The sequence below is a fragment of the Miniopterus schreibersii genome (assembly GCF_964146895.1).
Source record: "Miniopterus schreibersii genome assembly, chromosome: 3".
Lineage (NCBI taxonomy): Eukaryota > Metazoa > Chordata > Mammalia > Chiroptera > Miniopteridae > Miniopterus > Miniopterus schreibersii.
The window spans coordinates 2,110,641-2,219,742 of NC_138103.1; the positions used below are offsets into that span (position 1 = coordinate 2,110,641).

Here is a 109,102-nt window from a genome sequence, read left to right on the forward strand (position 1 = left end):
GTTCCCCACTGACCTTCGGAATTATTCAAACAAGCCCATCCACCCTCCTGTGGGAACCAGGGCTCAACGGGTGGTCTTCCTACTACAAAATCTGTCCTCTACAGCCCCCTGCTTGTTCTCTCTGTTCCCAGGTGCAACCTCCAAGTGGCCCTGCTTGGTGTGTGGTGTCCTCCCCTGGGCTGGACTTGAGCATATATGACTGATAAACTGCTGTCGATCCCATCTGACCGGTGTCCCACGTGCAGCCACCCCCATAAGTCTAGAGTGGGAATCTCTCTCTCACCAGTGGAGAGAAGAGGAGGTGGCGTCACAAACCGAATGGCTTAGCCTCAACTGTGGGCACCTGGTCAGCTTTAACTAAATGCTCCTTTGATTACTAACTAGTTTCAGTTACTCTCTGGGATGTAACTGCCAATTGCTGGCCAGCTTGGGCTTTAGCTCATGTTCTGTTATCTCGAATGGATGTTGCCATCAATTCCCACCCTGGTTCCTCATTCTTACCAACAAGACGAGAACTGTCATTAATTTATAAAGTGAGGTTGTTATGAAAGTGCTGAGGGCCCAGAAAGCCTCAGTGTATTGTTCTTGGATTCCCAAAGAAAAAACCCAGAGGACTGGCTGTGAAAGACGTGGGTTTATTAGGACTTACATCCACAGGCGGCAGCTGACAGGCGAAGTTTACTGCCGCACTGCCTGCCACTGGTGAAGCTAAGCCGCTAAGTCCCGTCTCGCCTGCAGAAGGGGGGCGGGCACTGCTACTGTTTTGCCGCCCCCCCAGACTTTCCCAACACAAGGTCTTATAGAATATAGAAAACAGAGAAAAACAGAGCATGCAGGGGGAGAGAGGTGTTTTTGTGCAAGCTGTGTGAGATAAAACTGCCCGCTGTTTTCTTGACTGAGGAGTTGGCTAGGCTCCCAGGGCCTCACAGTCTACTTACCAATGGCCTTCATCGTCTTCCCAGGGTGGGAGAGGGGTTGGAGCATGGGAAGGGGCCCGTGCCCCCATTTACCACACATTCCACCCCAACATGGCTACCTTTCCCCTCGGCTCCCATACAATCTGCCCATTTTATTGTCCACAATATTGCCCCTGGGGAGGGAGAGAGGAGGATGGGTGAGACATTGTATTTATATTCCACAGCAAGAATATAACACACAGTAAAGGAATAACAGACTTATACATATTAGTATCGGAGTATATAAATCTGATCACAGGTCCCAAGAAAACTTTCCCAATTGTGTTGATATTGGACCATTCTGTCATGTTGACTGGATTTGTTTTCCAAGACAGCCCAGCAGTAGCAGAGAGGGGCATCTCTGAACACACCCAACAGTCTGAAACATTGGACCAAAGAGCTACTTCATCAGCCCATCTCGCAAAGCTGTTGGCTGCACTGAACTGAGCAGAAAGAGACAAATATTTAGCAGGCACCAGTAGAAGCAAATCAGTACCAGTGGGTAGTATACAGGCTGTTGCTCTATCCTGTGTAAGAAGAGTGGTTTGTTCAGGTGGTCTCTCTGGCCTTCTCTACCACACCTTCTGACTAATGATGTCCCCTCCAGCCTAGAACACTAGCTGTGAGAGGAGGAATACAAATATGCCAGGCGGAATAGCAGTTGGCCACTTAGTGTTATGGCAGGTTGTATGAGCAAGCCCTGGGCAAGACCCATACCCCATGGGGCTAGGAGGGCACATGAGCAGGTACCAGTTTGAGATTCCCAGGGCCAGGTTAATATGCTAGCTCCAGGGTATATGTCCTGGGGTGTTGGCAACAACAGGTTATTCTCTGTTTCCCAACAAGGTCTTATTTTAGTATTTGTTGTCCAAACTTGCCCACGTCTGCTGCTGCATGTGGAATGCTGCAAGTTGATCTGGTCAGGGCATCTCTTTCTTTCTTTCTTTCTTTCTTTCTTTCTTTCTTTCTTTCTTTCTTTCTTTCTTTCTTTCTTCTTTCTTTCTTCTTTCTTTCTTTCTTTCTTTCTTTCTTTCTTTCTTTCTTTCTTTCTTTCTCTTTCTTTCTTTCATCTTCCCTCCCTCTCCCTCCCTCCCTCCCTCCCTCCCTCCCTCCCTCCCTCCCTTCCTTCCTTCTTTTTTAAATAATTTTTTAATCTTTACTGTTGAAAATACTACAGGTGTCCCATTTTTCCCCCCCACTGACCCTCTCCACCCTGCTCCTGCCCCCTCCCCAGGCCTTCACCCAATTATTGTCTTTGTCCATGGCTTAAGCATATATGTATATAAGTTCTTTGGTTAATCTCTTCCCACCCCCCACCCACCAACCCTCTTCCCTCTGAGATAGGACTGTCTGTTGCATGCTTCAATGTCTCAGGGTCTATTTTGTTTGTCAGTTTCTTTTGTTCATTAGCTTCTTCATAAAGAAGGCCCTTCAACATTTCATGTAGAACTGGTCACATGGTGATGGTCTCCTTTAGCTTTTTCTTATCTGTGAAGCTCTTTATCTGACCTTCAATTCTAAATGATAGCTTTGCTGGGTAGAGTAATCTTAGTTGTAGGTCCTTGCTTTTCGTCACTTTGAATATTTCTTGCCACTCCCTTCTGGACTGCAAAGTTTCTGTTGAGAAATCAGCTGACAGTCATATGGGTGCTCCCTTGTAGGTAACTAATTGCTTTTCTCTTGCTGCTTTTAAGATTGTCTCTTTGTCTTTAAACCTTGTTATTTTAATTATGATGTGTCTTGCTGTGGGCCTCTTTGGGCCCCTCTTGTTTGGGACCCTCTGTGCTTCTTGGACTTGTAAGTCGATTTCTTTTGCCAGGTAGGGAAGTTTTCTGCAATTATTTTTTCAAATAGGTTTTCAATTTCTTGCTCTCTTCCTTCTTCTTCTGGTACCCCATAATGCGAATGTTGATATGCTTGAAGTTGTCCCAGAGACTCCTTATACTACCTTCATATTTCTGGATTCTTTTTTCTTTTCGCTCTTCTGGTTGGGTGTTTTTTGTTTCCTCATGTTCCAAATTGCTGATTGATTCTCAGCATCCTCTACTCTACTGTTGATTCCCTGTAAATTATTCATTTCAGTTTATGTAGCCTTCATTTCTGACTGGTTCTTTTTTATGTCATTGATGATCTCACTAGTTTCCTTAAAATTCTTACTAAGATCCTTGACATTCTCATTTAGTTCCTTGAGCATCCTTATAACTATTGTTTTGAACTCTGAATTTAGTAAGTTGCTGGATTCCATTTCATTTTGTTCTTTTTCAGGAGATTTCTTCAGTTCTTTCATTTGTGACATGCTTCTTTGCCTCTGCATTTTGGCTGCTTCCTAGTGTTTGTTTCTATGTATTAGGTAGAGCTGCTATGTCTCCTGGAATTGGTAGAGTGGCTTTGTGTAGTAGGTGTCCTGTGGGGTCTAGTGGCTCAGCCTCCTCAGTCACCTGAGCTGGGCCTTCTAGGTACTTCCCTGTGTGGGCTGTGTGCACTGTCCTATTGTAGTTGAGTCTTGGTTGCTGTTGGCATCACTGGGAGGATTTGACCCCCAGGCGAATCGCCTGTGAGGACCAGCTGCAGCTACAGCCAAAGAGCTTGTGTGCCAGAGGCACCTCTATGGAGCAGGATTTGCTTCAGTGGAGCTTTGGTGCTCACCAAGTGCTCCCCTAGAGTGTGTCACTAGTGAATGTGGTAAGGTTGTAATCCAGCATGGTTGAAGCTGACCACTGGGTGCACTGTCTCTGGGGCCTCCCAGGAGGTGCAAAGTCAGCTTCTGCCTATGCCCTGCCCTGAGCCACCCAGCATGCTCTCCACAGCAATCTGTAGATGGCTGCTACTTGTGTTGGGCTCAGAGGTGCCCAGGAGAGGCCAAGCTATGAACCAGTGAAGGCTGTGGCTAGTACCAGTCCTGGGACCACTTATGGAGTTGTTTGGGGCACAATGAGATCAGCTGCTGCTTGTTTGAGAGATTTTAGAAAAGTCCTAAGCCTGAGGCAAGAGAGGCCACTTGCATAGAAAAGCCACTGGAAATGGCTTGATGAGCTTGCAAGTAGGGAGGGGTGGGGTCTCCAGGAGTCACCAGGGTGGGACTAAAAGTGTGAGTCAGGTTGCTGAAGATTCATATATGGTGTCTGCCTGCCAACTCTGTGGGGGGAGGGCTCATCAAAGGAGCAATGACCTATGCAAACTTTTTTGATTGGAAGAAAGCTGCCTTTCCAGCTCTCACCCTAATTCCAGCTGAATTAGTTCCTCCCTGAAAGGTCAGGGATTTTCATTCAGGGGTAGTAGTATGTCAGAGTCATGTGGTCCATCCTTGTAATGACCCTCCCTCAGTTTTCAGGACATTATTCAATATTCTACTATAATGTTCTGTCAGGCCAGTTCCTGTTGGATTGTAAGGGAGGTGCAGTCCCCACTTAATGTTGTGGCTCTCAGCCCAGTCTTGCACATAGTCCTGTCATTGTCAGCAAGGGGTGCAGATGATGCTCTGCATATATAGAACACTGCTGACAAGCTGTAACAATGTCAGTCATTTTATTTTTGTTTTCTTTTTTAATTTATCTTTTTTGTTCAAAGTATTACAGATGTCCCTTTTGTTCCTCTCCATTGATCCCTTCCACCCTGCATCTGCCTTCCAGGCCTTCACCACACTATTGTCTGTGTTCCTGGGTTATGCATATATGCATATAAATTCTTAGGTTAATCTCTTCCTACCCACCCTCACCTTCCCTCAGAGATTTGTCAGTCTGTTCCATGCTTCTATGTCCCTGGATCTATTTTGTTCATCAGTTTATTTTTTGTTAGATTCCACATATGATTAAGATCATGTGATACTTGACTTTCTCTGACTGGCTTATTTTGCTTAACATAATACGCTCCAGGTCCCACCATGCTGTCTCAAAGGGTAAGGGATCCTTCGTTTTTACAGCTGCGTAGCATTCCATGGTGTAAACGTCTGAGAAGATGCTTGAAATGATTTCAATCTTCTTGAATTTGTAGAGACTTGTTTTGTGTCATAACATGTGGTCTATCTTTGAGAATGTCCCATGTGTACTTGAGGAGAATGAATGTTCTGCGGCTTTAGGGTGAAATGTTCTGTAAATGTCAATTAAATCCATCTGATCTAGTGTGTCATTTAGAGTCACTGTTTCCTTGTTGATTTTTGTCTGGAAGATCTATCCAGTAAAGTCAGTAAGTGGGGTGTTAAAGTCCTGTATGATGACTGTATTGTTGTCTCTCTCTCCCTTAAAGTCCTCCAGAAGTTTGTTTGGTTTTTTTCAGCCTGTGTGAGTCTTTTGTTCTGAGGTGGGTCTATTGTAGACAGCATATATTTGGGTCATGTTTTCTTATCCATTCAGCTACCTTTGTCTATTGATTGTAGCATTTAATCCATTTATATTTAAGGTTATTATTGATAGGTACTAATCTACTGCCATTTTATTTCTTTATGCATATGTTTCTCATTCTCTCTATTTCAATTTCTTATTATAGCAGTCGCTTTAACATTACTTGCAATGCTGGTTTGGTGGTGATAAATTCCTTTAGCCTTTTTTTGTTTGTTTTGGAAACTCTTTATTTCACTATCTATTTTGAATGATAGTCTTGCTGAATAGAGTAGTCTTGGTTTTAGATCCTTGCTTTTCATTTCCTTGAATACTTCATGCCATTAACTTCTGGCCTGTAGAGTTTCTGATGAGAAATCAACTGACAGCCTTATGGCAGCTCCTTTGTAGGTAACAGCTTGGTTTTCTCTCGCTGCCTTTAAGAGTCTCTCTTTGTCTTTAATTTTTTGCATTTTAATTATGATGTGTCTGGGCATGGGTGTCTTTGGATTCTTCTTGCTTGGGACTCTCTGTGCCTTCTGAACTTGAATGAATTTTTCCTTCACCAGGTTAGGAAAGTTTGCAGCCATTATTTCTTCAAACAGGTTCTCTAACCCTTGCTTACTTTCTTCACCTTCTGGTATTCCTATGATGTGTTCCACAGCTTCCTTAAACTGTCCTCCTGTTTTTTAATTGATTTTTCTTTTTGGATCTCTGAGTGAGTCATTTTATTTACTACCCTGAATTTTTTTATATATATATTTTTACTGATTTCAGAGAGAGGAAGGGAGAGGGAGAGAGGGATAGAAACATCAATGATGAGAGAGAGTCATTGATTGGCTGCAGCCCCGATCTCCTGCATGCCCCCTGCTGGGGACCAAACCTGCAATTCAGGCAAGTGCCCTGACCGGGAATTAAACCTCAGTCTCCTGGATCATAGGCTGATGCTCAACCACTGATCCATGCCGGTTGGGCATCTACCCTGTCTTCTAATTTGCTAATCTGATCCTCAGGTTCCACTAATCTGCTACTTATTCCTTCCAATGTATTGTTTTTATTTCTACTATGTCATTCTTAATTTCTTTCATAGTTTCCATATCTTTTGCATGCTGTTGCCCATCCTTACAATCATTATTCTGAACTCTATATCTGATAGATTGCTTATCTCCATTTCATTTAGTTCTTCTTGTAGAGAATTCTTTTGCTTTTTCATTTGGGGCTTTTTTTTTGTCTCCTCATTTTGGCTGCCTATTTGGATTTGTTTCTATGCATTAGGTAGATCTTCTAGGACTCCTAGTCTTTTGGATGGTCTCTGGTGCAGGCCAATGTCAGATGCTGTTGTGACTGGCTTTGAGTATCCTGTTTGAAGCTTTCCACATTTCACAACTTGTGATTTCCTCTGCTGGGGCTGGGTGGGTTTGGAGAGGACCAGGATTCACACCAAGGTCTGCTTTTCTAAGTTATGGGTCCAGAAGCAAATCAGGCAAAGGCTCAAAGCACCCAGAGGCTGATTATTATTCAGTCTCTTAATGAGCCTCAGGCTGTAGAAACTCCACAGGGTGAGGCGAAAGTTTTCAATGTGCAGGACAATTACTTCCCCACTCAGGCAAAAGCTGCCTGGATAGTAAATGTCTGCCTGAGAAAGATGTCCTCTGCCATGTGGGGGGATGACTCAGCACAGGAATCCAGAGGGGTGTCCTCTGAGCTCTATTCCCTACACCAAGCCCCCTGGATTCTCCTCACACTGCTCTAATCCACTCTGCCCTCCCTATGTTGGAGTCCAAGGTGAGTGACTGCACATTACATTTTGTGCATTGGCCGTTTAAGAGGGTTCCTGCATTTCTAGCTGTCTCTCCATAGCAGACAGGAACCCAGTTGCTCTTCATAGCCAGATGTTATGTGGACACCTTTCTCAGTTCTGGTGCTCTGCACTGGGGAGCCCACCTGGTGATTTAGGCCCCAGAGTTCTTGGTGGGTACCCCCCACAGATGAAATAACCCTCCAGACCTTCAGCTGCTGCCTGTGGGAGCCCAGCCAGCCCTCTTGTGCCTCTGCACTTCCTACCAGTCTCTGTGTGGTCTCCACTTTTCCTCCTTGGTTATGAGGGTGCTCTCCAGCTCACCTTCAGTTGCAGTTGATTATTCAGGATGATTTTTTATATTTTAGGTGTAATTCCAGTTTGGTCCTTGGAGAGTGTCAGTGTAGCTTCCACTTAACCTGCTGCCATCCTTGAATCCAATGTCAGTCATTTTCAATGGGGGGGCCCCAGACTTTAGCTGTTGATCACAGGGTTTTCTGTCCTGTACATTTCATTTTCCTGTATAGGCAGGTCTTCTGCTGGGGCCTCTTCTAGCCATCAAATGTGAGCAAGCGCATCTGCTTCATCAGTCCCTGGAGAATGTCCTACAACATGACACAGGGTCACTTCCTTAGTCTGTATAACCTTCCATATGTCAGCCCACATGATTTGTCCCCACAGGAGTCTGTGGTTGATAGTCCAGTCCTGTACATGCTATTTAGGTGGCTGGTTTTTACAGGGGCCAGCGGTATACCTGGCTTCAGTTGGTACTGGAAGTGTACCTGCTTTCACTTGGGAAGGGCCAATAGGCTCTTCTTTTAGCACCTTTTCAGCATCTCCCTCTGAGAGGAAGGTGACTGTCCCTAACAATGTCTGCAATTCACGGATAAGAGGAGCTGTTAAATGGATGTCTCTGCTGCAGGTAACTCCATCTCATTATAGTGGGCATCTGTGCTACACCAGATTTTGGAATGCGAGACATGTTGTGCAGTCACCCTTTGTCGGGATAGGTGGTCTGCCCCTTTACAGCAGGCTTCCAGTTATAGGCTCTGTTGCTTGCAGGGTGTGGTAGGTGGCATGGAGCTATTTCTTTATTAGGCTGTATCTTTCTTCAGCCCTTTTCCATACCTGGGACCAAAACCCTTTTGGGATGCAGAGTCTCCCCTGTCACTGCCAGAGATCCCCCATAGCACCCCCTCCTGGGTTACATGTACATCCAATTCCCCAGATAGGGCTGGATCATAAACACCAAGTTTAACTGCCCTCTTGCCTCCTCAAAAGCCACTGGTGCTTCTCCTGCCGATCCCTCTGTTGTCCTTTCCTTATAAGCGCACGGAGGTTCAGGTGCACAGTCCCACAACACGCCATCTGTACATCATACTGTACATTCACCACCCCAAGTCTAGTCTCCCTCTATTGCCGTTTGTTCCCCCTGTACCCTCTCCGACCTCCCCTCCATCCTTTCCTTCTGGTAATCACCACACTGTTGTCTGTGCCGTTGAGTTTTCCATTTATAATAGTCAAGATCTGGACTCAGTCAAAGTCTACCTTAACTCCTTAAAGTTTTCTGGTGACATTCACAGTCTATGCCTGTCTCTCTCAACATGACAGGCCACTGAAAGTCTTGGTTAATAAAATCAGTTTTCAATTGTGTCTTGTTTTAAATAGAACAGATTCTCATTGAATTCATGCAAAAAACCGTATTGCCATGAAAATTAAATAATACTCATTAAGAGGTTCTCAATTCTAGAGAAATCATGTAGAGAGGAAAAAATAAATGATTTTGTATTGCTTACAAAGGTAAAATTTTCCAAACTGCTCTAAGGAAAAAACAAGTGTCCTTATATCTGGAAAACAAAACATTTGTTTAAAAAAATCAGCAATATTTTGACCAAAATCATAAAAACAATGATTATTCTCAGTTCATTCAGTCCCATAGGATTAATTCTTCTTTATCCAGATCATCTCTCAATATTTTAATAAATCCAGTTTGAAGGCATGATCTGAAAATTTGTTCTCAGAAACCTATATTTTATAAGTGACAGTCCTTTCCATGTGTGGTAGGCAGTTAGACGGACAAGAGCAGAGCCAGGTACAAAAAGTTACAAGGATGGAAAGCCCCAGGTGCCTAGAAAAGGACAATTATAGGATGAGACCTGGCTGCCAGGGTGACCTTTCTTCCCCTCGCATACGGTGAAGTTGAACCGCTAAATTCCATCTGGCCTTCAAATGGACTGAACGGTGGGGGTGGGGGTGGGGGTGGGAGGGGGGTGCTGCTGCTATTGTTTTGCCACCCCCAGACTTTCCCAACACAAGGTTTTATAAAGTACAGAAAACAGAGAAAAACAGGGCATACATGGGGAGGGGGATGTGTTTTTGTGCAAGCTGTGTGAGATCAAAACAGCTGGCTGTTTTCTTGACTGAGGAGCTGGCTTAGCTCCCAAGGTCTCACAGTCCACTTTAGCATCTTCCCACAGGGTGAGAGAGGGAGTTTTGAGACAAGCCAGTAAGCCAGGACAACTGGAATAGGGAAATTGAGTCAGACAGCTGAACAAACTGACAGAGGATCTTACAGCCAACATAGAAGGTCACCTCCCTAGAAGTAACATCTAGGCCTCAAGTTATATTTCAGCTCCAGACCCAGAAAAGCAGCAGAACCGGGAAGGCAACACCGGGACCAGCTGTGATGACTGATGACCCCCTGCCCTGACACTGTCCAATCGATGGAGACCATGCCCTGGAGGAGCACACCTAGAAAACTGATGAACATTCTGCTGAAACCCTCCCTGAGACCTCCCATAAGATTCTCGCCCGCAGGAAAAAAAAATAAAGCCCCCCACCATTCCCTTTCCCTTCTTCTTCCCCCACTTCTTCCCCCACAGGCACGCATCTCCTAAACTCTAAGGGACCCCATGAGACTTGTAACCAGGGGAGCGATGGGCAGCGGCAGCTCCTCCCAGGCTAACCCCTGAACCTGTTCCCAAGGCCCCCTTCTCTCCGGCTTTTCAGAGAGCCAGGGCAGCCCAGTCTAGGCTCTCCTGTTGCTTCTTCTATGCTGAGCCCTCTTTTTGTTTTTGTTTTTGTGGGGTTTTTGTTGTTGTTAGTCCTCAGCTGAGGATATTTTTTCCATTGATTTTTTTTGGGGGGGACATTGATGTGAGAGAGACAGGTCGATTGGTTGCCTCCTGTATGTGCCCTGACCAGGGCTAGGGCCCTAACCTGCAACCCAGGTAGGTGCCCTTGACCAGGAATCAAACTTTCCACCCTTGTGTCTGCAGGCCGCACTCCAACGACTGAGCCACACCAGCCAGGGCTACTAAGCCCTTTCTTGTTTTACCGTTCCCAGCCTTAATAAATATTCCCTCACAGCCACCTGGATTCGTGTTGTCAAATTTTTCCTGCATGAAGTCAAGAACCCACATACTACCAACTGGCCCTAGGCAGACCCACCAAGGGCCAGGTTCCCTTTCTGGTAACATTTTGAGCAAGGGAAGGGGCCCATGGTCCCATTTACCATACAGAGATGCCATCGGGTGTGACCGATGTCTGACAGGTGGTCTCCCAGGCTCCCACCTGAGGGCAGTGTGTTAATTGATGGGTGCTTGAGTCCCATTTAGTGGGTGTGGGGCTCGCACTTTGGTCACTGTGTCTAGCCTGATGTCCGTCATGAGCTCTTTGGGACAGCAATACAGACAGCATTTAGGAAAGTGTACTTTCAGATCAGTCTTGGGGATGACCCCTCGCACTGTTTGTGCAAAGGAAGGAGGCTGCGAACCCAGGAAGACTTAAGAATGGCTCCTTGGTTGCCCCTGAACCATTGTCATTCAGGCAAAGGGGGTGAGTGACCTTGCCCATCTCCTGTGCTACTGCCTCCGTTGCTGCTGCAGGTGCTCTCTTGAGCCCTAAGGGTTTCGAGGTGCACATCTCTGGCAGCCATGGCCCAGGCACTGATAAAAAAATAAAAGTGAGGGAGGGGTATTTGATATTTAACTTCTCTCTCAATGCAAAACCCCTAACCAACACACTTGGGCTTTGCTTAGTCTTGTTGCTTACCAGCAGGCAAAAGACTTACCTTGTGGTTAAGGGGCTTGAGACTCCCACCCCGGCCACAGACAAAACAGTCTCATGGGATGTGGACTCCAACACTGGGGCTTTACCGACCTTTCTTGGAGGACGGGGGTAGTCCCTGATGCCCACCACCAGCTTCCTCTCCTCATAACCACCCGAAGGCCTTACCACAGGTGATTGGATGGAGACAGAAATGAAACCCGTGACTTTACATGCCTAGAAACCGAAAATATCCTGAGAGGGTTTGTACAGAGAAAAGGTGGGGAGGGGAAGCAGTCCCCCCATGGGAAAGGTGGGGCTGCAGCAGAAGACGGTTTCATCCATCAGCTTCTGGGGTGTGGGCCCCATGCTCTCCCACTGCATCACTTGATGGCACAAAATCCTGATCTTTGGGGTTCTGGGAAAATACCATGGCAGCCCCTTGGCACAGTGACAGTGTTCATTCAAACCTGATTTAAGCCCAGCATCTTCAAACAGTTTAACCATTGCCATAAGAGAGGGCCTAACCCTGAAGATACTCTCTGTGGGGAAAAATCTGACAAATTTGAGCAGGGTGAAAAGACACTCCCCCACCCCCATGTATATCCAGGGATAAACAAACCAAAAAAAAGGCACGAAAAAAAGAAACCCAGATACAAGGGGAGGAAACAAAAAATTAATTAAATAAAGGTTCACAATTTGACCCAATTGGAATTCCAAAATTTGCTAAAATAATTTATAAGGCAAAAAGATGAAGTTCGCCCAGCTGGCATGGCTCAGTGATTGAGCCTTGATCTGTGAACCAGGAGACCACGGTTTGATTTCCGGTCAGGGCATATGTCTGGGTTGCAGGCTTGATCTCCAGTGGGGGGGGGCAGGAGGCAGCCAATCAGTGACTCTTATCATTGATGTTTCTATCTTTCTCTCCCTCTCTCTGAAATCAATAAAAACATATTTTTTTAAAAAAAAGATGAAGCCTGGCCAGGCGTGGCTCAGCAGTTGAGCATCGACCTGTGATCCAAGAAATCAGGGTTTGATTCTCGGTCAGGGCACATGCCCGGGTTGTGGGCTTGATCCCCAGTAGGGGGCGTGCAAGAGGCAGCCGATCAATGACTCTCTCATCATTGATATTTCTATCTCTCTCTCCCTCTCCCTGAATCAATAAAGACATATATTAAAAATAAATAAATAGAAACAGTCTTAAAAAAAAAAAAAAAAAAAAGATGAAGTTTACTGATTGGCTTTTGTGCCTCTACAACATAGGTTTTGAATTAGCTTTAACATCTGCTAAAATGCACCAGTTGGCACCCTGGCTGGTGTTGCTCAGTGGTTAGAGTGTTGGCCTGTGCACAGAAGGGTGGCACATTTTGAGTCCCGGTCAAGGGCATGTACCTGGGTTGAAGGTTCAATTCCCAGCCCCAGTCGAGGCTTGTACGAGAAGCAACCAATTGATCACATCCATCTTTCTCTCTCTCCCTCCCTTTCATTCTCTCTAAAAATCAATGGAAAAAAATATCCTCGGGTGAAGATTAACAACAAAAGCAAAAAGCAAATAAACAAATAAATGCACCAGTGGGCAAACCTTCATGAACTTGATGTTTTCTACCTTTTGTATTTAATGCTTTGATATCTGAGGCCTTGCTGTCTTAGAAGGACTGCACCTCCCAGGGTTAGCTAAACTCTTAGAAATAGGCAATGGCTCACCTGTGAGTATACCTTTCAGGTGTAAGCTTACCAATCCAGAGCTTATATCCCCAACTACCTCCTCTATCTGGCTCTTACACTCTAGGCCACTCTTCCCCAGGGACAGGTACCAGACAACTAGGGACTCTATGCCCCAGTGCCAAGCCTAAGCCTGCTCACGCTGCCCTGCCTATTCTCGTGGAAATCACAATAAAGATTCAAGCCCATGTTTTCCTCTTGCTCTTTCTGCCTCCTGACTGACCCTGGTGCCTCCCCATGTGGCCCTCCATGGTGTGTCTCCTGTTTTTTGGGATCTATGGGTATAATAAACTTCTTTCTTCATGACAGTTATGTCTGTAGTTTTGCGTCTTACATATCTGATTAAAACAAATTCCAGGCACCCTTAAAATTCCTGGAAGCTCACTAAATTTAAATATCGTAACTATTTTTCTATGATAGATTTGGCTTATATGCTCTGTTTAGTACATATTTCAGCATCAAATTTTACCTAAGCCCATTTATGCTATAACTTATAGATTAATCCACCTTGAGTGGGGCTCCCTCCACAAGACACTCTACAATCTGTGCACATTAAAACCAATAGGCACTCTGGTTAGAGCCTCATAGATGCCCTCAGTGAAGAGGTGTCAGAAACCTCCCTCAGTCTTCCTGCAGTCTCTGGACTGTGATGTCTGTAAGTTGTCAATGGGCTCCTGAAGCAGGAAACTGCCCTCCTTGGCCCTGCGTTATATACACCATTAGTACAGCAATTTCTGGACACTCACTGGGCTCCTTTGGGAACACAAGTCTCTCACCGACCCTGAGCCTCCACCCAGCTGCCTGTTACGCCTTGGGTCATGGGCACAGTACTCGAGAAGCTGGTGTGGCCACTGAGGCCTCCTTGCTACAAGATAAAGCCAAACCTGGGCCCTCTGGCATATCCCACCTGCAAGTGGGGGTGGCCTCCCTTATTATTAGTCAAATGCCTTGGTGTTGGAGGATGTTACCCCTTCCTCAGGCCCCTGGGTGACCTGGGGATTCTCTTAGGATCAACTGACTGAAGGTCAATGAGAGTTTTTACCTTTTATGTTTGTTTGTTTTTTAAACATATCTTTATTGATTTCAGAGAGAGGAAAGGAGAAGGAAAGAGAGAGAGAGAAACATCAATGATGAGAGAGTCATTGATTGAGCCTGCAACCCGGGCATGTGCCCTGACTGGGAATCGAACCCCAATCGCCTGGATCCTAGGTCAATGCTCAGCCGCTGAGCCACGCCCGGCCGGGCCCTTTTATGTTTTTGATGATCACCTCTCCCTCCTGGTCTAGTACCAACTTGGCTTCCCAGGGAAGCACTTTTCCTACTTCCTAAAAGTCTCGGTCATCACCAAGGTTTAAATAGATGTCAAGGCATCAGACAGTGACTGTGGTATAAGGCCTGAAAGTAAGGTTCATTGTCAAGTGTTGCCTTGACATCTGCTAAAATCAGAGGGCCTCCAGCAGCCACCTGCAAGCCGTCTTTCCCTCTGCTCCCACAGATAAGGTCCCCCAGCCAAGCAACCCACCTCATCACAGGGAGGAGGTGCAGTTTATCCACAATGTCAGGGTCCAGTTTCCTGGGAGCCTGAGAAATGATCCAGACAAGCCAATGGCATCCTCTTTCAGGAGCCAGGGCTCGCCCACTCTCTTGATCCTACAAAGTCTGCCCCGCAGGCCTGTTTGTTCACTCTGTGCCCAAGCGCGACCCCCAGGTGGCCCTGCTTGGTGTGTGCTGTCCTTCCCTGAGCTGTGAGTACACATGGCTAGTAAGCGCGTCTGTTCAGTGTTTGGCATCCCCACAACTTGGGGTGTAGAGGAGGCGAATTAAACGCTTCTGGGTTGCACTTTTTTTTTTTTAATCCTTACCAGAGGCTATTTTTCCATTGCTTTTCAGAGAGAGAGGGAGGGAGAGGGGGAGGGACAGAGAGAGAGAGAAACATCGATGTGAGAGAGACACATGGATTGGTTGCCTCCCGCACGCACCCCAACCAGGGCTGGGGATCTAGCCTGTAACCAAGGTATGTGCCCTTGGCTGGAATCAAACCCAGGACCCTTCAGTTTGCAGGCCAACGGTCTAACAACTGGGCCAAACCAGCTAGGTCTGGTCTGCATTTTTTTAAAGGCATTATCCTGCTATGCTTAGACTCATGAGATTAAAGTTATTTGGGTTTGCAAGAAGTCACATGTTGCTGGAAGGTGGCCAATGTGTGCATGACAAGTAGGAAGTAAGGCTGCAAAAATAAGACGGGCTTCAGGCAATGGAGAGCCCTAAAATAATTTAAAACAGAAGTACGTTCAGATCTTCTAAGAAAGTTCCTCAAAGCAGTGTGGAAAATAGATTCAAAAGAGTGAAACCAGCAAGATCAGTAAAGAGTCTACAGTACTGGTCCAAGCAAGAGACAGGAAGGATGGACCAGAGCAGTGGAGACAGAAAGGAAGGGGAGGAATTAAGGTCTATTGAGAAGTTGGTTGATATGGAATCATTCACATTTGGAAAGCTCTCTAAAGTTGTAGCGATGTTTTTTAAAAGAAGCAAGTCAGAGAATAATATACTCCCATTTATACAAACGTGCATAGATTTCTAAAGGCCTGAAAGAATACTGTGGCCAATGGAGTGCTTTCCTAGGCAATGAAAGAGGCGTGGACTTAGCCAGGAAGATGAATCTTCACTTCTTACATTTGGCGAATCTCGTACTTTCGCACTGTTCACCTTTTTTCTTGCACAAGGAGTGCACACCTCTGTATTTGCTATACTTTTTGAACATTAACACAAGTTGATGATTTATTGACCCAAAGCAAACATAAACGCCTGTTCCTCGTAAAAAGCTAGTCCTTGAACACAGCCTCCAACCCCACTAATACCCGCTCTCACAAGGAGTAGCCACTGTTTTGTTTGGTGAACACCTTTGCAGTCACTTTTAAGTGTTTATTATGTTTTTATTAAACAAATTAAAACTGCAAAAAAGTATGTGACTTTTTCCCAGAAGGCCACTGCTTTAAAGTGCTGTCTCGCCTCTGGCTTGAGAATCATCAATTGCTTTCGAAGGTCTTTCAGCCCAACTCAAGCACTCTTGTCGGGTGACAGCAGCAAAGCTGTGTATGCAGGCAAATCATTAGTAACAGCATTTAAAAGCAGATGTCCAGAGCCAGTAGTTCCAGGGCCAGGTGGGTTAATAAGAGACACAGCTGTGGAACAGGGTTTCACATCTGTTTTTCTGGGTGTGAATCCTGGGGTAGTTTTAAGACCTGGTGGTATATTTTTAGCTACTTTTTTCTTTCCTGGTGAATCTAGAGGCTTCATGTCCCAAGCAGAGTGTTTTGCTGGTGGAAAAGCTTAATGAGATTCTATTTCTAGATATTCAACAAAAAGTTGAAAAAGTTTCAGAAAAAGTTCTGAAAAAGAACACTTTATCCACTCAGCTGAAAAAGAACACACTGCTTTGGCCTCAGCAGTGTGTTGGGAACACTTTTTGATTCAAGCTACCTGGTCATCCACGTGGTGACACCGCCTTGGTCTTCACCGAACAACTCATCCATTCTTCCCTTTTTTTATCTCATTGGTTTTTAGAGAGTGGGAGGGAGAAACATCGATGTGAGAGAGACATATCAATCAGTTGCCTCCCGCAAGAGCCCTAACTGGGGCCGGTGATCAAACTTGCAACCCAGGTATGTGCCCTTGACTGGGAATTGAACCCTCAACCCTTGGGTGTGCGGGCCGATGCTCTAACCACTGAGCAACACCCACCAGGGCTATTTCTCCACTTTTGATACCCAGAGCATTTTCCATTGATGGGAACACTTTATGACGTTCCCTTTGGTGTTTGAAAGTATCCCATAGAGAGGTTTCTCACGAGAACTCTGCCCACTCTTCCCCTGTGCTTCTGAGTAAGCACATCAATTTCTTTTGTACATCACCCAGCACTTTCTGTTGGACATCGTTTCTGTTTTTTCATTCTTTTTTTTTTTTTTAAATATATCTTTATTGATTGCAGAGAGAGGAAAGGAGAGGGAGAGAGAGATAGAAACATCAATGATGAGAGAGTCATTGATCGAGCCTGCAACCCGGGCATGTGCCCTGACCGGGAATCGAACCCCGATCGCCTGGATCCTAGGTCGACGCTCAACTGCTGAGCCACGCCCAGCCGGGCTGTTTTTTAATTCTTCAGTTTATTCTTCCTTCGGATCCAAGCCAGAGTTTGCTTGCTGCAGACATCCCTGTAACAACATCAGTTTTCCTTCTAGGCGTCTGCCTTCGCCACCCCTCAGCCAACATGAGCTCTGGGTTAGCGCGTGCAAGTGGGCTGCTTTTCTTGCTCCCGAGGCAGAGGTGCAGTGCGGGCTCGGGCTTCTCCCTGGCAATAGCACTCAGCTGTTCCTGCAGCGAGCACCTGAAACCTAGCTCGATGGCTTGCAGTTTTCATCGCACCAGAAGATGAGCGGAGCTTTTCCTCCAGTGCCGAGACTTTCATTTTTAGCTTAGCTGCTCTGTCTCCTGCAGCCAAAGCTTGGCGGACACAGGCCTCTTCCGATTCTAAAGCATGGTCGGGAGATCTCTGCAGCTCCTGGTTTGAACATAACTCCTTGTCAAGTAAATGCTGTACCTCATTCTGTTCGGCGCAGCTTTGCATTCGTTTCTGCTTCGGTGCCAACATGACTTTCCTGTCAAAACATCACTGTCTTTTCCTGCTTTGATGTAACTGCATTTAAGAGTCGATTTAATTCCCTGGTCTTGCCCTGTTCTTTTTTCATTGCGAAGTATTTCGATTCTTTCTCTTCCCTCATCACAGAGAGTTGCGTATTTGTCTAAGGCTTGATTTTCTGTTTCCTTTCCCCAGATGTTTCTACCCTTTTTTTCATTTTCCCATTTTAGTTTACAGACACCCACTTCAAAACTAAGTAGCCTGGCTGCCTCAAAAGTCCATTTTTGCTCACTTCCTTAGTGAAATTCTCACTTAGAGAAAGTAACTCCTTGCCTTTTGCTTTGAGTAGGAGCTCCTTCTCCCTAGGTAAGTTTTGGGAAACATCATGTTTCTCCTTTAGTGGCTTAATTTCTGAATGAGTTTATCATCAGTGTTTCCCTTCTGGTTCAGAGGTGGCAGCCATAGAATCAGACAATCTCTCACTATCTCTCTGGAGGGTTTTAATCATTGCACCTTTTCCCTGCGTTGATTTTCTGAGCTCTTCTACCTCTTCTTGGAGCAACTTAGAAGACTCACTCAGTTTGTCAGGCTCAAGTGCCTGAAGGGTCTGCAGACTCAAGTAAATGACCTGGTGGAGGGATCTAATGAGATAAGGTCAAGATCGCCTGAAAAAACACGCTCGGCTTCACAAACCTGAGCTATGCTGAGCTGAATTTGTGCTAATTCCCTCTCCAAATCTTTGAGCTTGATTTCATTCCCTTTAACATTTTGAATCAGGTCAGTAGAGTTCATTGGTAGTTTAGAACTGTTATCACTGTCAGTTGAGACCTGGGTCTGAGGCCATTGAGGTTGTTTCTAAAGGTGGGTTGCCTCACTCTGTGTATTTGGTACTGTGGGCATCACCTGTTGTTTCCACTCTTCACTGATCTTACCTTGTTTAAGTTTATTGAGCTCCTGCAGAAGGTCCTCAAACCGATTCACATTAATACCTCTAACCTTGTTATGAGTGCTGGATGTTGGCAAAGTTGTCAGTAAAGTCTGACAGTCTGCCCCAGTGGGTTGATCTCCATGTCTTGTTCTCGAGTGATGTGTGGTAGATCGTGAATGGCTTCTCTAAGCATAACCTGACCAGTGCTTTCAAACCTAGCAGACAGCTTTTAGTTATGCCCTGTAGCTTCACGAGGTCTGCCTTTGGAATCAATGACACCTGTAATTTTGTGATACTCTCTTTTTAGTTTGCTATCGTCCACAGTCTTCTCATTTAAAGCAGCCAATACTTGTTTGCTTTCCAAACCACGCACTTGCAATTGCTGCTGTATGTGGGAAGCTGAAGATATGCTAGTGAAAAGACCTCATACCTCTAATTCTTTTTGCTGGAAACTGAATTAGTTTATCAGTCTCATCTTTGGACAGCTGATTGATCTGTTCAGTCGAAGAGATATTCTTTTCCGTTAGAAGCCTAATCTCCAGTTCTTGTTCTTTTCTTTCAGTGATCTCTCAGTTTTGGCTTGAGATAAATCATGCTTTTCACTTCCGTTTTCTATATTAAGACTCCAGACTTTTGTTACTTGGAAACTATCAGTTGTTCTGCTTGAATGTGCTGGGGTTTTTCCAGGTGACTGAGTTTTTATTGGTTCTGTTGTGTTTTGCCACCTGCTGTAACGGCTTTTCCAGTTCTTCTATCTTTTCTTCATAATCGTGTATTTTTTTTCCTGGAGCCTGTGACTTCTGCCGGTTGCTGTTGACAAGCAGTCTGCAGGACTGCCCCTTCCAGCTGATGCTTATCAATTCCTTATTCCAATTCTGTTGAAGTTCCTTGATGCTATTCTGCAGTACGTAGACTTCATTGTGATCAAAGCTGCTGCTCCTCGTGCTGTGAAAGTCTGAACAAAATGTCTCCAATGGCTCACTTCGGCCTCAAGTCTCAGGACTCCATTGAACAACCTGTTTGTTTTTGTTGTGATGAAACAGGTCAGCAAAGCCAGTGTCATCTCCCTTGCAAGCTAAAGCTTGATGGTTGATGTCATAAGCCAATGTGATACAGGAGCTGATGGTACAAGGCCAGCTCCACAATTCACTGACTGAGTGGCTGACTGCAGCTTCAGCATCTAGTCCTTCTGCATGATCCACCTTCCCTTCAGAATTGTTTCTATGTCTCTCTGTCGTAGTTGATGTCAGTAAGCAGGAGTTTGCTGCTGTATTTGAAGCTCTGACATTTTACCCTTCTGTTCTAAGTCACCACAAAGAATTTTAAGTCTTGCCCTGGCCAGTTTGGCTCAGTGGTTAGAGTGTCCACTTGTGGACTGAAGGCTCCTGGGTTCAATTCCGGCCAAGGGCATGGACCTTGGCTGCAGACTTGATCTCCAGCTCTGGCCAAGGCATATGTGGGAGGCAACCAGTCCATGTGTCTCTCTCACATTGACGTTTCTCTCTCTCCCTTCCACTCTCTCTGAAAAAATATCCTCAAGTGAGGATTAAAAAAAAAAAGTTTTAAGTCTCTGATTCTCTGATCTTAATGTCACTTGAATGGCTTCAAAATCCTTTCTCTAGGAGTCAGGTGATTCTTCCCCCCTTTTCAGTTTCCTTTATGAGCACATCTTTTGTGAAGTTAGAGATGTGGCCAGTGAAAGAAGCCACACTGCAGCCCAACCCTGGGGAGTGGCCTAAGCCAGAGCCATGGCCACCAGACCAGGAGGTCATGGCTGTGGGTTACAGGACAGACCTGGTCCACTCGCCAAAAGCATCCAGCCCCATCATGGAACCACGTGCCCCCAACAAAACTGCTGCCCAAGGGACTAAATTGCAGTGAAGTGAATCACAAAGATGTCTTGCTAGGCAATGGCTTGGGCACTGGAAGTGGAAGTGCTGGGCTCTGCTGCTGCGGGGAGAGCCATGGATGCTGGCATGGCCACCAGGAGTCATCAGCTGCTGGACTGTGCCTTGGACTTAATGAGGCACCTGCCTCCACAGCAAATCCAGAAAAACCTCAGTGACCTGGTTCTCCTGTCTCCTGTTGACCAGCCACTGAAAATTGCCAGACAAGGGGGTGGGAAAGGATTCCCTTTTGTGTGACTACAACAGAGATGGGGACTCCAGTAAGGCATCATGGAGTAGCAAGCATGACCTTCCGTGGGAGGATGGGGCCCTGTTTTCTCTCCTTGAGAAAGCTGGAGGTGGAGGCCAAGGCCTCTGACCAGTGTGGAGGCCTGTATTTTGAGGCAGTATCTCATCCGTCTGTGTCTGGGATCTGGATCGAGGTTGTGCTGGACTGATCCTCATAAAGGAGGCTGGAGGCAGATCAGAGATCAAAGGCTGCTGGGACCCCATCCGTCCACATAGTGAAAGTGAAGGAGAAATCGCCCATCACAAGCTGCCCTCCACGGTGATGCTGTGGCTGCAAACCTGCAAACCCGGCTCTGCATCTTGACGCTCTGCGCAGCGACCAGACAGAGGGAGAAAGATGAAACGGAAGCAAACGCTGCCCACACACAGCCAGTGCTGGCGACTGGTTGAGGGCCTGGAAACGGAATCGAAGGCGCTGAAGGAGATCTACTTTGGAAGAACAGGACATTGTCAGCCGGCCGAGGTCTGGGCAGACTTTTCCAGAGAAATCAAAACAAGAAGCTCTTAAAAACCATTGTGGGAGGCAGGAGCAGCACCAGCGTCAGACGGGTGGGATCCACTGGCCGTGGGCCCAGCAACCCCTGTGCTTGCGGTCTGGCTAGGAAAGAAGTCAGAGCCAAGACTCAAGTTATAAGAAAACATTTATTTGGAAAATCACACAGGTAGAAGGAGTAATTTGTAGAGGAAATGGGCTTAGGAAACAAGTTATAGAGGCAAACGGAGGGCCCTTGGAGCTTGAAGTGAGGAAGGTGAAGCCGATGCACCTGGGGGGGGCTCCGAGTCCTCCACCCCCACGGTTTTAAGGGTGATTTCAGGGGAGCGCCCAGGGAAAGAGCCTAACAGCACACTCAGCCGCTTTCCAGGCCTGTCCTTTCAGGGTCCAGGCTGCGCTGGCTGCCTGGTGGGGGCCAGGGTGGGAATGGGGGGCGCCATCCAATGCAGCTGGTCCCGAGGTCAGCAGAGGGTCACTTGTCCCGTGTTGCTGCTTTTCTGGGCCTGGAGCTGAAATACAACTGAGGCCTGGAGGTCACCTCTGGGGAGGAAAGGTCATGACCAGTGAAAGGCCAGGAGAGGAAGGTCACCGGGGCAAGGCCCTCCCCTACAGCTGCCCTTCGCCAGGCACCTGGGGCTTCCCGCCGGGACCTCCCGCCCCGCGCCTGTGCTCGGCTCTCACTGCCCGGCGCAGAACCACCGGCGGCCCCGTACCAGATGGCGGGGCCTAGGCGCCGCCCCACGCTGACGACGCGCCCCACGCCGACTGCCCCGCCTCACGCTGACGGACCCTCCTCACGCTGACGACGCGCCTCACGCTGACGGACCCGCCTCACGCTGACGACGCGCCTCACGCTGACGGACCCGCCTCACGCTGACGGACCCGCCTCACGCTGAGGGACCCTCCTCACGCTGACGACGCGCCTCACGCTGACGGACCCGCCTCACGCTGAGGGACCCTCCTCACGCTGACGGACCCTCCTCACGCTGAGGGACCCTCCTCACGCTGACGGACCCTCCTCACGCTGACGGACCCGCCTCACGCTGACGGACCCTCCTCACGCTGACGGACCCTCCTCACGCTGACGGACCCGCCTCACGCTGACGGACCCGCCTCACGCTGACGGGCGCGCCTCACGCTGACAGACCCTCCTCACGCCGACTGCCCCGCCTCACGCTGACGACGCGCCTCACGCTGACGGACCCGCCTCACGCTGACGACGCGCCTCACGCTGACGGACCCGCCTCACGCTGACGGACCCTCCTCACGCTGACGGACCCTCCTCACGCTGACGGACCCTCCTCACGCTGACGGACCCGCCTCACGCTGACGGGCGCGCCTCACGCTGACGGACCCGCCTCACGCTGACGGACGCGCCTCACGCTGACGGACCCGCCTCACGCTGACGGACGCGCCTCACGCTGACGGACCCGCCTCACGCTGACGGACCCGCCTCACGCTGACGGACCCGCCTCACGCTGACGGACCCGCCTCACGCTGACGGACGCGCCTCACGCTGACGGACCCGCCTCACGCTGACGGACCCTCCTCACGCTGACGACGCGCCTCACGCTGACGGACCCTCCTCACGCTGACGGACCCTCCTCACGCTGACGGACCCGCCTCACGCTGACGGGCGCGCCTCACGCTGACAGACCCTCCTCACGCCGACTGCCCCGCCTCACGCTGACGGGCGCGCCTCACGCTGACGGACCCTCCTCACGCTGACGACGCGCCTCACGCTGACGACGCGCCTCACGCTGACGGACCCGCCTCACGCTGACGACGCGCCTCACGCTGACGACGCGCCTCACGCTGACGGACCCGCCTCACGCTGACGACGCGCCTCACGCTGACGACGCGCCTCACGCTGACGGACCCGCCTCACGCTGACGACGCGCCTCACGCTGACGACGCGCCTCACGCTGACGACGCGCCTCACGCTGACGGACCCGCCTCACGCTGACGACGCGCCTCACGCTGACGGACCCGCCTCACGCTGACGGACCCTCCTCACGCTGACGGACCCTCCTCACGCTGACGGGCGCGCCTCACGCTGACGGACCCTCCTCACGCTGACGGACGCGCCTCACGCTGACGGACGCGCCTCACGCTGACGGACCCGCCTCACGCTGACGGACCCGCCTCACGCTGACGGACCCGCCTCACGCTGACGGACCCTCCTCACGCTGACGACGCGCCTCACGCTGACGGACCCGCCTCACGCTGACGACGCGCCTCACGCTGACGACGCGCCTCACGCTGACGGACCCTCCTCACGCTGACGGACCCTCCTCACGCTGACGGACCCGCCTCACGCTGACGGGCGCGCCTCACGCTGACAGACCCTCCTCACGCCGACTGCCCCGCCTCACGCTGACGGGCGCGCCTCACGCTGACGGACCCTCCTCACGCTGACGACGCGCCTCACGCTGACGACGCGCCTCACGCTGACGGACCCGCCTCACGCTGACGACGCGCCTCACGCTGACGACGCGCCTCACGCTGACGGACCCGCCTCACGCTGACGACGCGCCTCACGCTGACGACGCGCCTCACGCTGACGGACCCGCCTCACGCTGACGACGCGCCTCACGCTGACGACGCGCCTCACGCTGACGACGCGCCTCACGCTGACGGACCCGCCTCACGCTGACGACGCGCCTCACGCTGACGACGCGCCTCACGCTGACGACGCGCCTCACGCTGACGACGCGCCTCACGCTGACGGACCCGCCTCACGCTGACGACGCGCCTCACGCTGACGGACCCGCCTCACGCTGACGGACCCTCCTCACGCTGACGGACCCTCCTCACGCTGACGGGCGCGCCTCACGCTGACGGACCCTCCTCACGCTGACGGACGCGCCTCACGCTGACGGACCCGCCTCACGCTGAGGGACCCTCCTCACGCTGACGGACGCGCCTCACGCTGACGGACGCGCCTCACGCTGACGGACCCGCCTCACGCTGACGGACGCGCCCCACGCTGACGGACGCGCCTCACGCTGACGGACCCTCCTCACGCTGACGGACGCGCCTCACGCTGACGACGCGCCTCACGCTGACGGACCCGCCTCACGCTGACGGACCCGCCTCACGCTGACGGACCCGCCTCACGCTGACGGACCCTCCTCACGCTGACGGACGCGCCTCACGTTGACGACGCGCCTCACGCTGACGGACCCTCCTCACGCTGACGGACGCGCCTCACGCTGACGGACGCGCCTCACGCTGACGAACCCGCCTCACGCTGACGAACCCGCCTCACGCTGACCCGACGCCCGGCGCGCCTCACGCCGACGGCCGCGCCTCACGCTGACCCGACGCCCGGCGCGCCTCACGCCGACGGCCGCGCCGCGCCGCTAGACGCCCTCCTGAGAACACGCCCGCGCTGCCTCCCCTCAGGGAGCTCACACAGAGGCGCGTCCCCGCCGCCCGCGCCGCCTCTGCCGAGGCTCCAGCCCGCTTCCCACCGCCCTCCGCTGCCCAAACTCCACGCTTCCTGAAGACGCGGGTGCTTCGCTCGCCCCGGCCCCGCCCCACCCCCCATTTAAGGGCATGAAATACACCGCCCGCCCCCCTTTCCCTCCCACCTTTTTGTTAGTGGTATAAGAAATGTAAGACAAAGAAGCTTCATCGTTGCGCTGTGTGAGGGAGAAGAGAAACACCTGGGAAAAAACCCCATCGCCCGCCGCCGCCGCGCTTCCGAAGGGACCCAAGGGCCTCGTGGGCCGGGTCGGCGCCGCGCCGGGCTTCCGGGGGCGGGCCCGGGGGGGCGGGCTTCCGGGGCGGGGCGCGCCGAGCCGGGCGGAAGCAGCTCGCGCCGGGCGGGCGGTGCCGCTGGAAGTGACGCGCGGGGGCGGGCCCAGGCTGGGAGTCGCCGCCGCCCGGCGGGGAAGCGATGTAGGAGCTGCAGCCCCACTGCCCGCGTCCCGCCGGCCGAGCCCGGCCCGCCGCCGCCATGAAGAAGCAGTTCAACCGCATGAAGCAGCTGGCCAACCAGACCGTGGGCAGGCGAGTGCGCGGCCCCGGGGCGCGGGGCGGGCGAGGGCGCGGGGCGGGCGGCTGCCCCGGGAGGGCCGCGCCTCCCCGGGGCCCTGCGGGCTCCGGCCCGGGGTCCGCTCCGAGGCCGGGCCGGGGGCGCCGTGGGGCGCGCTCCCAGCCCTCCGCGGGCGCCGCGGGACGCCCTTCGCGGCGAGCGCGGGGCTCCCACGGGAACAGGGTCCCGACGCGCGCCCCCCCGCCGGGCCAGCCTCACTGCGCCCCTCGGCGGCTCGGGGCTGTGTCTCCACACCGGGGCCCGCGGGCGCCGGAGGCCGCACCTTGACATTCCCAAGTTGGGCACCGGGAGCAAAGCCGGAGGAAACGCCGTGCCTCGATTAAAAAAACCAAAACCGTCTTAAAAAGCCTCTTTCTCACTTTGGCTTTGGAAGCAGACACTTCTCAGTGTGTCTTTGGTTTTGCTTTTATGCCAGACGAGCCTTGATTCTTAAAACAGCTCGTCTTTTGGCATAAAGACGGTGTTCCTGACGGTCACGCGTGTATTTCTTGTTAGTGACAGCTGAGGTGCAGTGTTACGCTGGTTTCAGGTGTGCGGCAGCGGTTAGGTGCCTGCGCCCCGGGAGGTGCTGCCCCGTGCAGGGTGGCTTCAGTTGTTCTGAAGTAACCGAATAGGCCGGACTTGCAGGTGCCCGGGTGCTGGGGCAGGACCGGCTCGTGGTCCGTGGCTCGCGGCGCGTCCCCAGGCGACTGTCCTGCGTGGCGTCCCCGGGGCGGCTCTTTCAGGGTCTCCCAGGGTGTTGCTGTTCTGTCCGATTTACTGTTTATTTTGTGATGAGTAGGAAAGTGTGAATTTTTCACAGCTTTTGATTTTTTTCCCCAACTGTTGACTAAGAGAGAGGGTTCATTTTGGCCAGAGCATGTGAGACACTTCTTTTTTTGTGTGTATGAAAATACTTTTACTTCCTCTTGAATTTTCCAAATTTGCTTTTCACTGTTTCATTTCCCTCAACTTTTTTGCTTAGGGTAGTTGCTCAGTTTTTTTGGTGCCCCGCCCTGTTATCTTGGTGTGCACTTTTCCTATTCCCCAAGCGAATCCCTGTCCCCGTGTGCCTGCTTTCCTGTTTGTAGGAAAATGGTAGCCGTGAGAAGGGAGGTGGACATAGCAGTAGTGAGGGCTGTTTCAACCAAGAATCTGTACACAGATTATAAGGTAACGGCTTGTAAGTATCCTACCCTTCCTAGTGTTGTCAGTAACATGCATTGTAAAATCAGTATTCAGTGAGCGTCATCCTGGCCTGTTGGTACACTGTGCAAGGCAAGTGATGCTTGCTCTTCAGTCCAGTTCGGGGCTTTTTAAAGCTGCGGAGCCATTCGGGGTCTCTGGCCTCTGCTTCCTCTGTGGCAGCTTCTCTCTTCACACTTGTAAATTCCAGCCATACTTTCCTGCTTTCAGTTTCTAGAGGAGGCCACCCTTTCTCACCAATTATCCTCTACCTGGAACTTTCTTCCGAAGACTTTTCAACACACCTGCCCTACAGCCACTGCCGCCTGTTTGTTCTTTAGGTCTCCTGGTAAAGGTCTCTGCCCCTAGCGGGCTTCCCTGAGGCTCCAGCACAGACTGGCTGTCCCTCCTGGGTGCTTTCATAACTCCGTGTAGCACCTGTTTTTCTATAATGTAATTGCCTCTTTACTTGTCCCTGTTCTGCGTTAGACTGAAAGCCTTGAGAGGCCTTGCTATGTCTTTCCCTTTTGATTCCAGGTCCTGCTGTGCTTCCTGTCACAGGGTAGATACTCAACAAATATTGTTAATCTATTGTAGATCTAGTTCTTACTAGATTGCCCTGGTGCTGTGGGCCCAAGTATGGGAAAATGAGAACTGGATAGAGTTGATGGTGATTCATACTAGGACTATAATTCTGGCCCTGACCTTTGACTATTTGAAAATCTTAATTGCTAGATGCCAGTGGAAGCTACAGCCATTACAGAGCAATTACGGGTGTGGCAATTATGCACTCAAAGTTAAAACTTTTTACGGGGAAATCTATTGCTTTACTGCTTTTGATTTCCTAGATATATTTGTACTTTTTTCCACTTACGTAATTATAAAGGACTAGGGAGGAAAACATGAAGGCAGGAGAGAGCCTGGCATTGTTATTTTGTGAAAGCAGATGGTGGGTGGCCATCAGAGTCAGGATTCTGGGTGTATTGGGGTCAAGATGAAGTCTAGAAACCAAAGCTCCCCCCCCAACCATGTGTAAAATTATATGTGTGACTGACATGCCCACTGGGTTATCAATTCATAGAGTTTTGGGGGCATCTTGCAGTGAAGTATTCTCTTTCCAGACTTAGGGCCTTGTGAGTCCACAGTGAGGTTCCGTGGGTTGGACCTGTGGGAGGATTAGTAATGGCTGGAAGGAGTGAGTTCTCATGATGCAACTTGTTTACAGTGGTGGGTGCGTCTGTGTCAGAAGATGGTATGTGTATCACAGGGGCAAGGCTTCTGAGGTGGTCTCAGGACTGGGATGGCCCCAGGAAGAGAATTAGGATGGTTCCTTTAGTCTGCCTGCCTTTAGTTGATCCATCCATTCAACAGACATTTGTTGAGCCCAAACTGTGTGCTATAGTGCAAAGTATTAAAGAATCAAAAGTGAAAACTACACAGTTTCTGCCCTGAAGGATCTCAATAGATTTGTGAGAGATAGATAGGCAAGCAAAAAATAATTATATACCATAAGATAAAAGTTTATAGAGGGATGGCTACTGCACAGAGCAAAACCCAGCTCTTACTGGGTGGAGAGGAGGTAACAAAAAATGGGAAAGAATTTGTGCAGAGCATCTGCCCCCCCCCCCATTTTCAAGCACGGTTTTCAAATTTTTCTTGTATTGATTAGGTTTCTGGTTGTAAGAAAAAACAATTCAAATGTCCTTTAGCAAAGATGAGAATTAATTGGCTCATATGTGACCAAAGAGTCCACAAAAGTAGGGTGGCTGCAGACTGGGCTGGATCTAGGGGCTCCTCTCTTTAGATAAGCTGTGTCCACAAGGAGACTCCCAGTCTTCCATCATCCTCAGTTCAAGTCCCAGGGGTATGGAGAATACTTTTCTCCCAGTCACTGTGGCCAGAGTCCCAGGACTAACTACGAATGTTTCTGACTGGGTCACATGACTTTCCCTGGAAATGGGAATGGAGTCAACCCCACTCAAATCACAGGGACTGAGTTGGGGAGCGCCAGTTCCCAGCAGAAGGGGAGGAGGTGCGCTGGTCCTGTAAACTATAGATGTCGTGTCACGTCTTTTGTAGTTCTGTTACAATGAAAGGTATTTTGTTTTTGAACATGCTTCATGCAGGTAATCCAGTGAATACAGTGGTGATTTGGGGTGTTGATACCCTGAATCAAGGAAGGTGTACACCGGGAGGAGGAACCTCAGGAGCATCTAGTGATGACGTAGAAGTGTCGAGGAGAAAAGAATTCAAGGGACTGACTAGGCGAGTTTATGATCTGATGAGCCCCTGGGAGGGAGTGTCTCAGCGATATCCGGAATGCTTTCCCAGAGAAGTTGTCTTCAGATAAGCCAAATCCCAAACTCAAATGCCTAGAGGGGACAAGCTGGTAAAATCAATGAGTGCCTTAGGCCAGGTGAGGCCTGGGAGGGAAGGGAGGACTTGAATGGTACTTCCTGTCTCACCAAAGGGACATGGCAATTTTGGGAGTTTTGAGAAAAACCTGGAATTCGGGTTTTAATGAAAATCAAATGGCATTTAATGCAAATTAAACAACCAGTATGACACTGCATGGGGCTAAGCAAAATATCCAGAGCAGGATTTGGCCCGTGGGTCACCAGTTGGCAGTTCCTTGTCTAGAAGGATCTGGAAGTTAATGATCCCTGTTGTTATTTTTTTTGTCCTGTACCTATTACTACATTCTCAGTTCTTTGACTTTGTTAAAGAACTGCTCTTTCCTTTTCAGAAATCTTTAAAAGATCTGATAAGAATAATCATCAATATTTCTACAGTGGTTTAGTTGACTAGGTGCTGTACCAAATCCCTTGCTGTGGCCCCGCCTGCAGTGGCAGCATCTGTTTTGTGAAGAAGGAAGAATGCCTTGTTACGTTCTGACAGCTCCTTAGTGACTGAGGCTTGGCATGGGTCGGGTCCAGGGCTTCTGACTGGATCCCGTGTGCTTCCGACTGCAGACATTGAGCTGCCTTTTCCCCGGGGAAGGATTAATGTTTACTAAATGTCTTTGGTGCTTATTAAGCTGCAGAGCTAGGTGCTTTGCATAAATTATCTCCCTGTAATCTTAAGCACCTCTAAGGGGTGACGTTATTTATTCCCAATTTGATGATGAGGAAGCCAGAACTCAAGGAGACTAGAAAATGACAGAGCTGGGAGTTCGAACCCAGGTTTCTGATTCCGAGGCAGCTATAAATCCATACTTCATGTGAGCACCCGTTACATGAGAAACCCCTTATTCAAGTTATGAGTGACGCTTCTATAAAATCCTGGATGCTAAGAGTTGGATGTTGCTCTAGTGACTCCTACCAGGTATGGTTTAACGCCCCCCCCCCCACCAGGGGAAAGGTCTGGAGACATTTTTGATTGTCATGGCTTGGTTTTTGGGGGGCTGCCACTGGCATCTAGTGGGTGGAGGCCAGGGATGCATTGAACATCTTACAGTGCTTGGGACTGCCTCACAACACGTCATGATCTGGTCCCAAATGCCAAGAATGCTGAGATTGGGAAGCCCCGGTCTAGTCCTTCCAGGTTCTGGGTATGTGAATTTTCAAATCAAAGGTTCACACTGTTTGCTTGCAGGGCATAGCTGTGTTCCGCCTGTCTATCCAGTATATATGCATGTATTTTTATAATCATTGACCTGTAATTAAAAATTCAGAGTTTTCACACAAAAACCTGGAATTTTGGCTTCTTGGAAGACCTGACAATACCTGACATTTTCCTATGTTGAGTAGCAGCTGGCCCAGCTGGCCAGGCACTAGCCATCTAGCTCTCCCCAGTCCCTACCTGGCCTGTCCTAATCCTATTACATTCCTTGCCAACCACTCCCTGATTACAAAATATGACCTTCTCCAGGAAAAGAGGCAGTTCCTCCTGAAATAGCCTGTTCCATAGGGGCAGCAGGAATTCTCAGATGCTGAGTCAAAATGCATCTTTACCTGTGCATCCCAGAGCACTCCTCTGGGGCCAGGATGAACCAACCTCATCTCTTCCGTGACAGCCCTTCCTGTGTCTAATATCACAAGCCATCTCCTGACTTCAGTAACATTTTTCATCCCTCACTCTGCTCTTTTGTTTTACTCCCAAGGATTTCCTCTGCCATTTTTAGGGGAGCTCTGAACAGTGTTTCTGAGAAAGGGGGTAGCTGTGGTCGGCTTTATTCTGAGGGCATTCCATTCATTCTCTGCACAGAGCAGGGTGGAAAGAGATCTGATGTCTTTGCGGCTTCTTCTGAATCGGATCTCCCATGGTCTCACGTTCTTTACGTATTGTGAACCCCAGACTATGACAAATCCTAGAGCGCCCCATTGCTCACGGAAAAGAAATGAGCCCTGAAAGCATGTGGTAATACAGCATCACTTTTGTATGAGAAGCAGCATGTTCTAATATGGAGTTACTTCATGGCTGCAGTTCCCTGGCTGTATGCAGCAGACTCCCTGAAGGTCAGCATTTTGGTGTAATGTCCCAGGGTCAGCATGAGCACCACCCATTCTCAGACTACAGATGTTTTGCGTATATCATTCTATTTCTGTTTCTCAAAGGTAGGTAGATGCCATACTAGTTAGTCAAGTATAAATAAATTTAATTAGAAATATCACACTTCTGTTTCATGTGTATATGTATATTTTCTTTTTTTAAAAATTTATCTTTATTGTTGAAAGCATTACAGGTGTCCCATTTTTTCCCCCCAATTGACCCCCTCCCCCTCGCTCCCATCTCCTCCTCAGGCCTTCACCGCATCATTGTCTCTGTCCATAGGTTATGCATATATGCATATAACTTCTTTGGTTAATCTCTTCCCATCCTCCAACCCCCTTCCCTCTTCTCTCTGAAATATGATCATCTGTTACATGCGTCAGTGTCTCTGGGTCTATTTAGTCCATCAGATTCTTTTGTTCGTTAGCTTCTTGTTAAAGAAGACCCTTCAACATTTCCTGTAGTGCTGGTCTGGTGGTGATGAACTCCTTTAGCTTTTCCTTGTCTGAGAAGCTCTTTATCTGACCTTCAATTCTAAATGATAGCTTTGCTGGGTAGAGTAATCTTGGTTGTAGTTCCATGTTTTTCATCACTTTGAATATTTCTTGCCACTCCCTTCTGGCCTGCAACATTTCTGTTGAGAAATCAGCTGAGAGTGGTATGGGTGCTCCCTTGTATGTAATTAACTGCTTTTCTCTTGCTGCTTTTAAGATTCTCTCTTTGTCTTTAACCTTTGGCATTTTAATTATGATGTGTCTTGTGAGCCTCTTTGGGTTCCTCTTGTTTGGGACCCTCTGTGCTTCCTGGACTTGTAAGTCTATTTCTTTCTTTTTTTTTTTCTTCAAAACACATCTTTATTGACTTCAGAGAGAGGAAAGGAGAGGGAGAGAGAGAGACAGAAACATCAATGATGAGAGAGTCACTGGTTGAGCCCACAACCCAGGCATGTGCCCTGACTGGGAATCGAACCCCGATCGCCTGGATCCCAGGTTGACACTAAACCGCTGAGCCACTCCCGGCTGGGCTGTAAGTCTATTTCTTTCCCCAGGTAGGGGAAGTTTTCTGTCATTTTTTCAAACAGGTTTTCAATTTCTTGCTCTCTTTCCTCTCCTTCTGGTACCCCAATAATACGAATGTTGGGTCTCTTGAAGTTGTCCCAGAGGTTCTTTATGCTATCTTCATATTTCTGGATTCTTTTTTCTTTTTGCTCTTCTGGTTGGGTGTTTTTTGTTTCTTCATGTTCCAAATTGCTGGTTTGATTCTCAGCGTCCTCTACTCTACTTTTGATTCCCTATAAATTATTATTCATTTCAGTTCGTGTAGCCTTCATTTCAAATTGGTACTTTTTATGTCATCGATTTTCTCAATTATTTTTGTCATACTCTTATTATTATCCTTGAGCATCCTTATAACCATTATTCTGAACTCTATCTGTTAGCTTGCTTGGATTTATTTCATTTAGTTTCTTTTCTAGAGATTTCTTCTATTCTTTCCTTTGTGAAATGTTTCTTTGCCTCTGCATTTTGGCTGCTTCCTGGTGTTTGTTTCTATGTATTAGGTAGAGCTGCTATGTCTCCTGGAATTTGTAGAGTGGCTGTGTAGTAGGTGTCCTGTAGGGTCCAGTGGCTCAGCCTTCCCAGTCACCTGAGCTGGGCCTTCTAGGTGCTCCCTGTGTGGGCTGTGTGGACTGTCTTATTGTAGTTGAGCCTTGGTTGCTGTTGGTGTCACTGGGAGGAACTGACCCCCCGGCCAGTCAGCTGTGAGAACCAGCTGCAACTACAGCCGGGCAGCTGCTGTGCTAGAAACACCCCTAGGGAGCAGGATTTACTTCCATGAAGCTTTAGTGTTCACCAAGTGTGCCCCTTGAATGTCACTCGTGGATGTGGTAGGGTTGTAATCCAGCATTGTCGTGTCTGACCACTAGGTGCACTGTCTCTGAGGCCTCCTGGGAGGTGCCAAGTCAGCCTCTGCCAGTGCCTTGCCCAGGGCCACCCAGCATGAGCTACACAGCAAACTATAGTTGGCTGCTACTTGTGCTGGGCTTGGCGTTGTTCAGGAGAGGCCAAGCTATGAGCCAATGCAGGCTGCCGCTAGTGCCAGGCCTGGGGCTACTTATCAAGCCATATGGGGCATGCTGAGGCCACTTGCTGCTTGTTTGAGAGGTTTTAGGAAAGTCCTAAGCATGAGGCTTGAGAGGCCATTTACATAGAAAAGCCACTGGGAATGGCCTGGATGAGCTGCAGGTGGGGAGGGGCGTCCGGGAATCACGGGGCGGGGCCAGAGGTGTGAGTCAGGTGCTGGCGATTCAAATATGGCGCTTGCCTGCCGGCTGTGTGCGGGGAGGACTCGCCAAAGGAGCAACGGCCTCTGCCAGCTCTTCTGCCTGGTAGGAAGCCGCCCCTCCAGCTCTCGCCCAGATTTCAGGCAGTTTATTTCCTCCCCGACTGTCCCAGGTTCCTTTCAAGCTGCTGCCTGGTGATGGGCTCAGAGGGAGCACATCTGAGTGAGTCCGCGCGCTCGGGCCCTTCAAGAGGAAAGCCTGGGGCTCCTGCAGCCTCCTCAGCCCTCAGTGACAGCCCCCGCTGGTTTCACAGCCCGGAGTTGTGGGGACGTTTCTTTCTGGCCTTGGAGCCCTGGGCTGGGGGCCTGCTGTTGGGCTGGGACCCTCACTCTGGGAAACCCCCACTGCCGAGATTCCCTCCCGGGTTTACCCTGAGGCACCGGGTGTGGGCCCTCAGCCTCATCTCCAGCATCCAGCCCCGCCCCGCCCCCATCTCCGCCCCTCCTACCGCTCTCCATGCTCCTTCAGTTCCCTGGTTGTAGGGCTTCTGTTCAGCCAGATCAGGAGGGTCTGAGTGATGGTGGTTCTGTATTTTAGTTGTAATTTTGATGTGGTTGCCGGAGGCAGCAGGTGCAGCTGTTACCTATACCGCCATCTTGTTTTCCCTCTACATGTATATTTTCTTAAATGTAGATACTTAAAGTACAATAGGCCACAGTGTGTTACCCAGAATCCTTGGGGCTAGATGAATTTCAGAATTCAGACTTGTCAGATTTTAGAAAAGTAATAGTGTCCACATGCTATCATATATTTCCAGCAGGATCTGGGGCAGCAGCACTTAATCAAACTTGTTAATATTTATGTAGTGAAATGTATGAGTGTATTTCACACTAAATGAAATACATAAAGATTATAAATAGCTTCGTGTTTGTTCATGCCAAGTTTTGTGGCCAAATGAGTTACAGAAAACCTTGCTTTTTTAGATTGCAAAATAGTACTTAAAGAAGTGTGGTCCTGTTTCACTTGTAGTATTGTTCCTGTTTAAAGTCTGAAACTTTTTTTACTTTAAATAATGTTTCCCACACTCCAAAAACTTGGAAACCACAGTTATGTTTTGTAAGCAAAAGTCACAAACTCAAATGAAATTAATAAGCTGAGTGGGAGGTAAGTGTCAGACCATAGGGAGTGGTGAGGACTGTGGTAAGTTAGCGAGTGCATGTGCATTTAAAGGAGACAGTTCCTCTCAGCTCTAGCCACTTGTTACCATTTTTAATAATATTCCAGAATGTTGATTCCTGTGTGAAGCTTTTTGATATTTCAATATTGTCAATGAAAAGGGGGAATAAAAACCTACTGTGTAGGTTAAAATACATTTGCAAGCTTGATCTGGCCTTAGGATGCCTGCTTTGACCTCTAGTTTAGAGTCTAATTCTTGTGATATGTGAAGTTGGACAGTAGTGTTTGGTGATGAATTTCTTGAGATGGGGATGGGACATTTGTTTTATCATTATTCATCATACTTTCCATGTATGTTATATATTTTTTGAGTGCAAAATATTTCATAATCTCCTGGCTGGCGTGCCTCAGTGGTTGAGCATGAACCCATGAAACAGGAGGTCACAGTTTGATTCCTGGTCAGGGCACATGCCTGGGTTGCCGACTCGATCCCCAGTAGGGGGTGTGCAGGAGGCTATTGATCAATGACTCTCATGATTGATGTTTCTATTGCTCTCTCCCTCTTCCTTCCTCTCTCTGAAATCAATAAAAACATTTTTAAAAAGTATTTCATAATAAAAATAGAGCATAAAAGAGTTGATATTTTAGAATTGCTTTATTTTCTAGCGTTTTTTTTTGTTTTGTGTTTTTAGTTTTCTAAAACTAGTGGGAAGTTTTCTTTTTTCATCTATGAGTTTGAAACTTGAAAGTTATTTATCTTGGAAAAGGGAATGAAAGCTCCAAGTTAAAATAGGAGCCTCTTTTTTAAAAGTCTGAGCTTATTATTTGCATTGGCTACTTCTTTTTGATTAATCAGTCCTAAGATGTTTCTCCCTTCCTCCCCTTTCCCACAGTTCTTGTTAGGTGTCGTCTTTATCAAAGATACTTTTGGGTCTAGTAGTCAACTTGATCTCTCCTTTAATGTTTCATTAGCATTTCTTCTCTAGTTTCTCAGTGTTCTTCCTCATGGGTTAGCCTAATTTCTACTCCATAGAGAGTTTAAATCATAAATCATAGACTAAACAGGTGCTCAAATGAGTACAAATATTTACATGAGTAAATAAATATTTAGATGGCACAGAAATTTTTCTAAACCACTACCAGCTACCTGTCACCTGTCAGTGTGAACATTTATAAATCTACCAGCTTGGATTTCACCTGGTCATCAGATCCTTTCAGAGGCAGTACTGGAGTGGCCACTTGAACCCATGCCCAGCTGTACCTTGGGGAAATACACCAGAGTATTTCTCCTTCCTAGATATGGTGAGTGCTCAGATCAAGGGAGCATGGGCACAGGACTGAGATCTCTGAGGTGTGCTTGGGGTCCAGGGAAGGCTTCCCTGACATGTGACACTGGAGCAGCCTTGATAACAGCCAGGTGGAGGTGTGGCTGATGGAGCATTCAGTGAGCGAAGAAAAATACTTAGGGGAAACCTCGCACACTGAAAATTTCATCCTTTAACTTAATATTTTTGGTAAATAAATTGGAAAAAGACAACCATATTTGAGTCTTAACAGCAGCAAAACTATCCAACACTTGTTTTCAAATTCATTAGGTAGTGCTGGCCATGTGTAGATCTCCATGTCCTCAAGTTCAGAGGGACTGTGGTGTTTGCATTCACAAGTTCCTGGGTGTGTTTCCATCCAATAGAAGGAGCAAGTTGTTCTTCAAAGCTTTAAAAAGTTTTGTCCTGACCTGTGTGGCTCAGTTGGTTGGATGTCGTCCTGTGCACCAAAGGGTTGCCATACCTATACCCGGTGAGGCCACAAGCCTGGGTTGCAGGCTCGATCCTTGGGGGGGCGGGGAGACGATGATTGATGTTATGTTCTCACGTCAAGGTTTCTCGCGCTCCCTTTTCCTTCTTCTCTTTCTAAAAATATATTAAAAATTTTTTTTAAAGTTTTAAAAACTGGCATAGTCAGTTTTCTTTGCCTAGTATAAAATGATGGCCATCTTTCCTGATAACAGTTTTATTGTACATTGAAAATTTATTGAGGTATCATTTCTCACAGTGTAGTGTTTAATTTTCATTACACTTGTTCATCTCTTATAGCCTTTCAGTGTTCTCACTGCTTTTGCATTTTCTGAACATGCTAGGATTAATAATATTCCCCGTACAGATGGCAGGACTCAAGTACATGACCGCCCGTGACCGTGAACACCAGCTTTTGGAGACAGGTGATATTGATTGGCTTTTGCTGTCATCTGTAGAAGACCATTATTAAAAAAGCTTCTGTTCCATTTTGGGGGAGATCATGGTTTGAGGACTACTGCCGTAGAGTTTGGGGGTTCTTATAGACAGAAGATTGAGAAAATGAAGTTAGTGCTTTAGGAAGACAACTCCTGTGGCAGGTGGAGGTGGGGTTGTGGAGGAAGGGAGAGAGGAGGTGACAGGGGCCTAGTTAGTTGTAGTGGGCTGAGGAAGAGGTGACGACAGCTGGAGCTAAGACAGTGTGGCCTTGCAGATTAGGTTGAGTAGTTTTTACCACCATAGTGTTGGACAAAGAAGAGCGGGAAGAGCTGAGGAGATTCTGGTTCTTGTTGGTGTCATTTACTGGACTAGGTAACAGTAATTCTCCACTCTTCCTTTGTTTCGTAAGGCTTTTCTTTTCTTAAACACAATTTCTTGCACCGACTTTTTTGCCGGGCTTTCTCTCCTGCAGATGTGTGACTTTGGGGGTGTGCGCGCCAGTGCCAGGCTGTGGGTCTGGAACACATTTTAAAAGTGGTTGGGCTGGTCCCCTTCAACTGTCCTTTTTCAGTTATTCTCTCCAATTTTTGTATAAAAGTGAATTTTGGTACCACTTCTTTTCTAGTTCCTAGAAAAATTCAGTTAGGAATTTGATTGGTTTGGAGCTCATTCATTCAAATAATATTTATTGGGGTGCCTGCTATGGGCTAGGACCGAAGATATAAAAATAACTAAACCCCAGGAATCATGGTCCGGTAAATTTGTGAATTAAACCGTGGGGAGGACTGATGATGCCTTTGCAACGTGAGCATGGCACATCTCCTTTCATGTGATTTCACGTGCATCCAAAGGATTTTGTTGTTGAGAATTAGGCCTAATTAGTTTTGCTGGTAAACATGGATGATGTTAATGTTTGTATATATACTTATTTACTTTATACCTTATTTAGCTACAGTTGATAATTTTGTTACTTCTTTGGCTTTTCTACGTGTGTGTGTGTGTGTGTGTGTGTGTGTATATATTATCTATGTTATGCTTCATTTTCTCCTTATTTATTTCAATGATTTCTTTTTCAACTCTTATTTAATTGGTTAGACTCTCCAATATAATATGTAGCTGTATAATTGTTTATAGCAACACTGTATAAAGGGCGTGTAATTGTACCCCTATTGAGCATTCCAGAATCACAATGAGGAATGTCTGTCCTGCTAAAAACGCAAATGTCCTAATATGAATGGATCCCATTGGAAATCTACAAGCATGCTTCCTCACTTTTTTTGAAGCACACACCGTTTGATATGTCTGATATTTGAGCCTTTATTGTGTCATAGTCATAAGATTGGCAGGTGATCTTAAAGGCAGAGTGCTGAATTTGTAGGAGTCCAAGTGTCTGGAGAAAACAATTGCACTGCCCTTGACTGAGGAAGGAATTGGAAGAGAACTTTGAGAAACGGTGAGAGGAATGGCGGTATGTTAACACAACCTCTGAAGAGGTGGTTGGCAGTCCCTGAGCAGTGGACGTAATTACATGCATGTGTGATCTTAGAGCAGTGTTCAGGAATGGAAACCTTGCTGCTGGGGAATTAGATGGAGGCTCTGACAGTGCTCTTCCTAGAAAATTCATCTGCATGCATGTTTGCACAGCCTCGTGGACTTCATAGCTTTCTCCAGCCTGTGCACAACACAGGGTAGGACAGCTCACCTGTGGGTGCCACTCAAGAAGTCTGCTAGCATGTGGACAGATGCTTAGCTACGGCTCCCATCACTGAACTGGTCTCTAAAGAAAAATTGTTTATAGATGTACACCTCACACGTCTGCTTGTATGTGTGGTTCTGCTAGGCTCCAAAACACATGCATCCGTGTGAGACCCTTCCGCCCAAAAGCAGGAATCTGGTGCTTTCAGTGAGGAGACTTGATCACATCAGACGACTTCCCCTTAATCAGCCTGGGGGGGGGGGGCGATTAGTTAATTCAGTTGTGATTTTTAAAATTTTTTTTTTTTTTATTGATTTCCGAGAGAGGAAGGGAGAGAGAGAAACATCAATGATGAGAGTCATTGATCAGCTGCTTCCTGCATGCCCCCTGCTGGTGTTCGAGCCTGAAACTCAGGCATGTACTGAGACTGGGAATCGAACCTCGATCTCCTGGGTCATAGGTCGATGTTCCAACTGCTGAGCCATGCCCAGCTGGGCAATTCAGTTGTGATGTTAAAACTTTCAGATGTGAGCTTTAAAAAAATGGAAACTGCTTTAGGCCAGTGTAGTAAAGGGTATGCTGGGCTCCGTGTGAGAGCTGAGACCCCTCTGTGCTGTTTGCCGGTTCTCTCTGACCATGGCTGAGTCCCCCACCCCTGCTGTGCTTCCACACCCATAACTCGGTTCCTGGTACCACGGAACCAGCCTGGTATGTGGGAGGAGCTAGCCTGTGATGAGGAGGCATCATGAGAGTCAGGAAAATCATCAGGTTAGATACTCCCTCACCAGTAAGGCCAAAAGAAACTGCAAACAGATGCGTTTCATGTGTAAAAATTAAAACTGTAAAATAGAGGAAAATATGGAAAGTATTTCATGCTCTGGCATAAAAGTGCAGAGAATGAGCAATAAAAGATAACCTAGATTTATCCACATAACAACTAAATGCATAATTAAAATTATGATGAGTGATGAACTGGAAACAGTTGAGAACGGCCACACAGAGGATTAGTTTTTTTTAAAAAAATATGTCTTTATTGATTTCAGAGAGAGGAAGGGAGAGGGAGAGAGAGAGAGAAACATCAGTGATGAGAGGGTCATTGATCAGCTGCCTCCTACACGCCCCCAACTGAGGATTCAATCCCACAACCTGGCCATGTGCCCTGACCTGGAATCAAACCTCGATCTCCTGGATCCTAGGTCACTGCTCAACCGCTGAGCCACGCTGATCGGGATTAGTATTCTTAATGTAGAAAGTTCTCATCAGTTCAAAGAACTACACTGCACGGAGCAAATACTACTAGCAGAAAGTATTTCTGCAAATACTGCAAGACAGGTGATTAGTAAGTAGATGAGACCTCAAAATTGCAAGCAGCTGAATATGCTCAAAGCGTGGAGACTTTTCACTTATCAGATGGGCAGAGTTAAATGATGATGTTCCTGCCTCGAGAGAGGTGAGAGGCGGGTATGATCACTGCTGGGGGGTGTAAACTGGCACTCTTCCAGAAAGACCTTTACCTGGTGTTTTAAGAACCACTTCTAAAATCAACCTGAATTCTCTGTCCCATCTCTTACCCTTTCAGATTCCTCTTTCCCACATAGTTTTTCCTGCCCTGTTCAGTCCCCTTTCGTCTGTGACCTCAGTCGGTCAGTCAGTCTCTGGTTGACATCACTCTCAGAGTTCTGTCCAGCTGGCCCTCTTCTGTCACCTGTTCTGCAGAACAACAGCCTGACTCACTTGTCAGTTTGGCTTCACCCCTATACCTGGGGTGTAAGTGTGGCCTGGAGAGAGCACCCAATTTCGAAGGTTAGTACCGCCAAAACTTTGCAGCCTCCAAGCTCAGCTGGCTTTTACTGCTGCTTCCAGTCCTTGGCGGGTCTCCCATTCCCTTTTCCTGAGTGCTTCTGCCAGACTTTTACTTTCCTCAGACCTGCTCCACCCTGCTTGACACACCCACTCGCCTCATTTCCCGAGAAAACTGGATACTGCCCCTTTTCCCAGTCCCTGCCAGTCCTCATGGCCATCGTGGCTTCCAGTTTGTCAGCCCCCCCCTCCCCCCCCCAGTGCCAGTGTCCTGGGGCTCTCCTTCACCTTCCCGTCTGCTCAGCATTGTCAGCCTCCCTCCCTCCACTGGCTCTCTCTGCTCAGCCGCTCCTCACACTCGGGCTTCCTCGGCTTCTCTCTCTGCACGTGGCTTTGCTTCTCCCTTCCCATCAGCAGCCCTCCTCACTTTCCTGTCCAGTCAGTGCCTGGTCCTTGCTTCACTGACACCACAGCCTCAGCCTCTGCCCTTCCTGCCCTCCCTGGGGACTCCTCCTTTGTTCCCAGAAGAGCTCTGGCTCTTCATCCATTGTGCTCCCAGTGCTCCTGTCTTTAGTCTTCACCTTACCTGCAGAACTTGCCTTCTGATGAGCCCCCAACCCATGTCTGCCACTGCTGCTCAGGGTAGGGTGCCTCTGACTCCCTGGGCATCTCCGCCCGAGCAGGGAGTGGGCGGTCGGCAGGCCCTCAGCTCAGCCTTCCAGAGCTGACCTCGCTGACACCCTCAGATCCTCCAGGTGAAGAGACTTACTGTCATCAGTCACTCGAGTTGGACACTTGGTGACCCTCCTGGGCTCTTCTTTCTCTTGTCCCACCACACCGCGTCACTGAGTGCTCTGCTCGTTGTAGCTTAGTAACAGCTCGGTGTCCCCCTCCGCTCCCTGCTGCTTTCCTCCTTGGCAGGTGGGCTCTCCCTCCCCCTCTCTCACTTGGGTCTCATACTTGCCAGTCTCTTAATGTCCTCCTAAGCGTCCCTGACCTCCACACATCTTCCACACTGTTGCCAGAAAGACCCCCTCCCCAAGTAATTGTCATGGCAGCTTACACTTATTTGGGTGCTTACTGGGTGCCAGGCACTCTTCCAGGTGCCATCAAAACCGGTCCTGCCCCCTTTTTTCCAGGTGAGAAAACAGGCACATCTGAGCTCACAGAGCTAGTAAGTCTGTCTTACCCACCATGTCACAACAAAAGCCGCATTCTGAGCTTTCTAGCAGTCACTTAGCACATTGCATATATTCTCTTCTTTAATCCTCCCAACTCTACAAATTAGAAACTCTAGCCCGTCCGTGCATGGCTCAGCAGTTGAGCGTTGACCTAGGATCCAGGCGGTCGGGGTTCGATTCCCGGTCAGGGCATATGCCCCGGTTGCGGGCTCGATCAATGACTCATCATTGATGTTTCTCTCTCTCTCTCCCCCTCTCCTTTCCTCCCTCTGAAATCAATAAAGATATATTTAAAAGAAAAAAGAAAAAAGAAACTCTTAACATCTCCAATTTTACAGGTGAGGAAACACACAGAGGTGTTAAGTAACCTGCTCATAGTTACACCGCTTTTAGATGGAGTGGGCTTTGAGCCCCAACAACATTACTCCAGCCTCTTACTCTCGTCAGTCCACCCACCTGCAAGGGGATGGGGCCTTCTGAACTCGAACTCTTACGGGTTTTCTCCTGTTCTGCTTCAGGACTGTGGATGAAGGAGATACGCATGTATAAGCTGTTCTTGCTAATAAAGAGCATTTGTGATGATAAGAAAAGACCAGCATCCTCTTTGACCCACATCCAGATATGATGAAGTGCGAGCTTGCCCTGTAGTGCAGTAGAAATTTCTTTGCCTCTTTAAAATGCTCCATCTGGCCCTGGCCGTTTTGACTCTGTGGTTAGAGTGTTGACCCTTGAACTGAAGGGTCCCAGGTTTAATTCCGGTCAAGGGCACGTGCCTCGGTTGCAGGCTGGGTCCCCAGTCGAGATTGGCATGCAGGAGACAGCCAGTCGGTGTGTCTCTCTCACATTTTTTTTTTTCTCCCTCTCTCTCTCCCCCTCTCTCCCTCCCTTCCACTTGCTCTGAAAAGCAATGGGAAAAATATCCTCGGGTGAGGATTTAAAAATAAGTAAAATGCTCCATTTGACCACTCCCCCTCCTGCCTCTGTATTGATGGGTTTTATAGTTTGGAATTTCTGATAACTTCTTAGGAACACAACTAGCATAATATGTGACAGCACAGGATCGCACTGCTGTCTCGCCTTCAGCTCCTGAGATTCTCCGTAGTGGGGAGATTCTCTGATGAGGGAGGAACTGAGGACATTATGGTAGATGGTTCGGTTTAAGATGGTTGACTGGACACCTGCGCTTATTCCACCCCCACCCCCATTAATATCCATTTAAATGTTAGAAAAGCATGTTTAAAAAGTCTTGGAAATAAAAAAATGTGCAGAAAGCCATTCAGAAAAAGCTGTATTAAGGAAAAACTCTGCCAGTAAGTACTGCAAGTGCCGTTTTCTTCGTTCATTTATTGTTGAAGGCAGGACAACAGACTGTAAGGAAAACCTTCAGAAAGGCTATTTCATCCCTTTAACAAAATAGAGTAGCAGGCTACTCAGAAAAAGACACAGAGCTCTTGGAAATTAAAAATATATAATACTGTTGCCAATTAATAAAAAGTTTCAGGGGGACTAGAAAGAAAGTAAAGCAAGTTCTGTATTCTTTCATTTTCCAGGATAGAGGACTCCCCAGATTTACATCATTAGGAATAGCCCAGCACAGCGAAGAAGAGTCTTTCCTAGGTCGGCACAAAATCAGGGGGACCCTTTCTCTCGCTCCAGGTCTCCTGTCCTGTTACTTAAATACATTACGTCAGTGATTTTCAACCGGTGACTACCAGAATCTTTAAAAACTGACCTCTTTTTCCTGAGGTTGTAAAATTTAAAAATGACAACAGCCAGCAAATACAACAGTAGCCATCAGGTGTGAGTGAATCAAAAGCATACCTATGTTTTGTCAGATTAGCAAAAAATATATTTTAGGTGTGCCGCAGAATTTTAGTAATTCTTTTATGTCCTATGAGACAAAAAAGGTTGAAAATCGCTGCATTAGTTGATCTTCACCCAGAAAGGCTGCCACCTCTGTGCCTCTGGTAACCATAAGATTCTTTCTGTTAACTGAGTGGTTCTTAACTAGAGGCAGTTTTGAAGCCCCCCCCCCCCCACTTGATTTGGCAGTCCTCCAGACATTTTTGGTTGTCATCACTGGGGTGACCCAAATGTCATTATGCAGTGCCAAGGTTGAGAAATAGTCAGCTCTAGCAGACTTGCAGCCCAGACTTCCTTTATCTCCCAAGACCTCATAGACATAGAAGTTAAAATCGGCCGTCTTCCTTATGTTTAACTAGCCTAATACTTTACTAGAAAGTAGATAAAATCTCAAACTCTTTATTGTGCCAAATCTGCCTGCACAGTGAAATTTAAAGTGTGACATGGAGAGTGACATTTAGTGGGACAGAAAATGTCCCTAGTTAGAATGATTGGAACATCTTTCTGCCACTCTGCCACCGTGTCTGTCTGGCTCTCTTTCCCAGGGACTTTAGTGCAGTCCCACAACCCTTCTTTGAGCAGGGCCGCAGCAGCCGTGACTAATCCAAGTTGTCATGGGAAGTAAAGCATTTGCCACCTTTCCCTAAGATGTGTCCACACCCCAGACTGGTTCAGTATAGACGTGCTATGCCTCGGTTTTTCCATTTCTGGCCTGCTCCCCACCACAGTATTGTGGTGAGATCTTTAGCGGGTGAAACTCCTTTCAACTCTTTCTCTCCAAAAATATCTTTTGCCTTCATCTTTGTGGGATATTTTCATTTGATGTAGAATTGTTGGTTGGCTGTTTTTTCTTTCAGCACTTTAAAGATATCATTCCATTGTTGTCTGGTCTCCTGTCTCTGATGACAAGCCAGCCATCATTAGGACTGCTGCTCCCCTGTATGTGAAATACTTTTTCTGTCCCCCTCTCCCACTTTCTGCTTTCAGTATTTTCTTTTTATGTTTGGCTTTTAGCAGTTTGACCTTGATGATCTTAGGTGTGTTTTTTGTGTGTGTTTATCCTGTGTAGAAGTCTCTCAGCTTGGGTCAGTGGGTGGGTATTGGTCATTAATTTTGGGAACTTCTCAGCCGTTGTTCACATTCTCTCTCTTCTCTCTGGCGCTCTAATTACGCGTACGACATACAGACAAACTTCAGTTCTCAAACGTCTCCCATATTAAACAATTTGCTTCTCAGCCTGACAACCCAAATATGCCTGTATAATCAGTCACTCGTCTCAGGTGACAAAGGAGAGAATGTGCGAGTATGAGTCAGTTTATCACCATTAACATCTCAGGAAATTGTGCTGTGAATATTCTCATGTGTGTTTTCTTTTTTGCTGCTTATTATTAAATTTTCTTTTTTTTGCTGTACATTTTATTTCCTTTTCAAATTTTTGTTTATATTTCACATCCTTTTTGTTTTTAAAGTGTTTATAAATTAAACAGTACATTAGACATGTGCTGTATATAAGAAAGGTTAAAACAGAATCATTTCGGAGTCTGGAACTGATTCGTTCAATTTACATGATTTCTAATGGCAGAAAATGCTTTGGTTTTCAAACTGCCTTCTGGAACAAATTAAGTTCGAGAACAGAGGTTCCACTGAGACTCTTTGATGGTGTCCCACAAATCCTGGATACTTAGTTCCAGTTTCTTTCCTTTTGTATTTTAGTCTAGATAATTTGTTTCAATTTCCAAAACTCTCCTGAAACCCCTGTAGTCATGCATTTGGTCCACATTTTTCACTAGGTCCTTGAACATATTTTATCATAGTTGCTTTAAAGTCCCTGCAAGATAATTTCAACATCTTTCCTCTCTTTGGATCTAGTTCTGCTGACTGCATTCTGTCTTGAAAAGGCATTATGTTCTCTGTTGTTTTTTGCCCCCTGTGGCAAGTGTTGATTGAACTCGAGCTGTGTGTAGAAACTGAGTGATATTCTGTTTGTCTGCCAGGCCGCCTGTGTGAGGGCTCACGGCGGCCTAGTCTGTTGTGTGTGAGGCTGGACCTCTTCTTACTTTTGATACCTTCAGTTCACTGCCGGCTTCCATTTCTTTGAGGTGGGATTCAGACTTCCCTTTGGCAGGTCCGTTTATCTCAGTTCTCCTGCCTGACCCTCCCACTTTGTAATAGGACATGTGACTGCATCAAGAGAGCTTTTCTCAGCCCCGTCCCTTCCCTATGGCTGAGGACCACTTCCCGCTACGCATGCTAAGGTGCTGAGTCCTGCAGGGTTGCCCTCAGTTTCCCTGCTTTGCCCGCAGACTTCAGCAGGCCCCATGCTCCTGAGCTGGGTCAGGGTTCAGGGTTCTTCCCAGACAGACCACCTGTGTCTGTTCTTCTGAGGCTCTCTCTTACCTTTGTCCTCACTGCCTCAGCGCAGCCTCCTGCCAGCCAACATCCACGCTTCTAACTCCAGCTCATCTGTTAGGTCTCGGAAGCCGTCATCAGTTTCAGAAAACCTTCCTGCTATTCTGGGTCTGCATTGTGCCCTCCCGTCATCTCTGTAACCTTGGGCAAGTTAATTAACTCCTTTGTGCCTAGGTTTCTCATCTCTAAAATGGGTATAATAATAGCATCGGTCTTCTAGCTATTGTTAGGATTAAGTGAGTTAATGCATATAAAGCCCCTGAACACAGAAGTTAACAGGATCTCTGGAGCCAAATGTCTCAGATACAGAGCCTAGCTGTGGAGCCTGGGCAAGTCACTGGATTTCTCTCTGCTTCGGTTTCCGTCTGGAACATGGAGACAAGAATACACACCCCACGGAGTTATTGTGAACTTTAAAGGAATTTATTCTTGCCGACTGGGAACAGTGCAAGCACATGCTGTGAGCTCAGTAAATGTTAACTGGAGTGCTGATGACGCCAGCCCCCTCCCCCCAGAGGGCCCGTGTGACCCTCAGAGCTCTCACTGCACTGAGTATAAGCACTATTTTCCTTGACATCCCTCGAGCTCTGTCAGAGCAGTGCCACATCTCTCACTCGTGATGGCTAACGAAGGAAACCCAGCACCTAGTTCTTCAGTGACTGGCCTAGTGAACGGTTGGTGGCGAAGCAGTCCTGGCAGCAGCCCTGAGCTCAGGGGTGGCTGCACGCTGCACTCACTGATTTCATTACTCTGAGCGTCCTTTTGAGTCAAAGCCGAGATCTAAAAAGGTTGATTGTCTGTTTTGAGTCATCTGCAGCATCTTTCCAACCACCAAGCTCTGGTGTGGGAACACTTTTCTCTGGCCTTTAGAAAAGGGCAAGTGGCGATTTATGGTTCTCCACCCGGCATCCACCCAGCACCCTTACAGCAGCCTCACCTGTTTTCCAGGAGAGTATTTCCCCCTTCGTTTTGTGCACCACACTCACCGTGGCACTTTCTGGCTACGTCTGTGTTGTGTGTTCCTTGTAGAAACTGAGAGGGTCCACACTTACCCAATTTCTCAGCATGATAGCTTTTTAAGAATAGGTGATGCTTATTGTTGTTTATAGAGATACAATCCTACATTTGCAAAAGCACAGTTTTAAGGTTTTAAAATATTCTCGTTTGCTGTTTTATTGTGGACTTTTAAAAGCTGCATGAGATTGTTGATGTAGCTATAAAAGTGAGGTGCAGAAAGGCCCAGGGATGTATTTTTAGATCGTTGGTTAGTTTGCAGTGAAGCTAGGACCAGCATCTAGCATGAAAATTAATTAAGACTCAACCTTGGTCATTGATCTTGAAATTGCTCTCATCCTGAGGGTCCAAAGACTTTGTATATATTCTATTTAATGGATGCCTGCCTCAGTTTCCACATCCATGAGATAGGGGTAATAACAGTTACCCCATAAGAGTACATGTAGTAAAGTATATGAAAGTACTTTCATAAAAGAAAGGATTGTACAAATACAAAGTATTACTTAAATCTCTTTAATGTAGTGTTGGAAGTTTAGTGATTAAATAGGTTATGATTCATGAATTATCTTTCGACAAGAGATAATTTATATATTTAATGTATTTTAATATATTTTAATATAATATCCTTATTTTATATATTTTTTGAGCTTCCAAAAGTGTTCTAAGTTGATAGTTTATAACCAGTGATTCTGCCTAGTTCTGTTAAAATAGTGGTATGTCATTATTGGCCAGGATCAAGTTGTGAGTCTGTGTTTTTATCTGTCCCATGGATAGCTGCAGAGCCCCTCCTCCCCCAAGTATTCTCCCTGTCTCCATTCTGCACTCTGCTACCAGAACTGTCATTCCGAAGTTCAAATCTGAATTTTAGATTTGTCTCTCCATTGTCAAGAAACCATCAGTGTCTCCCCATTGCCCCCTAGTTCTTAGCAGGGAACACCTTTTCAGCCAGGTCCCATGCCCCCCATTCTGTGCCTCAGTGCAGGACTCTCTCCAGATCCCCTCCCCTGTGCTCTTTGAATGTGTTTGTCTTATCTGAGATCTGCTTGGGCTGCTTCCCTATGCAGCCGTTCCTGGCCACACAGCCCATCGCTCTTGACTCTGTGCTCCCAGAACTCTGAAGAAGCTGGTTGTTTACATTCTGCCCTTCCCATCAGCTCCCCAAGGGTGCGACTTTGGTGCATTTCCCTCCTTTCCTTCCTCCCCAGTTCTTGACATTCAGTGAGAGCTACATGAGTGCTGGCTGAATGAATGGAGATGTAAATATATTGCAGCAGGTCCATCCTGAGATGGTTTCTCTCTGGAGTTCTTTAGATCCCTGTGAATGCACACCCGAGAACTGCCAGTACTGCCATTTTACAGCCTTATCACTGGTATTGTGAACACAGCCGCATAAGACTTTGATCCTTGGATGCAGGGTTTTGCCCACTCACCACATATTCGGTGTTTAAGTTTCTGTGTATTGTGTGCCTGTGATTCTCTCTGGTGGCGTCCAGCCCTTGCAACACAGCGTTATCACAACCAGCCCTTTGTTTTAAGTGAGCTGCCTGCCCTTCTCCTGCTCCTGCTCCTGCTCCTATTTGGAGTTTGGCACAGCCTCTTGTCTTTGTGAGTTCTGGGCTCCACGTAACTTCTTCCAGAAGAAGCTAGAACTGCTTGAGTCACTGCGGAAAGGTCACTCTGAGATAAGACTTGCTGCGTGGGATTTGTCTGACGGTGGTGATTTGTTGTCATTCTCAGAATAGCGAATGGCCATGAACCCTCACCAAGTGCCAGGGACCCCGTTAGATGGGGTAAATGAGGTAACTGCTGGTTCTAAGCAGATACTCTGTGGTGGTGTTAGCATCTATAGTAGCATAGGATCACTCCACAGTGGAGGGGTCAGACTCACAGGTGTGGTTCACTAGGCGACAGCACTGGACTCAGGCCTGTCCAGCTCCAGGGCCCTAGCTCCTTGCTTCTACCATGCACTCTCTCCTTAGTCTTTGCCAAAAATGAAACTGAGAATCTGGAACCCATCAGCCTCTTATCACTCAGCTTGCTCAGCTTAGACGGCAAGACAAGCCCAGCTATGAGTCATCCACCTGAAACCACATTCTAGGCGGTCTTGACCTAAAGAAGGGCACGTACTGCCTGTCCTACAGGAACCTTCAGTCTGTGCTCTGCCCACCACTTACTGCTAGTCCCCCTTTCTACCTGTTCTGGTAGTTACTCTGCCACTTGCAGCTCTCAGTACTCTGACCTTCCAGTGTGGGGTTCTCACTGGAGTGGTATGGGGAGCTTTTAAAAAAAGCCAGTCCCTACCCCTGGAGGTTTCTGTTCAGTCATTGTGGGTGGGAGTCCAGGTATTATTATTTTTTTAAACAACTTTTTTGAGACATTCTTTATTATAAAATTCACCCATTTTAAGTGTTCATTTCAGTAGTTTTAATAAAGTTTCAGACGTGTGTAACCATCACCACAATCCAATTTTACAGTCGTTTCTTCACCCCAGTAAGATCTGTAGTTAACCCCTGTTCCCGCCCTTCCCCTCAGCTGACCACCAGTCTTCTTTCTGCCTGTATAGATGTGCTTTTCCTGGCCCTTTCATATGTCATATGTGGCCGTGCTTGAGAAACACTGTTACCTCCTACAGCTTTTGCTACTGTTCCCTGCCTTAGGAGTGGCTCCTGCTCACTCCTGCTCAGGCTGTCTTTTAGATAATCCGTAATTGAAGTGGGTCTGGGTAAGCTGGGCTGGGACCCCAGTGACCATTTAGAGCCTACTTTCTGTGGGAATGTGCTTTTTAAAGTCCACAGGTGCTGACTGGGTTCAAGGACGTGTTCAAGGAGACCCTGCACAGCCTATCTGAAGATGCAGAGAGCCTCCCAACCCCCCGCAGCCACAGCACCGGGTTGGAGCTGTGCCCCTAGCGCTTTGTGGCCTCGCCTTTGGCACTTTCTCCTTAGGTTTTCTGTGGGGCTTTTCAGCTCCTCCAGGCCTCTTGCCTTGCCGTGGCAGCACGCTGGGCCTCCTCCCATGTCCTCCCAGGTCCGAGCTCCACGTGCACTGTCCTCATTGCGATACTTTGCAAAATGTTTCTCACATATTTTTGCTTGTTTAAATAAGTTTGGAAATCTCAAACTCAGCTGCCTCCAGGTCCAAGCAGGTACTGAACAAGACTAGAGCAGGCTGGGGAGGGAAGGATTTGGAAGTCCCTTGAGAGACCATTGAGGGGAGTCACACAGTGTGCTGGTGGCCTTGAAGTTTCCTTTCGACTTTGCCATAAGCAGGAATTGCTTATTGGTGGAGCTTTGAGATAGCGCTTGGTTACAGCAGGGCTAGCAAATAGGTTCCATTTCATGTGCCAGGGGAAAGCCAACTGACCGGGCAGAGCTGCAGGGATCTGCTTACACGGGCAGGAAACCCGTAGCACCCAGTTCCATTTATTCTAAAATACAGTAGTTCGTCCTTGTCATGGAGTTCAAATAATATTACGAGAGTCAGTTAGGTTGACAGGAATTTTGTTGTTTAAAATAAAAAATAACTATTACTTAGAGAAGCTGTAAATATGTGGGAAATAGTTCAGAGTACAGAACTGTCATATGTGTTTTGCCCATATTACGATCAGCATAGCTCCTGCTGGACACCACCCCCCCCCCACCCCACCCCCGGGTCAGCACGCGTTTTCAGGCGTACGCATGGGCATAGCTCTCCTTCTCGTCCTGCGCCGCTCACAGTCCTCAGACTCTCAGCCTTCCTTGTGTTTTATCCTCACCTGAGGGTATCTTTCCCTTGCTTTCCAGAGAGAGGATGTGAGAGACGGAAACACATCAGTGCGGGAGGCTCAGCAGTTGGTTGCATCCTGTCCTCTCCCTGACCGGGGCCGGGAACCGAGCCTGCACCGAGGTGCGTGGCCCTGCCTTGAAGCAAACCCGGGGCCCTTCAGTCCGCTGGGCCGACCATCCAGCCACTGAGCCAGACTAGGCAGGGCATTTTAAGGCTTTTTAAGTGACTTGTGGAATGTGTAACAAATTGTTTGGTTTACTGTCAGAGGGTCCTTTATTTTTAAAGTCCAATTATGTGGATTTCAGGTTCCTTCCCAGAAATTTAAGACAGCTAATCTAATGAGATAAAACAGGAAAAATTCACCCTAGCTCACTATGAAATGAAGCATGTGCCACCCCACTGCGCACTGAGGCTCAAGTGGGTTTTGTAAACACCTGTAACAGGAGATGGCAGTGCTGCCTAAAGTCTGGCTCCTGGCAGCATGAAACACACCGATTAGCTGTGGGTCTGGCCGCTGTAATTTCACTGCGAACACAGATCCCACTGTGTGAAGCGACCATGTGGTGCTATTGCCCTGTGTTATATACTAAGGTTTCTCGGTAGATTCACCAGAGTTTCTCCTCTCATCCAAGATGCAGCTAAATATTTTCAGGTGGCCAGAATTTAAAATCAGATTATTAAACATTCTCTCAATGCCCCATTTCTTTATTTAAATTTTAATTGGTATATCAGAGTGAATGTGTAAGTAAAAAAAAAACAAGAGAACTGTGATCTGTGAATGTGTAACCCACAGCACACAGTGCTGCTGTGATCTTGGGAGCAACGGGGAGCTGTAGGTGTTTGAAGTTAGTGTTGGCCCCATGTTTGCCTTCCTGGGTGGATAGTATTCTGGGTGGTAGAAAGGTGAGCTGCTCCCGAGGCCCCAGAATGGCTGTAAGGATTGAAAGGGAGCAATTTGGTGGAGTCTTGAAAAGCCAGTGCCTCTCAACTTCTGAAACACAGGTTGGACAGCACAGAAATCCCCTTTCAATGTAAGAATAACTTAGAAGTGATTAAAAAGGAATGGAGTTTCATATATATGTGTGTGTGTGTGTGTGTGTGTGTGTATGTTTTTATTAATTTCAGAGAGAGGAAGGGAGAGGGAGAGATAGAAACATAAACGATGAGAGAGAGTCATTGATCGGCTGCCTTCTGCATGCCCCGTACCAGGTATTGAGCCTACAATGCAGGCATGTGCTCTGACCAGGAATCGAAACTACCTGGTTCATGGGTCGATGCTCAACTACTGAGCACGCCGGCCCTGCAGGAATGAGCTTCAGTGGAAACACACTCCACTTGCACACGTGTCAGGGGTCGGCACATTATGGCCTTTGGGCCAAATCTGGCTGCAGTGGCTCAGAATGGTGTTCGCATTTTTAAATGGCTGGGGGGGAAATCAAAAGAAGAAAAATATTTTATGACACATGAAAATTGTGTGAATTCAGATTTCCGTGTCCTTAGTTAAGTGCATCGGGACATAGCCAGGCTCATTCGTTTGTTTCTTAGCCACGGCTGTGCATCCTACAACAGCAGGGTGAGGACTTGTGGCAGAGACCCTGTGGCCTGCAAGCCCACAGTGTTTATTATTTGGTCTTGCTAATGCCTGACATAGACAATTGTATTAATGTAGATCTTGCCCTCGACTCTGTTTATAAGTAGGGATCAGAAAGAAAACAATCGTAATATTTTAGTGCAGGGGGCGTGGGTGGGTAGGTGGGGGGCACACATAATTGCTCTCTGTCGTCAGCGCTGGGATGTGCCGCCACATTTTGACTCTATTTAATCAGAGGCAGCCACCCCCATTCATTTGGGCAGCTGCTTCTCAAACATGAGGCGGAATGTCTAGGAAGAGAAAATACACTTCCAGACCAGCCTCACATACAGACCTGCCAGCGAGGTCTGCACCACACCTGTGAGAATCACTGGTGCAGACCTGGGATCGGCAGCCTTTTCCTGTAAATGGCTGGATAGTAAATATTTTGAGCTCTACAGGCGCTATGACTGGTTTGTCACGGCAACTCAACTCTGATGTCGTAGCTTGAAAGCCACCGTGGACAGACAATACATAAACCAATCAGCCTGGCCGTGGGCCAGGAAAACTATTTGTGCACACTGAAATTTGAATTTCATATAATTTTCTGTGTTAGAAAATATGTCTTCCTCTTGGTTTTTTTTCAACCATTTAAAAATAAAACTATTCTTCACCTGCTGGTCATACAAAAATGGGTGGTGAGTTGGATTTGACCTGCGTGCCAAAGTGTGCTGACCCTGGTAAGATGGATGGTTTACCTTTTATGTATTTTGAATGAAAACAGATTTTTGGAAGGCAATATCATGCTTTAATTTTAGTTGCTCTGGATTTTACTGTAGAACACAATTCTACATGTATACCTTTCCTGCCTAGTGTCATTGAACTTTTTCTTGCTAGGTTTTGAAATCTAGAATAATTTTTCCAAACCTTACTATATCATTGTGACAGCTGTTTACTTTTTTATTTGTTCATTCAATGTACATTTAAGCACCTACTGTGTGGCAGGCAGTTGCTAAGCTAAGGTGCTGGGGGAGGAGTGATGTCCAAGGTGGACGTGGTCCATGGGACTCTGGCTAGTGGGGAGGAGGTCAGTGATGCTCTGCTCGGAAGATCACAGCCTGCGGAAGGTGTGGACTTGAGCTCTGTTTCTTTGGCCCCCTGAATCCATGCTTTATGGAAGTGCATGTGTCCTGAATGCATGGTCAGTACCCTGGGAAACTTGAGATGGTTCATAATAGCGGTGTTTGGCATGTGAGGGTAGTGGTGGCAGCAGCTGCTGTAGAAATCAGTCTAGAGTTAGATATGGAAATTTCCCTTTGACCTTGTCTCCTAGTTGAAGCATTTTCTGATGGGCAGTTTCTGATTGGCAATGTTTCTGTTTTCTCCTGGCCAGGTAAGTGGGCCGAGAGACACATCCTCTAAATTGAGACTGCAGGGTGGACATTACCACAACTAGTCCAGGGAAAGGTGAACATACCAAGGCCAGCACAGCACTGCTGCTTTTAGGCTTTGGGAATTATGAGGGGAAATCTTACGCTTTACCAAAAAGTGATAAATACATGAAAAATCATGCCTGACCTAAGCCCCGATTGAATGACTAGTGAAATTGCACAGTGACTTGCATAGGAAAAAACAAGCCCCAGAGTAAAATGGTGAGCGGGATGTGCCTTCCTGCTTGTATTGTTTTCTCAGTTACAGGCAGGAAACATTCAAGTGGAATGTTTCCAAGCACAGAACATTGGACACAAAGAAGGCTCTGACAAAGCAGAAAAACCCATATACAAAGAGTTCGGGTCAGTGAGAGAGATGTCTCATGTAAAGCTTGTAGAGCAGGCAGCATTTTATTCTTGGATAACTTTGAGCACCACTTTATTTTTTTGTCTTTAGGTGCCTTGACAAATTCAGTATATTGCTCCCCCCTTGCTTTGTTAATGAATTAAAAAACAGATCAAAGACAACACATTCTAGTAAAAACGAAGTTTCTGTAGCTAATGTAAATGCCTTTTGATTGGGCACCTGGGCCACTATTCTGAATAATTGCTGGACTTTCCTTAGGTAAGAATTTCACTTCTCTGGTAAAGATGAACGAACACTCATTTCAGCATGAAAGGGTGGAGCCTTGAACCATGACAGTGATGAGGGGGATCAGGTCATTGGACCACATATCGGGGATAGGGATGGGGTTGGTTCCCTAAAATTAAGGTGAAGCTGGACAGGCCAAAGGGGAAATCTTTGAGGGAAGGAACCACCCCGATTTGTGTATTATATTCTGAAATCATAATTTACCACTTTAAAGTAATCTTTCCTAGATGTCCCATATTCATGGACTGGAAGAATTAGTATTTTTAAAATGCCCACACTGCTCAAAGTGATCGATGGGTCATTGTAGTCCTTATATTGAATTCCGATGGCATTTTTCACAGAAATAGAAAAATGTTCATAAACTTCATATGGAAACACAAAAGACCCTGAGGAGCCAAAGCGGTCCTGAGCAAGAAAAGCAAGGCATCACACTTCTGATTCCAGACTATATTGTGAAGCTGTAGTAATCAAAACAGTATAGTACTGGCATAAAAACAGACACATAGACAGTGGGACAGAATAGAGAGCCCAGAAATAAACCCACACCTATACGATCAGCTCATCTTTGACAAGGGCACCGAGAGTACGCAATAGGGAAAGGATAGTCTCATCAACAAATGGTGTGGGGGAAATGGACAGCCTCATGCAAGAGAGTGACACTGAACTCCTGCCTTATACCGTGCACAAAAATTAACTCAAAATGGATAAAGTAAAATGTAAGACCTGAAACCATAAAACTCCTAGAAGAAACTAGGGGAAAGCTTTTGAAATTGGTCTTGGCAGTGATCTAATGAGTAATGACACCAAAAGCACTGGCAGCGAAAGAAAAAGTAAACAAGTGGGACATCAAACTAAAAGCTTTAGCGCCCGGCCGGGCGTGGCTCAGCGGTTGAGCATCAACCTAGGATCCAGGCAATCGGGGTTCAATTCTCGGTCAGGGCACATGCCCGGGTTGTGGGCTCGATCAGTGACTCTCTCATCATTGATGTTTCTATCTTTCTCTCTCCCTCTCCTTTCCTCTCTCTGAAATCAATAAAGATATATTTAAAAAAATAAAAATAAAAGCTTTAGCACAGCTAAGGAAACAGTCAACAGAATGAAAAGGCAACTTATAGAATGGGAGAAAATATTTACAGACATCTGATAAGGGGTTAATACTCAGAAAATACAAGGAACTCATACAAAGCAATAGCAAAAAAAGTGCCCCCAAGTAACCCGACATAAAAACGGGCAGAGGACCTAAGTACAGTCATGCGTCACTTAACAGTGGAATATGTTCTGAGAAATTCCTTGTCATGCGGACATCATTGCATACACTTACATAAAGCCAGATGGCATAGCCTACTACACACCTAGACTATGTGGTCTAGCCTATTGCTCCTGGGCTGTACAGCATGTTACTGTGTGAATACTATAGGCAGTTATGACAGTGGTAAGTGCTAGTCATTTAAAAAAATATAAACACAGGAAAGGCACAATGAAAATGCAGTATAAAAGATAAAATATGGAACACTTGTGTAGGGCACTTACCACAAATGGCATTTGCAGGACTGGGTCAGTTCTTTATGAGCCATTTTTCTGTTTTGGGGGAGGGAGGGTATACAAATGTTCTGGAACAGTCTATTAACATTTTTTTGTTAACCATCTTTTTTTTTAAACTTATTTTGTTAAAAATGACACACTAGCTTAGGCCTACACAGGGTCAGGATCACCTCTTCCACCTCCATATCTTGCCCACTGGAAGATCTTCAATGGTAACAACACATGGAACTGCCATCTGTGCTGGAGTTGTCACGCCTCCTTCTGGAGCACTTCCCAAAGGACCTGCCTGAGGCCCTTCCTGAGATGTCACTCTTCAGAAATAGGTCCATGGTGTTTGCTTGGGTTTGTTTCTTTTGTTCACCATAGGTCTGCTTGTTAGGAGATAATGTACTGTGAACATTCCTCTCTATTCATGAAAACCTTTCCGTGTTGAGGTCCATGTTTTTAAGACATTTTAAGGAGCTGCTTGGGTTCTGCAGAAGCTCCCGCTGAACCCTTCTCTGCATTTTCTTGGGGAGGTTTCTTCTCCTGCGTCTTCCTTCTCTCTCGCCTCTTCAGCTGTACTCCTGTTCAGTTCCCACAGCTCCTCACCAGTCGGTTACTCAGGAACCAGTGCTAGGAGCGCTTCTCTGTCACCGCTATCCACATCCAGGCTTAAGCCGTTTGCCATCACAACCACAGCCTTGTTGATGTTTGCAACCTTTATGCTACTGTTACATGGCTACAGCATCACAATGCTACAACGTCTCTAGGCAATGGGGATTGTTCAGCTCTGTTACAATCTTACAGGACCACCGTCCTATGTGTTGTCTGCTGTTGACGGAAATGCCATTATGCAGGGCATGACTGTGGACATTTTTCCAAAGAAGATACACAGGTGGCCAGCTGGTATATGAAAAACCGCAATGAGATGTCACCTCACACCTGTTAGGGTCTCTGTTATCAAAAAGACAAGAAATAACAAATGTTAGGATATGGAGAAGTTAAAACACTTTCACACTGTTAGTGTAAATTGGTACAACCATTACGGAAAACAGTATGGAGGTTCCTCAAAACATTAAAAATAGAACTACCTCCTTTATGATACAGCAGCCCCAGGCCTGGGTGTGTATCTGAAGGAAACAAAGTCAGTATCTCAAAGAGGTATTTGCACTCTTATGTTCATTGCAGCGTTATGCACAGTAGCCAAGATATGAAAACGAGCTACCATTGTGTGGCTGGACAAAGATGTAGTGCTCGCACATATGCAGTATCACTCAGCCGCTCGCAACAACATGCGTGAACCTGGAGGACATTATACTACGTGAAATAAGCCAGACACAGACAACGACTGTATCATGTCACTTACATGTGGACTCCAAAAAGAAAGAAAAAAAAATTGAACTCATAGAAACAGTACAGTGATAGTTGCCAGGGACTAGGAAGTGAGGGGAATGGGGAGATGTTGTGATGTCAAAGTTGTGATACAAGCCTTCAGTTATACAGTGAATGAGCTCCGGGATCTGACGTGCAGCATGGTGACCACAGTTAATAGTACTGTATTATACATTGGAAGTTTACTAACGGAGTAGATCTTAAGCTTTCTTATAACAACTATAACAAAAACGGTAACTATGGGAGGTAATGGATGAATCTGTTAATCCAATTGTGGTAATCATTTCAAAATGTAAGTCAAATCATCAAATTGTGTACTTTAGATACAGTTTTGTTTGTCAATTATACCTCAGTAAAGCTGGGAGAAAAAGTAATCTGATTATGGGTCATTTTAAATAATTTCAGTAAACCCTAAAATCTGGTTAAGAAGATGCATTGGATCTCTTTCTAAAAATAATTTTATTCTAAAAATAATTTTATCAATGCAATATACAAAATGTCCACAAAGGCGGGAAACATAGTGCCAAACTTATTTTTGAACAGTATGTTCACATATTCATATATGTTCTACATATTTTTCAGCCTCCAGCCTTCAGGTAAAAGGCCCCTAAATTTAAAGCAAAGGGTCCACTTGTTAATTTGTAAATAGGAAAATTAATATGCTGAGTTGCCTTGTATTTTGGATACTCTGAGATGTGTTCTGTCGTACTTTTGTTAGATTGGCAGTTGGACCCAATGCTTTAAAGTTAGAGTTAGTTATGCTTCACTTAAATCAGATCAAGCATGTTACTTGAAAATGTAACTAATGTACTGTTCTTAAAATTTTGAAACTACGTATCTGAGTAGTTTAGAAAATCAAATAATCATAAAAGGCTTATCACAAAGTAGAGTGGGTTCTCCCACACACACCCCACTCTCCCAATTGAGATTCCTCAACCAAAGAGATTCCTCAACTCCTTTCTAATTTTAGCTGTTTGTTCCGGCGTTTACCGATTCATGTTTATAAATATGTGTAAACTGCTGCCCTTTGAGTTATGAAGCTTAGGTATAACTTATTGACCTCTTATGATGATAAATGAGGGTTTAGGGCTCTTGTGTAACCTTCCTCTGTGCTTCTGGTCCCTTATCCTGCCAATACAGTTACATTACAATTTTTGGATATATTACTATTTGATATATTATCATAGTGAATCAGTTATTTGAAGGTGAGCATAGTAGTGTACTACGATTCTCTTTCTGATGGACTCTGTTTCTGAAGTTAATACTTGCTTTGCTTTTACATTTGTTTTTTTGTGTATGTGGCTATTGCAGTGCTGTGCTCATAAATGTTTTAACATCTGAATCCCCTCCCACTCCCCAAAAGCCCTGATTTATATTGTTTGCAAACAATATTTGTTTGTATTATATTTTATTTTTTATTTTAAATTACCAATGTGAGGTCACTGAACAAGGGGCTAGGGAAAGATGCACACATGTGGTTCTCCTGAGCCAGCCCCTAGCGTACCACTGCTAATAGCGCACACTGGAATTAGAGGCCACATTTGCTCTGAATCTCTTCTTTTGAATTTAGGAATACAGTTGACCCTGGGTTTGAACTGCATGGGTCCACTTAATTAAGGATATTTTTCCAATAAATACTGTAAATGTATTTTCTTTATGATTTTTTTAATATTTTCTTTATTGTAAGAATATAGTATATAGTACATCTTACATACAAAATATGTGTTGACTGTTTATGTTTTGGTAAGGCTCCCAGTCAAGTAGGCTATTCGTAGTTAGTTTTGGAGAGTGAAGACTTACCTGGGTTTGTGGCTATGCGGGAATTTGGTGCTCCTGACCCTTAAGTTGTTCGAGGGGCCGCTGTTTGTTAAGAGGAGCTGTGACTTTCCTCTGTGAACACTTACTCTGCAGAGGAAAGGTGTCAGGATTCTGTGGTGGTGGACAGGGCCCTGCTTGGGTCTCAAGGTCTTGGCCAGAGAAGACACGGTGTCACAGCCAGTGTTGGAGCTCAGCAGTTTTGAGGTCATTTTAGGGGGTTCCATTCACTTTCTGGTCACATGGCTTTCCCTTCTCTCACATTAGTTCATGGGCAAGATATGTGGCCTTCCATTCTGTAGTGTGTCTATAAAAAGGCTTCAGGATGTCTGGCTCAGCAGTGGCCTTCCCTTTCTCCGCCACTCCCCCATGGTGAGGTCTGCACCAGACTTTCTTTTCTCGTGGAAATGTCCTCGTTAATTTCTAAGAGAATTTGGTGGGGCTGTTAAATGACTTGGTTTAAATTGCTATTTGAGTCAGGAGTCCATGTGGCACTCAGACTGTAGTAATTCTGGGTATAATATAGCAACATGCTGCCCTTTGGAGCTACAGAGAAGTCTTCTTACAAAGTTGTGGTCTGGATGCCATAGCCCCTCTGCTGGTTGTTGGCCACCATATTGGTTTTCTGGAAGGTCAGTGGCATTAACAGGAGTCCTAAAGCAAGAAAGAGGGAGAGTTGTGAAAATAACTTTTTAAAGTAAAGATGAGAAATCGGGGGAGGGTGCACGGTTTGTTACTGTCCTGCATCCCTGCATAGTGCCCCTGCCTTTGTGACTAACTGGGTTCAGCATGGCTGTGAAACTCAGACTTGGAGTCTTAGAATTGAGGTTCAAACTTCTCCAGGGCAGCCTTCTCCCCCTGGGGTTTCCGTGGGGCTTCTGGGGTACAGAGCTTGCTAGGAAGGAAGCAGCTTTTCCTGAACTACTGAGGTAAACCTCCTGAGGTGAGTGAGCTCTGGGAGCTATTATCTGTAAACTTTGGTGGTTTTTTTTCATTGTTTGTTTGGTTTTGGTTTTGCTTAAGTTGCCCCTTGACGTAAAAGTTTGTAGAATTTCTCCCCTTGTTATATTCATTTCTGCCTGTTTTATTTTAAATTCTGGGGTAATAATTATTAGTTATCTTGAGTTGCTTTCATTTCTGGATCTCTAACTCTGAACTTTTAATTTTTCCTACAGAGCCGAGAAAACAGAAGTCCTCAGTGAAGATCTGTTACAGGTAACTAAATTTAGTCTTTTAAAAATGTTCTTTTTAAAGGCATGTTTAAAAAAGTTCATAGGTGAGAACTGAAGCTTATGGGTTTTTTTTAACCTGAAACAATAAAATTGGTTAGCATGGTTTGAGCAGGAAAGAATAGCCTCTGAGTTACATGGTATTGAAGGGGATCTGAAACTTTGGTGTCTGTTGTGAAGTTCACAGGGGGCTGGTCCCGCTCTCCAGCGCCAGGTGTTGGAGTGGGGGCAGGGGTTGGTTGGCTTGGTCCTGTCCTTGCGCTGTGACCTGGTCATAGGTCATGGGCAGGTGGAGTGACTGAGTTTGCTGCTGCGATGGTGTCCTTGATGAGAGAGGCCCCACTGGCTTCAACCTAGAGTTTGGACTCCTTGCTCCCTCTTACAGTCTGGCTCCCTACTCTGGGCTGAGTTGGGCCCTGAGGGACTCAGGGTCTCAGTGACAGTGACTGGATGTATCAGAACCGTGGTGGGTGGCCTGAAGTCATTAGCTCAAACTTTCTTTCCTCTTTGTAGGGAGGGGCATTTCCTGCCCGGGACCTGAGCCAGGGCCACTCGCCTCCATCTCTCAATAGGTTTCCCTAACTTGGGGCCTGGGTTTCTCCCAGAAGGCCCTAGATCCTTGATACACATCACCTCACCCTACCGCATCCAGCCCCACCCACACCAGGCACTCCTCCACCTGTCTCCTTGCCTCTCATTTCCATAACCTGCAGCAGGCCTGGTCCAGGGAGTCCCCGAGGACCAAAGACCTGCTCCCAGGTGACTTTCTGTCTCTTCCTGCAGAAGAAGGAGCGTAATTTTTAAAAATGCTGCTTCCACCGCATCGTGCCCAGGGTCCTACCTTACGACAGCCGTCGGCAGTAGACTATTTTAAGAACACTTGTTTTTTTCTTTTCTTTGAGGACTAGAAGTTTTCATCAAGGGTTAGAAGGATTTTGTTAAAGAATCATATTCTTAGTATTTCCTCATTGTTATTTGCCGTATATTCCCAGCTCATTCTCAGACTTTCAGAACCATTGTTGGGTGCAGTTGAGCTTTAAGTGCACTGGCTCTCGTGTTGGTGCTCCCCACCATGCCCACTTCAGTGATGCACAGCCTCACGGTGCTGGGACCCAGAGACCAGGCCCCAAGCCCCAGGCCCAGGCCTCCGGATGCAGGCATGGCATCTGGTCTTGTCCCTTTGCCCAAACGTCTGCTGGGGCCTGCAGTGTGTGCCAGGTTCTAGGAACTTCTTACTGTACAACACAGATATCCACGCCAGGTCCGCCATTGCTACAGATGTTTTCCTCATTTCTCTTGTTTCTAAGTGTAAAGAAGGAGAGTGGTGCTTAAAAGTGAGCTACCTGGATTCGAACTCAAGGTTTGCCCCTGCCTAGCTTTGTGACCTCAGGGATTTACTTAACTGCCCGGTGCCTTCGTTTTCTAAAAGGCAGGTAATTGCTGTGTCTGCCTCACAGGGCTTTTGGGGTTTAATAAGTTAGATGTGGAGAGTCAGGGGTGGAGCCTGGCACAAGGTTATGCTGAATGGTGATTGGTAGTTTTTTCCCCACTGTTGCGGCTACAGAGATGATTTTGCTTTTGGTGTGAAACTTCCATTAACTTGCTCTGTGTCCTCCTATGTCAGCGCTGTTCAGCCTTTTTATTTTTTTATTTTAAAAAATTTTTATTTATCTTAGTTTTTATTTTTGTTAATCCTCACCTGGGGATATTTTTTTCATTGCTTTTCAGAGAGAATGAATGGGAGGGAAGGGGGAGAGAGAGAAACATTGATGTGAGAGAGACATCAACTAGTTGCCTCCTGCCTGTGCCCCGACCAGACAGAGCAAACCCGCAACCCTTTTGTTCGCAGCCCAATGCTCTAACCACTGAACCACACCAGCCAGGAAGATTTTTCAGCCTTTTTAATGTCATGGCACATAAACTAATTACTATAATTATGTGGCATCCCAAAAAATTACATTTTTTGCCCATCTGACAAAAAAAAGATATAATTTTGATTCATTTACACCAGATGGCTGTTATTGTTGGTTATTGTCATTTTTTAATTTGACAACCTAAAGGGAAAGAGGTCATTGCCCCTGACTAAATAGGTACTGCAGGCTTTAAAAATTCTTGCAGCATACCAGTAAGAATCGCAGTTCTGCATCATTTCTTGAATGTCCTTGAGAGCAGTTGAAGAGGCTGCCTTTTTATGTAGCTTGTTGTTTCCTAGGGTAAGTGTGATTCCCAGGAGGAAGGAACCACCATTTTTTTACCATTGTTTTTCTAATACCTTGCACAAGGACTCAGTACATACATGTCCTTTCAACAGATATTATGTGAGCGCTTTCCATTCGTGTGCCAGACAGCGTTCCAGGCACTTGGGGTAAATAGTGAGCAAAGCAACCAAGGCCCTGGCCCTGCAGACTGTACATTTTAGTGGAAATGGGAGTCAAAATGAAATGGAGTTTTGGGGGTTTTCCCTATGCTTTTGTGGCAGGTGAAGAGTGTGTATTAGTTTTCTGATGTTTGTAAGCTTTAGGGAAGCTGATGTGGCATCTGCTGCTAAGTGTAAACGTGCCTCCAGACCGGGGCCCTGGTTACCCGCCAGCTTGCCTCTGGACGCAAGCTGCTTGTGCCATGAGGGCCTTAGAGACGGAGGACAGAACTGTCTTGTTGGGTAGAATGTCTTGGGGTAAAAGTGTATTCTACTTTAAATTTGTTGATTTTTCTTTAAAATAGAAAGCATCCCTAAGGGCCTGCTCTCATTTTTAATGAATCATCAGAATACACATTTTTGGCATTCCTTCTTTCCTGTAAACAGCTCCTTTTGCCATAAACAGCCATAGCCCAGCAATAATATTTGGGGAAGCTAATCATGATGCGAGGGTCACCTAAGTCAGTGCTTCTTACTACTGGTTGCCATTCTGCTTTAGAGGTTTATTTGAAAAACAAAAACAAACTCCCACCCCAAGCCCAATAAGGAATAGTTTTGAAAACACTGACCCTGAGGTTAAATTGCAGGGCATTCCATGGTGTCTCTTCTGCCTGCTGTCCCGCGTGGAAGGCTGCATTGCTACAGCAGGAGAGAGCTGCTGAGCCCCTGTGGCTTGTCCCTTTATGCTGTATGTGGTGTGTGACTTTGCTGCCACTGCTGTTTCTGAGGGCAGGTTTAGATTCAGCCTCTTAGGGACCTAAAACCCTCAGAGGAAGGCAGGTCAGTGGGTCTCAGCCAAAGGTGATTTTGCCCTCTGAGGGCTTATTTGACATTATCTGGAGACACGTTTGGTTGTCACAGCTATGGGAATCCAGTGAGTAGAGGCTAGAGATGATACCAAACATCCTGTAATGCACAGGACAGTTGCTCACGGCCCACAGTTATCCGGCCTGGTGTCAGTAGTGAGAAACCTGGAGTCAGTGAACACCCGAGAGCCACAAATCTGCCCGCAGGGTGCGTTTACTGCCCGGTACAGACACCACAGAAGGAAGAGGCTGAGTTTGTTCTTGAGCCCTGCAAATGGCTCCCATGTCTCTGTTTTGCCAGATCGAGCGGCGCCTGGATGCAGTGCGGTCAATGTGCCACCACTCTCACAAGCGCCTAGCGGCTTGCTTCCAGGGCCAGCATGGCACGGATGCTGACAGGAGACACGTGAGTTTCCGGGGTTGTGAGTGGCTGTGTTCTTGGATGGGCTGGATTTCCCCAGGCAGCATCAGCAGATTCACCTGCAGATTTGTACCTTGTATCACATCCATGCTCACAACACCTGCCTGCCCTTCACATTCTTTTGTGCTTAAGACATCACTGAGCTGAAAGCCCTGCCCATGCCAGTGCTCTTGACTTGAACCACTTGTCATTGATTAGAGAATGGGCATGTCAGTTAGGATCCTGTGATGCCAAAAAGCTGAAGGCTTGTCTGAAACTCACTTAGAAAGTAAAATTTATTGGCTTATTAACTGAGAAATCCACAAGTTGAGATGGACTTGAGGTAAGGCTTGGTCCAGCATTTCAGTGACGTGACCAAAAGCCCAGTGTCTGTCTTTCCTCTGTCCCCCTTCTCCAGTGTCCGTTTGACCCCTAAGTGTGCACCCCTCCTAGTTGTGGGTTGGCTGTCCGCAGCTTCCCAGGCTCTCTCTCGCTTGTGTGTGTCCAGCTGGAGTAGGAAGCATCTTTTCCAGGGGTTGTCTTTATTTTTTTAAAATATGATTTTAATGATTTTAGAGAGAGGAAGGGAGAAGAGGAGAGAGAGAAACATCAGTTGGCTGCCTCCTGCATGCCCCCTGCTGGGGTTGAGCCCACAACCCAACCATGTGCCCTGACTAGGAATTGAATCAGCAACCTCTTGGTGCACCAGACAATACCCAACCAACTAAACCACACTGGCCAGGGCTTCCAGTGCTTGTCTTAATGGAGTGAGAAGCCTTTTTGCTATATCGTTAAGTTTATTACCAGGTGTCTCAAAAGGAAGGGCTGGTGCAAAGATGGCCCGTGTCACCCTTGTTTTATATTTCTACAGACATTTATAGGGCATCTTGACAGCTGAGTCATTCCTGTCCCACAGCACCGAGCACTCTGCAGTGTGTATGTCAAGGGGCGGAGGTGTGCATACACCTACTATCCCAGGAGTGGCTGCCACAGGTCCCGCCCTTCAGTATCAGCCCAGGGCACTGGTGCTGCCCTCACCGCACCTCCCCTCTTGCCATGGCTTCTACTCTGCCTGCCCTTGTATGTTGTTTCCTGAGGTCTGTCCTCATCTCGCAGTCACATGCTTTGGGCCACCTGCTCTAGTCTCATGGCTTCTAACTGATGCTGTATACACTGTATATACAGGGACTTCTAAACTATTGTCAGCCAGGCAGAAAGTCCTCCCTACATGACCAGTTCTTCCTTCTGTGGTGACTGAATTCCACCCCCCTGGCATGCAGGCTGGAGACTGCGGGGTATCTTATGTCCCCTCAGTTTGCCTGCACTGTCCGAGAGCAGCTTGATGAGCAAGTCCTGTGATTCTCTGTGAGTGGTGTTTGCCTTCCTCACCTCCGCCCCAGCTTGGCCACCCCGCCTGAATGGGAGACCCACCGCCCTCTCACTGAACTGCTGTAGGCCCCTTGGAGTTTGTTTCCTGCCCTGACCCCTCGTTTCCAGACTGTGTTCAGCCTGATCACCACAATTGGTTTCCTGGAGTACAGGCTGATCCTGTCATCCTCCTGCCTTAAAAGCAAAGGAAGAGACAACCCTCATTTAGTTCTCCTGGGGACACATTGCACTCCTGGGGTATCTAGAAAGGTCTAGTAAAAACAGTTTTGGTTTGTCATAGGGACGGGTACGCTACTGGCAGTTGGAGTATAGGGGCCAAGATGCCAAACTTCTGCAGTGTCTGGAGGGATAGTTCTGCAAGAAGTGACGAGTGCCAGCAGTGCCTGTCTGGGACATCCTGTTTCCCTTGCCTGGGTTAGGTCTAAGCTCTTCAGCTTGACCTAAACCCTTGATAATCTGATTGATTTCCCTCATCAGTCCCATTGTCTCTGCTTCCTTCCTCCATGCTGTGTGCCACTGTCCTTTACACAGTGAGGTGTTTGATAAATGTTCATTTGTTTATGTCTAATGAAGATACGTGACAGCTGGGCTGTGTCTCAAAGCAGACACAGAAGGAACAAGACATACTGTGCACAAGTGCTGGAGGTATAAAATGAACAGCAGGTCGTCTCCACCTTGAAGGTGCTCATGGCCTGGTGAGGGAGATACACACACGTGGGTAATTATAAATAACATGCTAAACAAATTATGCCCAGGGTGTTATGGGAGGGCCAAGAATGGGTACCAGAGGAGGAGAGGGGTAGTCAGGTGAGGCTTCCTGGAGGAGGAGGTATCCTAGCTGTAAAGGAGGGAAATGAGTGGCAGGTGATGGGCATATTCCAGGGAGCAGTGGCAAGGGTACCTGGCCCTCATTTCTAAAACCTAATGCCTTAGGCTTCCTTTTCCAATCTCAAACAGAAGTGCCCGAGAGTAGGCTCTGAGGAAGTCTGCACTCTACGAGAGGGAAGGAGGAGTGACCATAGAAATGATAAGAGAGAGGTGACCAGAAGAGGTTATATGATATGGAGAAAGTTACAGTAGTCTCTAGGGCTCTAGGGAATACAGGAGGAGCCCCCAAGAGCCCCACCAGTAACTCCCACTCGTGTGAACAGGCAAGAATTGAGGAGAGAGGCAGGCAAGTGGCCTCAGCCCAAGCCATGGACATGGCAGAGCTTATGTTCCATCAGATCTGGAATTGCTTCTTTTTGTGCAGTTGGCATGCATTTTATAAATCACGACTTTAGAGCTTTTTCAGTGAGTCCTGGTGATAAAAAGCCATTCATGCCTGGGAGGCCTCAGCCCTCTCCATGGAGGAGTTTGATGTTGGTGGACAGCATCTTCTTTAATGAGCTCACGTGCTAAATAAGCAGAATGTCCTTATTTTTGGACATCAGGAAACAGGACTGTTGTGGCTTTGGGGTCAGAACAGAGAAGCCACAGGCCATTATTGACAGCTGGCAGCTGGAATGATACCAACAGGGACTCTTCTCAAGGACCCGTAGACCTCTGGGGTTGCACCAAGTATATTTCTCTTGGTTATTATGTTTACTTACATGAAATTCTCTTGGAGAGGCAGCATGACTAAAACGTGTGAGCGCCCTAGGCAGTTTGCTCAGTGGTTAGTGTCGGCCCGCAACTGAAGGGCCCGGGGTTTGATTCCAGATCAAGGGCACATACCTCGGTTGCAGGCTCGACCCCTGGCCCTGTTTGGGGCGCCTGCGGGAGGTAGCCCATCGATGTGTCTCTCTCCCATGGATGTTCCGCCCCCCTCCCCCCCCGCCGCCTGAAAAGCAGTGGGAAAATACCTTTGTTGAGGATTAGAAACAAGCGTGTGCCTCGCCCTCTGTTGCGATCCCAGCAGGCTGCCCGTTCTCCCAGGTCTTCCTCATCCAGCATGGAGCCAGCACGGGGCAGGGGAAGCCTGGTACTCATGGAAAGTAATGGGGGAGAGGGGAGGTGTAAATGTACTTGTTACTTTTAAATTTTAATGTACTGCTTTGAAGAGGCTATACATTTACATGGTCAAAATTCAGGATATACAAAAGAACATAAAGTGAGGTCTCAACTAATCCTGTTTCCCCAGTACCCTGCTGCCTCTCCAGAACCACCAGTATTCCTTATATAGCCTCCCAGAGGTATTCTCTGCAATACAAGCAAATACGGTGTAAGCGTGTCAGATAGAAGCAGGAAAGATGGGGGGCAGGGGACATGCCTGAGGTCAGGGCACAGTGCCCTACTGAGGTGGATCCTGGTCTAGAGGGAGAGCCCTTTCTAGGGGGAAGGCAGTTACATGGGACACTACAACATTGAAAGCAGTTTCTGTGAGTGGGTTGTGGTGGTGTAACCAACCAACTTGTTCCTTTCCCTCCTCTTTTACCTACATTCTGAGATATGCCAGTGGTGGAAAAATAACCCGGGGCTCAGACCACCAGCACGAGGTCTGGCTCTGCCTTCCCTCCTCTGGGTGCCTGGCTGTGCCATCCCACCTCCCAGCCTTCAGGTTCCTTGACTGTGCAGTTAGAACACTAATCAGATGATTATATAGTCATTTCCAACTGAAAAACAAATCTCTGATAGGAAAATAGGTGGCTTTGTGTTGAAAAACCTTTAAAAAGTTTCTTTGGAAATTTAGCTAGGTAGTTTTAGGTACTGAGCATCTCCTCAGGTCAGCGACAGCCTGGGACCTCGCGCTGCTCTCATCCCTATATTCCAGGCATGGGGAGACTGACACAGAGCCTAACTTTTGAGACCAGAGCCACACCCACACAGGCTGTCTCTTACCTGTGTGGTTTGCCTGGAGAAGAAACCAGTGAATGATGATCTGGAGCAGGTAATAGAATGGGTGTGGCCGCTAATAAAAAAACGCACTGTCTTTTGCCTTCCAGAAAAAGCTCCCTCTGACAGCTCTTGCCCAGAACATGCAGGAGGCATCGGCACAGCTGGAAGACTCTCTCCTGGGGTAAGAGGCGCTGCTTTTAGAATGCAAGCCAGGCGCTGTGTGGGTCAGGGGAAGTGGATGGGCAGGGTTGTCTGTGTGCTCCTGTCATCTAGAGGGAGGGCAGAACTGGCTCGCTGTGGTCACGAGGTGCCTATTCAGTGAACATGTGTTTGTTGTGGGGCATCTTGTTTTTGAAGGAGGATGCTAGAGACGTGTGGAGATGCCGAGAATCAGCTGGCTCTAGAACTCTCTCAGCACGAGGTCTTTGTTGAGAAGGAGATTGTGGACCCCCTGTGTGGCATAGCAGAGGTGGGTGTCTCCGTGCAGGCTGGGCAGCAGGTGGTTCTTCTGTCTGAACCTTTAACAGTAGTCAGTGCCTTTGACGTTCACTTCTTTTTGGAAGTGCAGGGAGTGAATTGATCATTCATAACCCTTTGCCTAAGAGAAAAGTTTGTAAATAAATCCCGCACTTTTAAATGTCCAGCCAGAAACCTGAAGCTCATCCCAATTGGTGTGAGGTGTGTTTTTTTTCTAGGTGGAGATTCCTAACATCCAAAAACAGCGGAAGCAGCTTGCCAAGTTGGTGTTAGACTGGGACTCAGTCAGAGCCAGGTAAGGGAAAGCTGGAAGAGAAACCAGTAATGCAGCAGCATGTCACCTCCCTGCCACCACTCCCATCCCCAGCATGGTGATAGGACGCTGTGTGGACAGACAAAAGTGTCTCAGGGTCACCTGCCTGACCTGCTGACACCTGCTTTTTGGCCTCATTCTCCCAAACATGGCCGGAGGAATGGTGTTAGGCCAGCCTGGTCTTACTGTGCCAGTAACGAAGAGAGACAGGGAAGAAAAAAAAAATCTGAGTGTCTTAAGGTCCAGACAGTTCTGAGAGCTTTTCTTCTGGCAGAGCAGAGTGTGGGAGTAATGAGATCTGTGATCTTTGCAGCTCCTGGGGTGCCCTCATTGTCAGAACCCCGTGTAGCTATGATCACCTCAGTCAGATGCTGTGCTCAGAAGGGAAGCACTCTGTAAAACTAACCACCCAGAGGGCTGCTCTCTGATGACCGTCTGATGCTTCGTGGCCTGGCCACAGCCTCCGCTCCACCCTCAAGCATATTTGCATCAGCGACCTACCTGGGGGTCTCCTTGAGCCTGGGAGTCGGAAATAGGGAAGCGGGCACCACCGCCAGGTCTTTCCTTCTACTTTATCACACGGTTACAGACTTTAGTAAAGGGCCAGGAAGTGAATGTTTTCATCTTTGCAACTCACATGGTTCCCGTTGCACCTGCTCAGCTCTACTGGTGTAGCACAGGGGCAGCCCTGGACAGGCCGTACATGAGCGCGGCTGTGCTCCAATAAAACATTTTTTTACACAGCATGTGGCTGAGCTGCACCTGCCTGTTAGCTCTTAGCTCTCACTCAGTCCTGTGAAGCAGGCGTGATTATTTCTCTCTGGCAGACATGGTGCCACAGCTCACTTCCTGAGTTTCCTTGTGTCAGGTGCTTTTACTGCAGACTTATAAAAGTGGAGACAGTGCTGCCTGTCCTGGCTCCTGACCTGCCGTTGGCTGTCATATGCACCACTAATTGCTGTTCGCTGGGGAGGGGGGAGAGTCACCACTCCACTAAATGCACGAATCAGTTGTTGCCCAGCCCCGTGAACCTCCATATTATTGCTGCAGTATAATCTTGTTTCATTGGTCATTTTCACTTTGAAATATAAGTATTCCATGTTATGTTTCAGATTTGCTGTAGGTTTGTCTTTAGAATATTCATTCTTACAAGTGTCTTTAATTCTTAAAGTGCTTCCATAGCTATCCATTGCTAAGTACTTGGCTGCCTGGCTGGAGCTCAGGCTGTTACTTGCCAGGATGGTAGTAGGAAGAGTCCTAGGAGTCCTCAAGAAATGAGCTGACTCCCGGTGGGACAGCGAACACTCCCAATCAAAGCAGGAGAGCGGAGGTGCTTCATGGCAAGGATCCCATGACGACACTAGGAAAGGGATTTCATGAACTGATCTCCAGCAGTGGGGCTTGTGTGAGACAAGATGAGGTCAGTTCTGCTTGGAGCAGACAGCTACTCCTAGCACGACGAGATCCTGTCATGGTGGGAAGCTCATGTCTCCTTTGCCTTTTTCCATCCTTAGAGGGTAAACTTGGATTGAAGCTGGTGTCCTAGGTACTCTCTGGGTACCTGTCCCAGGTAGAATCAGTTTTAGGGAAAGCGTCTATCTCCCTGAGGTCCCTAAGATTGAGTTTGTACAGCTAGTTCTCAAATATTGGCTCCCCTTGTGTTTTGCAGGTGGAACCAGGCTCACAAATCTTCAGGAACCAACTTTCAGGGGCTCCCATCGAAGATAGACACCCTGAAGGAGGAGATGGACGAGGCCGGGGGCCGGGTGGAGCAGTGCAGGGTGAGAGCTCATGTTTCGAATGAGGGATGAGAGGTCAGGTGTTGCAGATTATTTAATGTTTTACATAATTTCTGTCTGAAGTACCCTAATAATACTAAAGGTGGTTTTCATTTTTTTCTTTATTTTCTAAGACTACATTCCTTTATAATCAGAATAAAACATTACTTCAAGTAGAATATTTTTTAAAACTTGACAAAAATGCCTAGCTTATTTAAAATAAAGAATAGGTGAGCCTGGCCATTGTGGCTCAGCAGGTGAGCATCGACCTAGGATCCAGGAGGTTGCGGTTCGATTCCTGGTCAGGGCACATGCCTGGGTTGTGGACTCAATCCCCAGTTGGGGGCGTACAGGAGGCAGCCGATCAATGCCTCTCCCATCATTGATGTTTCTATCTCTCTCCCTCTTCCTTCCTCTCTCTGAAATCAATAAAGATATATTTTTTAAAAAGAAAAATCATAGCATATAAAGTTACAGCCATTAAAATAATGCAAAATCAGATTTTCTGGAACAAATATGATTATATTTAAAGATTGAATTTATAGTAAAGGGGTCATCATATGCCCATAGGAAAGGGAAGGATTATTTTTAAATGTTGCTAGGACAGTTGGTTTATAATTTGGGAGTAGAACTTTATATCTCATAAATTAAATCCCTGGTTAGATGGTTAAGTGATCTCATTCTCTGTGCATTTATCTGTGAAAACAGAGGTTTATTCCAAATGTTGCTTGAGTTGGTAAAGACACAGGTCTTTGATGATAGGATGATCAACTTAGACTTTTCCTCCTGTTCATCATTTTCCAAAAATGACCTCTTTATTCCACTGGATTGCGTTAGGTCTGTCATATTTTAGTTTATTTGGGTCAAGCTATAATTCGCTTTTCAAGATAGCAAACCTTGATTATTAACTATAGTAAAATGGCTTATTTAAAATAATACAGTGAGTAAGAATTAAAACTAAACTTCCAGTCATGCCTCACACTGGCTTATCCTATTCAGAATATGGCAGTCTCACCGTGTCTGGTCTAACCTAGGTCTTGGCTGTTGGCTGCTTATTGGACATGATTTTGGCTAGAGGTTTGGGGAGTCTGAACTGGGTACATTATGGCTGATGTCTTTCCTCTAAACTTCCACACCGTGGCTTGTCATTTCAGAGGTGACAGCTTAGAAAAATATGCTCGCTTTCTCTCTTTATGCTGACTTCTGGGTGATTTCCTGAGATCTAAGTTCTGTGATTCTTTGGTTGTGTCTAATCTGCCATTTAATTAATTTGCATTGAGTTTAAAATTTCATTAGCTATATTTTTCATTTCTAAAGTTCTAATTCTTGAAGGCTGCCTCTTTTTTTTATAGCACATTTTTCTTTTTTAGTACTTATTTTTAGGGTTTGAAATCTTTTTGCTTATATGTGCATATTTTAAGTCTTTGGCAGTTTTTGTTTTCCAGAGTTTTTTGGGAGAGTGGTGGGAGTGTGCTCTATGGTGGGTTGTTTCCTCTGTTTTGCAATTTTGTATTGTAAGCTCATTTTAAGAGGGACTTTATCTGTGAGATTCCTGGGGATTTGGGAGTGAGTCTCCCTGGGGAATATTATTACCAGTATTGGCCATTGTTAACTCAACATTCTTAGTTTGAAGAGTCCTGGACCACACATATAGTCAAACTCAAACTTACAGCCTTCATGAAAGCAGGTCTGTATTTTTGAAATCTCAGGGAAATGTTTTACTGTCCTAGACCCAGAGCCCAATCCAAAACAGATATGCTCTGTTATTTTCATGTCTGCTTAGTGAGATTTTCCTAATCTACTGTTTCTTGAGAGTACTGTTCCTCAGAAATGTTATTTTTGTGGGTGACATGCATGCATCTGTCTCAGTTACAGTTCCTCACCTCACTGAGCCCAAGGCTTCGTTTTCTGTCCCCTGGTCCCATATGACAGCTAGACTCAAACACCTTGGTTACCGAAATTAGCACAGACTCACACCAGGCCTTTCCCAGGCTCTGTTCATGTCAGGCCCTCCCTCCCTCCCTCCCTCCCCCTCCCCCCTTCCCCCTCCCCCCTCCCCCTCCCCCCTTCCCCCTCCCCCCTCCCCCCTCCTTCCTGTCTTTTCTCCCCTCCCTCCCTCTCCATACTCTCTTGCTTTGTCTTTTTCTTTCTCTTTTTTGGGGGGTGGGGTGGGGATCCATGAATCTACTTTGTTACTTTACCAGTTCTAAAAGAAAGTCTGTTAATCCTAACTAGCATTTTCAGATTTTTTTAAAAAAATAAACAAGGGGCCTTCATATAATTTTGTGCACCTTGATGCTGAAAATGGAAGGCAGTATATTAAATATATATATATATATATGAAATTCTAATGTGTGCATATATGAAAGTTGGCCGTATATATGTATATCCAGTTGCCTAATCTATCACTTTTTTAAAAACTTTTTACTTTTATATAATTCATTTATGTTAGTTAAACATCAAAAGTATAAAACAGCATGCAGTAAAGTTTTTCTTGCGCACTTGTCATCCTCCCTGATTTCCACTGCCCCCAACAGGTAGCCACTGTCTCTAATTTTCTTTTTTTTCTTTAGAGATGTGTTTATGTAATGATGGCAATAAAAATGTAACACTTTTTCCTCCTTTTTTTACGGGAGTAATGTATAGGTGGGGCTCTCTCCTCGCCCCCTAACCTGGTGCTTGAGCAGCGTACCCCAGAGGCCTTTCCCTGTCCACCTGTGACAGGCTTTCTCATTCGTTTCTGTTGTCCCCACACCGAGTTGTACGTCAGCTGATGGATGATCCGTCTGCGCTGTTTCCACCCCACGTAGCACTAGGAGCTCCCAGAGGTTAATTCCAGAGGCTGTTTCTCTCAGCTCTGTTTTCTCAGTGACCTGTCGTCTCTTACCCAGGATCAGCTGGCAGCAGACATGTACAGCTTCATGGCCAAAGAAGGGGAGTACAGCAAATTCTTTGTCATGGTAAGGACTTGGCCCTGACAGAATGTTAGAGTGTTGTAAAAATTGTTGTTGATGCTTTTTTTGCAAAAGATTTTATTTTTAGTTTTGCTCAGCCATTGTGTGTGTGTCCATCAGTGCTAACATTACTTTTGTTTTTGGATGTGGGTCTGTTCTCAGTTATTAGAAGCCCAAGCAGATTACCATAGAAAAGCATTAGCAGTCTTAGAAAAGGCCCTTCCCGAAATGCAAGCCCATCAAGGTAACGTAACCTGCGTGCTGGCTGCCTCTGCCTCTGCCACCTCTGCCTCTGCCCTTCACCATGCCCTCTGCATGCACTTCCTGTGGTGCAGCCTCTGCCGTGGAGGTGCCCACTGCCCGGCTCTTCATCTTCCCTTCCTGCGTTCTCTAATTTCTTCCACACCCAATTAACGTACTAATGGAACATTTAAGCTTCTGGAATCTCCAGTTGAAGAGAAAGCTGGGCCCTTTGGGGGAGTCCGGTTTGTTTTTCTCTGGAAAAATAGGCTGGAAAAATTCTAGCCTCTAGTGATCTTTTCCCACATCAGTTATTTGTCCCACGGGCTTGATTCTGGCCCTGTGACTTCGTGAGCATGCATTCTAGGGAACGTGGTCTGGACTTTGCAGACAGAATTTTAGAAGCAGTCCTTGTGCTCTGTCATCAGGCACCTATCAGTGATCAAGTTGTAGGACCATTGCCACACCATTCAGGCCACCTCCTTGTCTGGACACAGGCTCTTGTGCTTATCTGCACTGGTATTTCCCCCCATTCAGGCATATTGCAGATTCTACCCACCATTATGAGTGGATGTTTCCTTTGATAGTTTTATTTGAAAATTAAAAATTTTGGTTCTAATTCTCTACTGTCAGAGCACTTAGCAGCAGAGATGTCGGCGGGCATTGCTGAGGCAGAAATTGCTGTGCCTTCTTTGGACCTATTTTTCTGTTTTGCTTGAGGTATAGACCCAACATTTGGAGCATAGGTTCTCCCTACAAAATCAGTGGTCTTGAGCTGAAAGGATGAAGCCAAGTGCTGGGTGTGGTTCCTGTGGCAGACAGTGTGAGCAAGTGTGGGCAGGGGTGTGTATTGCAGGTATGCACACACTTGGGCACCCTCAGGAATGTCACTTCATTGAATGTTAGGAGGCCCCAGCAGATGGGCTTTGTGGCTGAAAGTTTTTAGACTATGGAATTGGGCATCCTGTACCCTGATGGCCGCTGAATCTGATCTTGAGGAGTCTCGAGTGTGGTGTGACTGCTTGGCCTGGCCGTTCCGCACAGGATGAGCTGCCCTTGCTCTTCTGGGGGGTCCCATTTCCTAGTTCCTGCATCACGGGCTGGAGTCAGGGTGCAGAGGAAAGGAACTGCTGGTGAGTATTCAGCCTCGCTTGAGCAGGCTTGTAGGACAAGTGCCCAGCAAAGAGCATGTTCATGGGACACCTGCTGTGTGCAGGGCCCTGCAGAGGACCAAATAGAAAATGTCATTTTAGCCTTTGCAGGGCTTCAGGCCTGGTTTGGAAGAGTCAATTGACAAGCACAAAAAAGGGAAGATTTATTTAGAAGTCCTTTTTTTCCCTACTTTCATTCTGTTTTTCTCCCAAGTCTATTTACCTTAGAGAAGTATATCAGAAAGTCACGGGGAGGAGGGAGCGGGTAGGGAAGGGGGGGTTGAGGTGGAATGAGGAAAGCAGCTTTGGGGGGCAGCAGTGAAGGGAGCAGGGTCCACTTTTCCCCCTTTCTGAGATCGCTACCTTCACCCCAGTCTTGGAACCGAGCCCTTTCCACCTCCACCCGTCCTTGTATCTGCCTCTCGTCTTGGTCCTGTCTCTCTGTCTTCAGAAAGATCCAGGGTGTACTTAGGACAGACAGAAAGACTTGGCTCCTGCCCCAGGCCCCTGCGAGCCCCCATCTCATGCCACATCTGCCAGCCTTTGTTCACAGACTTTGTCCCTCCTTTTCCTCTGGGCTCTTCGAATGACTCGTCTCCACCTGCCACCTGCCTCTTCTTACCTCCCTCCTACCCCGGGGACACTTTGCCGTCTGGTTTCTACTCCCAGTCACTCCAGGCAGTCCCGCTTGAGGTCGTGGGAGCACCTCCTCCTCTCGTCCCCGCGGTCAGCTCTAGCTGTTGCCTTCGCGGTGCCTTCCTCTCCACTCCCACTGTTGCTCTTGCTCTGTGCCCTTGTTGCCTTGTGCATGAGCCGTGGGATGACTTGTGAATCCCCAGAGTCAAGCTCCTGGTCTTTCTCAGCCTGTCTTCTCTGTCTATTTAATCTTGTCTGTCTTCTGAGACCCCACAAGCTCTTCTTCAAGACGCCTTCTCTGCCCACTGAAGCCAACAGTGAACCCCATCTCCTGAATTGCTCTTGCATTCGTGGTCTACACCGGAAGTTGCAGACTGCCACATTTCATTAAAAAAATTTTTTTAACTAGTTCCATCATTTAAATACCAGACTCTTTCCCATAACAATCCTAACTTCTGGCTTCCCTTGGAAGTTCAGAAGCTTTGTGACCCAAGGTTTGCTTTCCCATGTTGCAGCATCCGTGTGGCTCCGAGGGGCAGCTGCGGCCTTTCGGGAGACCCTGTGCTTCCTCCCTGATTGAGCCCCGACAGGGTGGGGCCCACCTCACCCCTGTAGACACTGGGCTTGTGACACTTATCTACACTGTCTTTCTGCCCTGACAGCAAACATGTCTTGTCTTGTTCGTGCTGGTGTGTGTTCACATGTATGTCCTGTATTTTCTTCAGTGAGGGTGGGAGGCTCTGTGAGCACGGGTGCTGTGCAGGGCCAGGCACATAGTAGGTGTGTTGTTTGAGAGGCCAGCAACTGTGGTGGAGTTTGCCCCAGGAGCTGTCTAGGGTAGTGGTGCTTCCATGTCAGCAGGGTGGGGAGTACACAGAGTTTACTAGAAAGTTGCCCTAGAGCTCGGAGCGTGCTGCCTCTCAGCCTCGCAGGGCGGGCAGCAATGGAGGTGATAGCAGGTGCCATTGGCCCACTTCCCTGGGTGATTCTGATGTGTCCCCCCAGGGAAGGGTCAGGTGGCCGAGCTCTGCCTGAGTCAAGAATCATGGCTTTAGATAAAAGCGACAAAGTATTCAAAGTAAGAGCTGGCCTCTACGGGGCCGTCCCAGAGCTGTGTCTGAGAAGGCCAGGCCCCTGCTGCTTGCTTTCTTAGGAATTCCACTGGCTGGGGCGCACCAGAGACAGGGCTCCCGGCACTTCTCAGAGTGGCTGCTCACTGGTCCTCTCCACTGCCCCTCCTTCACCTTGCTCTTCAGCCCCTGCCCGCTTCTCACAGGTGCTTAGGTCCATGGGTTTGTGGGTGGGGTCTCACTCTTTTCCCTCCCCTACGTGTGGCTCATGCGATGAGCCTGTACCTGCGCTTACCTGTGGTGAGCGCAAGAGGAGACAGAGCACTGCGGGCCTTGGTCCAAGATAAGAACAGCATAGTGGCTGGAGGGCAAGTGCCTGTTGGCGGTAGGAGAAGGGTGGGCGCCCTCCCTGTCACTGGGAGAACTGAGTGCTCCTCAGGGTAGGTCTCCCAGCTGATTTCCCTCCATGCCGCTCATACAGCACTAGGTCCCGCACCCACAGGCCACACCCAACCACTCTTCCAGGCTGACTTACTGCAGCCCTTCCTAAAGTCTCGTGTCTGTTTTCCTGCTTGACTGTATGTGTTTCTGCTGTGCTGCCTCGTGGTCCGAAGCAGAGCCTGTGACCTGAAATAATGTAAAAATTGCCTTTGTGCTATCGGCACAGCTTCGGGCCTCACCGCTGTGGGGCTGCAGGTGCCGCGTTCTTTCCTACCGGTGGGTTTGGGCTGTTGGCTACGGTGTTGGGAAGCACTGCCCGTCACGGGGTTGCTGTACCTGCGTTTACGCTGGCCTCTCCAGTCCTGTATGATGATGCGTGGCTAGTGTTTAAAATTTTAAGACGTCATTCCTTTTTCAGTCGATTTCTTGTCTTCTAGATGAAGCTGGTGCCTTTTTTTTTTTTTAACTCATGGCTAGAATAAATTTCTTTTTTGTGAAAACGGTGTGTTCTATGAATCCTCGTTCTAGCCAATGCTGCCCACCTGTTGTGTGTCAGTGTAGACATGGAGCTGGGTGTGGGAGTGCCTTTCTCCTCTCCCAGGCACTTGCCACTGAATGCCACATAGGCAGTTCCAGGCTTCTGCCCCACAAATCCCCTTCCAGCCTGTTGCATTTTTATGCTCTAATAAGTGAGAGACAACAGATGTGAGTGGAACAGATGTGCCCCTATCCCAAAGCCCCAGCTGCCAGTCTGCTAAAAACCACCCCTGTGGCAACTTGGGGGAGGCAGGACGTGGGTGGTGCGACTGGGGTGTCGGGTCTTACTGACGGTTTGCTGCTCTAGATAAGTGGGCGGAGAAGCCGGCCTTTGGGACTGCATTGGAGGAGCACCTGAAGCGGAGTGGCCGTGAGATCGCGCTGCCCATCGAGGCCTGTGTGATGCTGCTACTGGAGACGGGCATGAAGGAGGAGGTAAGTGGCCAGCCTCCGGGCCACACCTACGGTGCCACACCGCCCTGCTGGGGAGGAGGCGTGTGGCACAGCAGCCTCCAACGTTACCCACCTCACCATCACAGACACAGTGAATGGGCTGCCCTTTCCATGGACAGCTCTTACTGCCCCTCCCTGCAGCTTTTGCCCTGTCTGATTGTTCCATTCAGCCTCTGGCTGTGCTGTGAGAGTGTCAGGGCCCTCAGAGGGACCAGAGCCTCTGCGAGCTTCAGTTTTTATAGTGCGTGTTACATTCGTGTGGCCAGGGGCAGGGGCACGTTTATATCCTTTATTTTCCCAAGAAACCCCTTGAACCCAGCAGGGCCAGTCTCTTGGCCCCTCTTGTGTAGATAGGAATTCAGTGCACAGGGAGTTCACGTGTGGCCGAGCCAGAATCAAAACACGTCTGTTTTCCTTCCAAAAACTTTACTGAAGTGAAATGGACATACAGAAAGTGTATGCATCGTAAGTGAACAGCTTGATAAAGTCTCACAAAATGAATATCCCTGTAATCAGCAACACCCCAGGGGCACTCACTGTGTTTGGCCCAGTTACCACCTATTCCCCAAAGGACGGGAACCCAACTTCTAATAGCCTAGATCAGTGCTAACTCTCCAGGGCCAACTCTCCCCCTCAGGAGACATTTGGCAAAGTCTAGAGACAGTTTTGATTGTCACAACTTGGTGAGGCGAGGGGAGTTGGCACTGTCATCAGAGAGTGGAGACCAGGGACGCTGCTTAACAGTCTACAGTGCACAGGATGGGCCCGCAGCACAGAATCATCCGGCCCAACTGTCAGTACTGCTGAAGTTGAGAAACCTGGACTAGGTTACTTTTGCTTAAAACCCAAGCCTTATATAACTCCTGGCCCATGTCATCATGGTCCTGCCTTGCTTATTGGCCCTTCGTGTGTTTTTCCGTCTAAGTAATATTTAAGGCAGTGAAAGAGACTAGCAGTTGAGGATAACAATTTTTCTTGCGTCCATTTAAAAATACTCCTAAATTTAAAAAATCTATAGTATCACCCTTGTGGAAGTATAAAATATTGCTTTTAAGTGGATTTCTAATGGGCACCTTAGCAATGAGGTGGGGCAAAGGCCACTGGGTAGGTAGTGTGACCACTCTTGCAGATGAGGTGTGTTGGCCTTGGGGCTGGGCGGGGGCACTTCCACACCTTTCTCAGGCTTCCCAGTGTCAGGCTCACAACGTGGACTTGATGCTAATGGCTTCTCATTGTCTCTAGGGCCTTTTCCGAATTGCAGCAGGGGCCTCCAGGTTAAAGAAGCTGAAAGCTGCTTTAGACTGCTCTACTTCCCACCTGGATGAGTTTTATTCAGACCCCCATGCTGTAGCAGGTGAGCTCTGGGGAGTGCACTCCAGGTGGTGGGTAAGTCCTGCCTTAGATCCCCATTTACCAGGGTTGATTCTAGTTTTACGTGAAGTGGTCTCCTTCTAGGCTTAAGTGACAAAACGGGAAAAGTGGATACACACACACACACAGAAACCTTTTCTATTCCTGTTCGTTTTTTCCCTGATGATTACGTAAAGGTGAAAGTGGCTTATAGTCTATATATTTGGAGATGTGCGTATATTTCCTTCCCGTCTTCCACCTCCAGCATCCTGACCAGCGGAAAGTGATGTCTGTTGAGAAGGTGACTTGGAAGCTGGTTTGATTTTCTGTTGATCTCTCAGTGTACAGGGTGGGGCACAAGTAGGTTTACAGTTGTGAGGAGGCGAAACAGTCTACTGTGTTATTTATTAATTATTGTATTATTTTTCATATGAGCAACTAATAAACCTGCTTTTGCCCCGCCCTGTCTGTTGCAAGGGACAGAAGTTGTTTTAGGAGCATTTTATTTTCACTCCCACTGAGTCATGATTTGTTCTATGTATTTGGAAGGTCGTAATTGAGATCATTTCAGTTTGCAAAATAGTATATCTTGGGAGTCCCAGCTCCCCTTCATCCTCAAAGGAAGTGTTCCTGATTTCAGGTGCTTTGAAGTCCTACTTACGGGAGCTGCCCGAACCCTTGATGACCTTTCATCTGTATGAAGAATGGACACAAGTTGCCAGGTAAGTTTAGGGAACAATGAGTTTCAAAAGCTAAAGGAGGTGATGTAACATTTGTCCCATGCGTAAGTCGTCTTACTCTCCTGGATGAGAAAGGAACATTAAAATAGCATATTTGTTAAGTACTCTGTGCCTCGGTTCTGACGTTCAGGGTGAGGATACTGAGTATTGTATTAGTTCAGGGAGGTCACCACTTATGTGTTGGCTTTTAAATGTGTGTCATTTAAGTGGTGAAGACATGCAGTAGTTCCCACATGATGGATCAGCTGACCCATTAAACCCCCTTTACATTGAAGAAGGTCTTGTCACGGGACAAGTGTTGTGCCGGCACATTAGCTGTGTGGAAACAGGTGTGCGATATAATGCTGACATGTTTGTAGTAATCGTGAATGCTGACTGGGCATTTACTGTGCTCTGAGTACTGTGCTGGTCTTATGCCTGTTGTCCCTGTAATCCATAGCTAATAACCTGAACAGCAGACGTTGTTGCTGTGGTCGTTCTACAGATGAGGAAACTGCATGACCCAAAGACCGTGCTCCCCATTCTTCATCTTGTCCCTCTATCCCCAGGTCTTAAGCAGAGCAGACTTCTTTGAAAAGTCCTAGAGACTTCTCCTGGCTGGCCAGCCTGCCTCCTGTTCTCACATCCATTCCTCTTAAAGTTGCCTAATTCCTCCCCTCCCCTTCTGTCTCCTTCCCCTATCCTCAGACACTGTCACTGCTCCCTTAGAAATAAGCCATTTGCCCTGATCAGTTACAGTTCAGGGGATATGAGATCACCCCTAGTCACTTTCACCAGGTATTTACATTTGAGCTTGTTTCCTCTCTGTCTCTGTGGAGTGAGACTTTGTCTCTGGTAGATGGTGAGAATTTTAAAGTCAGAGCGTCCTTAGTCATGGTTGTCTCCTTGGAACCCCCATGGGGCTCAGCCTGATGTGAGCATCTGTTTGTGGGACTGGATAACGGAACCTGACACTGCCAGGTAGGGAGAGCTCAAGGGTTTCTTTTATTGGGTAGCTGCTTCAGCCTCCTGAACCTTGGCTGTTCTGTCTGCTCTGAGACTCTCACACTCATCCTTGTGAGGAAATGACCTTCTCAAGGTGTCTTTTGGTGTGTTGATTGTGTGCCTGAGAATTATCAACACAGGCCTCCAGTCCATCCCAGTGATACATTGACTGACCTCTGGAGTTTAATCTGTGCCCATAAACTCTCCAGACTGGCTCAGCTGTGGAGGACGTTTTAAGTTCCAGGGCGTATTGATAACTTCTGATGCTGTCTCCTGCTGGTGAGCAGAGTGGGCGCTGCTCTGCATGCTGCAGTCTGGCCCTTTTGTGTCTGTGAAAGTTTTCACATTGAGTTGTATAGCAGGAGCGCTCCTGTGATTGCTTCACAGTCGAAGTGGCCTTGAGCCTTGGAGCAGGATTGAGGGGAAGCCGGGATCTGGGAGTGTGGGGCCCACCTGTGCCACACCCCCTTTAGGATGAGATCTGGGCTCCATGAAGCCCTCCCTGGACACATATGCCCTAGACAGTTTTCAGTGGTGCCTTGCCTCCTGTGTGCCAGTCTCTGGTTGGTCTAGGCGGTTGCACATAGTTATACCTCTGAAACCTCACAGTCACGTGGCAGATTCAGCCTTCTACTCCAGTTTTGCACAGCAGGAGAGAGTCTTGGGAAGGTTAGTGAACTGCTCAGTTAAGTTGTTGGTATTTGACTCCAAATCTATTTGCTCTCTCCGTCAATGGAGCCATCACTGTTAATGTTGGGTATGAACACAGGATTACTAATATGAGTTTTAAACGTGGTTATGGATTGAATTTTTTTCTTAGTGTGCAGGATCAAGACAAAAAACTTCAAGATTTATGGCGGATATGTCAGAAGTTGCCACCGCACAATTTTGTTAACTTTAGGTATGTATGATTGACACACTGTGAATAAAGCCAGCAAGCTACCGTGGCACGAGAGTGAAATAGGTTTAACCTCAGCAGAGGGGCAGTTTAATTTGAGCAGGCTCACACACACAGGCATGCTGGAAAAGGGAATCTGACAGTATGTTACTGTGGTCCCCGAAGCATGCGGCATTCGTAAGTAAGCTGCCCCGTCGTTCCACCAGTGTTGCCACTGGCGAAAAGTCTGTGAAAAGTTTGGTTGACTGTATGTGGGATTTGGAGACTAAATTGTATGTAAAAAGTAAAAATTAATCAATAGCTTTACTTTCCATAATATCTTTCAAATATGCTACATCATTAATTTTAAATAGAACATATATCATCCTAAGTAAAATTTCAAGAAATGGACATTGTATATTACTTTATGGAATAACTATGTTTCTAACAAAATTTACCATAGGATAAATTTCTGGAATTTAACCTCTATTTTCCTTCTAACTTAAAATGTGGCCTCAAAGAAGCATGGAGAGAAGGGGAAAGGGTGGCCGTTAGCAATGAAGTTGTTTAAAATCAAATACTATTTTGTCAGAGGACATGGTCCAAATGGCACAGACTTTGCTGGTGAAATGCCTGGCACATAACCTAACCTGTTGTTCAGTCCTGGGCTCTGCCGCTAAGCTGATGAAATGGTCCCTTTCTGTACCATAAGTCTCACCCTTGCCTTCTGAGAATGTCTGTCTTTGTAACGTCTCCCACTGTCTCATGTAGCACATCCAGCTTGGTGTTGCAGATACTCTTAACATTTCAGTGTCTGATGGTAGGAACTGAGTCCTGGTTCTTGGTACTTTGGGATCTGGCCTTTTATTTTACTCTTCATAATTTTTGCCAATTGTCTGTTGCGTAAGGAGTACATTTCCGTGGTTCAGGATTCAGAAAGTATACATTGAAAAATCTGTCTTTGTTCCTATCCCTCAGCCACCTCGTTCCCCTCCTGAGACAAACACTGGTTTTGGTTTCTCACATAGCCTCTCAGTGAGAGTCGGTGCATGTGTAAGCAGGTACATGCATACATATGTACATATATTTTTCTCTCATAGCCCCCACTTTTTTTCAAAACCGAATGATAGCATATATTGTATACGTCATTCTCTTCCTTGCTTTTTTTTGCTTAATATACATCTTGGAGATTTTTCCACATCAGTACATAGTAATTTTTCATGGCGTCATAGTGCTCCATTGTGTGGATGTATTGTCATTTATCTGACTAGCCCCCTATTGGTAAATAGTTGAGTTATTCTTTTTCTTCTTAATTAACTATATCTTTGTTTCAGAGAGGTAGGGAGAGGGAGACATAGAAACATCAATGATGAGAGAGTCAGTCATTGATCGGCTGCCTTCTGCATGCTCCCCCCCACTGGGGATCGAGCCCACATCCTAGTCAGGGCATGTGCTCTGACTGGGAATCGAACTGCGATCTCCTGGATCATAGGTTGATGCTCACCTGCTGAGCCATGCAGGCTGGGCTGGGTTATTCTTAATTATTTTTATTTTTTAGTTCCAGAGAGTACATTTATATGATAAATTGGATACTTTTATAATTACAACATGAAGCATTTTCAAATACAGTTTCTTTTAAGCAATATACCTACACTTCTGTCTTCACTATGTTTGTTTGTGCTGCTGTTTTTGTTTTACTGAGTTTGTTTTTACTATGTGTATATTGAGCCCACTGTGAGTCACACTGTGATTTATTTAGGGGTAGAATAGATAGGTAGCATATAAAAGAGACATGGATTAGAAATGTACAGCAAATAGAGGTTGAGTCACTGAGGCTGACCTTTGAGCTGCTTTCCTCTCCAAGCCCTAACTTTCTCTGTTCTCTGAAACAAAGAACACGGAAAAATGTATAAAATGTTTAACCTGAGTTAGATTCTGAGTTAGTCGCATCCTGAGCAACCTGGGCCTGGGAACCTGGGCTGGATGATAATATTCCTGCAAACATTTCAGAGTAGATGCTCTTCCCCTTTTCTTTTGTTCCATAGGTATTTAATCAAGTTCCTTGCAAAGCTTGCTCAGACCAGCGACATTAATAAAATGACTCCCAGCAACATTGCCATTGTATTAGGCCCTAACTTGTTATGGGCCAAAAATGAAGGGTAAGTAACCTTTCCCCATATCATATTATTTTCATTTCTTTTCACCTGGCAGGGAGACACACATTCCAGTGTCAGATGAACTTATGTGTGTTCTGAAGTTGATCTTTCCATGTAGCTGACATTCTTGAAACCCTGCTGTGAGCTGGGCCCTGTCCCAGATCTGGCCACACACGATGTGGGAGACATCGTCCCAGTCCTCAGAGGGCCCCGCTCCCAGGCAGTTGGGTAGATGAGTAGCTGCGCTACAGGGATAAGCTCCCCGCACACCTGTGTGTGCAGATTACTACAGACATTACCAAGTATGATGGCACTGGTGCTTCTTGGAGGGACGTGATTCAGGCTGAGAAGTTCAGGGAGAGCTCTGCACAGGAAGTGGCAGGCACTGGAGCTGAACCTGGATAAATAGCTCCCTATAGATGGGACCCAAAGGAGCAAAGGTGTTGCAGGCGTGAAAGTGCCAGGTCTCTCGTGTAGGGGTGTTGTGTGCTTTTGTATAATGAGCACCGGGGGCACAAGACTGTGACTGAGGTTAGTGAAGCCAGGGCCTCGCATATCTTGCTGGGGTGTTTGGAACTTACTTTATGGGTCATGTGGGGAGGGTGGGCATGAGAGTTCTAAGCAGAATGACTTGATCAGATTGCGTTTAGAAAGGCAGTTTTGCTGGCACTGAGAAGCATGGATTGAGTAAGGGAAGGGACGTGGGGATGGCTTAGAAAGCTTCCGGAAATCGCTAGTGTTGGTGCTCACTCTGGTGGTGGCACTACTAGGCCTAACTTAATCTTCAGGGAACCTTTGAAGTGAGTACTACTGTACTTGTTTTTACAGATGCGTCTGAAGCTTAGAGAGGACAAGTACTTTGGTTAAGGTTGCGCAACAGGGAAATGGTGGAGTCCAGATGCTGGTACAGTCTGTGTCCCTAAGCTTTACCACCCTTCCCTGCCTCCCATCACTGCTGCTCAGCTTCATAAAATCACAGGTGGTTCAAGTTTGCATTAAAAAATGCAGTGACACCCTAGCCAACCCAAGTTGCTCAGTGCTTAGAGCGTCAGCCCACAGATTGAAGGGTCCCGGGTTTGATTCCGGCCAAGGGCATGTGCCTCAGTTGCAGGCTCAATCCCTGTCCCCGGCCGGGGCACCTGCAGGAGGCAACCAGTCAGTATGCCTCTTTCACATCGATGTTTCTCTTTCCCTCCCTCTCTTCCACTGTAAAAAAATCAATGGAAAAAAGTCCTCAGGTGAGGATTAACAGCAACAACTAAGTGCAGTGACTTTCAGAATCCAAGCCTTTGTTTCTTTCATTCGCTCATTTACTCGTGTGTGCGCTGTCTTATTTCAGAAAGTGTTTATAAGATTATTTGTGAAGGTCTGATATAAAGCAAAGTGAAAGACAAGTACGTACATAAAGTTAACTACATACATTGTATCTTATAGCAGATAAGTTCCAGGTAGAGCATAGAGTTAAATGCAAAAAGTGTTGCCATAAAGGTAAATATTTATTAGCTTTTGAGATAGAAGAATTCTTCAAACAAAAGCAGTGTAAGAAACAAATTCAAAAATTGATAGATTTGGCTGTAATAGCTAGAAACTTCTGTATGTCAGAAAGCTCCTTAAACTAATGACAGTTTACAAAGTAGGAAGGAGTTGCTCTGGAAACACCCGGAATAAGTAGAGTCCTGTGGATCAGTGCGCAGGCAGCAGCCACTCTCTAGCCAGTGGTATCCTGGGGCATGTGCCATCCGAGTCCCCGTTGAAGGAGACTGGCAGGCAGAGCTTGCCTTGTAAGCTAGAATTTGAAAGGAGCTGGAACGTTGGCTTGGTTGGAAATTGGAGTGAAAATACTCTTCCCAGGGGGGAAGAGAGGTCAGAGTGATAATAGGTTTGGGGCAGCCAGACCTGGGACCCAGCTTCTTGGGAGTACAGCATCTTTGATAAAATAAACTAACATGATGTAGTAAAACATAACAGTCCCGTGTTGAAAAAAATGACTTAAACGAGGTAAAGAACCAGAAGCCCTGGCACACGGTGGGCCATCAATGAATGTTTGGCCTTTGCACCTTGTTTGCTTTCATGACTTCTGACCCCAAACTGGGGTATAGGCTGGACAGCAGGGATGATGATTCCCATTTAGTTTCTTTTGGCCCTGGCATCTAGACACTTTCAGCTAGTGAACTTGCATCTTGAGACCAGTTCATACATATAACAACTTCGTAATACGTGTAAATGAGGGCTCTGGTTTTCTGACATGACAAAGGGACGCTGTCACAGTCCGTGTTCTTCGTTCTATCACAGTTGGGATTGTTGCATGTGACATTGGGTCTCGGTGGTCACTACCGTGGGTAACACCATCCTGGTGGGAAGTGTAGCCCTGTCCCAGCCAATGTTGGACCAGCATTGATGCACGACCACAGGCTCCCGAGCCATGTGGGTGTCTCCGTGCAGACTGAGTCGGGGGGATCCTACACACACAGGGAGGGCCTTGTGGATTAACTTCTGCATTATTCTCAAGTATTTCATCCTTTGAAAGTAACTGAATGCCCTGAGCCAGCCAGCGGGAACTAGAGCTGCTTGGGAAGTATGTGAACTCTGTGTGCTCTTGCAGGACGCTGGCTGAGATGGCAGCCGCCACCTCCGTGCACGTGGTCGCGGTGATCGAGCCCATCATCCAGCATGCCGACTGGTTCTTTCCTGGAGGTAAGCTGCTTTGCTGCTTCACTGGCTGCTAGAGCAACATGACAGTAGTGTAACAGGGTAAACTTCTTTCCAAAGGAGGAGATGTGCCGGTACTCACTTCACGACTGCGCAGTTGGTGTCTCTCTCACATTTTTTTCCAGACCGTTGATGTGCATTTGTATTTTGACATCATGGTGACCACATTATTTGTATTTTACTTTGTTTCACTTCACACCAGCCATTCATTTTCAGTGTATACTGAATACCTCTGGGTGCCATGTGTTTGCTGTCTTCTCTGGAGGAACTGTACCACTGGAAGAGGTGCATAAACAGAGAAATTGTGATGCATGGCAAATTAGGATAGGTGGACGAACAGTGATTTCACAAACTCAGATGTTGGGAACGGGACTAAGGACTGCTTGATGGGAAAGGCCACACTGAGCAGGCAAGAGTTTCCTCCTCGACGCAGGCTTTGTGTTTCTCCAAGCAGGCGGCTGGATTTGTGCAGAGGTGGAGACAAAGCAGGAAAGGTTTTGGGGGCCCGTTTCTGAAGGTCTGAGCTGGCTGTCGGAGAATTCAGAGCTCATCTTGTAGGCCAAGCGTGGGGAGCCTTCTTTCTGCCAAGGGCATTTAGATATTTATAACATCATTTGAGCGCCATACAAAATTATCAACTTAAATATTAACTATGGAAAAAGCTCCTAGATATATTGAATTTCCAGTCCTGCTTGCAATACCTTGGTTGGGCCAGACCAAATACGGCCTGCGGGCCGGGCATTCCCCACCCCTGCTGTAGTCCATCAGTTTGCAAATTACGTTTGTTACAGCCCTGAGATCCTTAGAGGCTCTGGTACTTGTTGGGCAAGTGTTGGAAGGTTGGTCCAAGTCTGGACCTCCCGTCCCTGCTTTGCCCAGAGCAGCCCCACTGTCATTTCCCTGGAGTGTGAGCTCCTTGACGCCAGGGCCACACTTGTCTTTTCTTCACCACCTTCAGGACTCATACCTCACTCCTATACTTGCTCAGTAAATGTGTGATGAGTGAATGAATGAATGCAGTCAGACCTCATTTCTCGAACATCTCCCACCTCAAGCATTTTGCTTCTCAGCCTGACAGCTCCTTCATGCTGACAGCTGTGTGATTAGTCACACGTCTCTCAGGCCACAAACCAAGGAGAGAGAGTGCGAGTGTGAGTCAGGTTATTGCTAAACCTCACATTAACATGAGGAAATTGTGCTGTGAGTATTTTTGCGGTTTTTTTGCTTTTGTTGCTGCTTATTAAATTTTCATTTTTTTACTGTGCATTTTATTTCCTTTATGTTAAATTCTCATTTATGTTTCATGTTCTTTTTGTTTTTGAAGTGTTTGTAGAGTAAACAGTACATTAGACGTGTATTGTATATAAGAAAGTTTAAAACAGTCATTTGGGGGTCTGGAACGGGTTAATTCAGTTTATGTTATTTTACTTTTTTAAAACATATCCTTATTGATTTCAGAGAGAGGAAAGGAGGGGGAGAGAGAGAGATAGAAACATCAGTGATAAGAGTCATTGATCAGCTGCCTCCTGTACACCCCCAACTGGTGTACTGGGAATCGAACCCCGATCTCCTGGATCCCAGGTCGATGCTCAACCGCTAAGCCACGCCGGCCGGGCTGCATTATTTTGAACGGGAAAAATGCTTTGGTTTTGAACCACCTTCCAGAACAGATGAAGTTCGAGACCTGAGGTTCCACTTGGTACTGTGCCCAAGGTTCCCTTTGAGAAAGAGTCATGCAAAGCTGCTTGAGGCAGTGTGGGGTTAATGTTGCCTTTTATTTCTGTTTTACCTCAGACTGAATAACATCCACTTTTTATGATTCAAATAAGTAACCCTTGTCCTTTTGTCATGTTCATGTGTGTGTGTTTACAAAAAAGACAACAGAGGAGCCGTGTACCATCTCCCCTATCTCCGGCTCTTCGTAGCCCCTCCCCGTTAATAAGCCACCCTTTAGAAGATGAGGGGGTCTGCAGCTTCTACCCGGGAAGTAACGAGGGCCGGCGGACTGAGGGGAACCCCTCTTCCGGCGGAGTCTCCGCCCTGCCCCGTGTCTCCTACTCATGTGTTCCTTTTCCTCCTTGCAGAGGTGGAATTCAATGTATCGGAAGCATTCGTACCTCTTGCTCCCCCAAACTCCAACCACTCATCCCACACTGGAAATGACTCTGACTCGGGGACCCTGGAAAGGAAGCGCCCTGCCAGCATGGCGGTGATGGAAGGGGACTTGGTGAAGAAGGAGAGGTGTGTTTAGAGCCCACGGCTTTCAGATGGGCCTTGGTAAACCTTTCATCGGGTACTGCCTCGGTGGCCCTGTGCCAGGAGTGGCCCGCCATGGAGCGGAACGCTAGAGTCTGGTGGTTTCGGGAACTTGGCTCTGGGCATTGAGACCTGCTCTGGCCGTAGAGTAGGCACACAGCTTTTCTGTCCACAGGTGTGCTGTGTGCGTTCACGCTGTGCCGGTGGGTCTGTGGCACCCACACGGCACTGGCATCTTCCCATTACAGATTCACCGAAATGTACTTGACCAGAGGGCAGAGGGAATAAGAAAAAAAGTTAAATATTATGAACTTGTGTCCAAGAGTGGAGGTGATGACAACCCACCTCTTGCAGTGAGCTGTGTGATTTGGTGTTTAAAAGAGGCATATTTGTGGTATAACTTGGCCCCTCAGTGGAAGTCAACCACTGCATCTGATGCTCAGCTGAGGAGCCTCCATATTTTGATTCTTGAAGAACTTAGAGTGAGCCAGCTTGTGTCCGTATGAGACTCCATGGGTCACGTGTAGGGTTTCCAGAAGTCACTAAGACCAGTGTGGCTTTTGTCTCCTGTGCCAGCCTATCCAGTGTGTTACATGTGATGCTGTTGTTCACAGTAGTTTTACATGAAAACTAAACACAAGCTCTTGTTTTAGTGATCCAGTCTTATAGAGAGGTTTGGGGGTTTTTTGTTTCGCTTTTTTTTAACTCATTGCAAAGGAAAGTGTTTTTCTTTCTTTAGTCTGTCCCTCTGCAGTCACGTTCATTGTGTAGACGTTTTCCATTCACATACCCAGTGATGCTTCCCAATGACAGACTGCCGCAGCAAACCTGCCTTCAGCTGTTTAAGTTACAGAGTGCAGTGTTAGGGTCTAGTCAGCACAGTCTACAGTCCCCAGTCATCTGCCTGGGGGATTCTCCCCCCAGAAACACAAGCTCAGGCAGCCATAAAGTTTATACACCAGTGGGCTTAAGTGACAGTGAGGCTTCCTCTGACCCTGTCCTCCAACCACCATATCTTGCCCCAAAGCGACCGTTTTTCATTCTGATGCTTTCAGATGGGTCCTTTCACACACAGACCCCGCATCTGTGCCAGGAGGAGGTAGCCTCTGGTGGGCTCCGCGCTCAGCTTACCCGTGTGCCCTGACACTCAGATTTGAGATGATGGGCTTGTATGTGGTAATGGGTACTTAAACAGGCTCAGGTGATGGACGCACTCACGGTGTGGCCTACCCATGTGTGTCAGCTGCTCAGGCCATTGAGGAGGACACTGCTCAGGACCAGGCCCCCTGGCTCTCTTGGGAATAAAGCCAAGTTGGTTGCTTGCCTCCGCAATAGGGGTGGCCACCCATCTGGTTCTTGCCGCTTCACTGCATGCTGGGCAACTTGGGTGGCTGTACCGTGTGTGGGTTTTAACACGCGTGGACCAATGGGCTTCTGTGTCTGGATGGCTCGCATGGTGTGTTGACTGTTTCTTCTCTCTGTGTAGCTTTGGTGTGAAGCTTATGGACTTCCAGGCCTACCGGCGGGGTGGCACCCTAAATAGAAAGCACGTAGCCCCTGCTTTCCAGCCGCCACTCCCGCCCACTGATGGCAGCACCTTGGCTCCAGCGGGCCCAGAGCCCCCTTCCCAGGGCTCTAGGGCTGAGAGCAGCGCAGGGGGTGGGCCTGTTCCCTCCTCTGTGGGCGCCCTGGAGCAGGGGCCGAGCCCAGGCGACAGCAGGTAAGGAGGCTGGCTCTTGCTGGCAGTGGGTGCTGGGCGACATGGCCTTCATGCAGGGTGCTGCTGGCCTGCAGGCCCAGCGTCCATGTCCTGAGAATCACCTGCATGCAGTACTACTTATTTGCCTTCATTCCTCTGGTGAGCAAGGGATGGAAAAAAGACTGAATTGCTTGGTCCTTTCCTGTTAGCGAACGCACCTTTGTTTGCATTCTTGATGGGTCGGCTTTGGTGCTGGGAGCTGGAAGCCAGAAGGTGGCTAGCAGTATTGTAAAGTTCTTTACCTGTTTGATGTGTTCTCAGTGTTTGTGTACCATTTGCTTATTGTCACCTAATATGCTAAGTAGTAAAAATTTTAGTGTAACAAGTTAGTTAGGTTATAATATTCCTGGCATTCATTTATTCACCCAGCCATCCATCATCGTCCATTCACCCACCCATCCATCCATCATCATCCACCCATCGATCCATCATCATCCATCCATCATCATCTACCCATCCATCCATCATCATCATCCATCCATCCATCCATCCATCATCCATCCATCCATCCATCCATCCATCCATCCATCCATCCATCATCATCCATCCATCCATCCATCCATCATCCATCCATCATCCATCCATCCATCCATCCATCATCATCCATCCATCCATCCATCCATCATCCATCCATCCATCCATCCATCCATCCATCCATCATCATCCATCCATCCATCCATCCATCATCCATCCATCATCCATCCATCCATCCATCCATCATCATCCATCCATCCATCATCATCCATCCATCATCCACCCATCCATCATCATCCATCCATCATCCATCCATCCATCATCATCCATCCATCCATCCATCCACTCATCCATCCATCCATCATCCATTCACCCACCCACCCATCCACCCTTCTACCCACCCACCCACCCACCCTTCTACCCATCCTTCCACCCACCCATTCACTCACCCATCCATCCATTCACTCATCCATCCGTCCACCCACCCACCCATCCATCCATCATCCAGTCAGGCTGACTGAATAACAGTACCAAGTAGTATGTGCCAGACACTGTACTAGGCACACTAGGTGACTAAGATTCCGCCCACTTCCCTAGCTTTCAGTCTTGTAGGGAGTTGATACGTGAGTATAAGGTATAAAATATGATGATAGATTTTCTTAAAAGGCTCTTCCGTTGCTTTTGCTTAGTCACCTGGAGTGGACTACAAATATATAGCAACTCCAAGGAAAAGGACCTTTGAACTTGAGAGTTTTATTTAATTTGCATGAATTTAGTTTTTCACACTGACCTGGGCAGGTGACCACCAGAGGCCACTCTTCATGTGGCATCTGAGGTGGTTCAGACCAGGCAGCAGCTATAGAAGATGAGCAGTGTGCTAACATCCTCTCATTTGCTGTACTTTGGCCACCTGTAAAGCACCAAGCGAACATATAGAAGGGAAGATAAATTCATGCAACAAGCACGGCCTGTTTGTTTACAGGGGAACCTTTCCCACCTGGAGACGAATTTGCTTGGGAAGAGCTCTCGCTTATCTTCTTGGGGGTGGGAAGTGCCTCGTGATGTGTGATGCTACTTAAGATATAAGAAACTCATAAAGCTCTGTGCATTCCTGAACTTTTTTCTGCTTACGTAATTTGGGGAGGTTCTCTTTTTGGTTAAAAATAAGTATCTTCAAATTTCTAGGGCTCCTTATGCACATCATAAGCTCCACGTTGGCTTGTCCGTCATTGCTGCTCCTTACATGTATTTGTTTTGGTTTAATTATTTTTGTTTGAGAAAAATGTATTAGTGAACTCACTCGTTTTTATTTACTGTAGCATTCCATTGGTTTAATCAAGGCTAAATATATTAAGACGACAATGAGTCCTTACTATGGAATATCAGTCATCAGTTTGCTCTTTTGCTTTTACATTTTAGAGGTTTTTGTGTACATTCACTCTTTGGTGACCTTGACAAAATGTAGCTGTAAGGTTTAGTATAAGGAGAATTTCTGAGCCGGGACATAGGGAGCCTACTTCTGACTTCCACCCCTGCCGCCAGCTCTGAACGTGGATCTGTCGCTCCGCTTCTCAGGGGTCCTCTTTCCCCATCCACAGTATTGATGATAGCTGAGCACTTTATCTTTTAGAGCCTTGCTGTTTGGCCGTAGCTTTTGCTTAGTTTTATATAGCATGTATGTTAAAATCGCATTATTTTGAAGTCCAAAAGGCCTTCCACGTTTTTTAATGTTGCCCAATTTAAGCACAAGCAAACTAGAACTTGAAATTCCTGTTGGTTGCTGTGAAATGGTCTCTATCGTGATACTTAAGTGACAGTAGTTGGAAGACAGTTTGATGCAGCGAGTCTCATAAAATACATAGTCTTCTGTGGCACCAAATAAATGTTAGCTTTCTAGGCTCGGTGTAAACTGTTTAAAATTTCAGATCACCTCCTGCCTGCTGAGGTGAAACGCTGGTTGGAACCTTACATGTTTTAGCGTGCTTTGTTTTCCTGCTGGGCACTCCTGCCCCCTAACTGGGCTTCTTCTCCCGTCAGTCCTCCCAAGTCCAAGGACTCTGCTGCCGGAGCTGTGCCCACGCTGGCACCGGGGAGGAACAGCATGCAGGGGGCCAGTGCCCAGAGCCAGGGGCAGAGCCCTGCCGGTTCCCATCAGCTCTCCGTCAGCCCTGCACAGGGCTCCGCTGGCGCCAGCCCTCATACTGTGCGCCGAGGTAAGTAGCCGCCTTTGCTCTCTGCCCTTGCAGGCTGTGCACAGTACCCCAGGCGAGTGCAGGGAGGGCACCAGACTTTCCAGCAGACCGGGCCAAGCCTGTTAGAAATGGCAAGCAGCCCGGGTGGTGTGGCTCAGCGGTTGCGCATCAACCTATGATCCAGGAGATCGAGGTTTGATTCCCAGTCAGGGCACCTGCCCAGGTTGCGGGCTCAGTCTCCTGTAGGGGGCATGCAGGAAGCAGCCAATCAGTGACTCTCATCACTGATGTTTCTATCTCTCCCTCTTCTTTCCTCCCTCTGAAGTCATTAAAGATATATTTAAAAAAAAAAAAAAGAATCAGCCCAGCCGGGCGTGGCTCAGAGGTTGAGCATCGACCTAGGATCCAGGCGATCGGGGTTCGATTCCCGGTCAGGGCACATGCCCGGGTTGCGGGCTCAATCAATGACTCTCTCATCATTGATGCTTCTACCTCTCTCTCTCCCTCTCCTTTCCTCTCTCAGAAATCAATAAAGATATATTTAAAAAAAAAAATCAAGCAGAAAAATTGGTCATTAACAAGAAAAATCATTAAAGGGGAATGAAAAGTGGAGAGCAGAAAAGCACTTGTTTAAGAAAATGTTTAAGCTAGAAAGCTTAACAAACTAAAAGTCCTTTCTCCACAGACCTTCCCAGTTTTCTAGGAATCTGGTATTTTGAGCCCTCACCCCGGTTGGGAGCTGCTGCAGCCTCTACTGGTGGCTCTGTGGGTCTGTGAGCTGCTTTCCTCTGGATTAGGGCCAGGGCTTTTTGGCCCTAATTGACATAAAATCTGAACTGTTCCCATCAGGATCCCCATGGTCCTCCTCCCAGCAGCAGGGAATTGCTTTACAGCACAAAGCAGATGGTGTCAGCTCCTGGCTGAAAGTCCAGTGGCTTCTGTGCAGACCTCCCCCAGTGGCCCTGCAGGGTCTCCCAGGGAGGGACCTGCTCCGAGCTAGCCCTCACCACTCCGCGTCACGGCACTTCCGCCCTACAGGCGTCGATGGGCACGGGCTTGCCCTCTGTTTTTGGAGATACCGAGCTAATTCCCTCTTTAGAGCTTCTGTACTCATTTTCTCTTCCAGAAGTTAAGTTTTACTTTGTGGTAAGAACACTTATGGTGAGATCTGCTGACTCACAGTTTTAAGTGTACAGTACAGTGTTAGAGGCTCAGTGTTCTACAGTAGGTCTCTAGGGCTTCTTTTCTTGCTTAATTGAAACTTTATTCCTGTTGATAGTAACTCCCCAGTACTTTCTCCCCAAGGCCCGGGCAGCCATCATTCCCCTCTCTGATTCTGTGAACTTGATTATTTTAGATTTCTCACATAATCATGTGGTATTTGTCTTCCTGCAACTGGCTTATTTCACTTAACCTAGGGCCTTAGGTTTCATCCCTGTTGTAGACATCATAGTTCCCTTCATAAAGCCTTTGTTACCTGTATAGACCCCTTTTCCACCCTGTCACCCGTCGATGGGCACAGGCTTCTTGCACACGTTGGCTGCTGTGATGTGTGCTGCAGTGAACATGGGAGTGTAGGCATCTCTTTGAGGTGGTGATTTCAGTTCTTTTGGGTAAACAACCAGATGGTTTAGATAAATTCCTCTTATTGAGCTGAGCTGAGCCCCATACAGGGAGGTTGAATATCTGCCTCCAGAGTCAAGGCCTTAGGCCAGCGACTGACAAAAGCCAGGATGTGCACACAGGATCTCGAATCTTTGAGGTCCCTGCTGCAGGCGTAGGAAAACCAGGATGTCTAGGTTTCTCCCTAACAGAGCTCAGTTCTTCAGTTCTTGACTGGAGTTTAGGGGAATGCTATTTATTAAAAAATAATAACAATAATAAATTCCCAACTGGTGTGGCTCGGTGATTGAGAGTCAACCTATGATCCAGGAAATCGAGGTTCGAGTCCCAGTCAGGGCACATGCCTGGGTTGCAGGCTCAATCCCCAGTGGGGGGCATGTAGAAGGGAGCTGATCAATGGCTCTCTCATTATTGATGTTTCTATCTCTCCCTCCCTCTCCCTTCCTCTCTTTGAAATCAGTGAAGACATATTTAAAAAAAGATAAGTGTGTGTTCAGTGTGAGAGATGCTCACTGTCAGGTGTGTGGGCTGCGACTGGCCCAGGAAGCAGCATTGACAACCCTGCCTCCCACGCACTCACTGACTTGGGCTTCCCCTTTCTCTTCTTTGACTGCGCTCCTGTTGAGGTCTCGCGTGTAGATGCAGGTCACTGGTAACACTCTGATGGGGAGCAGCATGGACGCTAGTCCTGCTGCCCCAGGTCTAGTGGGAGGCAGAGGTGGGCAGCAGTGGATGTCCTGGAGTGGTAGTGCCAGGGTGAGGGAGCATGACCACCCAGCAGTGGGGAGTTCTTCCAAGTAGAATGGAGTGGGTACAACAGCAGCAATTTTAAAAGGTTGACTTGGCTGTGGTGGAGGCCACATGGTTGCAGTGACGACCACAAAGTGATGGGCCCCACCTCAAGGATGGCTGTACCACAGGAGGGACCAATCCAGGAGAGCTGGACAGTCCCCGTGGACTGTTTGGTGCTGGTCATAATGAGAGGCAGTTGTGATCAGTGGGAAAGAAAGGCCTTAGCTTTTGCTAAGCTCTAGCTTTTGCTCAAAGTCACATGACTGGTTAAAGGCTACTAATTTGCCTTTTCCTGACTCAATTCTTACAAATGTGAAGCGGAGCTAAAATGCCTTCTCAAAGGGAGCATTGTGGGGATAAACCGTAACGTGTCTGCCTAGGAAAGCATTGTCTGCAAAGCACTGCACAGGTGTTAGGTGGAATTCTTACAAGTCAGGTAGGGAGACAAATCCAGATTCACTGCCTGGTTGCAGACCCCACTGTCTGCCTTAAAGCAGCCTGCCCTCTCATCTGAGCCACAGCATCTTCCTCTATCCAACTGATGCTTGAGGAAGATTAAGTTTTCTCTTCCTGATTCCAGGTGTAACCCTGCTTACAGATTGAGACTTTACTCCTGAGCCTTATTAGGGGTCTTACCTGCTCCCTACTTCCTGCAATCTCAGATCTCAAGGTTCCTCACAGGAAGTTTATCCTTCCTGCCCTTCCCCACCCCCTGGCCCCAGCATCTTCTCAGGGTCTTAGACAAGGCCTGCCTCTCCCCCAGCCTGGCCTCCACAGGGGACCGGGGCCTGTCGCCTGCTTATGCCACTCTCGTGCTTCCGTGCTGATTCCTTCTACACCCTTAAATGTCGGGAATGATCTTGTCAGTCTTAACTTACAGTTAATATTGCTTAGAACGTTTTCTTTTTCAGCTGCTTATGGCAAGCAGAATACAGCTAATATTCTGGATTCCTTCCTTTGTCAGCTGGTGGGTTGTTTCTGTGGGATAAAGTCTTCTGAGTCCCCAGGTCAAATGTTCTAGGCCAGCAGAGCAAAGTGTCCGTTTTCATTCCTGAATTTGAGCCCTGTGAGCAGGGAGCCAGGCACTGTAGGAAGGAGGAAGAAGAAAGAAGAGCCCAGGGACATGGGTGTGGGACCCTGTCCTGCCCCTTACAGCTGTGTGACCTCTTGCAAACAGTTGGCCTCTCCGAGCCTCAGCTTTCTCCATGTGAAATGGGTACAGTAGTGCTGCCTTGCAGTGAGCTTGTGAGACTCGGTGAGACAATTCATGAAGAGACCCGTCTTCGTGCTGGTGATGTGTTAGGTGAACCGTGCCTGGTCCTTTCCTCCCTTCATTTCCCTCTCCCTTTTGGGGAGGGTTGGTGGAATCTAAGCAGAATCTGAAAAATGCTGAAGTCTCTCCACCCCCACCCCCAACCCCAAACCAGGACTCCACACCCATCATTTTCCCTCCCACCCTCCTTGTTCCTAGCTCCCACCCCTTAGTGATGCTGACTTCAGCTGGTATCAGGAAGGAGGGGTGTGATCCAGCTGTCCTTAGAGAAGTAATTCTGAGGCCATCTGCCAGGTTTATTTTACTTTTACCTCGAATTATCTTATAGCTCAAATGATTCTGGAATTGGTAGAATTTCTGTTATTTAAAAAAATCCCACAAGCCATCTAGGAGAGGAAGGCTTAGAGCAAGCATTTATGGTGTGTGCAGCAGCCAGTCGAGCTTGGGGGCCACCCTAGCATGCTTGCTTCTCTCCTTCTCACGCTGTCGGGTGAGCAGGGTGCTGACAAGTGGGCGCTGGGTGGCTTAGCGCAGCAGCTCCTGTGGGCAGGGCAGCCACAGAGTGTTCTTGTTGAACTTGTAAAGTGACAGGTCTTTAAAGACCTATAAAGTATCATGTACTTCTTAAAAATAAACTTTTCATTTTGGAATAATTTTAGATTTACAGAAAAGTTGCAAAGATGGGGCTGGAATTTCCCTTCCAGTGTGCCCTTTCCCCAGTGTCCCCCAGTATTGACATCTCATCATTGATCACAGCTGGAAACCAACTGAAGTCCATATTTTGTTCAACTGTCCCCAGTTTCTCATTGATGGCCATTTCCTGTTCAGGTTCGCTCCCACCCAGGGGACCACACTGCATGTAGTTGTCCTGTCTGCGTAGTCTTCTCTGCTCTGTGACAGTTTCTCAGTCTCCCCTGGAGTTTTCATGGCCATTGCAATTTGGGAGAGTTTTAATAAAGCATTTTGAAGAAAGTCTCTTAATTTATATTTGTCAGATTTTTTTCTCTTGGTGAGCCTGGGTCTCGGGGTTTCTGGAGGAAGACCACAGAGGTCAGGTGCCACCCGATCACATCCTAGTGGGAGCAGTGACTTCAGCATGGACTGAACAGTGAGGTTACCCTTGGTCCTTGCTTCAGCGGGTGTTGTCTGATGTCACTGTGCTGTTCTTACTAAAAGGCGTTTCCCCCTTTGTGCAGCTGTTAAGAAACCTGCTCCAGCACCCCCGAAACCAGGAAACCCACCTCCTGGCCATCCCGGGGGCCAGAGTTCTCCAGGGACAGCACAGCAGGCACCCAGCTTGTCACTGAAGCCGGCCACTGGAAGTCCATCTCCTCCTGTCCCACACACGGGCCTCGTCCCTGGGCAACCGTGTGCCACCTCACAGCCGTGCGGTCCCCGGAGATCCTCGGGCAGCCTGGCTCCTATGCAGGCACCCAGTCACCCTCCACCACAGCCCCCCACGCAGGCCCCGCAGCCACAAGCCAGGCCAGCTGAGCAGGGACTGGAGCAGCCCGCGCACACCCCACCCAGGACGCCCACGCCTCCCAGCACTCCGCCCTTAGCTAAGCAAAGCCCGGGTCTGCTGGCCTCTCACCCCGAGACTGCACAGCCACATGGTGGCACCTTGCCGAGACCAAGACCAGTACCAAAGCCCAGGAACAGACCCAGTGTACCCCCACCCCCGCACCCTCCTGGTGCCCACCCAGCAGGGGATGGCAGCCTCTCCAGCGCAGTGCCCACCGCCTCCAAAATAGTAACGGGTGAGTAACTCTGCACTAGGTGTTGGTACCCCTCACACGGGCTGTGGTCCAGCCTGTTTGTGAGCCACACCATTCGATCACACGTGGTCTTGCTGCCTTTGTGCTAAGGCAGCTGAGTTGGTTGAGAGCTTAGAAGTTTGCTGGCTTGACCCCTGGTTTACAATTTCATTATGTGTTCAGGACCCATCCACATGTACATTTGTGTAAGTACAGTGGCCTAGTCCAGGGGAAGGTCTTGTACAACATGAGTGTGACATTCACGTATAGTGAATTCCTCGTTAAGATGCTTATTTTCCTTCTAAGTAAAAGTGTTCATAGTTGGAAGCGTTTCAGTTATAACTTTAAAAAACATGATTTGTGTTAGATTGGATGCTCAGGGAAGGAAGCTTTCAGTCGCAAGAGTGGAAGAATCAGCCTGTCCATGGGGCTCCATGGAGCCCTTAGTGTGCTGCTGACTACAGAGCTCAGTGGACACCTGAGGACATTTTTACAGGCAGCCTACACCATGCTGTTTTTATTTAATTATGATTTTAAATAAAACTTCCACTCACAGTGCTCTGACTTACTCTGATTTAAGGATTGGATGAATGGATTTTTCTTTAAATGTGTTTTTTTAAATGAATCATTTTTTACAACAGCCGAGTTTAAGTTTTTCTTAGTGGAGCTATTTTTACTTTTATATATATATATATATTTATTTATTTATTTATTTTTTTCTTCTCCTTTTTCTTTTCTTTCTCTTTTTTGTTTTGTTGTTTTAATGAAGTTATTTAAAAAATTTTTTAACCCTCACCCGAGGGTATTTTTCCATTGCTTTTCAGAGAGAGTGGAAAGGGGGGAGAGAGAAACATCAATGTGAGAGACACATCGATGTGAGAGAGACACATCAGTTGGCTGCCTCTCGCACGCACCCTGACTGGGGCCGTGGATCAGGCCTGCATCTGAGGTACGAGCCCTTGACTTGAAGGACCTTTCAGTCTGCAGGCCAACCGGCCAGGGCTAGTAAAGCTGTTTTTAGAGAAGCTGGACTCTGGGCTCCCCAACCATACTGAGTGACTTCTCAGCTGAAAACTAACCAAGGAATGCCCCAGACTGGTATCCCAGTTGATGAGGGTTAGCCAACTAGTCTATCTTTTGATAGCATTTTTTTTCACGACCATAATGTGTAATTTGCATGTGCTATAAGTGTTAATAACTTTTTTCTAATGACACCTCTGCTCTTTTGGAAAAATAAAGCCACATTTGGTTTGTTGTTTGTTTCCCAATAGATGCCCTCCCTAGCGCCCTCACAGGTGGGGAAGGTTTCCAGGAATAAGGTTTGTAGTGCCCAAGCAGCTTGCCCCAAATGCCCCTGCCTAGCCGTGTTCTATGTGTGTGCTTTTGAGTTGGTGCTCAGGAGCAGCCTCTAGCCCGTGCCGTTTGCTCTGCAGCATGGAGACGTGACTTTGTTTTTATCAGAAGCTCTTTGATCTGTAGAGCTCCAAATTCAGGAGGTAGCTGTCAGTAGCTCAAGAGCCCAATTTCAAGCTGCTCAGATAAGATACTAGGAACGTTTTCTTTCTTTGACAAGCATCTGGTCTCCTGGCGTGATTTACCTGTCATTGATTGGCTTGTCACCGCGAACCAAGGAGGGCTGGGGTACAGTCAGCATGGGAAATTGTGTCCCTTTTGCCTTGAGCTTTAAAATTTAATTTTAAGTGCAAGTTAACTGCATGGAGCTTCTTAATTTAATGTTTTAAATTTTCAGGACCAAAAAAAAAAATCTTTTACCAAAGATCCCACACTAAACCCTTTGCATTTCTAGCATGCTTCCATCTGCCTTCTTAAACCACATGAGCATTTAAAAGGCGCTGTGAGGCCATCTGAATCTCGCCTGGGGTCCACAGTCGGATGGCATAAGGCTCTTGTGTACAGAGGCTCTCATCGGCTGACCTGAGCCTTCAGCCTTCAGTGGGCTGCATAGCCAGGCTGTTCACAGCTTGGGTCTGAAAAAGACTTTGTAGAAACCAGACAGGGAAATAGGAGCCCAGCCTGTAAACCTTGGAGGAGGGAGCAGGCGTGGTTCTGCCTTCCTGACTCCTTGGAGATGAGCCCAGAGATCTGGGGCCGCCCAGTGATGTCACAGAGTAAAGTGACTAAGCCCCAATTAAGGCTGTGCCTGTGACACCTCAGTACTTGTGACACATCAAAGTTTATTTCCCAGGGGTGGCTTTAGCTCAGTGGCTCCTTTGAGTCCAGCCTTCACTTGCCAAGCAGTCTTGCTTACAAGGGTGGTTCAAGACCTGGGCTCCCTCCAGTCCTTTAAAAAATAGTTATTATTTATTTCCTAGCCTTTTCCTTTTATTTAGATGAAAGACTATGAACCAGAATTATGTCTGTCCTTTAATACCATTGTTATTTAGGGCGTGTTTATACCAGAGGTTATTTTATTTTTCATCTTCAACACTAATGCTCTGTATTTTACTGTCATCAGATAAGTGAAAATTTATAGTAAAAGTCGTTTTCCTGAGGATATTAGCTAAATATTTAAAAACCCATCTATGCTATGAATTCTAACTCAAGAAATTCCAGGTCACCACCATTACCTTTGTGTTACAGAGTTAACTTTTAATGTATTAAAGTCCCCTAGACTGCATTAGAAGCACCCACAAGCCTAATTGTGTGCACGCTTGTGAGGCCATGCGTGTTGGTCGTGCTGCTGTGAACCATTCTTGGGCACGAACCATTCCTGGGCACAGCCATTGGGTGTTTCAGGAAGGAACACGGAGCTTCCCCTGACAGCCAGTCCTTTTTGCAACGTCAGGTTTTCCCTTGAGAAACTTGACACACAAATTTCTGAAAATAGGTTGTTTGTTTAGAACATTTAATTTTAAAAAGCTGAATGAGGGCTGAGGATTAAGATAAGCTCTTGGGGGAGATTGATGCTACCAAGCGGGTGTGGCCACCAGCCTCCGGTGCTCGGTGCCGGCACCTGGGGACAGGGCAAACCTGTACCATTCGTCTTCTTCATTGTTACTCTGAAAAGCAGGGTGTTAGCTTCACAAGTAAAAGAGTTTACATCTTGCTGTTTTTAAAGTAGTAGATTTTAGCAGAGTGTTCTAACTTAAACATTTTATTAAATAATTTAGATGTATGACCTGCCATAATCAGTCAGAACTGAATTTGGAATATTTAATGGTAAGGAAAGGCACCTGATTGGCCAAAGCATTTTTGCTATTTATGATCATATTTGTGCACTAATGCCTGTTACTAACCGGTCACTCTAACCTGCCTGCTTGCATCCCCACTAACAGTGCATGCCCCAGCGGAGGCTGGCTTTTGCTCGTTTGTGCTTGCTGTTCATCTCTGGGTACTAAGTGTGTTCACATGGGTGTGATGGGTCACAGCGGGCCTTGGTACTCGTTCAGTAGGCAGCACATGCTTAGTTGGACATGCCCGACCCGCATTTCAGCTTGTAGGCAATGTCAGGCAAGCACAGCCTGGATGACTGTAAAGTCGTGACATTTGTGAGAATTATTGTTAAAGGAGTTGCATTCAATAAGATAAGAAAGGCATCTGACAGTTCTTAAGACACAGTGGGTCCAAATAAATGGTAGCTATTATCATTTTTATTTAGAAAAAAGATAATCAGGGTTATGTCATATGTCAACATTTTAAAACTTATATGCCTGACCCCGGCGCAAGTGGTCTGGAGCCCAGGTGCACTGTTTGGTGGTGGGTTAGAAAGACAAGGCTCAGTCAGAAGTAGAAGACGTTTCTTAATCTCATGAACCTGGGAATCACCGTGGGTCATCCGTCCACGTGTGATGGTGGAACAGGTCACTCTCATAGTGGTCATCAAACCTCGACACTCTGCTGGTTCTCAGTGTGCGCTTTTAAAAATTAAACTCTTTTTATGTCATAAAAGTAATGTGTTAAAAAACAAGCATAGATATTAAAGCAGATTGGGGACCTAGAAATAATGAGAAATCACCCTTCCACAATTGAAGATGCCCAGTAACCGTATTCTGTTGTTTTTCATTCTAGTTCTTTTTCCCCTAAAAGGCAAGGGGGGGTGCATGATCGTAATGATTGGGCACGTACAGGTCTTGCATTTTTATTTTACTTTACATCAAATGCTCTTTCCCGTGATATAATGTAGTTTTTATAGCCATCTTTTTGGTTACTGCATAATATTTTGTTAAGCAGATGCATTATTGCTTGTAGTTGAACATTTAAGTGACTTCTGTGTGCAGTTTATTTTTCATAAGTAGATCTCAGAATCATGTGGCAGTAAATATCCAGTGAGACTGAACAGAACCTCCTTTGACTAAGATGGTAGAAGGTTGACTCAAAGCTGGTACAGGCTGGAAAGCCTAGGAAGTCGCTCTCCCAGACTCTACACTGCGGGGGGCTGGGGGTTGGCTGGCCTGCAGTTGCTTAATTTCAAGAATGTGTTTGGATTCGATACCTGTTGAGGTGGCTGCCCAGAATAACCTTGGAGCTTTGAAGGGTGTATTTACAACCCAAGTACATAATGAAATTTGTTGACATGACAGAGAAGCCACCTAGGACCATACCCTAAATTACTGAGTGCCAGTCCTGGCCCCACGGGCCCACTTCCTCGATTCCGCTAGTCGGGACAGGAAGGGACCAGGTTAGGGTTGCCTGAGCTCCGGAGCTGTGGTGCACACGTCAGGTGCTGCCTGAGCTGAGGCTCCTCCTGGGCCTCTCTCTGTTCTTCTGTCTCTGTTAGGGTAATGTCCTATCTGCCTTATGAATGTGGCCTTGAGCAGCCTGTGCTCAGTGCATGTAATAGAAAATGGTGCCTTAATGTAAATTCATAGCCAGAAAGTTGTAGACGTATTTTTAAATTTTCTTAAAAATACCTTTTTACTAAAATGAACCAGAGGGTTTAAGAATCAACCTCTCTCAAGACCCTCACCACAGGACATACTCCTTTGGGGAGGAGGGAGCGTGTTAGATCGATATAACAGACTCGAGACTCCAGCCAGTCTGGCCTTGTCACCTCAGGCAAGGATTGAGACTCTCAGAGTGTCCCTCCCTGATCTTGACGGTGACCCAGTGCTGCCCGGGGGTTCGGTGAGATGCTGTGATGTGTGTTCACTTAGCACTGTGCCTGGTGGATGGTACTGAAAGATCAGCCATTGTGACGGAGACCGATGTGTCTCTTCCTGAAGGAGGCTCTGTACACATGCTATGGCTCTTCTTACTGCTCTTTGTGGGTAAATTGATTTGTTGCTTCCCTTTAAGAAATTATTCAGGTGAGAGAGACGGGCTGGGTAGACACATACTGCCAACCTCTGGTAAACCAGACAGGGCAGGCCAGAGGAGAGGAGGGGAGAGGAGCTTCTAGTATATAAGTAATGTGTGTCCATCATAAACAGTTGGAGACATTCAGAAAAGTATAAATCCAGAACTTGTGTGTGATGTTAAAAAAAGGGGGGGAAACAAGTTTGTCCCGAGTACACCTGTGGCCGACAGGTGTTAAGTTTGCATGTAAATATGGGTGTTAGCAAGCACAAATCTAATTAGTGTGCACACTCCCCTGCATTGTGACCCCCAGGCATGCTCCTCCCATAGTTCCTTGTCTTTTTGGGTCAGGGAAGGGGGATTGGATTTGCAATGGATTTCTTGTACCAGTGTTGTCTTTGAGACATGGCTGCTGCTTTACCTGAGGCAAAAGAAAGAGGGATTGGGCAGATGGTGGGCTAGATGGCACCTTCTCCATCCAGTCATTCATCTATCCACTGGCCAGCCACAAAATTTATCGAGCATCTGCCATTAACCAGTCACTGTTGTAGGCACTGTGGACAAAATAGACAGGGTCCCTGCCCTGCTGACTTACCTTCTGCTGAGGACAAATTCGAGACATCCTCTCCTCTGTGCACTAGACCCCCCTTGACTGTACTATGGGGTAGCGCAGTCAGCACAAATCCAGTTGGTTTTACAGTTATCATCAGACCATTTGTCTGAAATGGAACCTGAGCTTTGCCACCTTGCCACCTTCATAAATCTAGAAATTTCTCTGAGTTGTGTTGCATGGGAAACCTTGAGGGACAGATCTGCCAACCCAGGATTTCACGTGAGAAAAGGGACACCCCAGGAGGTAAATAGATCTTGTGGATCAGGGCTATAGGACATGTGGGGGCAGTGCACCTGCATTGCCAGCCCTGCCTGTGTGGGTGAGGCGCAGGTAGAAGTACTGCCCAGAACAGCTCCCAGCAGGGTCAGACATGTGAAACCACCACAGCAGGACAGAAAGCAGCTCCTGAGCGCACAGGGGACTCCCCAGCACAGTACCTCCACTCTAGTTCTCCCCCTGCTTCCTACAATAGCTCTAACCCAGCAAAGGGAAACCACAACAGACCTATACACCTCCCTTTGCTCTTGCCCCAGCCCTAAAGTCTCTAAGAAGGCTCTCATCATTTGCTAGAACCTACATCTACCGGTAAAACAAACACTCTGCTTGATCAGGGTCCCGCTCAGCCGTGGGCTACATGAAAGCCCTGTCCTGCTCGCTCACTGCTGTGTCCTCACAGGTAGAATGTGCCTAGTACGTGGCAGGTGCCCAGTAAGTACTTGTGCACGAGTGACTGGAGACGGGTCACCTCTCTAGGAGGAGAGCTCTGACTGTTAAGGTATCTTGTGAGCATAGGAGTGAGGGACAGTGGCTTGAGGACCCTGTATTTGCCATGTTGCTGAAGGAGTTCCAGCCAACATAGTAAGACATGAAAAAAATGGAAATGTAATTTTGGAAACAGATGAGAAAATGAATATTTGCAGGAGATTTGTGATCTACCTTAGTGATTATCAACCAGGGGTACTTGTGCCCCCCCCCATCCCCCTGGAGACATTTGGCAGTATCTGGAAACTTTTGTTGTCATAGTGAGAGAGGGGGCTGTGTGCCACCAGCATCTAGTGGGAAGAGGGCAGAGATGCTGCTGAGCATCCTGTCGTGCACAGCACAGCCCCCACAATCCAGAGCAGTTAGGCCAAAAATGTCCCCTTTGCTGAGGCTAAGGCTGTAGCATTAGCAGTAGAAAACTCATCAGCTCGGTGGAGAGAGCTCTTCCCAGTGAGGTTCATCTACTCCTGCAGCCCAGACGTGGTCAGGAGGTTTGTTATACATAGAGGCGCTGCTGAGAATGAAGTTTCTTTCTCCATCAGAGCAAGCAACTCCTGTGAGGGTGGCGCCTCAGGACTGCCACAGCTCACAGAAGGACTGGCAGGGCCGGGGTGGGGCTCTGCACGGCTGCCCCTGGCATCTCAGAGGCTTGACTCAACTTCTAGGAGCTAAGGTCCTCTAGTAAGGGAGGTGTGTGCATGGGCTGGCTCTGACACTCCAGCTTCCTTCCTCTCGGAGCCCCCTTGGGTGGCCTCTTGGGCGTGACCACACACTGATACCACGTCTCGTGTGTTTCTGTCCAGACGCCAATTCTAGGCTATCAGAACCACTTCGCAGCGTCTTTCCTGAAATACACTCAGACTCAGCCAGCAAAGACCTGCCCGGCCGCGTCCTGTTGGACTTGGACAATGATACAGAAAGCACTGCCCTGTGAAGAAAGCCCCCACCTGGCCCCTCCCACCCCGTGAGCGCACCGGGCAGGCGGACCTGGATCTCTGCAGACCAACAGTGAGCAGCTTTCGGTGGAGGGCGAGAAGCCTGACCACGCGGCCCCGCCTCTCACAGCCCAGCGGCAGAGCGGGGCTGACGCTAAAGCTGAATGACCTGTGTCTGGAGGACGTGGGCTTTCTTTACGTAGGAAAGAAGTCATGCCAAACATAGCCGAGCAGACACCTAGAGTGGAAAGAGCGTTGTTGCCGAGCGGTCGCCACCGTTGGTGCGGGGACAACGGGGTGAATAAGCCGCGCCATGCTGCCCGTGTAGTAAGACGCACTCGCTATGCAACCTGCCCTCCCGCTCCCTGGACCTGCGCTCCTGCTGGTGTGAGGTGGTCTGTCTCCCTGACCCTCACCCGCGAGCTCGTGGTGGCTGCTGGACCCGCCACCGCGGCAAACTGGATGTAACTCGTGCCTTGTGGGACTGTCCGGATGCAGAGAGGAATGTACTGTTCTTTTTTAAAAACAATGTAATTGCTACTTGATAAGGACCGACATTATTCTAGTTTCATGTTTAATTTGAATTCAATACATTCTGTGGTTTATATGAAAACTTGATTGTTCTTGGAGGAAAAACTGGTGTGTGTGTGCGTGTGTTCACTTAACCAAAGAAACTGGGTGGGCCACCTGGGACCTCACTGTGACTGGGGAGACGTTCGAAAGGATAGAAGACCACAGCAGCGATGCCAGCCACCAGGTGCCCTGGAGACCTCTGGCCTGGCTTTCCCTTGGCAGTGTTCCGGGGGTAAGGCCCTTCCTTTGCTCTCCCCAGTCCTGACACCCTTCTTGTCCACCCAGAGACACACAGACTCAGGTGGCCGAGCCGTCACTCTCCATGGGGTCCCGTTTTCCAGCAACTGGGAGGCACCTCTCTCCCTGGACAAATGCTGGGGAAGTGGAGGAAAGGGAGGGAGGTCGGCGGGTGGGCTGGCGAGTGGCTGTGTGCTGAGAGCCCCTCCCGCGGTGCCTTCCTGGCCAGAGGGGGACGTTCCTTGGCAGTGACAAGAAGGGCGCTGCCAGCGTTGCTCTGAGCCGTCCCACCAATGGAATTGCCTGCTGGGCGAGTTGTGACCTGTCCCAGCACACGCTGGCCCTCCCCACACTATGAATAACCCGGTGTGGTGCGTTTACTTGAAAAGGACAGTCCCTTCCTCCCGAGTCCCTGTGCCCCGAAGCACTCCCTACGTTAATTACATGGAGAAATGTACCTACAGCCCGCATCCCCTGTACGCTAAAGTTACGACTTGCTGAAGGTTCACTCCTTGTACGCCATCCACGAGTGACTGCCTGTGCTGTGGAGGAAGCGGCCGTCCATCTGGCAGCACTGCCTGTCCGTCCGTGTTGAGCTCCTCCAAGGAGCCTGCTGTCCGCAGGCCGCACCTGCAGCACCTGGGTGACACCCCTGTGTGCTGCTGAGAGCCCGCACTCAGGAGGAAGCTGGGGTGAGGGCAGGGCCTGGGGACCACCAAGGCCCGTGGTGAGCACCCCCAGGACGTAGCATGTGTTTCACCTGATTCTGAACTTCAAGCCCCACCCTCGTTACCCTCAGAACATCACTCGGTTTCCACCCTCCCGTCGTTTACTGCGATCTCCCTGCCCCAACAGCTCTAGTCTCGGAAAAATGACTTTGCCTGTGTGAGTGTGAAGACCAGATGGAGGCTGCTGTCCACCTTCTCGACGGCAAGTCTGGCGTGAGGGCTGGTCTCGAGTTCAGGGCTGTGAAGGCGTCGTGGTGGGAGCTTCGAGATGCCTCGGCCGGCTCACCCTGCGGGGTGGCCGCGTGGCCGCACGGTCCTGGCACCGCACACAGCGGAACTCCTCGGGCAGACTTCCGTCTTCCCAGACCCTTCCCCACCAGCTCCACCTCCACCTCCACACTGTTGCTACATGACAAATGCCCACAAACTTGGTGACTTAAAAGAGCACACACTTCTGATCTCAGTTTCTGCGGGTTGGGTCAGGCACAGCTGGCTGGGTCCTCCACATGCCTCAAGGCTGTAGTCGAGGTGCCAGCCAGGCCAGGGTCCCACCTGGAGGGCCCACTGGGTGGGGAGGGTTCCATCCTGAGCTCCTTCAGGTCGTCGTCAGAACTCCCGTCCTCGTGGTTTTGGGACGAAGCTGGAGGGCCCTGGCTGCTGGCTGGCCATTGTCTGGATGCCACCCCCCCCCAGGCTGCCTGCGGCTCTTGCACACAGCTCCCCCAGTGTGGCTGCTGCAGCAAGAGTGTTACGCGGTTAGTGTGGTCATTGGTTGCGCATGGACATCGCGCCCCCACGGAGACTGGATTCTATGGTTAGGAGGGGTAGGGCTTCCACAGAGGCACGCATACCGGAAGTGGGGTCACTGAGGGTCATCTTGGGGTCTGCCCATCACATGCATGAAAACATCATCGCAAATGACACATGGGAGCCAAAAAACTCATCAGGGCTCTGATTTCACCCTCTCTCTGTGTATGAATTCAGTTTTCACGCACATCACTGAGTTACAGTTGAGTGATCCAGAAACATTTGCTGTTTCATGGTAGAAGCTCAACACTTCGGTTTTCGCACGAGGACTTGGACTTGAAGCCAGGTCTCACAGGTAGCGCCAGGTGTCCTCTGGGTGGTCCCCGAGGGCTTCCTCTTCTGTACCTAGGCCAGACCTGCAGCCCCACCCTGAGTCACAGGCATGGCCTTGGGGTCCAGGGCGCCTGCAGACGAGCACCCAGGCAGCAGGAGAGACGGCAGAGGCAGGAGCAGTGGCGGCGAGGTTAAGGGGGAGCGGGAGTAGGAAGGGCCTCATCCCCGTGCTGGAACTTGTCAAGGGCAGTGGGGGCTGGGAGG

The 109,102-nt window shown here is 47.6% G+C and overlaps 1 protein-coding gene, 1 long non-coding RNA gene and 1 pseudogene across 11 annotated transcripts; 2 read left to right on the forward strand and 1 right to left on the reverse strand.

Annotated features, from left to right (window-relative positions):
• The first annotated feature begins 20,310 nt into the window (after window positions 1-20,310).
• LOC308554453 (F-actin-capping protein subunit beta pseudogene) lies at window positions 20,311-20,899 on the forward strand (annotated as a pseudogene). The gene has a single exon. The product of its transcript is annotated as an F-actin-capping protein subunit beta pseudogene (transcript).
• A 319-nt stretch (window positions 20,900-21,218) lies between these two features.
• Window positions 21,219-24,842, reverse strand: LOC308554543. The gene is made up of 2 exons (XR_013998414.1): window positions 24,685-24,842; window positions 21,219-21,628 (listed from the first exon to the last, which is right to left on the reverse strand). It is a non-coding gene; the product is annotated as an uncharacterized lncRNA (long non-coding RNA).
• Window positions 24,843-24,936: 94 nt separating this feature from the next.
• ARHGAP17 (Rho GTPase activating protein 17) lies at window positions 24,937-106,851 on the forward strand. 9 transcript variants are annotated; one of them, XR_013998509.1, is made up of 22 exons: window positions 24,953-25,105; window positions 59,781-59,820; window positions 63,358-63,462; window positions 67,770-67,843; window positions 68,020-68,131; window positions 68,358-68,434; window positions 70,122-70,233; window positions 73,122-73,190; window positions 73,347-73,428; window positions 77,567-77,694; window positions 78,955-79,066; window positions 79,703-79,784; window positions 81,607-81,687; window positions 83,709-83,822; window positions 86,422-86,513; window positions 88,613-88,769; window positions 90,271-90,504; window positions 93,055-93,230; window positions 98,094-98,657; window positions 99,926-99,973; window positions 101,786-101,834; window positions 106,089-106,851. XR_013998509.1 is itself a non-coding variant. In XM_081133145.1 (21 exons), exons 1-20 carry the CDS (start codon window positions 25,053-25,055, stop codon window positions 101,791-101,793), a joined length of 2,472 nt encoding a protein of 823 aa, XP_080989271.1. In that variant the 5' UTR covers window positions 24,943-25,052; the 3' UTR covers window positions 101,794-101,834; window positions 106,089-106,851. The 9 variants fall into 9 exon arrangements, 7 of the variants coding, with proteins under 7 accessions (XP_080989271.1, XP_080989270.1, XP_080989269.1 ...); XR_013998508.1 differs by lacking the exon at window positions 90,271-90,504 and having other exon boundaries at window positions 24,937-25,105; XM_081133145.1 differs by lacking the exon at window positions 99,926-99,973 and having other exon boundaries at window positions 24,943-25,105.
• The last annotated feature ends 2,251 nt before the right edge of the window (window positions 106,852-109,102 follow it).

Excerpts from the sequence above, each read along its gene's own strand:
- ARHGAP17 (XM_081133143.1), top strand. The coding sequence starts at position 25,053 with ATGAAGAAGCAGTTCAACCGCATGAAGCAGCTGGCCAACCAGACCGTG. Across the intron at positions 81,688-83,708 it reads CACAATTTTGTTAACTTTAG|GTATTTAATCAAGTTCCTTG; the intron begins GTATGTATGATT and ends TTTGTTCCATAG. Across the intron at positions 93,231-98,093 it reads CCCTCATACTGTGCGCCGAG|CTGTTAAGAAACCTGCTCCA; the intron begins GTAAGTAGCCGC and ends CCCTTTGTGCAG.